Here is a 141680-nt window from a genome sequence, read left to right as displayed (position 1 = left end):
AGAAGAGTGGTCCCCACTAGGCATGAAATAAAGCCAAGACAGATAAAGGCCATTTCCTTACCAACCCCTTCTTTGCACTGGGTTTACTACAAACATGTAGGCTTATGCTTTTCATGCATAGTTTTATCCATTTTATGCTGTTGTGTTTAAATAAGCTTTACTTACTGTCTTTGTAGTAATGCCCTGCTCACACCTGAGTTTGTGCCAGGTGTGAGCCATGACCACACTGAGAGACACTTCTGCAAGAGGGGCTCCTTCCTTCCTTTCGCTATTATTCACTGCTTATTTCTCAGAGGTCGCCCCTCCAGACTGGCCAAGATGAAATACAACTTGTCATTTTACAAGAACCTCTGTGACTTTGAAAAAACGCTTCCTGAGAGCATCACCTGCACTTATCCATCAGGTGGGTGGAGAATTTTTCCATCCAGCAAAGCCGAGAGGTCTGTGGTTTGAGGCACTCTGCCTAGCGTTCTGCTAGCGGTGACGAACGGTTATTTCTCCAAGGATCAGCGCTAGATGAGAACGCATCACACACTGCATTACACCGGCAGTTCCTGTAATCATCACAAGGATGCTGCTCGATGATGGCACGTTTGTAACGGCGCCTGAGATGCGCATTCCTATAAACTCTTCTGTCTAGACTGGTGAATTTTGAGAAAACGCATCACTCGTGACCACCCCCGTGCATCCCGACCCTCGGGACCTGCTCTCAAATGAACGATGATGCCTGCGGCTCCGCTGCTTTGAACCGCATCGCCTTCGCGATTGCTTCTCCGCGTTCACTCGCCCATAGCAGAGATTCATCCCGAGCGCTCGCCCCCTCCTCCACTCCCCCCGGGCTCCGTCCCCCCCCCCCCCCCCCTCACCGCGCAACCGCCCTCATGGCCAAACCCTTCGCATCGAGACTCCCGTGAGCACAGCCGTGTCCGCGCCCCTGTACCCCTCCTTCAGCCGCCGCCCGCTGCGACCAGCGCAGCTCCGACACCAACTTTCCTTGCGCGGCGGAGCGGAGCACAGCATCCATCCCCCTCCCCAGCCCGGGGAGGGGCGGCCCGGGGTCGGCCATGCTGGGCCCGGCGGTGCGGCTGGCGCTGGGCGCGGGGGAGCTGGGGCTGCCGGCGCGGCTGCCGGCCCTGCTCTGGCCCGCGGTACTGCTGGGGGCGGTGGCAGTCGCGCTCATCGTCCTGCGGGGGCTGCGACGGGGCCGGGCCGCGACGGGGCCCCGCCGCCTCCGCCGGGACAACGGGGGGGCGCGGGGGCAGGAGGATGAAGACGAGGATGGCCCCCGCCGGGCGGCCGGCACGCTGCCGGCGCGGCAGCCGGAGGAACAAAGGCGTACGGCTCAGGTAAGGGCGGCGGGGGAAGCCGTCGACCCGGAGGTGTCCCCGGGACGAGCATCCTTCCCTCTCTCCTCCCCAGCATCTTCTCCTCCTGCCTGCTCTGCCCTCAGCAGCACCGCCGGGCAGCCAGGGGTGCGCCCCCTGCTCCCAGGGGCTACAGCCATCCTGATATCCCGTCCCATCCGCACGCTCGGCCAGCTGGTCCTGCCTAGGGATGCAGAGTCCCAAACCTCTTCTGGCGGTTTACGGGTTAGGGGGCTCAGCTTTCATCTCTGAGCCCTGTGGTGGCATCAGGGTTATAGTGTAAGGCAGCAGCTTGCTGAAGCACCTGGCCTGGCATTGCTGGAACTGGCTTTTCTTCCACCACTTTGTCTAGCACAGTAACTCCGTATGGGCTTGATCCTCTCTGCAGAGAATTAAGAAAACTCTGGTTAATGTCCATCACGTTAAGGAGGATGAGGGTATACTATCTTCGCTGTGGTGTTAATACAATGTGTTAATAATGTGTATTTACTCTAAATCAAAGCTTTGTTACTATTGCATTAATGTAATCTAGTAACTGTGTGCCGATGACCATGGCCACCTTGTTGAATCGATGTTGTGAGTTTGATATGATGCACGCCAATGGCATTTCCATACAACATTGTCATGACTGTGTCACTTTGACTTTCTGTAAGCTGTCTGTAGTGCAAATCTCAGCGTACAAAACAATTTCACCAAGGTATTGCAATATGGAAACAGAACACAGTGAATGTAAGTATGTGTTTAACATTAATATATCAAACATTTCTGAACAATGTTATCTGTTACTAGTATCTCCCAGGTCTTCACTTCTGAGAAAGACATACAAAATGGATTTCTAGGTGGGCTATAAAATAAGTGGGTTTGTTCTTCATGAACACATATGTATCAGGCTTTCCATCCTGACACTAGCTTTCAAGGATTTATTATTTTGTCATGGAAGTTTTAACTTTTAGTTGAATTATAGTTATATTTTAATAAGGTATTCCGTTTTGTCTTTCATCAGTAAGAGCAGAATCTTGGCCTGACAGCATAGGTATCACTGAATTAGTAAAAAACAATTAAATCAAACAGCAATCCAAACAGAACTGCCCATGCCAAGGGATGAAGAGGGATTTCAGTAACAATCCTATTATATCTTTATAATCATCAATACTAGAGGACTTGACTTGGCTGCATGAGTTAAAAGTCTTGCAGAGCCACCAGTCATTGGAGGCAGTGCAGGACAGAACGGGGTGGACACCCCTGCTTCTGTCGAGACAGGCCTGGTGCTGTACGGGTGGCGGGGTTATTATTTCAAGCTGAAGACATTGATTTGAACAGATACTTGTTCTGGTCAGAGGTGCTGTGACTCACAGGCCTGAATAACAGAAAATAAAGAAAAGGAGGAAGAGAAAAACTGAAGGGATAAATTTGTTTACAGTCATCCACAGCTTCTGTCATTAATGTTGCTTTTTGTGGCACTGAGTGATTCCTATTCTTTAGGGGCTGCATTTACACAGAGTAGCATCATCCTCTATATGAGACCCACTGATTATTCTGTAAGTGCAGAGGAGGCAAAATAATGGTCCTAAGGAGGTAGCGAATGAGAAGATGATGATCAAGAAAAATAACTTAAAAGATCCTAAAAAAAAGATAACCTGGGGAAAATATATTACATGATGAAATGGAAACATCAGGCTTGTCTTCCCATGGCAGTACCCTGCCCTTTCTCTTTTCTATTTGTCTCTTTTGTTTTCTTTTCCCTACCCCCCTTCTCCACTGCTCCTTGTCATTTCCCATCATGTTATCTCTGTCTTTGGAACATCATATCCTTGAGGCAAAAACTTTATCTCCTTACATAAGTGTAAAATGATGCATGCTACTTTGGCACTTAGCTGATGCAAGGATGCCAGAACAGCAGAACACCTTTAATATGCCAAAGTTTGCATATGAAAGTCTCTACCAAGGCAGCATCAGGGATATTACTAGTAACAAAGTCCTACATCCATAGACACAGCCAATGCTATAAGCTGGGCTGCGCAGGTATTACAGGAGCCCCTCTTTGCTGTCTCCTGAGGTATGAAGCCAAGAGACGAATTGCCTCCAGTGCTCAGGTGTGTTGATACATCCCAGCAGCCAAACATCTGCATATCCTGGAGTGATGGATAAGTCAAGATCTTAATTAAAAGAAACTAGGCAGTTAATTATTTTTTCAGTTTGGCAATGCATGTTTGCCGGTGATTCCCAGCTGCTGCCCCATGGGTGGGCTGTGAGACTCCCAGGAATCTGCTCTTACAGGGCTGCAGTTTCTCTAATGTAGGAGTGATCTCCTTTCTTCTGCCTGCCCCTATTCCCCTTAGCTATGTGCAGCCAGTGCCTGCTCAGGGTGCATTCACTGGAGGGTGCAGCTGACCTCAGCTCTCCGGGCTGCTTGCAAGGCTGAAGGTCTGGGCCACAGCCCAGCCCTGCCAGCTACCTCCATCCAATCCTGCCCAGGTCCAAGTCACTAAATGCAGCAGTGCACAGCTATGTCAGTCTCTCCCAGTGCCAGTGCTGCCAGCAGGCAGCTTTCAGGTTTTTAATCTGACTACATGTTAATGCACATCTGTGTATAGCAGACTAACAGGATGATTACTCGTCTCAGAGCAGGCTGTAAGACCCAGTCAGAATTGCTTTCACAGCCCATGTCAAAGAAGTCTGTTGAACAAACTTTGTTTTAATGGATGCATACAACAAGACAAGCACATTTTGAATGTAATCTTATGTGTATCACACATAACAAGTTACATTCTGCCTGTTGTCACACACACACAAAATCTCTAGAAATGATGCTGGAGGGTGTTTAGTCTTTTTCAGGATAACCTTTTCCCTAATAAAGTATCTTCTAGGAAACTGCTAACAAGATTTGCTAGAAGCCAACAGATGTGAGCAAGACTGCTGTTGAGTTTTGGGATTTATGTTTATTCAAAGTTTTTGGGTTGCTCTGGAATTTGGTCAGTTCCAAACAAGCTTTTTGCACAAGTGCTGGAGTATCACCTTCCTTAGGCAACTTATAAAAATATGTATTATCTGCTGTATCCAAAAATAAAGGTTTCTGCTTTTCAGAAGTGCCTTTATAAACTGGAGATAACTTTCTGACACTTGCAGAGATTGCTTAACAGGACCAGAACTATGCAAACATATGCAGACAGACCTTTCCTCCTTCCCTTTCATGTTACACAGTATTCTTCATGCCAGTGCAACACAATTGCACAATTACTTTCATATAGTTCTCTTGGATGAGAATTGATTTTGTAAGTATCCTGAAAGGTGTTGGAGTTGGGTAATTGCCTCATCTAAAATGGAGGCTTGATCTCTTGTTGTAATGCTGCTGTAATTAATTAGAATACCAAAATCCCAGGAAACTGATTCCTTCATCGCTCCTTGCAAGAGTGGTTTTAATCCACTCAGCCTGTGAATTCTCTTCTGCCTTTCCCCAGATGTCTCATGAGATGATAAGAGGAGCTGAGCTGAGGCAGGTACCCATCAGCTCCCTGTATTTATGGCTGTTGTACATGGCCCCTTGTGTATCCTGGGCAGGCTGGCCAGCAGGAGGATGCGTAACGTAGGTAGCAGCATCTTACGGCTGCTTCTCTAATTTTCTCTTGGAATTATCTTTGGCTATGAATGGCTACAACTGCAGTTCTGGCTCCTGCTTCTTGCCACCAGCCTGTATTTGTTACCTGTTAGTGATCAGGGACTTCCTACAGGCAATTTCATCCCTGGGAATATGTGCAGAGGAACAGGTTTTCTGTGCTGAAGGTGCAGATCCTTTTCTGCAAAGTTCTTTGAGCATGCATTTGATGGGAGCAGCTCCTCTTTCTTTCCCCCAGCAGGGGCCTTAAACAAAGGGAAAAATTTCACGTATTTCCAGTGCGTATTTCCCATATAACTGTCTATTCATTGTGTATGTTTCCCATGTCATTTTCTATTTGAACAGACTCTTCTTTCCTACTGGGAATACATTTGTCTGAACTGATTTTGCCAGGGAACTTTGTATTAATGTATGTATAATATATATATGAAATATATAATGTACATATACTAGTTATTAATAAGATTATTAATATTTACAATATTGACCACAAACCAAGATCCTGATCTCTTTTCCCTTTGGAGGTACACATGTGTAGCATTGTAAGCAAGCGTGGCCTAAAGATGTTCCTTTATGTTCTTCTGCCATGCGTGAAGAGCCTCTCAGTTTCCTTTGCTAACAAACCCAGTATGTTTTTGTGGGTTCCCGTTGTCACCTTAGCAGAAATTGCCATTGTGTTATCCTTTCTTCAGCTATTAGGACTGAATGAGTAATTTTTATAGAATCACGGAATGGTTTGGGTTGGAAGGAACCTTAAAGCTCATCCAATTCCAACCCTCCTGCCATGGGCAGGGACACCTTCCACTAGACCAGGTTGCTCAAAGCCCCTTCCAACCTGGCATGGGGCAGCCACAGTTTCTCTTGGCAACCTGTGCCAGTGCCTCACCACCCTCACAGGGAATATTTTTTTCCTCATATCTAACCTAAATCTGCCCTCTTTCAGCTTAAAACCATTTCCTCTTTTCCTGTCACTGCATGCCCTTGTAAAAAGTCCTCTCCAACTTTCTTTGCAGCTATGCCTTCCTGTGTCTCTGGTGGACTCTTGCTCTGCTTAAACCCCATCCTCTCTCCTCTGACGAATACAGGCTTGTCCTTTTCCATTCACCTGGATTGCATTGGTTTAGGAAATAAATCTCCCAGGCTGATAAGTGCATCATCAGCACAGGACCATGTGGCAAAGCCAGACTGGCCAGGATGTCTGCTTTCATTTATGAAAACCTGATTCAGAATTAATGCAATTCAGTGCTGCTTTATTTCCCAACACTTTTGTCATGCAGATTGCTCATTGTCGGCTGATGGAGCAATACAAGCTGTTGGCTGGCCACAGCAGTGCTCTGGTTTGCTTACCCTGTGGCTGAGCCTTTGTGTCTGTGTGCAGGGGAGAAAGCCCAACTTCAGTGAGCAAACACCAGACTGCAAGTGCTATTGCAAATATCCAAGTCATCCCTAGTGCAGGGTGCAAAGACCAGTTCTTCCAGAGGATGCTGAGAGAGGGGAAGACTTCCTGCTCAGTTTTCAGCTTGTTGAAGGTCTACTGAGAAAGCTGAAGAGTGCAGTGTTATCTTGTTCAGTAGCAACATAGCATATTTCAGGGAGGTTATTTAGTACCCTGCTTAAAGGTTCCTTTCTTCTTGTTCTTTTCTTTCTCCTCCCCCCTTTTTGTTTTTTAAGTTAGTGCATGTTGGTGTTGCTTTTCCTGTACCAGTGTAGCCTTTTGTCATAAGCCCACCATTAATCTTGTGGTGTAACATAAAGGGAAAAAAACTAAAATAGTTTTTGCACTGGAAATGAGCACTAGGAAACAATTTAATTGAAGTATTTCTTAAATCTGGAAATGGTTTTGTGTTCACAGACCCCCTGCCAGAATGGGGTAGTTTTGCTTCCTTTCATTTCCAGTGTCCAAGCCACTTAATTCGAGTTTTCTGAAAGTGGTAGCTGAAAATAATTTTCTGAATCTTTATTCATGCTCTTGAACAAATTCCCTGATTTCCAATGTGTGAAGCATATAATAGCTCCCCTTGGGTTTCATACACTGAGTTTATTTTGTCCTAGTATCCCTCTGCTGGGGAAAGCTTTGCATGCCTTCTCAAGGAAGGCAATTTTAAGCACATTCCCCTTGTGGGACAAGGGGCAGTTAGTGAACCTGAAGCTGATGTTCACAGTATTTTTAATTAATCCTGTAAGCAGTTGGTGGCATTGAGATTTGAGAGCAGGCTTCCTGAGCTGATAGACACTTACAGTGGTGTTTGGTTTTGTAAAAATGACTAGTCTCATGAAGCTATTGAAATGCATAAAGGTGTCTAGAGGTACAGTTTTATGGCTTTGAATACAGGGCTTATATGTTCATGATTAAGCCCAGTATTTTTTAATATTTGAAGACCTGTCACTTTTTCTTCTTTCTTTGTGACTTTATATAGAACTGCATTAACAGCATAAAATAAATTAAATGCTAACTCAAGAGAATAAAGGTTTCAGAGCTATTATTACCAATCATTAGGAATATAACCTCAGGTTACACAGAAAGGGAAAAAAAGGCAGGGGGTGGGGGGGAAATCCTGTTCCACTGGGTCATGAGCAAAGGGCCAAGAACTAAAAATAATCTTCCTATTGTTCCACAGAATGTGAGTAGAAATTAATATGCTAAGTCCAAATCCACTAAAAGTACTCATGCTGTTTCTTTGCATGTATTTAATGTATTTGGAATTGCATTGATGATTTTATGCAGTCAATGTGCTGGGTCTAGATGTGTTCTCCCTGTACAAACCTACATTTTTCATTAAGAAAAATCTACCCTGACAAAAACCAATTTCTCTTTAATGAGTCTATTAGATTAAGTGCAATAAAATCATGAATATTCCCTTTCCCTTTTCAGAATGGCCAAAAGGCATGGTAAAGAGGCATGACTAATCCCACATCCTAAGGGCTTTGAAAGGGAAGAATGTGGTAGGATGGAGTTCCTCAGCCATACAGCCAGCTTACTGCCTGAAAAGGGGTTGGATAAAGGCATGATTTAATACGAAAGGTCAAGCTAGAATAATACCTTTCCACTGAAAGGAAGCTGAACTCAGTAAAAATACTTGGTGATGAAAGGAAAGGAGTTGCTGCTGTTACTGAAGGATGGTGGAGAGGCAACAGATATTTCAGGTTTGAAAGAAGAGCATCACCAGAGTGGTGGGCTATTTGGTGATCATCAGTCAGTGGTGGTTTGGTATTTTTCTTGCACTCAGCTGCTCATTAGGAAGGATGCAACAAGGTTCAGGAGTCCCAGCCGGGTACTTAGGGCTGAATAGCCAGTCAGTCATCGTGAAGACTCCTGGGATATAGTAAATGACTGTCAACACTATTTTTATCCTCTTAGTCAGTGATGGAGAGAGAGAGGGATGTTTGCCTAGCGGATGAAATATCATTTAAGTAGCGAATGTTGTGCTTGTCTGGTAAAAGCATACAGCAGTCAGACTGGCAAAGCACTAAAGTGCTGCAATTTTTCTAGCTTCTTCTTTGCTGTCATTTATATGGAGAGAAGCTCCAGAAACATGATCTTGTCCCACTGAGACGAGTCTGTCAGAGCAAACCGAGTTTGCATCTTCCCTAATTCTCTGTTGCACTCAACAGAGCACTCTGGAGCTATCCCTGCCTCTGTGAGGGCTCTGTATAGTCCCTGGGCCGTGCTCACTTACAGCAGCCTGGAGAAGGAAGACAGTTGCATGTCCTTAAGCTTGACACCTCCTGGTCTCTGCATGTAGTCCCTCATGCCTGCAGAAGCATCTTGATGTAAAGAGAGGCTAACAGAAAATCAGATGTCTCTTGGTCTCTGCATGTAGTCCCTCATGCCTGCAGAAGCATCTTGATGTAAAGAGAGGCTAACAGAAAATCAGATGTCTCTTATCCTCTGTGCGTGTCTGAAAGAAGGCAAAAACCATCCTTCTCTTTGCCTCATAAGTTGGTGCTGTTGTTTCTGTTGCTAATGGCAGTCTTGCTGAAGGTGCCTTAATTTGGGAGGTCTATTTGCAAAGAATGGTAAAAGAAAATGGTGAAGATTTCATTGTAGGAACAGGGAAATCACCAGGGTTTGTTGAGATTGAAAGGAATAGTGTGCTTACATGTTGTGTGGCTTACCCCAGTCATCTCTTCTTGTACTCATCCCATAAAATTCAGTTTTCCTGAAGTCCTGTGTCATATATTGAAAAGTTACCACCTCAACATTTTACACTGCATAGGAATTGTTGTTCACTGAAACATGATCTGTTCATATTTTCACACATTTAAGTGGACAGAAGCATACCCTGAGAAAGAAAGAATAGTGTAAGGTCAAGCTCTGCCATATCTAAGTGGTTCAGATTTTCACCAAAATTCCCCCGGGTTTGTATTTTATGTCTCATGTCCTGTGTGAGAGGCTGCTTCTCTCCCTGCTGCAGGCAGAGTGGTATTTTTCCCTTGTTCAGAGCAGGGTATGGAAAATGGTCTGTTCTGTAGTTGATTGTGTGGAGTGCCTCTAGTAAATGAACCTGAGAATATCAGAACAGAAATGACTGCCTGTGGAAAAAAACAAAGATGGCCTTGCTAACTATTAGAAAGTGTTGCTGGATTTTAACACAGAAGTCATTATTTTGCTAGTGAATGTTCAGAACATAATTATAAGCAATTATGTTGTTTACAGTTGACAGCTAAGGGAGATGAAAGAGATGAGGACAACTTGGTTTAACCTTATAATTTGAAGATGGTGGTATTACTGGTGTAATCAGGCAGGGATTTTAGCTCCTGCTACTGTGATATTTTACTAGAAGACCCAGAATCTGTGTTGTCTGTGTATTCACAGTGGTATGTTGCAAAGTCTGCAATTTTGGGTCTTCCTCTCTGAACAGTTGTGGTGCATCAGTTGAACACCATCCTGCTGGATCCATGCTATGCACTTGTCCACCATGAGCTTGTAACTGGTCTGGGTTCCCAAGCAAGCACCTACAGGGACGAAGCATTTGCCAGCATACAGGTGCCTGTCGTGCTGTCTTTAGGATGCTCTTCAAATCACATCCTTCTGAGATTAGTGAAAAAATAGCTTCAAAATCTCCACAATACCGAAGAACTAAGCATTAACAGGCTAAAGGACTGCAGCCCCACTGGGTTTGCTGGGGATAGTCATGGCCAGTCACCTACAGGATTTTATTTGCTGGTAACTAATCATCGCAAACATCAGCAGAGATTATTTTTTTGGTGTCTAAGAAATAACTGGTTCATCTCTTGGAAGAAGCTGTTTCAAGCCCTGATGATGTTGCAGGATGCCTTTGGGATAACACATAAAAATGTATTGCTTTGTGGAAAAGTTTCCTTCTGCCCCGTGTGGCTGCTTGAGAGCTGTAATCTCACTCGTCACAAGGTGGCTCTGAGCCTTTGCTTCTCACATCTGGGTCTCCTAAAGGGATGTGGCCATCCAGTGAGATATTAAAAGAAACAGGTTCTAGCTTCCCTGATTTACTGCACAGTGTTTGTGGAGCGTGCTGATCTCTATCTCTCTTTTCATTAATTGCAAATTATTTTTCAGCCCTGCAATGGCATCTGTGACAGTGTAGAGTGGGTACCACTCCCCTGCAGCTGAATCAGAGCAGATTTTGCCTTCTCGAGTGTGTGTGGCTAAACTCTGCCGCAGCATCTTGAGGACAGAGATGACTTGTGAGGGTGGGGAGGAGGAGCAGATGGTGGAAAGCATCAGCAGTCTTCCCTTCCCTAAAAGGACCGAGGGCACCTGAAGCCCCTTCATCACAAACCTGTGAGAGGGTGCCTCCTAATGCTGAGGGACAGCTCTGGGCTGCAGCTAGGGGTTTCGCTCCCTGCAGGGCTGTCTTCACCTACCAGGTATTGGGGCTCCCTGTCCCCCCTGACAAAGGTGGAGGATGGATCAGTGACAGTCTTGGTCAGGCTCCCTGCTGCAAGCTTTGGGTTCAGCTTGGCAGTGCAATAGGTTTAATGGAACTGAAGGAAACCTGAGCAGCATTGAACAGGGGTTGCATTGCACAAGGAGGGCAACCCAGGCAAGGGAGAGGAGTGCCATACATCCAGCAAAATGCTCCTGTGTGTGTCAGGCAGAAAGAGGCACCTGTAAGAGGGAGGTCTGCTTTCTTTTTGCTGCTGCTTGTGTAGCATGCGGTGGCTCTTGCTGGCACAGTCCTTGGTGTCTCAGCTGCAGATTTACACCCTCCCCCTCTGCAGCTGGAGGTTGGTCACTGCCACTGAATTCTTAGACAGCCAAGACATTAATCAGACTGTGATGTGAAAAGTCCTTAAACTTTCATGGTTTACTTCACAGGATCTAGGTAGGATGCAAGCTGTTCTTTTATTTGGTTAGATTTGGGCCACAAATTCTAGCCCAGATTTGTACTGGAAGTTATTTAGCTGTGTCTTTCAGCTTATCATACGTATCATGAAGGTACTGAAATAACTGTATTTGTATGTATATTTACACATATACACGCCTGCACATATATAGTCCGTAATGCATTTTTACTGTTCATCTTCTAGGTTCCAGTGAATGGCGAAATTATAACATCAGTCAACATCAAAGAGAAAAAGCTTGTCAAGGTACCAGCAAGAGTTTTGGAGTTTATATATTGTCTTTCAAGAGACTTGTTTTAAGAGTATTTCCTATTTGGTAGTCCTTTGTAAAGATAATTTGTAAAGGTAAGTTGTTGCGGCGCTTGAGAGATGACTTAGGAACAGGAGACCAAGTAACTGTCTGGTACAGTCACACTGTGGTGCTTGTCACTGCCACAAGTTGGACGGTCTCATGGTCCATGCGTGATCTGGGATCTCCTGTATTTCAGTTCCAGCTCTGACAGGGACATTTCCTTGGGTCTGGGCAAGGGTTTTATCTTGGGCATTGAGCACTTGTACTGTCATGGAGGAAAGTGTCTGTGCTTTAGAGGTACTTCTAAGTGAGGAGCAGTCCCCCACCCTGGGCAGGAAGTATGTTCTTTATAGGAGTATTCTGCCTTGGAAAAGTCAAGAACCACTGTGTTAAAGCTAGAATATTCAAAATTGAAGGCTTAAGGTTAGCTCTACTGCTTCATCAAGATGTACGAAAATCGCCTCAGGCACTGCTATGCCCTTTCAGATTAGTGTAAACTACACACCTTCATTTAAAAAAGTCTGTTCCATGGGGGCTCTTTGGGTTAAGCATAGGCAGAGCCTTAACACTTGATTTCAGCATTGCTGGTTGTAAAGGGGGTAAATCATTTTAAGGTTTCCTCCTTTATATGATGAAAATTAATTTTCAGGAATGATGAATGCAAAAAAGAGCAGGTACCTGAATTAAAATCTGAGCTTTCTAAACTAGCAGATAAGACAAATTTTGTAGGCCAAAAGCTGCAGCATTCATTTGCTTGGAGTTTGCAAAAAAAATCTGCTCAGGAAGACTTTTGCACCCCCCTAAAGATTCCAGTGACAACTGCTCTCCGAGTACCACTGTGTGGTCTCTGTTTCAAAACTATGACCCTGACTCTTTTTTCCTTCATGATGAAATGTAACAAATGCCTGGTTTATCTTTCTGGTTTACCTCCTGTATACTGTAGCCTAAGAAGAAGAGGAAAGCCCAGTGCTCAGATAAGAAGGTGCCAAATGACCTGCTTTCTGCAGAAAAAGACAAACTGCAAGAGGAGGAAGGTAACAAAAGATCTGGTACTTCTGTTATCTGATTTATATTACCAAATAATAACACAGGATGAAATATTTCAAAAGGGAAGTCTTCTCTACTATTGTAATATTCTGTGTTATTGGAGAAAAAATGCCAGTTTGAGAGGTAATTATATCTATTAAGGCCAGATTGGATAGGGCTTTGAGCAACCTGGTCTAGTGGAAGGTGTCCTTGCCCATGGCAGGGGATTGGAACTAGATGAGCTTTGTGGTCCCTTCCAACCCAAACCATTCTATGATACAATTCTATGATCTGCTCCTTACTATGTGTAACTAGGACGGGGACCTTGTGTTTTCCTGTAAGGACTTCTCAGGTTCTTACCACATTCACAGGGATGGCCAACCTGCAGATGAGGAAGCATCTCTGAAGTGGCCAGAGGTCTACTGAGTAGCAGAGTCCTGTGTTCATGCTCTTACTTAATCCTGTGGCCTCTGCCATGGCACAGCTGAAGCTGTGGTCTTCCCAGGCGATGTTTTGTGTTGCCCATGATGGAAGCTGGTAAAGGCACTGGGGTAATATACAGCCAGTTTCTAGCACACCCATGAAACAAAGTCAGGATCTTTGCTTGCAAGCAAATCTGCAAAGAAATCTGGCAGGGGCTAGCAAGGCTTGGGCAGCTAGAATTTCACTGGAAAATACATTGCATCCTGTGAGCCTCTCTGTCTCCACCTATCAAGGGTCATACTGTAAAAAAGAAACTAAGCTTTTCTGGGCTTAAAAGATTATAATGTGATTCGTAGGGTGATGAGAGCAAAAGAGAAGCCCTCACTGCTGTTGGATCAGAGTCCTCCCTCTGGGCCCTTATGCCTGGAGCAGAGTGCCTACAAAGCTGCCTGAAGAGAATTGGAAGCAGCAAAGCCTTTTCTTCAAATAGATGTTTAGTTTTGAACAGATGAGCCAGCTGAACTGTTTCACACGTTATTTGGGGGTACTTTGGAGAAACAAAGAGTTTGTCTCGAAATCCAGGGACTGTGTTTTTCTCGTTATTAACCATTTGTGCCAGCCCCTCTGCTGACTTCTTGGGTCATGGAGAGCATGGATGGAGGCAGAACATGGCCCATTCAGTATGAATGAATATGTGTTGAAATCAGCTGTGTGGCAGAGAGTCTCCACATCGCAGAACAAGTCTGAGGGTATGTTCAGGACTAGAGAAAGCCAGTAAATTGAAGCCTTATTTGATGATTAAGATTTTCTCTGCTGTCAGATGTATAAGGCGGTGGATGCTCTGCTGTGACATCTCCCCTGAGGGAACGGGGTGTCATGTCAGGCTGACAGAAAGGACAGAAGAATATGTGCAGTTACATGAGTCAGGACATATGACAAACAGGTTTGTGATGGGGATTTCTTATGTAACTGGTTTCTGCAGAGACAGCAAAGGCTGCACACAGGGAAGATGCTGCATGAGGCCGTGCCAGCGCTCGCTGCCCTGATGCCACTTTTACAGCCAGTATCAGAAACTACCAAGTAGCTGTTTACCTTCGTGCTAAGCAATAAAGGCAGTAAAGGAAGTTTCTTGTTTGCTTAAAAATAAACTTTGCTCTGTGTTGTAGGAGTTTGGCAGACCAAGATCAGCAGCCGAGAAAAGAGACACTTAAGGAAGGAAAGGCTGAAACAAAAAGGTAAATGTACAGGCTCAGTTTACACATCCACCCTGGCTGAGCTGGTCACCTCTTCTCACTTTCCAACATCTTTCTTTTCTCCATTTGTCATTCAACAGGAAAATCTTCACACTCATGTAGGCTCTTAACTTAGGAAAAAGCAGCTTTGGGAGCTCTTACTCGGAGCTTGCCTTTTACTCCAGGCTTTCATTAAAACACATAGTATTACCCACAGGACTTTGAAAGCAAATGTCTGTTAGATCTGAGATCTGCTAAAGGCTTGGTGTAATGTGGATTACTTACTTCTGCATGACTTGAGAGAAGTTTTCTGATAGTGGCTGTATAAAAACCTGTGTAATTTGCTCAGTTCCAAACAGGTTCTTTAATCCAGACCTGCACAGAGTAAACAGCTATAAAGGGGGGATAAAATTAGACAAAGCTTTGTGCTCACTCCACGTTTTTCTTCTGGAGATTTTAAAACGTCTGCCATGTACTTGTGCCTATATGCATTTCTACTAATTATGTTGTTATTAATGTTATAACATATTAATGTTATGTTTATATATGAAAGCAGGTCATGGAGTTAAGGTATCTGGAAATATTTTAATTATCTGTGGTTAAATGATCAATATAATAGTGAAACCTGTAAGTTTAATATATTAAAGTAATATATAAGCTAAGATAGAAGCTTGAAATTGGGAGACATAGCTGGATAAATGTGGGTGTTTCTGCACTGCCTGTAATAAGACTGTCTTAAAGTGCTCTCAGACAATCTACTAAAATCGAAGGGCAAGTGAACAGCAAATTTTAATCAAAAATTTTGGAACCACTTTATCATTTGGATTATATAAAATTAAACATTAAGTTTAGATTTTTAACTCTTGGATTATGAAGAGCTGAGTTAAATATCTGTATGACAGTCTCTAAGGGCTTACGGTGCTGAGGTCTCTACTTGCTCTCCAGCAAAGTAGATGGGTCTATATTTGTCTTTCTTCATGCAGGTTGGCCTGTTGGCATTGGTGGTTCCAGCTGCATATGCAGAAGGTTAATGCATGGTTTAACAGTAAGATCTATCAGGTGTTAAGTGCTTTGCTGACCCAAAGGAAGGGAGCTCAGTTTACCACATTGCAGTTGAAGCACCAGAAGTCCTTGGTGCAGTCCTGGAGCCTGGGTTGTGCAGCAAACTGAGCCAGGTCATTGTGGTGGTCCTGTTTAGTATGGATATTTTCAGAGAAATGTGATCTTCCAGGAGAAATCCATAACCCTGTCAAGTGCCGATTGCTGCTTCCTAGTAGGGAAGAAGCATCAGCATTAAGGTGTGTGAAGGTGGGGTTAATGACAGCAATGGTCCCCTCCTCACCAAAGCCCCAGTAAAAAACTTTGCTGTTGTGAAGGCTGGAGTCATAAAGTGCGTTAGGAGCCCTTTAGAATGAAAGATGTTGAAGATATTTGTAATTATTTATAAATATCCATGTGCCTGGTGCTGATTTCTGTAGCAGCCTTGAATTACCAACATCCAAAAGGTTTGCTTTCTTTTTCCTTGGAGGTGCTTTGTTCTCTTTCTCTCCCTCTATTGCTCTGGGTCCCCAGCTCTACTCTGGAGGCATTGAGCCACCCTTGCAGTTAGGAAGAGGTGCCCAAGGTGTTATAGTTCAGCGTCACCTCCTGTGGAATTCATTGCTGGATTGCATGGTGCCTTCCTTCTCACATGGTCTTTGTATCTGCTGTTTCAGTGTCCCCTCCCAGGGGCCCTGCTTTACTGTCATTGTATCTGTGAATAATTTCAGTTGGCATATAGCTGTTACTTCTGATGGGTTTAGATTGGGAGTTGCTCTGTTGTTTCTCCTGTACAAACTCTTCACTGTAATTAAAATAATGATGACCCTGTGATAATGTTTATTCCCAAGAAGACCCCAGCAGAGCATCTCTGGGTAGCTTGGTGATTGAGCAAGCCTTTGACTGGGATGAGAAGAGAGCACTGTGGCCACTCACAGAGGACACCAGTGGTGGTGGAAAAGGTGCTCTCGTTGCCAAGGCAGAGTGTGGGAGTGCACTGAAGGTGTCAGGAGCCATACAGGAAGAACTGGCGCTCTCCCTGGTGGAAGAAGATGTTTTCTCCAATGTAGGTGAGTGTTGACTGTCAAGCCTTGCAGAAGGAAAGCTCCATGTCCTGCACAGTACAGCCTCACCAACATTCATCCTGCACACCTGCCATGTTGTCCAACTCTTTAAACCCTGCTACTTGTTGTTTATTTTCCAGCAATAATAATTCCTGTCTTTGTGGCAGGAATTTTTTGTGTTGCAGGCTACCTGTTGGGTACAACTTGTTTTCTACCCACAGGTATGTAGTGTTTTGCTCCTTTGCAGACAAAGCCTTTCCTTTCCTTTTCAAGGATGCTCACATATGGTCAGCTAGGCTTCAGGGTATATCTGCAGCATGTAGAGCAAAGCAGTATGAGTCAGGGTATTCCTATATCAGTTTGGGTATTTGACAGTTGGAAGTAGTCTGTTCCTGTCAGTGCTGTGCTGTACCTACATAGTTTGCCCAGCTTCCCAGCTGATTAACCCCTTGTTCTTGTCCAAACAAGGTCATTTAGAGCAACTTTGGCTCTCAGCTGTGCTGTTGGGACATTCTCTATGTAATATAAACAGGAGGTGGGAAACTGCATCTCTATAACCTCAGGCGCCTTTAAAGCAGTGAAGGGGTGGACTGCCAGGCCATTAGGCTAAAGATGAGAGAAGCTGATATCAGCTCTTTCACCGGTATTTGATGACTCTTTGTTTCCATCAAAGAATCATATAATAGTTAGGGTTGGAAAGGACCTTAAGATCATCTAGATCCAACTGCCCTGCCGTGGGCAGAGACGCCTCACACTAGACCATTTCACCCAAGGCTCTGTCCAGCCTGGCCTTGAACACTGCCAGGGATGGAGCATTTTTATAGCAAAGTTATATTTCAAAATGTATTTCTATTGTGGGTGATACTGTAGATTCTAGGGCAAACCCAGTAATCGATAACAGGGAGGTAATTGGACCATTATATCTTTATATCTCTCCTCCTGACTTCTTGGTGGGGTGGGAGAGTTACAGCTTAAAAGTTACAGTTGTTACTACTACTTTTCAGTTAATTTTCAAAAGCATTTGATTTTCCCTACAGTCTCAATGATTAATCAGTCTTGATGATTGGATTGAGTGGTATATAAGGCCATACAATGAATCACCTTCAGTGTCAGTAATCCAGTACTCTGGTGATTCAGAAAATGGTCTTACACAAGTTACATGAGTTGCTTTCTCTGCTAGAGTCCTTTTTTTCTTTTCTTTGCAAAGTATAGGGTTGATGCAGGGAGAATGTTAGTACCATTTTTTACTCTAATGCTTTCAAAAGTCCAAATTCCAAACTGATAAGTGACGACAGCTTCTGCCACTTGGGCGTAAAGGGGACAGGCATCAGTTCAGATGAATGAGGACTTTGATTAAGTCCAGAGAAGTGCCATGCTGGTGTGATGCACGCTTTGAAGGGCTGAGAACGTGTACATGGTGACTGGGCTGAACTCTTTCTGTCCGTAAAAGATAGTTTCTCCTTGCTTGATTCTTTTCCAGCAACAGCAGTTACTGCAGGCTTGGGATGGAGTGAACAGGGAAGGGCTGTAATGAGATTGGGAGTGTCAGGTAGGAACTGCAGTTGCCAGCTGTGAATGTGACATCACATTTTTGGTTACTGTTTGTTTTCTAAATGCAGGAACATGGGATATTGCAGAAGTAAAATCCTGTCCTGTGACCTTTGGGACATTATCAGACCTGTCCAGGGAGTTAGGTGAGTGCTCTCTCTTTGGACTTCCATGTGAATTCATCTATCACTTTCTTAGATGCTTGGCCTAAAGTACTCTCATTGCTCAGATACGGATCTTCTCCCTTGGAGCAACATTTCATTAGATGCTCTCCCACGTAAAGCTTGCTTCCATCTGCAGTCCAGCACACCAACATTTGAAGAAGTGACATCAGAATGTTTTACTTGGCACTTTCCAAACTCATGTCTAATCTTGGAATAAATGAAAAAAAAAAAATATTGCCAGCATATTCTCCCTGTTACATCTGCTCACACGGGGAGGGGGTTGTGTTCTGTTCTGATGACCAGCAAATTCAGAGAATTCAGACCAAAGTGGGGAGCAGACGCCCAGGTTGGAGAGGTCCCGTTAGAGGCTGCCTAGCCAGAAGCTTTCTGGCCAGCACAGTGAAGGTTTTCCAGCTCAAGCATCTCCACACATGGCCTTGAGAAGGAAGGAGCACCTCCTGGTTTTGCATTAAGTTGAGCCTTGTTCCTGGCTTTCACTTTGCCTCACTGCGACTGTCGGTCCTTCTCACTGCCTGGTTCATACACTCTCTGCCTACCAGAAACTCACATTTGTCTGGAGGTCCAGCTAGCTGGCTGATGAATGCAAAGTCTGGTCCTGAATCTTTTTGAGATGCTAAAGGCAAGCAGAGATACACATAGACATCTGTGCACAGAACAGCATGTGTGGTGTAAGCCAGAATGCTGAAATTAATTTCTAAAGCCTGACATGGTAATCAATAATCATGCCATATTTAATATTCTATTTTCCAACACTGCATCAGTGGAGTGAAGCAGTTCCTAATGTGCAAGTACTCAACAGGGAGAACATTAACATTAACATTGCTAACATTAGCATTTATGCAGAAAAAAATCAAGCCAATACAGAACAATACAGAATCAAGGGAGTTGTTTAGGTGAAAGGAGGAAAGGAAAGATCAGATATGTGAAAAAAAAAATCTGGTGTATAAAAGTACTGAAGAAAATGCTACTTATGTACAGAAAGGGGCTAAAGGGAGGCATGTGAATCCTACTGGTTGCTTTATTTGTTCGAAATAATAATAAAAAAAACTTTAACTCTTCCTTTTTCTCCAGGAGCTCTCTCTCATCTGTGCTCTTTCTTGGAGTAATTCATATGGTAATTATGGATTTCTGTTAGAATGAGCAGAAGCCGCCTCACTGAAGGCAGTGAGAGTTGGAGCTGGATACACTGGATGTGGCTTTTGTTCTGCAGGAGCTGTAGCTCCCTTCTTATGTCCCCAAGAACGATGTGTCAGAAGTTTGCATCTCCAAATAATGTGTTTTTAGTAACTTATGCACATAGTGTCCTCTTCCAACCTTTGTTAATAAATCCACTGTGATGAGCAGCACATATTAATGTGGGGTTTAAATTACATAACATCCAGGCATCGTGACACAGCCAGCAGATAAAGGCATAATTAATTGGTTCTAATGATGTGAATATACCTATGTGATTATCTTTTAGGTTAGAGGGAGGTTGTTTGGTCTTATTTTTTAAAAAGATGCCTTCCTGTATGCAGATAACGTGAAGAATAAATCATCCGAGGCCAGTCCTTCCAGATGCTGTTGGCACACCAGCTCGAGTTTCCTCCCCACAGACGATGCATGGCAGGGGCAGGGTACGTCCCTTTGCTCTCTTTCTATTGAAATAGAAGTGTACTAATGCTGACACCCTTTCCAGTCTGTTCCCTAAGCCTCAAAAATAAGGGTCCACTTCCCATGTGGCTCATCTGCACAAAGGCTGGTAGAGGTAAGGAAGAAATTCAGCTTGGGTCTGGTTTTGGGCAGATGCCCAGAGCTGCTGTGAGCTTGGCCAGAGCAGCAGGTACCCTGCATGGGATCTTTGAGAAGCGTGAGAACATGAAGTTTCTTTATGTTTTTACTTAGAAAGTGACAAAAAGGGATACAGTACATACAGTCTTGTTCAGTGCATTCATACTGCTATGCAAAGTGTAATTAGACATTGTGGGTAGCAAGACCAGCTGTAGGGAGGCTGTCTGAAGGCTTCTGTAGCCTAGTGTCCTCTCTCCGGCAATTGCACATTGTAGTTAAGGGCAGATAAGCACAGGAACAGGGCAAGCACAAGACCATCCGTCTCCACACCCAGCTGAGAGTGGGTCAGGGACTCCCTGAGCCAGAGGCAACAATATGGTCTCTGCGCTTCAAAACGCCATGTGTTAGCAGTCATCGCAGATTATTAACTTTGTGCACTGAATGCAAAATTGGGTTTGGTTTTCATAACTGGAGCATTGTGTTTGTTGCCCTCCCATCACCAGGTGGCGAAGGTAGAGCTGGATGGCTCCTTTCCAGGCAGCCCCTGGCCTGGGCTCTGTGGGGTGGCCGAGGAAGAGCTGCAGGGAGAACAGGGCACTGCTAGAGCATGGGGTAACTCTGCCAAAACTGAAAGTCTCCTCTGTAATACCCAGAACCCACATGCAGAATCCAGCTTCAGTAGACTCTGACAATGAGCACTGCAGTCTTTTTATGACTGGTTGCATTTTTGTTACTTTTAAAATCGGCTTGATAGGCCAGCGTGGGTCCTGAGTGGCTGGAATAATTTGGCATGAACAGTGTGGGTATTATATGGCCTTTTCTCTTGACCTTTTGGTCAGGATTGAAGTATCTATTTATACCCCTGCTGCTGGGAGGCTTTTACCCTGCTCTTGCAGGAATGATGGCTGATGAGCCGAGCAGACCCCTTCTTGCTCTTCTAGCTGCTCTGATTACCTTAACTGCAGGAGAACCCAGACTGGTTGAATGCATTGAGAACAGACTGTGGTCATCACGCTCCTCTGCCCAGAAGTAACTGAGACTTTGAAGCAGACACATCAGTTTGGCCATCAGAGGATTTTATAACTAGCATAGTTTGCTTAAAAAAATAAACAAAAAACAACAAAACCCAACCCTAAGCATTCCCTTCCCTTAGTGCTGTGTTTGTTCACCACCACATTGCTGCTGGGCACTGTGTAACTTCTGAGCCCAAGCTCACCCTCACAGGAAGGATAGAGGCAACGCAGGTAGCTCTTCAGCAGCCTTTCCTTGCGTTGCATTTAGCACATGTCACACTTGGTGCTCTTGGGATTTGATCTGCAGCTGCAAAGCCAGGCAGAGCTCCACTTTTTCAATGCCTCATCTGGGAGCAGAACAGATAGGGGCAAGTACAGCAGCTTGCAAACGTTGGAGCAGAAGCATTTTGATTGAAAGCAGAAATGGAAGGGTTCCTGCCTGCCCTACAGCTTGTTTCTTAGTAGTAGTATTATTTTTCCTTTAAATCTTCAGCCTTGATATTGATGCAGAGGGGAGTGTCACAAACATGTATTCCCTGAATTTAGATGAGGTAATGGTTGGCAGTAAGGTCCGTGCTGCAGGCAAAATGAGCTCTTTGACAGTTAAACAAGGCCTGTTAGTGCTTGCAGGCCTCTGAACTGAAAAAAAATAAAAGCCATTCATAACCTGAATATGAGCTGGGGTCATTTTATCAAATCCAGATCAGTACATTTAATGAGTCTCTTTGTTCTGTGCCAGGCTCACGGAGCAGCCTGGGCCGGCTCCCTGCTCCTCATTGGGATATCTTTTTGTGAAGTACCAGCAATAATAACACCCTAACCAACAAAAGGTTTGAGGCTTACATGTTGTTGCCACTGAAAGTGTATGTACATGGAGAGAGGGAGTTAGTAGTTAGGGAACTGAGGTCACTGTGATAGGGGTGTGTTTAAAAGACTGACAAATCAGGCTTATTTCAGGATTACACACTGCTAGGGTGATGTTCATTAATGATACACGCTGCTGATGGTTAATTCTTAATCACTGCCACATCTGGAGTGCTGTGCCCATTTCTGGGCTCCCCAGTACAAGGTGGGCTTGGACATACTGGAGTAGGTCCAGCACAGTCTGTCATGTGTATGAACACCTGGTGGGGTGGTTGCCTCCGACAAGAAGCACAGGAAATTCCACTTACGCGTGAGAAAATATTTGGGTTGGTTTTTTTTTATGGTGAGGGTATTCAGGCAGCAGAACAGTTTGCCCAGAAGGTTGCGGAGTCTTCACCCTTGGAGATATTAAGATCCTGGTGGCTACATCCCTGAGCAACCTGCTGTAGAGCTCAGCCTGCAGTGAGCAGCAGGGTGGAATCTCCAGAGGAATCTTCCAACTTCAGCGATTCTGCAGTCCTTGTTCTGTCATCAGCCATTGTCTCTGCATATTCAAAAAATTAGTCCTTAGTAATCTAAGCCATTAGCTATGGGTGTTGAGTGTCTTGGAGCTGAAGCCACATGGCCAGCACTGATGATTGCAGCCCCAGCAGGAAATTGAAGTGGTCAGCACTCTTCCATGTGGGAAGGGGGCCCCGAAATGGGCAACTTACTTCAGTCAGTTTTCCCTGCTCGTCATTAGTATTTGCATACTTTTCATCCCTGCCACGAAGCTGAAAGAAAGGGGGGTGAATCTCTTGTGCTTCTGGCATAATTCACTTTCTTCTTGAGCCTGGGAACTGCTCTGGTTTTGCCAGGCACCTTTCTTGCTTGTTCTGCAGGGTTGTTCTGGATCCTCCTGCTCTTCCTCCTGTGCTTTATCGCAACAGCTTTACTGCTTGCATATGTTTCCCAATATGGCCTTTGTACCACAGGTCTCCTGCTGCCCCTTTGGTGACATTGATGTACTTATGCGTCTCACAAAACACATTATAGGCTGCGGATGGGTTTGCTGTTACAAAATGTGTAACCTGCACAGCGTGGCTGGCTGGGCTGTTGTAGAGCACCTGTGTCAGGTTCTAAGGCAAGCACATAATGATTTTACCCCAATTTTCTGCTTCAGAGTGCAGTGGACCTGTGCTATGGCAACAGCACAAGGCAGTCTCAGAAGTCCCATGTTCTGCTTTGCAAATGCAGCATCTCATGACAATGAAGGTTGTCTTTCTACGTGTGACTTGGCATCTTCCCAATGAATCCTTCTTTACTGCCTAGGCAGATGTTGCCTGGAACCCTCAGACAGCCCCATTGTCTCCTGACTCCCCTCCTTCTTCTGTCCCAGGGTTAAAATGAATTTTAATTTCTTTGTTTCATGGGAATAAGCAGCTTCTTTCAATTAAAAGAAGATTTTAGTCTGGGATTTACTTGGTATTTTTGCATCTAGTGAATTATGCTAGAGGAAGGTGCCAAATGAGGGACTCCTACACCCAGCTGAAACTGAAACAGGGTAGGTTTAGATTAGATATTAGGAAGGTATTCCTTACTGTGAGGCTGTGAAGCACTGGAACAAGCTGCTCAAGGAAGCTGTGGATGCCCCATGCCTGGAAGCGTTCAAGGCCAGGTTGGACAGGGCTTTGAGTAACCTGGTCTAGTAAAAGGTGTCTCTGCCCATGGCGGGGGGCTGGAACTGGATGGTCTTTAAGGTTCCTTCCAACCCACATCGTGATTCTATGATTTTCCAACTAGATTCTTGCTTGCCACCCACCCTAGTCCCCTGGCAACTCCACCCAGACAAAGCTGTACTTTCCTGTTTGCCTTCCACTCGACCAGGTTGCTCAAAGCCCTGTCCAACCTGGCCTTGAGCACTGCTTTTGTAAAAATGAAAAGCAGGAATTATCAAGATGTTGGTCTATAAGTACACTAGGAGATACCACTTCTATGAGTGCTAAACCCACCAGGGGAACAGGAGTACTTGTTGCTGCACGGCACGTTCCTTTATGTGTTTGGTTTTCTCCTACCGGAGGAATTACTGACCAGCTTTAGCCTGTGAGAGAATTTATGACCCATGGAAAAGCAGTTGCTGATTTAAAAATATTACAGACTATTCAAAGTTTAAAAACATTCCAGGAGATGTCAGTGTAGAAGGGAAATATGCTACACAGGAGGAGAGATTTTAAACCACAGAGTGTGCAGTGCACAGGCTAAGGAGCTGGGACTTGCTATGTCCTCCCTCCGATGTACCTTGTGGCATAGTTAATGGGCTGGGGAGTGCAGGTTGCTATTGCCTTCATCCACGACAGCTAAACCCTCCAGAGTTCTGAGCCAGACCCTCAGGTTACCTAACTGGGGAGAAGCAGCAGGAGCTTTTTGGTGCTGGTATCCCATGCTAAAGCTTACACAAACTGTTCTTCAGACATCTAACTCATTCCTGTATATTGTGCATCTCTCAAATCTAGATGCATTCATTTGCCTAAAATACTTAGACTGTAATTTTATTGAGGAATGCGTTCAAAAATACTTGTTCCTATTTTGTTGAAGAAGGAAAGAAATACTGTCTATGCATGGATTTTAAACTGAGAAACTTGAGCAATGTCTAGAATCATGTTTATGACATTTGGCAGAAAACTGGACAGAGCAACTTTTTGGAAACAATTTTCTTCTGTCCTCCCCAGCATGCTTTTGGTTTTGGCCCTGCTTCAAGCAGAAGTTTTTCCATGCAGCTTGGGATTTTTTTGTATTTGTTTTTATTTTAAGAGACGTGACCAGCTAAGAGTTATTATTATATGCTGTGTTTTCAAAATCTTTTTCCCTGTTAGGATAAGACTTAAGACTGTTGCACTCAAACCATTAAAAAATGATCAAGTAGTCCTTTCAACATCTTGTGCTGATTTATCTGGTTTTTTGCAACTCATTCAGTTTGGGCAAAGGAATTAGACTGGTCTGTTTTGCCTTCTTGCCTGAGTATCATTTGCCAGTGCTGTATGGAGAGGCAGCTCAGGGCTTGTGGCCAGTGTCTCAAAAGCACCAGATGCTGGCAGAGAGAGAAACCTAGAAGATTTTCAAAAGTTTTTTGCCTAGCCCTCATGAAATGATAAGAATTGATGCAGGGTAGGTGTTACCTATTTAATGCATATTTACAGTTGCATGTATGCCATGATGGTGCCTTTCTGGCTTACATTCAAGAAAAGAAAATAAACCAGCAAGATTAAGTCAAGAATGCACTTGGTTTTATTTTTGATAGGAAAGAAAACACCAAGAGAGCATTAACAAATGCATAAATCCTTTGCTAATATTACTCTTCCATACAAATAACTGCCCTGAGGATGGTGTGTTGCAGTGAGTGGAAGAGCCTGCTGTGTCTGCCAGTGTTTCTGGATATGCCCGAATCCTTCTTCATGAAATAAAGAAAATGTTAGACAAGCCATGCTATTAGTATTGTAAAGCTTGTTTTCTTGAAGTGCAGGATGGAAGCGCTTTTGTTCCTGTATGTATTTTTCTGTCCTTCTTTAATTTTCCTCCTGTCCTGAAGAGTGCAGTCACTAACTGTCAATCAGCAGTCAGTTGTAGTTTTCAAAATACATTGAAGACGCATGTGCGTACAAGCACACCCAGATAGTCCATTGGCAAGCAGGAACATGACAGATCTCTGCAGCATTTGTGTTACTAGTGTAAGCCTGGGAAGTAGCATGGATTTGAACATAGTTAACTTGTATGCTTGTCCTAACAGATGATCCTTCAGCGATTGACCTGGACTCTGACTGGAAGGCTCCCTTGGAAGAGTGGGGAAACTGGACAGGAGATGAGGAACACCAGACAGGGGACGAGAAGGAGAAGGTGAGACAGTGTTGCTGCTAACTATTCTATGATCCTATGACCAAGGGAGAGCTGCTCCACTGGGATCACTCTCAGCCAGACCAGGGTGTCCAAACCTGCCCCAAAGCCGAGCTCCTCCAGTTGTGGGGGCCTTCCCACAGTGGGATAAGGCACTTGGCATGGTCACTCCCCTGACCTGTCTGAGAGAGCTGGAGCTTGGGACACACTTGCAGGACGTGTGAGTTGGCTTGTTCTGGGAGTTCATCATGTGGTGGCACTGCTGCCCTGAGCAGCAAACATCAGGAGTTTGCCACCCTGTGTGAATGAACTCTTTCTACTGCCACTGACCTTCCTGAATACCTGGGGATTAAAAGAGGTGCAGAGTCCACAGCTGGCACCAGCCTTCACACCATCGCAAGCAGCTGGGATGTGTTTACTTAAGTGAGAGAGTTTGCTGACAGTGATGCAGTTGTGGAGAGGTAGAAAAGAAGACTTGCTGTTTGACTTGCCATGTAGAAGCGCAGGGCAATGACCCTCTTTGACAGCAGTGAGAAGAGCATATTGAGCTTTTTGCAAAGAGCTGTCTTAAGCTGAGGTGTGTACCTTACCCAGAGAGATGCCCTGCTTGTACACTGTCAGCACATGCTCCTGGAGGTAACCAGTTTTACTGAAAAAAATGAACCAGCAGCTCCATACCTCTTCTCATAAAATCCCTGATGCTTTCAGGATTTGCTAAAAGGCGAAGCAGGCATTCATTTCTGCCTTTCTGGACTCGAAAGCAAAATGCAGCAGCAGAAGAAGAAAACGGAAGTGAAGAAAGCAAAGGGTGGAGCAGGACTGAGGCTTGTGAGTATTTTGTATTCCCAGAGTAGTGTCTGGTTTTCCAAGAACAGAGCGGGGTGTCTTCTCCATTAGGATAATGTGATCTAAGGGGGTTTGTCTTCCTCTTTATCTTTTAACTTCCTCTTCTTTTTTCTCCCTGCCCTCCTATAAAACAAGGGTGAGCACAGTGACCAGTGGGTTTTTGCAATACAGTATTCCCCAACACATTTATAAAATAGTTTGATTTTGCGATGCAGAGAGGAACAGATGGCTTTAATCATGGAAGAAGAAATGCATTCTCAGGAAAATGCACTTCAGGTTTAGTGTACAGCTGGGCTGTGTTTTATCCATGGTGGAAGGTCACCACTAACAGTAATGCAAATGTGGTTTCCAAAAGCCAGTGAAGTTAAAGCAAGACCAGTGTTATACCAATAAAACACTTACTGAAAGCAAAATGTCTCAGAGCACAACAGAGAAAGGCTGTGGAAAATGTCAGCCTGCTTGGAATGGGAGATACAAAGGAACAGATTGTTGACTGGGTTTTGGACCAGTCCTTGGCGGTGATGTCCTTGCTGCTCAGTGAAATGGAGGACCCCCCATAATGTCCTCATTTTTTTTCATTCACTTGTCACTGAATGTGGCTCTGGACTTGTATGGCTGTGTAATATCATTTGTCTTCCCCTCACACCCACTGTGGTCTTTCCTGATCTTCAGGACAGTTTTGCTCCCTTGAACTCTTGATGCTCTCATTTTAAGAGAGACACTTTTAACTGACTCACTGACCACAGTGCATGTGGTCATTACAGCAACCCGCCAGTTACCAGGGTGCTGCCAGGCCACTCTCTCTTTTGCACATCCAATTAGTTGCTTTAGCTTTGTATGTACCTTAATGAATAATCCTAATAATGCTGTTGAGACTCCTCAGGACAATACAGTTTCTTCTGGCATGTTTATGATGGGCCAGAGGGAGCTCATGTTGCATGTCAGTCCCAAATGCTGGTGTCTGCTGTTGTGCAAGCTCATCCTTTGACGATAGACATAAAAAAATGAAATTACATATGAAGCCACATATACAGAGTTGCTCATCACACACCCTGTGCTACCTCTGTGGACTGTGGTCATTTAGCAGTCACTGAGCACATCTTAGCCTTCAGTCTCACTATACAGTTACAGTACTTTCCCCTCAATATATCTTGCTGTACTTCTATTCACTGGGGGAAACAAGGGGAAAGATGGTAATGAAAGACAATTTTAACACTTTAATCCCTTCTAAAACAAAGTAGGTAGATGACATGCCAGAATATTGTAGTAATTTATAAACTAATTTGTCCTGCAGTTTCTTCAAATACCCTAATTCCCTCTGATAATGACATTTTCTCTCATATTTTGTACTTGCATATGCTTCGTTTAATTCATATGCTTAGTGAAGCATATTGTTTCAATTAAGCCCCAGCAAGGTTTGGAAACAAGAATGGAAGAAGGCCCAAGGGACTTTTTATCCAGAAAACATAGTGGTGATGCAGTCTGTGCTTCCTTCAAAAACTCCTTGGATGTTGCTATTAATTCACCCAGTAATGGTAAGTGATTTTTTTTGAACATATGATGAATTTTAGTTTCAGGATAATGCATAATCTCAGGAGTGTTCACACATGCATTTTTAAGAGGATATGCGAAACACTTCTTTAACTGCGTCATTTCTTAGAGAGGCTCTGTAAAACTTTGAGGTTTTCTGTGACAGATACATATTCCTGCTCCTGTTAGAGTTAATAAGCAAAACTACCTATTGCATTTAGTATTTTGCACAGTGCTTTTAAATGTGAAATAGAAGCAGATGTGTGTGCGAGTGAGTCAGAGCCTGCTAAAAACATACACAGCCCTCCCCATGACTTTGGATTACCCTTGAAAATAGGTGGCCCTTGTAAAAGATATCTGAGAACCCCAAAATACTCATTTCAGGTGAAAACCCAGCAGTGTCCAGGGACATGATTGCATGCAGAAGGTTTGTGCACTGGCCCCATTGTTTGTATGGCAGGTGTACCTGGAAAAAAGGAGAGGAGGAAGAGGAAGAAAATGAAGAAAGAGACTTGAAGGAGCTGTGCAGCTGCCAGAGTGACAACACAATGGGGCAGGCGTGCCAGTGAGCTGCAAGGATTCTGCTTTCTGTGATGCTGCACTGAGTCCAAAGCAAAGAGAGGCTCTAGGAGACCTCCCAGGGAGAGAAAGAGGGGAAGAGGAGCAGTGAGCCAGAGAGCGTGATTGAGTGAGAGAATGGAGAGAATGAGCACACTGTGCACAGGAGGTGGCATTGGAACAGAGTAGCTGTTCATTACAAACTGCTGCCCTTGGTTAAAAGCTGTTGAATGGGGTTTGACTGGTTGCATTAAGTCCTTTCAGTTTTTCACTGTCATGTTGTTTGTCAACTTGTAATGTTATACACCATTGTAGAAATAGTCAGGACGTTCCTGACTGTGACTGTACTTTGGTCCCATGGCGGATCAACCAGCTAGTCTGGTCTCCTCTGGCTTTTTTGCAGAGGTACTCGTTGACAGGCTAGTAATGTACAGAAGGAACCATTGGTCAGAGACAAAGGGAGAATACAAGGATCATTCTTAAACCTCCTGAATCTTTTCAAACCTTGTTGGCTGCTGTTATCTGATTACTGCCTCATACCTTGATGTATTTATACTTTTCAGGCCACATCAGGCTAATTTGTTCTACAAGGGAAAATTTCTAAAGGAGGTTTTAAAATTATTTGGAAAGATGATCTAAACCCTTTATTTCTCCTCAGGTTTCACGGTGGGCTAAAGTTTAAAGTCTGTATGTCCAAAGCATGTTGCATTTGTACTTAGAGTAGACTGAAGTAACTTTTAAAAATAATTTTTCTTAATCTGATGTCTGAAGGTTTTTATAATTTTGTTAAATATTCCAATATAAATGAAATTTGTGAACAAAATTTTTTAAAATGTCATTTTAGTATTTATTGAAGAGTGTGTATTTCTCGTTGTCAGGGGGCTTATGGTATGGAGGAGGGAATGTGTTACAATTGAGTACTGAGGTTTACAAACAGCGCAGAGCTATCACCACTAAAAGCTGAAGTCCTTTATCTATAGAGGAGCTGCAGCTTTACTGGCAGCTGTGAGGGTTCCATCAGAGGGTCCTGAGACTGTGCCTCCACCTGACCCATCCTAGAAGTGCTGCCTTGAATGTGAGGTAGTAATTGCCAAATCTCCATCTGCATTGGACTTTGTGCCTTTGGAGATTGTGTGGGAAGATTACATTGGTAACATGTTAAATGTATGCAAGTTTGTAAGCATTGGACTGATGCACTGAAACTCATTTTGCATGGGACACCGAGTAACTAGGGATGATAATGGCTTTACTCTGCCACAGCAGTACTCCTGATTGCATCACTGGGATGGAAGAGAGCCATGTGCTTCTGCCACTGCAGCCACCCAGTCCCTGATGCTGGTTTGTCTCAGCTTTACCTGCAGTTCTATGCTATTACCTGACAGCCTTCATCTGCATAGCTGTCAAAGCAGCTGTATCCTTCAGAGAAGCAATTAATTGCAGCAATGTATTTGTGTTTGGAGTTTAGCTACTATATGTTCTCTTGTGCTGTGACTGTTTGGGTAGTTGTCAGTACATTGTGTCCTGAAAATTCAGCACAGCAGGATTGTTTCAGACAGGCAGGTGAAGGGTACTCTTAACTGCTACCACTTAGCAGCCCACTATCTAGACTCTGCATGTCTTGGTGTTTGTGTCTCAGTGTAGGCAAAATATAGGCAGTTTATGAGCGGACTGAATAGACCAAAGAGCTTTTATCTGGAAAGTAGCTGTTTTGGAGCAGATTCATAACAAGAAAATACATGGCGTCACTGGAGAAACACGTACAGCAAGTTCAAGGATTTAGAAGAAGTGGGTAATGACTAAAGTTCTGCTATCTCTGAAGCCAATGGAAAACATTCATTCATTGACCTCACTGGGGCCAAGATGTTGCTCAAGGTCTTTGTTTAACATTGAAGATAACCTCTGTCATCAAAAAAAAAAGGAAGAATGAAGGAGATAAAGAGAGGCTTCAGATTTCTTCTGTATTTTTCCTCTGTATCTGCTTGCAAACTTTTTGATGTCTGTGTAATTATGTTTTATTTCAAAAGTTCATTGTCTTAATAATAAATATCAAAACTTTTGCCCAAAGCCCAGCATTCAAGAGCAGTATTATTTAATTAGTTTGTATGTGTGCGAGTAAGAGCATGTGGTTTTGGCTGAAACCATTTAATTTTCAAGCTTTTTTGGTGTACTGTAAATGTTTTTTAATATATTTACTACATCTGAACCTTTTTATGTTTAGGAAATCTTCATGACATTCTTCTGTTGTTGGGATAAAAGAGCAATCAAGACCTGTAACACTGACAAGTTGACTGTGGTGCTGATGACAAGCAGCAGTAAATTATATTACCCAGTTTTTCTGACAAATTCATCAGTACTGACATCAGTGGTATCAGGAGAGCTGTATTTTTCTTCTGCCTCCACTGTTTCACAGATGGGAAGTCATCACTGTAATACAGACAGGCTCAGTATATGCAGCATATGATTTAATAATACATACTAACGTAAGCGAAGAAAATACATTCCTTCAACTGAATACTTGATTGTCGTTGATCACAGGCTTTCCTAAGTGATGGCAAACCTCTCTTCAGGGAAAGTTTGGTGTCTGTATTGTTTTTGTGATTCATGTGCAATATTGGTACCATTGCTGAGAGTAGTCAGGAAGGTATTTGGGTACTGTTTGATACATGCCTGAAGCCTTTCTGCGCCACATCCCCCAGATCTGCTGCTACACAGGCTCCCAGAGATGGGCAAGTGTGCTGAGCGTCTGGTTCCTCAGTGAGAGGACTGAATTTAAAAAAACAACCAAATCAAATCACAAAGCACTCAGCAATTGTTGTTAACTTCCACTTTTTCATTTCCTAGTCCTCAGAGGCTGAAAAACCATTGCTCAGCTTAACAAATGGTCTTTGCAGATGGCCAGCACCTTTGAAATCCAGCCTGTTGAGTCCCTCAGGAAATTCCCCTTCCTTTCAACACTGCGTGTTCAGGCTGCTCCCTGGTTTCTATGCTTTTAAGACGTTTCCTCTTCTCCTCTGTGTGAATTAACTGTTCTGCGCCGATCAACAGCCTGCTATGCTGCTTCTGGCACTGGGAGTGTTAAATGAATGTGCTAGATATGCTCATTCTCCTAGTCTCTGATCTTCACCAGCTGAAGACCAACATAAATCCTCAGACAGGAGATTCAGCATCCCTCCAAGAAGTTGGAGCATTGCTTGTGCTATAGCTGAATGTTTTCATCCTCTGTGTAACTTATCCCCTGAAAGGGTAAGTCTAGAGTAGCCTCTCTTTGGTCATTCATCAATCCACTGTGGTCTAATTGCCAGTTCATGGGCCAGATCCAGCTGGCTCCCCCTTCTTTTTCCCTAAGCAATTTATTACTTGCTTAAGTAGCATATGCCTTGGGAACACCCAAAAGCTCTCCCTGCACCTGCAGACAAGCCAGTGGCTAGAAACCAAGCCTCTGGTGCAGCCACAGCGTAGGAGGTGGGATGAAGTATGGCTGAGAAAACACCTATGATCTGGTTAGGAGCAAGCAATTAATTGTTACAGCAGCAGCTGCAAATAATGAAATACTGCTTTAAGTTTCAACTTTCTCTTAAACTCAGTCTGCTCTATTTTTGTAATGATGCTCTTTCTTGTGGGAAGCCTTTTGAAAGTGGAGGATTGGCTACATCCCATATCCGTGAGCAATGGGTCTGTGAGTATTTTAGGGATTAAGATGTGGCTGATGCTGTAATTGATGAACTCCTGACCTACAAAGCTGTGTTTACTCATAGGCAGACTGCAGGATGCAGATGCAGAGGCTGGAGCTTTGCTTCACACTTAAACTGTGGTATAATACCATCAGGGTTAAGTAGGGCAACCGCAGAGAGGAATTTTGCCTGTTACTCCATAATTATCTGTAAATGATCATATAATTATCAAGGTTCCACCCAATCTGCAGGTGGCACAGCTGACATATCTGCAGGTAGACATCCTAATTGCTTGGCAGAAAGTAACACAGACCTGTTCCATAATACTGAATGTTTTCTAAGGGTAGCTGACTCCTTGTGAGAAGAGGGGGTTTTTAAGTGATGGGCTGCAAAGATGAGGTCTTGTCCTTCCTCTGTGATAGTACTGAAACAGACCCAAGGGTCTTTTCAAGGCAAATTGAACTTTCCAGTATGGGCCATACCTGGCAGCATTCAGCTCCACAGATGTTCTCACCTGCAAAGGAAGCGTCCTCCTGTACTGGAAGGACAGTGTAATACATTGGTCTCAGAAACAAACTCCCTGTGTCTTCTTGGGAAAAAGCCACTCTAACAGTAATTGACCCTGGTATTGTCCCATCAAGAGTGTATTACAAATGTGGTGAACTTTATTTCCTGTCAAACTTTGATTGCTCTTTGCATGCACTATTTTCCTTTAGCGGTGGAAGCAAGTTACAGAGATGTGATGCATGACTTTATTGAGCATTTCTGGCAGCATCAGCTGCCTGCCACTGTATTCCTCATGGAAACCTTTGCCCACATCTCAAACTGTAAACCCATTAAAAGAGCCACTGTGTAAAGAAATAACAATCACCCAAAGGTAACTCTTCCTACTTCACTGAGCAGGTGGCATCCAGGTCCTCAGGTTCCTCCTGTTCATCGTGCCAAGATTCATGGAGAGGCAAGTCTGGGCTGAGGGCTGGAAGGGAAGACTGCCAGGAAGTCCAATGCTCACTTTTCATCATGTAAAAGTACTGAGATATCTGAAATTGCAAGTACCATTTTAGATTACATTATTTTAAGACATTTTTATAGCTCTTCAGCTGCATGAAGGCTGCTATAAATGAACCACAGCTCTTTTAGTTATTAGATTCTGGTTCTCTCGATGAATACAAGAATTTTTATTCAATGTTTGATATTCAGAAAAGCTGAGCGAACAGCAAGTGACCCAGAAACACAGTCTTGTGCTAATAGAAGTTTTACGTCATGCTGTCATATTTTAGCTGCTTTTTCTAACCCTGACTTTCTGATCCATCTGTTATGAGTTAAAAGGTCTGGAACTGAGTTAAATTGACTCTTGCTGGTAAAGGATAACTCATGTTATTAACAGCATTCAAATACAATGAAAACTACAGAAGCCTGGACCATTACATTAGGAACCCCAAAGTGATTTTGATTAATTTAGTAAACAAAAGTAAAAGCCAATAACCACAAAACTCCATGTGATACATTCTTGTTACTTTCTTATCTCTTGCAAGAAACTACTGAATCTTTGAATTAGCTTGTTTTCTTCTAGCATAATCCATCTTAGAGAAAAAGCCTGTTGAAATTTGTTAATGCTGAATTCAGGATCATTAGAATTTCACTGTGTGAGTCACCAACAGGAAAGTTTCCCTCCTGATTAATTTATTTCTGGGGGTTTTTCCTTTTTTGATACATTAATGCTTTGCTTTTACAAAAATTACAAAAATCAGCGTAGAACAGTCTTAGTGCTCTGTTATTCTGACATCTTGCAGGTTTTGAACTCAGCTTTTTGAAGCAGCTGAAGGAGAATGGATCCTGGCATCTCATTTGCCCGATCCTAACTGCTCTGCTGTCACATGTATTATTTTAAAATATTATTATTAAAAACTAACATGTTTGGTAGAAAATTGCCAGGCCCTCTCAAGACGGAAGTTCAAATCTCCTGTCTAGATATGGATTTTGAAAGACCTAACTAGTTGGGCTAATGAGGAACACCGTGATATCAAAACTCGTTCTCTCCCCAAAGGCTGAAAGGGAAGGAGTTAAGTGCCTTGCTGGTAAAGGAATCTGAATAATTCTTTTGCAGCTGCTTCTCCCTTGCAGAGTGTGTAGGGCTTTCTGCTCTCACTGTTGTGGAAGTGGATGATTTGGTCCTGCAATGTCAAGGTCGCTCTGCTATCTGGGAAGGAAAGTTTATCATCAGTACTTGCTGTTTCTCTGAGATTTTCTCTGGCTGCCATGTCCATTAGTGGAGTCCTTCAGAATTTTTAAAACATTTAGCCTCACAAAACCTCTCTGAACCAGGAAAAATGACAGAATTAAGGCTCTGAGAACAAGGTTTCTTGCCTGAGGTCATCTGGGCTGCCTGTGGCATGGAAGAACTGGAGTCTTTCACAGAGGGTAGGACTAAAATCATTAACCTATTCTCTCTTCTCTAAAGTACAGGAAACAAGGAAGTCATTCTCAAAATACTATTTTAATTGTTTTTTTTTTTGAGGGTGGAGAAAGTGGAGAGTGGTTTTTGTTTTTTTTTTTTATGCACACTCAATATTTCAACATCAGTCTATCTTGCTGTAGAAAGCTGCTTTGTGATGTTAAATGACATTCACATTATTCTTCTAAGTGTCTTTTGTTGTCTACAGGGTATAACAAGCAGTGAAACTCAAGGGAATCACATCAATTTTTATTCTGAGCCTGGCTGACAGAGATATGAACACTTAATTAAGAGTTCTTTCATCTCATGAAAATAGCCCTGAAGATCTGAACCTGACATGAGAGCTGCCAGCGATGCCAGTCAAGGCAAAGTGTCCAACTGCAAGATCTTCATGGGAACACTTGCCCTCGCAAGCCATTTCACTTGGGAATGGAATCTAGGTGTTTCCAAGTGGATGCCCAAACTCAAGCAAGAGGTTACTGCTTTCTCTTAGCCGGTCCTAAGGATTCCTCTTTCACAGGGGAACCCTCCTCAACAGGAGGGAGAGCTGCTCAGCTTTGCAGGAACAATGTAGTAAGTTCAGGCATATAGTTCGCTTTGGCTTCCCAAGCCATCTGTGAGAAAACTGATTTATTAAATGACTGGTTACAACAAAATGCACATTCCTTTTCTATTTATTTACATGCATGCATGCGTATTGATTAAAGTCAGTCTGGTTTCGCTATACTAAATCAGTGTTGATAATTAAGCATCTGTGCACAGGGCTTAGAACATTAGCAGCATTAAAGAAATAAACAATAGTTTATAATAGGATCATTAGAGCAGTCTTAGCAGCACTTACAATATGTTTATTCAAAAATGATATATGCCCTAAGGAAGAAAAATAGAACACAGGGGATTTAAAATAAAAAGGTCAGTTTTAAAGCCTTTAAGTAAATAAAGACAATCAACTCAGCAACAGCTCATGTTTAAAAATAGACTAAGTAGCTAAAACAATGTGTTAATTGTAGGATCTGGAATATATCAAAAGAACAAGTACAGTCACTCTCATTACCTTCTCATCGTTCATAGTGAGGAAACTCAGTATTAATACCAACAAATGACATACATCTTTGTGTATATAAGCACAGCAAATACTTACAGATCTAGGAGTGGTGGTTGTACAAGGCCAAGAAGGAAATAATTGCAGCTGCACCAGGGTTAAAATAAACTGTGTGCGTATCTGTATCAACAGCTCAGGTCTGCAAAAACCATCAGCTGCCCCTGAGCTGGGGGAAGTTTATAGGTCTCGCTCCATGTGGGAACAGGTGACCTGGTGTCCAAGTGGTGGAGCAACCTCTTACCCCATACACATAAGAAGGCAGCACTTCAATTTATACACATTGTTTCTAATTAATACACACATCTGGCAGCACCTGCAATTTTCAGTGTGACTAATGCGCTGTTATTATTACCCATTCATCTACAGGGACTTTGGCTCACAAAGAGTAAAGGCTAAAACTCTATTTACCCTTTTATCACATATCCTCTTAGCATGTAACACAAAATATAAATCATTTAATCCAAGAAATTAAAGCAAAAGAACAGTTTAAACGAATTAAACCCCGTACAGTACTGGCTGGACTTCAGCCAAAGCCATGGAAGGTTGGTAGCATCTCAAAGCAAGCCACTTCGGGAGACAACTCCTCCCGTTTTTCGTGGAAGGGGCTGTCGCTGGGCAACACAATCTTCCCCTTAGGGCTTTAGCTGCCTACTCGGAGGCCACAACTGACTCTTTGCCCCGGCCAGCCTTCACTGGCACTGCGCGAGGAAGCACCGGAGCCGTGCCCCAGTAGAGCCCCGAGGGGAATAAGGGGCCGAGAGAAATCCGCCGCGCGGGCCGCCATGAGACGCGACGCAAGACATGCACCCCACCCCGCCGCGGCAGGTAAGCGACACGGCAGCGCGCCCAGCGGTGCTCTGATTGGCCTGCGGCTCCGCCAGTCTCCTGTTGCCGCGGCAACGCGTAAGCCCTCCCCCGGGAACTCCCCTCGCGGAGACTGATTGGTCAGAGCGGCGGTGACGAGTGCGCGGGGGTTTTATGGCTCTCATCTAGAGGGGAAGTGGCTAGCGAGGGTGAGTCGTAGGTTTGCAGGCAGGACGGAAGTCGGCCTTGTTGCTGCCGCCGCCGCCGCCGCCATGACTTTCAAGCGCAGTCGGGACCGCTTCTACAGTACCCGCTGTTGTGGGTGCTGCCATGTGCGCACCGGCACCATCATCCTGGGCACCTGGTACATGGTGAGAGCCCGGCGCTGGGGGCACGGAGCCGCTGAGGGAGCGGCCATGGGCGGGGGGGGGAAGGGAGATGAGTGGGCAGTGCGCATGCGTGGAGCTGGGCCTTTGCCCGGCCTTGTTGCGCGGGTGTGGGGCGGCGCGCATGCGTCCGGGTGGGGGTCTTGAAGGGGCTGCGGCGGGGCTGCGGTGGGTCGTGGGCATGGGCGCAGCGGGGCTGCTTGTCTCCTCCCCGGGGCAGTAGTCCCTGCTCGGGAGTCGGCTGTGTCTCCTGCTGCTCCTGGCGGGGGAAGCTGCACGGGTTTCCTGCAGTCATCCGCGGGTTTCGAGCGGCGTGTGTTTCTGTCTTGCCTAACACAGTTATTCCTCAGCGGCCTCATCTGTGGTGGCTAGGGAAAGAAAATGAAGTGGGAGCTCAGGGCATCTTAATGTGTCTCTGAGGGGTTTTGTTACTTTTCTTGGATTGGAGGGATAGGGACTCGTTATGTTTCAGGCAGCCCTGAACGTATCCTTGGTAAGAGAGGACATGTCTGGGGAGACTAGAATTTGGGTATGTCAGGGAAGTTGTGCCTGCCTTGTCCCTGGAAGAGTTGAAGGCCAGGCTGGACGGGGCTTTGAGCAACTTGGTCCAGTACAAGGTGTCCCTGCCTGTGGCAGGGGGATTGGAACTGGATGAGCTTTGAGGCCCCTTCCAAGCCAAACATTCTGTGATTTTATAATTCTAAGATGTGGTTCCCCTGAGTAGTGTTTAACCTCTGAAAGGAAGGTGAAGGTCTTCAAAATGAGCATGGCTTCCACTTGTTGAAAAGCTGTCCACAAAGCTTTTCGACAAGTTCCAGTTGTTTGGTACTCTGTATTCTCAACACAGAGGGGTAATACAAACAGATTTGGTTTCCAAAACACCTCTTGTTTTCTGGCTGGTGGGTGCTTTTCCTGAGAGAGTGCTGTGGTGGTGGAGCTGAAATGTTAAAGGGGTATTTTTGTAGTAGAGTGAAATACCGTTTTCACAATAGTACCAGCAAGTTAAGGCATGGAGTGTTAACTTCCCTTAGTTCTCTTGGAGGTGAGCTGAGTTCCTCTTTACTGAAGTCATTTCCTCATTTTTATCTTCCCCTTACCCCCATGGGCTGTAAAAAATGTGAGGATAGTTTAAAACTGTTACATCATACCTTCTCTGTTTTCCTGAAGCTGTAACCAAAGCCTGTGTTCTCCTTTATTATTCCCCAGATTGTAAAAGTAAGAGAATACTGAATTTTCATGCCTTGATATAAAGGAGCCATGTACAGAAATTGCTTTTGCAGGCAGTGTGGGGGCTTGAAGTTTGCAGAGTTTATGGTTTATTTTCAGCAAATATATGCGTGGAGTCTTTTTTTTTTTTCCATCTTAGTAGTTCCACTGATAAAAAAATAAATTATAGGCAAACAATAAAATGGCAGGAGAGTGGAGTGGAAGAAAAAGCAAGGTGGGTGGTGGGAAGTGTACCAAAACTCTGGGAAAGGGGTTTTGTTTTGGTCTGGGGGGGGGGGTGTGTTTGTTGCTGTTCTTTTTTTTTTGTTTGTTTTTTTTTTGTTTTGTTTTTTTTTGTTTGGGGGTTTTTTTTTGTTGTTTTTTTTTTCCTTTTTCAAAAGGAAATTGGAAAAAAAAAGACAAACCGGTTGTGGTCTTTATTAAGTTCTGTTATTAGTTCATGTAAAACAGAAATGTAAGGTCTGCTGCAGTACTGAACAGCAGACTTGTTCTGGAAACCTGCAGACCCTCCAGAGGTTTTACCCCGTGCTGGTGGAAGAGAGATCAATAATATGCTTCTGGTACCTCAAGCAGAAGCAGAAGTTGTTAACAGTGAAGAGGCACTCATTCTTGTTACAAAACTTCTGCCTTCTCTACTTTCCTTTTCTGCTTGCAGGAGTTATCTAGAAACCCAGGAACTTTGTGGAATGGTGGGCAGGGATGTGTTTCCTATGGCCATAGACCCAGTAGTACTTACAGCTTCTACCTCTCTTGCTGTGCTTCCGTTTCATCTTGTTGCTTGGATGCAGAACCTCTCCCTCCTGCCTGAATCTCTGCAAGTATTTGTAGTACTTATGGACCGGCAGTGGAAAGTATGTGGGGTTGTTGATGAGGCTGATGGCTTCAGAGCTGGAGTGTTGCTTTGTTCTCTTGCAACTGCAACAGATTCAGGCTGCTAGAAGGGAAGAACATAGTGAGTTCAGGGTAGCAGTGTGCATGTGAAGTACTTCACAGCTGCGCTTTTTCTATAAACTGTATCACCTTAACTGCGTATTGAAGATATTTACCCATTTCTTTACAGCTCTCAGCTGGGAAAAGGTGATAACTCTTAAATCTGACAACTGTTAGCTGTTTGAGCTGAAATAAGTAAGGTTTCCATGAAGCCTTAGGTGGTCTTGCCTAATGCTTTAAATCTGAATTCAACTATAATTCATACCTTTTGAAGGCTAAGTATGATTTGGACAGTGGTAATTAAACTTTTTTTTTTCTGCTGACAAAAAAAAAAATTAAATGGCCTAGGGCATGTTAAGGTAATTAATGCAGTGTTTAAGTGTGTCACTAACTTTAGTCTTTCAGACACTAGCTTATGATAAGTATGTCTAAATTAATTTAATAATTAGTGCTTGAAAGTTGTAGTGGGACAAATAGTAGTAACTATTTTAGGGTGGGGTTTTTTGAGTTTATTTTTTGTTTGTTTGTTTTACAAGGGAGGTAGCTTTTTGGTGGGGGAGAATGCTAAGTTCAACAATAGCTTCATGTTACTGAAAATCTTGGTCAGCTTTTACTTACTGGATAGACTTTGTTCTTGTGCTGAGCAGTCCTGAAGGAATTTGATACCAAACACAAAATGGAGTCACATAGCAGTCTACTCCAGATCTTTTTAGTAAGATAGGAGTTTTGGCTACTTAATACATGTGTGTTATTCTTATGTAAGTTTCTTTAGCCATTTTCCTATTCCTTGCTTATTTGTGTACTTACAAGCCTTGCAGCTAATTAACTTGTTTCCTCACTAAACCTATTGTATCACTGTCCTTATCGTGTACTTTAGTGAGTCTAGAGAGAGCAAAGACATTATCTTATAAAATGTCTGCTGTTGACGCTATATGGTCAGACTGTGTCTTTTAAGCATGCTTTGGTGTACGTGCTGCTGTTTCTGATAAATACATAAAGCTGTACGTGCAAAAAGATGAATTAAGAATGTTTCTAGCATACTCATACTGAAGTTCCTGTGCTAATATAGTTTGGTTTACTCTGCAACAAAAAAAAAAAAAAAAAAAGAAACCTCCTATTCCTAGCTCCGTAATTGCAAATGTGTGGTTTTGGAGTTTGTTTCTTCCTGTAAACTTTCTTACTAGGCACAGTGTTTTCCAGAAACCGGAAGCATGAACACTGTGCTAGCAAAAGTCAGATCAGAGTTCAATAAACACTCCAAAAGTACTAGCATTGTTTTGGAGGGAGTGGCTGTTTCATTCTGGCAGCAAACTTCAGCGATGGAATCAAAATGATGCAGTTGCTACTGGTTAGCAGGAGGCTGAGGAGGATCTCGAGTCATTTGTTCACTGAACAAGGTCACCAGAAATGAAGAAATGTAACTGGTCCCAACCTAATCTTGAAAGTGCTAGAAGGTCTGAAGCACCCCATTTAAAATTATTATTTTTATTATTTCAGTATAGTTAAAAAACAAAATAAAACCCCCATTTTGGTTTGTTTCTTCAGAAGCATGTTCAAGGAAAAACACAGGGAAAGTCAGAGATGAGAAAGATGAGAAGGTGGAGTAGCGCAAGGCAATTTTCTTCTTTCTCGCTCATAAAAGGGAATAAGCAAATTATAAGTTGAATTCTTGTTTATGTCCAAGACTTTTAGTTACTTAGAGTGCTTGAGGAAACCTGGACTTTGTGCTCAGGCGGCCAGAGAGACAAAGCACTTGCATAATTGGGTTTTAAGTGTATACCATGGAGGTACAGCTCACTGATTGAAAAGATAATGCCTATCCCACAGCCATCTGAGTTCTGATCATATGGGGAGAGAATATTTCTGTTGCCAGTTTGTAACAAAAAAAGCTAACTTTCTACTTTAATACCAGATACTGTATTTTTTAATTTTGATATAAGCTACATGAAACTTTAAGATCAGTTATCCCAATTATAATGGCAAAATAAATTTCTGAAATTACTACAAGACTAAATTTTTTCATCTTAGTGGAGTCATCTTTTGAATAAGAATTTGAACATCATTCAATCATTCAACCATTTGATACTTCATTTTTATTTTTTTTTCCCCACTTTCTAACGAAAAAGACTACATTGGAGACTGCTGGGTCTCCTGAGGTATCACTTCAGAATGGGGCACTGTTCACCAAGTTGGATTTGTCAACTCTTAAGGGGATGGTGGTTATAATCTTCAGTTTACACTGATGCTTACCTGTGCTGTGTTTTCTGACTTCCCCATGTATGCCATTTGTGAACGTATATTTTATTCACAGTGAGTATGTTCGTTGAAGCTCTGATGATGCCTTGCAATTCAAACCATACTCTTGCTGCTAGTCACACTGTGGTCTTGCTGTTAAATCAAGCTTCTGTGAAAGAAGAATGTTGGTGATTAAAGTGCAGGTTCTGGCTTTGTGCTTAAAAGGACTACTAATTTTGAGTTGTTGGTTACTCATAGTTGAAATCTATATATTGAATATGATGAATTGCTCAGTGCTGTGATGTGATTGACAAATAGTAGTAATGGAGTCCTGGAAACCCTGGGGTGTTTATTGGCAGAGCTTTGGGTTTCTTGTTGTTTTTAAGTTACTATTTTTATTCTCTCTCACTGATCCTAATAGATAGGATTTTGAACAACTCTTTAATTTTCTATTTTCCTTCATGACATTTCAGGCTGAGAAAATAAAGTAATACTTAAAACTGCACTCAGTAACTAGTGAAAATTGCAAAGGACTTCAGTATGCTAAATTGGGACCATGGATAGAATGAAAATAGGATTAAAAAGCAACAGATGTGGGATCAGTCTCATCATTCCAAGGCATTCAGGTTCTTCAGTACTTCTATGTTAATTCAAGTTCTGCTTGCTCTTTGCCTTGAGGCAGACTGCCTATCATGGAAGTAAAACTTGGTATTTAACTAGTAATTGAATTTCGTCCTGAACTTCATCACTGTTTCAATTATAATTTTGGCTGTGTATAAACAATAAATGAATGTGCCTCTTTGTGTTTTATGAAGTAGAAATCAGTGCTTCAACTGCCAGAGATCTGAATCTTGACATAGGCTTTTTAAAACAGGTATAGAGCAGGAAGTTACTTCCCAAAGTGTAGGTCAAAACTGCTGGTTTACTTTGAGAGGAGGAAATAGAAGCCTTGAAAATACCTTGAGAGCAGAAAGCCAGAGTAGAGAAGGATGAAATGGGAATAGTGAGAGAATGTAGTATTCTATGCACTTGAATAATGGGGAAGCAAAATCCAAGATTTAGCCAAGTGGCAGATGAACAACCTGACAGTAAGCCCTGAAGGAAGTGTGTTGTGAGGGGGAAAAATATGCTTGTTTCAAGGCTAAAGATGTTGGTGTCTAAACTTAGTTCTTCACTGGCAGCTGTACTAGTTACTGTATTTTTACATTCCAAGGCATAAAATGGAGGATACAAGTGGCTGAAAGTACCTGGAATTTCTAATAAGTTTGTATAATACATGATGATATGATAACATTTCTACAGAGTGATCAGCTTTGATTTCACTGAAAGGCTCTTCTTAGTAGAAAGAGTAAGCAAGCTGATTGCCATGATAGCTCTAAACCTTGGGGGGGGAAGACACACAAAACCCTAAAACTAAACCAAACAAAAATCCTATTTTAATGGGGGGGGGGGGGGGGGGGCAAAAAACCAACGAAAACCAAAACCTGGTAGCAGCAGTGAATTTTGATGATAGGAACTCTTAAGTCTTAAAAGATAAAGCTTTTGACCATTTAAAAGGATTTTTTTTTACCTCACTGAAAACTTTTGTGAATGTGTGTAGCCACTACTGTTATCATTAACTCCTGGAACCAAGCCAGTGTAAGAACAATTACCTGGCAGATATGTGTAAGTTGTAAGGAACTGCAAACCAGTTTGGTTATTTTCTCTTGAGGCTAATTGTAAAAGATCCTGCTGGTGGTGCCTGCACTGAATACCGATTGGCAGCTTCAAAATGCCACCATTACACTTCTTTTTGTTACGCAACCTTTGGCATGTCTCTCCACATACTAGTAACAGAAACTGTGCCCTGTAAGTCTTGAATAGGTTATAAATGCTGTGAAGCCGTGGGGTTTTTTTGGTTTGTTTTTTTTTCCTTTTTTTCTTTTTTTTTTTTTTCCCCCCTCTCTCCAGAATCTTAAGCTACTTTTGATTCTCTTGAGCTTACTAGTACTGAAAGCATTTCTGGTATGTAACAAAATGCGAGGGGAGAGACATCTATATGTGTGTTCACTCCTTGTATTAAACTACTATTTCTTGGAAGAGACCAAGAAGCAAGCTACATTTGATCAGAGCTGTAGTGGAAGTTTTTCCTCATGCTCTCAGTATTTACTGTGTGATGCTTACACATTGCCTCGTTCTGCCTTCCCCCTCAGTGCTGTCTGAGAGAAGGGTACAGTACCGTATTTGTGCATTGAGTTAACTCTGCTTTGCAATTTGTTGTAGAAAGCAGAAACTCTTTCCAAGTGTTCCTTGTTGCGTCTGTTTCCTTCCGGGCCTCTTTAACTGTTTCCAGTTTTCTGGTTCATGGATCTCTGCATTCATCATGTAACATCATTTAAACTATATTATTTGCTCTCTACAAACCCTATCCATCCTGTTTATTTGCAAAGTTGTTTAGTTGTGATTCATTAAAACTAGCAAGTGTTCAGTGCTCTTCTGGTTGTTTTGATAGTAGTTTAACTAAACCATCTTGAAACTATTGTAAATTCAGTTCTGTGTTGGGTGTTTTTATTCTTTTTTTTTTTTTCCCCCACATACAGGTAAAGCAAAGATTCTTTCTAACTAAAGTAAAAGTCTTGTTAGTGTGTCCTTGAGAAGCTCATAGCTGTTGCAACATAAATAACCTTTAGGTAACTGTGATCCTTCTCAGGTGGTGAACTTGCTGATGGGCATCTTGCTGACGGTAGAGGTGACTCATCCAAATACAGTGCCAACGGTTGATATCCACTATGAAGTCATCGGAAATTACTATGCTTCTGAGAGAATGGCTGGTAGGTGTACAACTCTGTTGTCTGATTAGAAATAAAGCATGCAGTATCGTGGTGTATTTGCCTTACACTACATGTGTAAGATATTCATACAGCTTTTTAATATGGTTGTCTTGTTGTCTGAAGTTCTTTTTAATTATTCTGGGATTGAGTTGTTCTACACGACTGTTTTGAGGGTTTGAGAGTCTGTTTTATAGTCTTCATGTTAATTATTCATGATCTGGCTTGAGGATCTCTCAATTCTGACCTGTGACTGTATCTTGAGTTTGCTAGTAATGAGAGTGGAAAAGGGGCCAAACACCTGCCAAGATTTCAGATGAAATTAAAGGAGATACATGTAAAATGTCACATTTTCAGTAATGAGTGTTGGTGTTCTTGGTAGCCTTAAGCTTATATGACTGAAATACTTTAGTGTAAAATGGCTATCATGTGCCTTTGACTCTAGGATTCTTGTTTCCCATGTTAGGATATAGGCCAGAGAGTTTTGTATGCATGAAGGGATATTACAGTTTTGATTGTGCCATGTGGATATTGTGAGTAACAGTACTTGCTGCTTATTGCTGAGTACTTAGGGTTTCCTGATCAATGCAGTGTATTTTGGTCATGGGAGGACCTCCTTCTTGATGCCGTCTATGTGTGTAGATATTATCTTGTACGGAATTCGGTAAATGACTGCTTCTGCATTGTATCTTCTCAAATCAGTTGCAGACTAGAAAGTTACGGTTCTCACATCATCTCATCCAAGCATGGGAACCACAACAGTTTGGCTTCATCATTGCTAAAAACATTAACTTACCACATCTATAGACTCTCAAACTGGTTTCTTTCTCTGTGTTTAAAAATGTAAACTGTGCTTGCTGTATGAGAGTGAGTATAATCTAACTTGCGGAAAGCAGCTGTGCTTCTGTCATCAGTAATTGTGATGCACAGGGAGAATCTTTATCATTCAGTTTCCCTGAGTGTCCTGGATTCTGCTACCACTTGGTGTCTGTTCAACTGCCTTTTCTTGTAAATAATGGGATACCTTCCACGCAGTGATTTCCTGTTTTCCTTACTGTTACTGAAGGAACAGTGCTACTCCTGCTGCCAATGACTGAATTATATAGTCAAACCATTTTAAAGTGTAAAGGTTGATACTGGGTTGGCTTTACTTAAAATTCTTTCCAGTTGTAAAGATAATCACCCACATAATTTTAGCACTGGTGTATACCGCAAATCAGCATCTTTATGTTGCATTACTATCGGTCTATGTCAGGCTTTTAACTCATGTATCTGAGCTTTGTTCAGGCTTTTGATTAAGGCAGAGAGATTTTTACAGATGCCTTCTTTTCTTGAAACAGGTCTTCTCCCATTGATAGAAGTGAGACTTACTTGGTTCTGCTGCTGCTCGTTTGCACAAATGTAACTGTTGAGAGCAGAACCTAGTGATGGATAGAGCTCAGGTATCTGTCAGATGCAGTGTGACAGCTACAGGAAATGACTGGTGATTATTACTTTTCTTTTAATGCAGAAAATGCCTGTGTTCTGTTTGCAATCTCCCTCCTCATGTTCACAATCAGTGCAATGATGGTGTATGGTGCTATCGCTGTAAGTATGTTTATAGCCCCTGGTTTAAAACTTCCTACTTGAATTTTTAACTGAGTATCTTCCAGGGTGTCACATATATATATTTTTTTTTCCTCTTTTTTTTTCCTCTTCTTAGCATCGTGTAGGCTGGCTCATCCCCTTCTTCTGTTACCAACTCTTTGACTTTGTGCTCAGCTGTCTGGTTGCCATCAGTTCTCTAACCTACCTGCCCAGAATCAAGGATTACCTGGATCAGTTGGTAAGTGTTTGTTCAGCCTCAGTTGATACTTTACATTTGAAATTAAACTTTGGTTTAATTGTGTGACTGAGCTATAGTTACTTTCCTGTGCCTAAGAATGAGGAATTCAGACTACAGCAGCCACAGGGGATGAGTGCTAGGGTGGTTATGAGAAGGAGACCTTAACAGAGGTGGAAGTGCTGAAAGTGTCATTGTTCCCTAGAAGGAAAGCCAGTGAGAGTAAAGAAAGAATTGTGGTGGGAATTGTTGATTTAAACTGTCTTTGCTGCATTTGTACTCAAAACAATAATGTTTGTGACCCTTTAAGCAATGTGGTTCTACCATAGGTTTGCTCCTGCAGATTGAAAATGTGTTGATGCTTATTTGGTGGGGAAAGGGAAGAAAAGCATAGATAAGGGTAGCTATATAGGATCCTACATGATTATGGGATGGAATCTGAGATTCTGAGGGTTCCCTTTTAGGTTCTGCATGGCTCTTCTTATTTTGCAACAGTATCTTCTAAGGAAACTGTAACAGAGTTTTCATTAACAGTGCCTGTATTTTAACTGCAAGAAGACTCAATGGGTAGAATACGCTGAGTTAATGGGGATTACAAGTTCTTTCTGGCTGGTGTTTAGATTTGTTCAAGTAGATGTTAAAAAATACTTTTTAAAACAGATTAAAAAAATTGTATTGAAGAGAGGCTTTGTTACTCTGGTCAGGGAAACAGAAGAGTGAAACTCACAAATTCTTTGTTTTAGCTCTTCTGAAGCTTGGGCAAATTCTTGCATTCTACTTTGCACTCATGTAACTTACTGTTGGACTTTCAGGAGGTAATCAACATGCAAGTCATTAAAGACTTGTAGGGGACCACAGGTACAAATGTTGTGCTACAGCTGTTAAAAAGGAAATTTCATGGATATTTGTATCAGCATGAGGTTGAGGAAGTGAGTAGAGGCATAGTACAAGGCTGCTGTATAGGTAGCCCTTCTCTGAAGTGACCTGTTCTTGCAGGACAGGTAGTATGAATACTGTGCTTCATGGGAGGATAGAGAAGAAACTAGTGAGAAACAGAGCTCTTTGTTTGTGGGAGAGTAGTTTATGCAAGAGTTTGATTGGATTTGGTGTGGTCTGGATGTCCTGTCATATGTGTTACTATGTGGTGTTCATGCTTATCTGTTCCCTTTCTCTCCCTTCCTTATTTCTTTTTAACTAGCCGGATTTCCCTTACAAAGATGATCTTCTTGCCTTGGACTCCAGCTGTCTCTTGTTTATTGTTTTGGTGGTCTTTGCTTTATTTATCATCTTAAAGGTAAGTTAAAACTTAACCATGAGTCTGTGAGTTTAAAACTTAACCATGAGTCTATGAGGTTAAAACTTAACCATGAGTCTGTGAGGTTAAAACTTAACCATGAGTTACTATATAAAGATTTTATCAGTCTGAGTTAATTCCCAGTGCTTGATGTTGTCACTCACTGTGCCTAACAAACCAGGGGTGAATGAAGGAAGTGAAGGAAGGCAGTGGAAGGAGGAAATGCATAGGTTAGTTCAGAGCTGCATCCTTCTATCTACTGAAGGGTGATATTGCCAGTTATTTTCTTATTGTAAATCTAAATACAGAGGCATTCATTTGAATTACAAAAACTGTTGTGCTGACAAAGCAGGTTAGAGAAATGAGTTGGTAATATACGTTGGCCATGACAATATTCCTTTATTGCATTCATATTGTATTTAAGAAAAAAAAAAGTAATAAAAAAATTTTCCTAATCATCTATACTTTTTCCAAGAGGAATGTCTCACTGGGGGAGTGGAAGCCTAATACGGTAGATTTTCGTAGTGATTAGAAAATTCAGTACCTTGTGTATAACCACGTGCTAGCCCGACAATGAAAAATTGAGAGATTATTGTTATACAGATGATAATAATAAAAAATGTAATAATCTACACAACATGACAGGATGTCTTTCTGCAGCAGTTAGTGCAAACTGAAAGTCCAGGCTACTCTGCTCTGCCATCTTCTTGCCTTTCCCAGTTGTGTGTTTGTGCCCTCTTTTTCTCAGTGGCAGTTGGACAAGTAGCAATGTTATCTCAGGGATGAGTAGGATTGTGCTAGTCTGTTTTCCTCCTCCTCCTTCTCGTCTTCCTTGTGGCAAGTTTGGACTGATATCCACAGAAGTACAAGCCAGTTGAGGATTAATTCAGCCAGCACTGCTGAGGCAGATAGATTAGCTGAATGGATCTGTGAATTCTTTTGCTAAAACCTGTGGCTCATGCTCTGAGTCATTGTGATAGCAGGAGCTAAATGGGGAACAACATAGGTGTGTGGCTACATCTGGGAAATGGCAACTGTGCTTTGGGGATGTGTTGACTAAGTTGATTTATGCTCCTTTTTGTCATATGAATCTCAGCCAGCATCTAATTTCTGAATCAGTTAATTTGTGTAAGGTCTTTAAAAAGAGAAATTTCTCTTCTTTTAGGCATATCTGATTAACTGTGTATGGAACTGCTATAAATACATCAACAACAGAAATTTGCCAGAGATAGCTGTGTACCCAGCTTTTGAAGCTCCTCCACAGGTAAAACCTCTCTTTTGAGATAAAAGGAACCTGTATTGTTTCATTTTCAAGTAGAAAAAACACTGTATCATATATGTTTACAACCCTTGTCCAGCTTTCTAAACAAAGACTAGAAAGATCAAAAAAAAGTTAAAAGCAGCTGATGTTATGGTGGGTTATTTTTCAGTTACAGTCTTGCAGTGCATAAAGTAGGAGGCTTTATAGAGAGGAGTCTTTGAATGTTCTTGTAGTGCAGCTTTCTGATGACACCAGTCAAATTCTTCGTTGCTGCTTTGCAAAACCAAGAGGTGGTGGGGTGGAATGGATGACCTTTGGTTAGGTTCAGCAGAGCAGTAAACATGGTTACACCTTCTTCCACTTCATCACTATCTTACTGAAAACAGCAGCAAATCCTTCTTTAACATTTACCTGCAACAGAGGGTTAAGTTGCTGGTGGGGCAACAATGCTTTTGTTATTTTGGGGGTTTGTTTTTTTTCCTAAACCGCTACATTAATCTCTTCAAAATGTCTTCTCCTCAGTATGTTCTGCCCACCTATGAAATGGCAGTGAAGATGCCCGAGAAGGAACCTCCACCTCCCTACATACCTGCCTGAAGCAATTTTTATGTTGATGAACATCTGTACCAGCTTCCTGGGAGTTTTGTCTTTTAATCTTGCAAAACTGCTTAAGTAATAGAAATATTCAGGGCTTTAGGAGCAAACTGTTCTGTTTAAACTGTTTGATACAAACTTTACTAAGCAAAACACATCTGAGAGTGATTTTTGTTTGCTTTAATTTTTGTTCTCCTTAATGCTCTTAAACATTTTATTGCCTTAGGGCCTTATACTGCAAGAACTTATGCATGCGACTAACTTGTGGCTTTTAATGATACCAACTGAGCCAATCTGCGATTGAAGTTAGCCACAATTATAAGTGTCTGCAGGATCATGCCCTTAATTTATATTAATTTTTTTTGTAAAGTAGGTCATAAAGACAATCTGGTCGTGCAGCAATATGACAGTTTGCCTTTATCCAGTTTCTGGAGTGGGACAGGGTTTGAATGTGGTATATATGTGACTTTTTTTACTATGCACTTTCCTGATATGTTATCTTACCTTCATTGTGTTTTTTTGTTTATCCCATGTCTTGAAACATAGTAGTTTTCAGGAAGAAGTGAGGGTGGCACAGGATGTCTATTACCATGTGCTGCAAATGCAAGAAAAATAAATAGAAATGTGAAGATGGTTGCATGCTTCTAATCTTATATGTATTTTCCTCTTTGTGATAAAGGATACTTAAATAAATCTTTTACAAAACATTTACCAGTAGCCTCACGTGGTCTGTCTGTTGGGTTTGGGCTTTGTGTTTCAGTGTGCTGCAAGTGGTCCCACATACATGCAGGTTCATGTACATGAGCTTCCTATGGGTTGTTTAGTGGCTGGTGTCTTCTTCAGCAGATGTCTTCCTGTGAGTGGAGAATGGGGATTCCCTTTGAGGTATTATGTTCAATTTGCAGCCTTTGCAGGTCATGTACTCAGTTGTCTTCTGGCTTATGTGTAAGTAGCAACCAAACAAGGAAAAGGGAATTGTACTGGAAGCTTCAGGCTCTCAGGGCAAATTTGGTGTCTGATGAGCTCAGTCATTAAGAACAGGACAGACACCCAGAGGGACTACAATGTGGTTTACACTGGAAAATATCCTAAGTTATTGAATGGATGTTCTAAAAAAAGAAACAAACAACAAACTCAACAACTTTCTACTCTTCCTTCTCTGTAGTAAGAGGTAAAAGATAACTTGGTGATCTGCTAATGTATCTGAAAAAAAATGGCTTTCTACACTGGAAGATAAAAAGGATTTGGGATCAAACTCTGGAAAAAAAGGATTCAAATTTCTACAGCACAAAGATTGTTGGTTATTCCAGCCTGTTCAAGTATGTCTCCTTTCTGTTCCCCTGACATGTCTGTAAGTTCCCTCTGTCCTTACCATGCCATCAGTAATAGTTTCCTGAGTTTTCCTTTCACTGAAGTTTTCCTTTACATGAGTTTTCCTTTTACATCTGTGAGAGCACCTTAGGCCATTGTGGTCCAAGGAAAGTGGGCTCTCGCACTACTTGCCTTTCCCATCACCCTGCGTACCTGCCTCTGTTGGCAGAGGTGCTCGGTGTTCAGGTTTCAAAGCCACTGCACTGGGGCTTACAAAAGGACTCCATAACCAGGGAATCTGCTGGCCAAGCACCGTTAACTCTGGGGGGTGGGCTGAAAGACCAAGTGAAACTGAAGTGGCATAAGAAACACAGCTGGAACTGCCTGGGGCGTGTGGTACTCGTGTACCTGTCTCGGCGTACACTGTGGCCACAATCCGTCTGCATCAGGGAGCCCCCCCCTGTGTTACAGAATGAAGCTGAAGCCTTGCTCTGTCCTTCGTTGGCTGACTGACCGTGACGGGGCATCAGAGGAACTTTGATGGATTGGGTATGAGCAGTGCCTGACAGGGGCACTGAGGCTTCCTGAAATGCAGCTGAGTGATTGTGTGGGTGAGCAGTGTTTAGCAGCAGCAGACACTGCCTGAAGTTGCTGTGGGGAGTGTGTGTGTGTGCATGTGCTGTTGCTCAGAGCTGCAGCTCCCTCCAGGAGGTGAAAGCTGGTTTACTCCACCAGACCGTGTTCTGTGGCTTTCTGTGTGAAGGAAGGTGTTCCCTCTCCCCTGATGCTGTTTGCAGTCTTTGTGAATGTACGATGGCCTCATCTACCAGGCAGTCAAGACTAGCTGAAGTGGGGCAATACATGCCAGGGGTGATACTGCTGGTGGGTTGTGAGGGTGTGTGGGGTCCTGTTCCAAATCACAGAACAGTTTGGGTTGGAAGGGACCTTAAAGCTCACCCAGTTCCAGCCCCCTTGCAATGGGCAGGGACAGCTTCCACTAGACCAGGTTGCTCAAAGCCCCATCCAACCTGGCCTTGAACACTGCCAGGGTTGGGGCAGCTACGGCTTCTCTGGGCAACCTGTGCCAGTGTTTCACTAACCTCATAGCGAAGAACTTCGTAACATAATCTTAATCTATTCTCTGTCGTGTTACAGACATTCCACTTTGTCCTATCCCTACAAGTCCTTGTAAAAAGTCCCTCTGCAGCTTTCTTGTTGGTTCCTTTAATGTCCCCCTAGAGCCTTCTCCAGGCTGAACAAGCCCAACTGTCTCTGTCTTCGTAAGAGAGGTGTTCAGCCCTCAGAGCGTTTTTGGGGTTCTTGTTCCTCTTACAGTGGTTAAGGGCCAAATGATTGCCCTGTGTCAACTGTGGGGTCAGCAAAGGTGTCTTCTAAAAGACTGTGCTGCAGATTGTAGTGGATTCGTGTCCTAGATCGTGCTTTCCCTTACGGTTTGCTGCAGCTTCCCGCAGGAACTGGCAGGATCTGCAGGGCGAGGGACCAGACAAAGTGCCCTAGGTTCGGTCTGACAGCAGGGGAGGCGGTTTGTTGTGTCTCGGTGATCACACTGTGAGCTTTTTCTCCCGTTCTTTGCAAATACTGGCCCGGAGCTAAAGCCTTGAAACCGGAAGTGCAAAGTTGGCAGCTCCTGATCGGATGGTTCCAGCGCTGGGAGCACACGGCTCTGGCTCAGTTCCGCTGCTCCCCGTTCTGAAGCCTGTCCTCGCCCTGGCGCTAGCTGCCAAAGCGAGCTCCGACCCTCCCGGGGCGGGGCGGCGGAGCGCGGGCAGCACCCCCGGCGGGGCGGAGGCGGGCAGCCCCGGTCCCAGCCCGTCCCGTGGCCAGCTTTAAAGGCGGCGGGGCGGGCGGCGGCGGCGGCGGCACCATGCGGCGGGAGCTCGGCGTCCTCGGCTGCTGCCTGGCGCTGCTGCTGCTGCCGCAGCTGCTGCCCGCGGAGCGGGGCTCCCCGCGCCGCCTGCGCCGGCAGCCGCGCCCGCCCGGGAGCCGCTCCGGGGGCCTCGCCGCCGCAGGTACCGGCCGGCCCGGGGGTGATCCCGCCGCTCGCTCCCTGCCTCCCTCCCTGCTGCACTCGCCGCTCTTCCAGCGCTGCTTCTGCTCCCTGTGCCTGACGTGCTGAGCTGCCCAGGGCACTGCCGGGAACCTGCGCCCCACGGCACCTCCCTGTAGCTGCAGTGGTCCGAGGACCGCTCGCTTGCAGGGGCAAGTGCTAACTGCTTTTTCTTGTGCAAAACTGGCCTTGCTAATCTCTAAACCCGACGTAGCTCTTCCCTACCTGGGTTCACTTCTTGAAACGTCTTTATTTCAGAGCCATGGAAGGATCAGGCTACTGAAAACGTTTTGGGTTTTTTTCCCCTTAATCTGAAACGTAATTTTTTTCTCCTTACAAGCCTTGTACTAGTTTTTTGTTTGTTTTTGTTTTTTTTTTTTTTTTTTGGACATGAGTTATGAGTCTTTTTCTTCCATGACTTGAGCTACATGTCCATGCGCAAACATTTCATTTTCTCAGCTTCCCAGAGGGCACAAAGCCATTCTTCTAAATCATTATGCAAAAAACTGAGCTGTGGAATGCGTGTAGAACTGTCTATAACACACCTGGAGGGCATCCTAGCTCCATCCAGTCCATTACTCTGTCCAAAGGCAAAATCAACTCTGTTGCTGTGTTTCCTGATAGGAGTAAGCTCTACCTGCACAATTTGATTTTTTTCCTTCCTTTTTCACAAGAGAAAAAAAGTTTTTTAATGCATTGGAAGCAAAGTTTTGGCTTTTCTGTTTCTGTGTAGATTTCTATGTCAATGAGGAATTTTGGAAGCTAGAAATCTCTGTAAATGTTTGTGGTTTTTTTACATGTAAAATCGCTTCAAAAGTAATTTCATTTTTTTTTCTCTGCTCTAGAAGCCTTAGGACAGTAACAACTTATAAAGAAGCCCTTATCTCAGCACTGTTTGCATCTTTTTCCTGTTGGCTGCTATTTCTTCTTGTTGTGTACTTTGGTTTGTGAGTTACAAACAAGAAATAATTCCTAATCATCAATCTGTATTGTTAGGACCTGTTCATGATGTAATCTAGCCTGTTGTTTTACCATCTTATTTCTGTAATTTATAAAAATGGAATTCAGGCTTTATCTTTACGAAAATAAAAAGTAAGTACATTATATACGATTGCTAAATTCCTGCATTGGCTGTTACATGTGAACACAACCCTTTGTTTCGAGGATAGTTAGACATCTTCTGAGCTCAAATGTAGGCCTATCAGTTACTGCTTAGAAAAATTCAGTTACTGGTTACTTGTCAAAATTAACACTTAAGAATTTCTAATGTGTTGCTCACTGTAATTTAAAGCTCTTTAGGAAAGAATGAAGGGTGCCACCATCTATCTGGTAGGAGCAATTTGCCATGACAGCTCTCACTGCCCAAGGGGGAGAGCTCTGGTCCTGTGTAGGAGATGACTGAAATGTCTCCCTTCCCTCTCGACAGATGCTGCCTGCAAGAACCGGCCCCTCGACCTCGTCTTCATCATAGACAGCTCCCGCAGTGTCCGACCTGAAGAGTTTGAGAAAGTGAAAATCTTCTTGTCAAAAATGATTGATACTCTGGACATCGGTGAAAGAACAACCCGTGTGGCAGTCATGAATTATGCCAGCACTGTTAAAGTAGAGTTCCCTCTCCGGACCTACTTTGATAAAGCATCGATGAAAGAGGCTATATCGCACATTGAGCCCTTGTCTGCTGGCACAATGACCGGCCTTGCCATCCAAACTGCCATGGATGAAGTCCTCACGGAGGAAATGGGCACCCGGCCAGCAACCTTCAATATCCCCAAGGTAGTCATTATTGTGACAGATGGACGGCCACAAGACGAGGTTCAAGACGTGGCAGCAAGAGCCCGGATCGCTGGCATCGAGATCTATGCAATTGGGGTAGACCGGGCAGACATGCAGTCCCTGAGGATAATGGCCAGTGAACCACCGGATGAACATGTCTTCTATGTGGAGACCTACGGTGTGATCGAAAAGCTGACATCACAGTTCAGAGAGACTTTCTGTGGTAAGGCGGTCAGCCCAACAGGACAGTCTAATTTGGCTCCTTTTGGCTTCTACTGTGGTCCTACTCCCTCAGAAAGCAGTGTTTCTTTTTCAGAAGTGTTATGCATTTGCCATCTATTGAACAAACAAGCCAATCCTTTTATTCAGTGGAGGCCAAGTAATGACCTTTAATTTTCAGTGATGACCTTACTGTGCAAGTAACAGATCTGACTTCAGAGGACCTTTTTTGTTCCTAGTTGATCTGATTTAGTGCAAGAGAAAGCAGGTCAATCTGGCTTTGATTTGGCTACGTATTTTTACTGACTTACTCAGAGCCCACACTGGAGCTGTGCAGTCTCCTCATGTCTTTTCTCATCTCACTGGGAAGCAAGTAGGGTGGGAGTGTGGTGCTGAAGGGTTTCTTATAGAGTCAGAGTAAGAAAATCAGTGTAGCAGTTGAACAACCACTCTAGCTGGAGAAATTTGGTGCAGGATGAAGTGCCCAAACAAAAAAGCAGCTCATCTCCGGATGGGCTTTCACTCTGCAGGCATTGCTGGCCATTGCTGGTGAGCCAGACTTGGACCTTTCTCTGTTTCTCTGCAACTTGATTTAGACAGAGAACTGTGGGACAGGTTGAATTAGCTTAGCTTTTTCAGGGCTGCTCTTGGAAAAATGATAGATGTCTATTTGGTTTGTGCTAGGACTCCACTTGTAATCTTAGGCCAGTGTGAGTTGTTATTCTCATTTACAGAAGAAACAGGTCATGTACCTGGAGTATTTAGAACTTCCTATAGATAGCTATGACACAGTCCTACTCACAAAAGTCAAATTACAACATTTTAACTGTTAAAAAGTCATATGAAGTAGAATTTTCTAGTAGATTTCTAAGGAAATTTCTTGTAAAAGGTGTCTCCATCAAGTAATGGCTAAAATTGGGTGAAAAGAACATTATAAGAGAATTAAAATAACAGCCATTGCCTCAGGAACTTGGTTGGCAATGTCTTACTTTGTTATTTCAGAACCTTACTAAAAATTACCACCATACCTCTTGAATACATTCGGAGTGAATAGATGGCTTTTTCTAGGTATGAAATAAATGTGTAGAACTATCTGCAGGCAGGACACTTTACCCAATAATTAACATAGTAAAAGCCTTGAGGTTTGGTTTGACATCATGTTGGGTTGCTGATGTGACCAGACCCTCACTCTGGTAGCTGGAAGGGTACAAGTGCCCATCTAGCTGGACAGGTATGTGTGCTGTGAACATAGCACTAATTCTCCACTTATGTTCTTGCCAAAGCAAGTCCTTTCATAGCACCATAGAAAAATCTCTTGTTCTTAAGAGTAAACTCACTGTTTATTGTGCCAGAGTATAGAAATTATGGTCTCACTAGGCTGGAGGATAAATCAAAGAGAGCTCACACATACACACTTCCAGTGTAACTGAGTGCAGTTAGCCAGGATCTGTGGGATTCATGAACAGGGTAAACGGAATAGTTTTTAAAAAGGTTCCCACAAACCAAATGAATCTAAAAGGTTCTTGTAAGACTTTGTGGATAAACTGGGTCTTTTCCAGCTGCAGGCTGCTTTTTGGTCAGAAATCTAGCCCCACCAGCGACAATTAGGATTTTCTTTGCTTTGGCCAAGGCAAATAAATTTGTTTGTAGGGTGAACCAAGAACAGTGAAACTAATGTTCAGGGGCAAAATGGTTGGCTAACATCAAGTTCTTGATGCATTGAGAGCATCGTTCAACATGAGACCATCCTGGAAGTGGAAAATCTTAGTCTTGAATCTGTGTCCAAGTCAGTGGAGGCTAGACTTTCCTACCACAGAAATCTGACCATTTGAGTCTGAGCTTCTCAGTTATGTTTGAAAATATCACCCACAGATTTTGTTCATAAGTCATGGAGATGAATTCTCCTATTCCCAAGGGTGTAGCAGAATGAAAAGATGCTGGATTGGTTTCAGATTTGTTTTTACAAATGGAAGGACAAGACCTTATAAGCTTATTAGGGGACATCAAAATTGTCAATTTTTTAGAAAAAGGGAAGTGTTGCCTTGCATTCAGAAATACACGAGAAGATTCAAGCACTCTGTCTTCTCATTTCTTAACTCACCACTATGGCTTTCCAGTTTGATTTTACCAGTAGTCCATAGCCACATTGCAAGAGAGTATTTAGGTTTCCTTTACAGTCTGTGGGGAGAAACAGAAGCACCAAAGAAGTGGCAGATCTAAAGCTAGATATACTTGAGAAAAACTAATCGGTAATTAATAAGTTATTTGGTTAGACCAGCTGTAAAGGAAAAGACTGTCAACACATATAGTGCATTGCAGAGATGGCCCAGCATTACCACAGTTGTGTCATGTGTCCTGTCACCACAGCACACATGGATCAGCTGTCATCCATCACACTGCTTTTCCAATCACTGTTTGCTGTTTTCTCAGTCTGATGGGGCAGATGACCTTACTGCTTGCTGAGGAATTAGCTAGTCCCCAAAAATTCAATCTCATTTTGTAGTTTGCAGTTTCAGCTTCTCAGCTCTTTGAGGTTTGGACAATTATTTCTGTACTGTCCTTTAATTCAGAGATCCATGTGCCTGTAAAGCTACCTTACTGTAGAAACTTTTTCCTCCATATCTTCTTTTGGTCTTGACTTTTTAATCTGATCGGTCAGGGCAACTGCAGCCCTCACACCCCCATTTGGAATGGTGGGGTTTTTTGCTGGCTGATACATCTAGATTATCATGACACAGACACTTTTTTTATCCCTGAGGAGACAGTGTGTTATCCTAGCACCTCTGAGCCATTTTTCTTGTCCTCCTGGTCTTGAAGTTCTTTCTGTTGCTATTTTTGTTATTATTTTATTTTATTTTATTTATTTTATTTTATTTTATTTTATTTTATTTTATTTTATTTTATTTTATTTTATTTTATTATTTTCTGTTGCATTTCAGTTTACATGGGAGTTTTTTACAGTGCAGCAGGAATTAATAAATCAGGTTGCATGCCAGTGAGCAGAAGTTAGTAAGCTGCCAGACAGTGACATACATTTTGGGATTATTTCAGCTGCTTGTCTGTAATAGAAAGAGACTGGATAAAAATGACCAGGTCTTTTTCATTGCTGAGTTCTCATTTCCAGTGTTATGTTACAAAATGCTTAAAATCTCTCCCTGTTGCGCAATTTTCATCCATCCTGGCTGCCACCTCAGGTGTTGTGTTACTTCAATGCAGTTGTTCCAGTGTCAGTCATGACCTCTTCTGGCTATAGAATGATGCAAAAGATGCCTGTAACTTTCTGTGACAGTGACACAGCACTGACGTTTACTGCTACTAATCCAGCAAACAGTGCAAGATGTACTTTTGTAAGCATAAATTATTCATGACTGGTTCTTTCCTTGGGGATAACTGAAATTCTTTTTCTGTAAATACCCTTTGGAGCTGTGAATGTGTGTGCACTTGGAGCCCATGACTGTGAGCAGATCTGTGTGAGCAACAGTGGATCCTACCTTTGTGATTGCTATGAAGGCTATGCTCTGAATCCAGATAAAAGAACCTGCTCAGGTATTACTCCTTCAGTAAATATGCTCAACTAGAAAAATACCACTTTTTAACACCATAATGGGATTTGAGAAGCTACTTGTGTATTTCTGTTGAAATAATGAACATCTGTATCTTAAATAATAAATAAAACTTTGCTGCAAGTATGGTGAGAAATAGTTTGATTCTATCACCATCCTTGTTATCTGTATGCCTACAGATACATTCATTAGGGCCAGATGACATAACAAAGTCTTCAGATGTAGACACTGTATAGATACTTTCTCCTACCAGTTACTCTAATTCTTCCAATTACTATTGCAGTTTCTGAGCTGATTCCAAATCTATCTGATAATGTGAATATGCACTCCATCTTTAACTGCTTTATATTAACAGTTACTTGTTTTAACATGTGTTTTGCAGCTGTGGACATATGTGCACCTGGAAGACACGACTGTGATCAGATCTGTGTGAGAAAAAACGGATCCTATGTCTGTAACTGCTATGAGGGCTACACCCTGAATTCAGACAGGAAGACTTGCTCACGTAAGAGTTAAAGGCTACTTTAATATATGAAATTTATGGAGACATGGACATGTTTTCTGCGAGTTACCCTCATTGTTTCTAGTTGAAAAATTGCTTACAGACATCAACACTTAAAATAAGAGTTGACCTGGAGCCTTTTCCCTTGGTTCCAATAACAGCAGCATTGCATTTTTCTTTAAATGCATTGATTAAAAAAATGCAATGTGGCACTTACCTACCACTTTATGGTCTTCATAGTACTTCATAAACTTAGTCCCTCAGAGAGAATGAACCTACTTGGAGATGCCCTCCAGCACTGTGTCTCCACTGGAGAGTGAGTGCCACAGGTCCATAGAGAACTTAGAGCCTCATGATTTTCCCATGTCCTCTCCATCTTTCCTGTTGAAACATGGGGGTTTTTACAGCTTGCTGCTTCTGCTCCCAAAGTTGCGTAGGGTTCTGCTATACAGCAACCCTGGACAGCAGCTTCTTCCTTTTCTACTCCTTGAACTGGCACTCTGAAAAAAATTGCTTATTATAAAAACTTTTTTCTCTCCAAATACTTCTCTCTGTTGTTTCTTTCAATCCAGAAGTTTTCATCAGCACCAGCCTTAGGGTAGCTATTTTATAACTGGTAAGTGCACCCCTCCGTTTAACAGCACATAAGCATTCTTCCCACTTAAGTTTTCACTCTTCTTATTTGTGAACAGAGAACATAATCTTCTTGTAGTCCTGCTTATTGGTGCATTTGTGTTTTTCTCAGTATGGTGTTTTAGCTTCATACTTACTGGGCATATTCAGCACGGTTATAATTGCTCGTGAAAATCAGACTTGTGTGAGATGTGGTGTAATAATGTCTTGCAGTCCTGGTATCTGCCTCCTGCATTAAATAATTAGTAACTGAATTTAGTTGTCTGCAGCATAATATAATAATGTAGTAGGGTGCTGGTTGAATCCTAATTAGAATCCTAATTAAATTGTATTTATGAATGTTGAAGAATTTAAAATGCTTGAGTGTCTGGGAGGGATTAATAGGTTTCTTTTCTAAAACATGGTTCACCACAGCCACCGACATGTGTGCACCTGGAAGGCATGATTGTGCACAGGTGTGTTTGAATAATGATGGATCCTACAGCTGTGACTGCTATGAAGGATACACTCTGAATGCAGACAAGAAGACTTGCTCAGGTGAGACCTGATTAGGGAAATACTGTGTTCAGCTAAAAGCAAGTAGCTCTTAAAAAACAGGTTAATTTGTGTTATTTCTCTGATAAATTATTCAAGAGTTTCTCATCCATGCAGGTTTTTGTGATGTAACAAAAACAGTCTAGGTCCAGGAGGGGTCTTCACTTTTCTGTTTTTAATTTTTCTTTCAATTTGTTCTTTCTTTCCATCATTCTTTCTTTCCTTGTGCATTACTGGACCTCCTTACTGCATAGATATCCAAATAGGTTAGATGATCTTGAGGTCCTTTCCAACCCTAACTATTCTATGATTCTATGAAATATAGGAACTCCCTCTCAACTTGCCCTTTCAGAGCTGATGTGTTAAATTTGGCAGAAATCATCAGCCTCACACATAAGGTGCCCACTTTGTAACTGGCAGCGGGTGCCAAGTCTCATTTTTATTCAGCAGCCATGTATACTCTTCTGTTTATGATGTTTTCACTCTGTGAAACAGTGTCTTACTCAAACCAATTAAAGCTGAAATCATGCCAAATAATTTCTTAAAATCCAGTTATTTCTTCTCTGAAATTCCTTTGGATAATTACTTTGCAGCTGGATCACTGCTAAATCAATTCCTTTTGCAATCTGTTATAACTGCAAAATAGTGTTGCCAATATTCCAAAAATTGTGTTAATTTTATGATGCTGATTGCAAGATGGAAACACTCTTTGATTTCCCTGCTATGGCTAATAGTGTGCTGACATGCAATAAAAAGATCCTGGTTTGATTCTAAATGAAGATATATTGGCAAAAGGGAACTACTAACACCAGTTTAAAAGTCTGAATTTTTGGGTATTGGCTAATATTCTTCTCTCCTCATGTTGTCTACCTTAGCTGTGGACATGTGTGAACCCGGAAGGCATGACTGTGAGCAGGTCTGTGTGAGACACGATCTGTCCTATACTTGTGACTGCTACGAAGGCTACAACCTGAACCCAGACAAGAAGACTTGCTCAAGTAAGAGCAGATTGCTGTTCTATATCCCCCATACCCTCTCCAGCTCAGTACATGTATTGAAATAGAATCATAGAATCATAGAATAGTTAGGGTTGGAAAGGACCTTAAGATCACCTAGTTCCAACCCTCCTGCCACGGCCAGGGACACCTCACACTAAACTATGCCACCCAAGGCTTCATCCAACCCGGCCTTGAACACCACCAGAGATGGAGCATACACAGCTTCCCTGGGCAACCCATTCCAGTGCCTCACCACCCTAACAGGAAAGAACTTCCTCCTTATATCCAATCTAAACTTCCCCTGTTGAAGTTTTAACCCATTACCCCTTGTCCTATCACTACAGTCCCTAATGAACAGTCCACCCCCAGCATCCCTATAAGCCCCTCTTCAGATACTGGAAGGCTGCTATGAGGTCCCCATGCAGCCTTCTCTTCTCCAGGCTGAACAGCCCCAACTTTCTCAGCCCATCTTCATACAGGAGGTGCTCCAGTCCCCTGATCATCCTCGTGGCCCTCCTCTGGACTTGTTCCAACAGTTCCATGTCCTTTTTATGTTGACACCAGAAGTGCACACAATACTCCAGGTGAGGTTTCACAAGAGCAGAGTAGAGGGGCAGGATCACCTCCTTTGACCTGCTGGTCACACTCCTTTTGATGCAGCCCAGGATATGTTTGGCTTTCTGGGCTGCGAGCGCACACTGAAGCCGGCTCATGTTCATTTTCTCATCTACCAACACCCCCAAGTCCTTCTCTGCAGGGCTGCTTTGCCCAGCCTGTAGCTGTGCCTGGGATTGCTCTGACCCAGGTGCAGGACCTTGCACTTGGCATGGTTAAACTTCATCAGGTTGGCATCAGCCCACCTCACAAGCGTGTCAAGGTCCCTCTGGATGGCATCCCTTCCCTCCAGCATATCAATCGAACCACACAGCTTGGTGTCATCGGCAAACTTGCTGAGGGCGCACTCAATCTCACTGTCCATGTCAGCGATGAAGATGTTGAACAAGACTGGTCCCAACACCGATCCCTGAGGGACACCACTTGTTACTGGTCTCCAGCCAGACATTGAGCCATTGACCACAACTCTTTGCATGTGGCCGTCCAGCCAGTTCTTTGTCCACCGAGTGTTCCATCTATCAAATTGATGTCTCTCCAATTTAGAGAGACGGATGTCATGTGGGACAGCGTCGAACACTTTGCACAAGTCCAGGTAGATGACATCAGGTTCTCTGCCCCTGTCCATCAGTTCCGTAGCCCCATCATAGAAGGCCACCAAATTGGTCAGGGAGGATTTCCCCTCAGTGAAGCCATGCTGGCTGTCACCAAGCACCTTGTTGTTTTTCATGTGCCTTAGCATGCTGTCCAGGAGAATGTGCTCCAAGATTTTGCCAGGCACAGAGGTGAGACTGACTGGTCTGTATTTCCCCAGGTCTTCCATTTTCCCCTTCTTGAAAATGGGGGTTATATTTCCCTTTTTCCAGTCGTGGGGAACTTCACCTGACTGCCATGATTTTTCAAATATGATGGCCAGTGGCTTAGCAACTTCATTTGCCAGCTCCTTCAGGACCCACAGATGGATTTCATCAGGTCCCATGGACTTGTGCACATTCAGGTTCTTAAGATGGTCTCAAACCAGATCCTCTTCTACAGTGGGCCTAGGGTCTTCATTCTCACAGTCCCAGCTCTCATTAGAAGGACTGGATCTGTTTGACAAATTTACACATGCATTCACATGTTATAACACAGTTCTGTATCACTTTGCCTTTACCACTTTGAGCAACATTCAGAGATACAGAAGCACTTTATATGTAACAATGCTAGTAACTGCTTACCATTTGGCCTTTATCATCTTAAAACTAAAGCCTTCACTCTCTCTATATATAAAATATGCAATATTCAGTTAGCCTAGATCTGAGACATAATTAAAGAGAGAAGAGTTGGTGTTAGTCACACAGTAAAACACTTTGCTGTACTGTGAATCTGTGAATCTCCATGCAGGAGACAGTTTGATGTGATGTCCTCCCCTCCCAACTGAATTTCATGTTGCTGTTTGTTTCATTAGCCTCTCAGGGACTTTGTGTCATAGTAAATATGCAATCATTTTAGAAGGGAATTTTCCTTCCCTTCCTGGTCTCCTGACTAAAGTTACTGTGTACTGGAAACTTTTCCTAGCATGCCTTTGGAGGTGGTCTAGCACTTCACATCTGGTGAGGCCAGGCAGCTGTGATCCAAGTGAACACAGATTGTACAAAGTAATCATAGTCAGACTGGAAGGGACCTCAAGAGGTACCTAGTATGATTTCTGGTTCAGAGCAGGAATAACTTGCCATTACACCACGTGGCTAAGAACCCCATGTAAGAGCAAAGTTATAAAATAGGTGGATATAGCCAAATGCCATCTGTAAATATAGTAGTTTTTAATAGGTCTGGGCTTAAACAGTGTAACAGTATACTTAAACAGTAAAATGCACTATTAAAACATAACTCTAGCATGTTTGGTATGACTTGTTGAGCATCCCAGTGGCAATACGAGTGTCCAAGATTTTGAATATCAAATACTGGAGGACTCTGCATTTCACAGAAGAACTGTAGAAGACTTCAGGGTACCCTTGGGCAGTTGCCAAGGTTGGCTGGAAAAGTAATTTTGTTAAAATGGACATAATCCAAGGAGGATCTGTATCTAGATCTGTATCTGTCATTGGAGAATTTCATTTGAAACATAAAAAAACCCCTGGCAGTTGGTTAGAAACCAGCCACGTTGCTGTGGTATTTTGAGCTGGCCTTCCTCCAACTGACTCTTGAACAGCTCTTCTTTGTACATTGACCATAAAGCCTGTGAAATGTTCCAAAGAAGGAAGCTGAACAAATACCGGTTCAGTGGAATCAAGGAGACACCAGTTTCAACACTGGCTCTAAGACTAAGTAATTTCTCCATGCTAGAAATGAATTTGTTCATAGACTTTGCAGTTTCCCTGCAAAATGGAAGTATCGATGGCATGGTTGAGAAACAAAAAAAGAACCCAAAATTCAGAAAAAAAAAAAAGAGATATTGTATCCAGGTATAATATTTCTATTGCTTTACTGTTATAATGCTCACCTTATTTGTTTTGCATTTATCAGCTATACATTTATATATCTACAGAAAAAATTACTGAATAATCTGCTGTCATTGCCTTTGGAGGCAATGTAAAAAAAAGCATGTATAAAGAGACAGATATTACATGCAGGTACTACCTCTTGATAACCTGTTGAAAGGGTATTTCATACTTGTGGGTCCTCTTTAAGAAGGCTCTACCTTTGGAAGCTTATTATTCTGGTCTCACATGTAGATGGTAATCTCACTACAGTACTTGTGCTTCTGTAGCTGTTGATGTGTTTGTTATAAGCCTGCAGCAAGTGGTACAGCTTAACTCTTATTTTCTTTGTAGAATAGGTGAAGTTAGATTGCCTTTCACGTAGCTAAGAACTCACATTATACCACAATGAAATTATCATCTCTGAGCCCTTTGTGATCATCCCTGGTCTTGTGGTGGATTATGGCAAAAAAGGAATTCTTCAGGACAGCTGAGGCTAGTCCCCTGTAAATTTGGAAGACTGAGGGCAAGACCTAGGAACAGATTCAATGGAACCACTGTGGAGTAGGGCAATGCTTGCTTTCTCTTGCTTAACAGATTAATGACTTCTCTGTCATACTATCTGGCTCCTCAATTAATACTGCTGTGCCTTTCTACTAGATTTTAAATTCATTTTGGCCTGTTTGAATAGGTTGTTCCCTCTGTCCATATTCATGTGACATTGGAATGTTCACACCTCTTGAATCAAAAATTATACTCCTTATGCATGTATATTGCCAATGTTACAAACCAGTAGTACTTGTGGGGTGATACACATTGTATCTATGATACACATTGATAATCTAGCTGAATTCTATTGCTTAGTATTTTAAATGAATGAATGTGTTCCTGCTTTCATTTTTGTATTATTTACCAGTGGCAAATTACATTCTTCTTCTTTCTTCCCAAGCTGAGATTTCAGTATCTAATTCCATCTACAACTCAGAAACTGATGGAAACTGACGAATCTCTGACAGTGACTGACTCTTTATGGGGTTAAAATCACTACGTGCCTTCCTGCTTAACTTGCAAAACTCCCGGAGGCTTAACTTTGGACTAATGCATTCTCAGGAGTGCTGGGTTTGGCAATGATTGGTACCCTAAATGCCATTACAGTCCAGCTTTGACAAGGCAGCAACCTTGACTTTGTATAGATTTAGATTCTATTTAGATACATTTAGATATAAGTAAGAAATTCTTCACTGCGAAGGTGGTGAGGCACTGGCACAGGTTGCCCAGAGAAGCTGTGGCTGCCCCATCCCTGGCAGTGCTCAAGGCCAGGGGCTTTGAGGAACCTGGTCTAGTGGAATTTGTGTCTCCCCACCAGCCCTCGTCCCTCCTTCCCAGCTGCCCTGGGTTTCAGTGCTTGCTATAGTCTCACAGCATGAGGCCAACTCCCATTGCAGAATCAAGTGTTTTCCTGGGATTTAAGTGTTTGATAACTGTTATAAATATTGTAAATGTTGTTTTCTTTCTTAGGAGCCATAACAAGCAGTCTCGTAACTACTGAAGAGTCCTGTAAGTGTGAAGCCATAGCTGCCCTGCAGGACTCAGTCACCTCACGCCTTGAAGCTCTGTCTACAAAATATATCCTTTTTCTTATATGATCTTCTGCATTCAGCTATTTACTAGTATTTTAGAGGTATCTGTTTTGATACAAGCTGTGGAATGAAAATACCTTAACACAGAAAGTATTTTCATGGTGATTTTAGAAATATTATAGAGCAAAATCTCGTTTATTTCAAATACTACGTTCTCACATTTTATTGAAGGGCTTTAGTACCAAGATAAAGATAAAATACATATACCCACAACCCCTACGTTATATATGCTATGTTGCACTGCTTTAGTCATAATTTTTCCAGATGACTTTTACTGTTACAGCAAATGCTTACTTTTGATCCCTCCTATTACGTCCCAAATTTTAAAGACAACTTCACAGACAGGGTGAACACAGTCCCATCAGCTGCAGTATTCCTCTGCATCCCACCTCTGCAGGCAGGCATTGTACCAGGCAATTTTGATGGACCTTCTTGTTTTCCATGAAAATGTGCTAACCTATGAATATCCAGCTGCTGGGATATAGGAGAATGGGAGAGCTTCAAGGCAGGGTGATGATGTTGGAGGCAAAGCTTGGTTCCATGAGACATCCAAGTAGAGGCTGTTGGGTGTAAGCCCAACATTTTACAAACGTGGGAGAGGAAAAAGCAAACAAAAAAGTGAAAGTAGTGAACTCTGGACCACAGCAAACCTGAATGATGTAATAAATGCCCTCAGATGGCATAGCAGGAGCTAGTAACTGGAAGTTAAAGCTGGTCAAACTGTGATTCATCATAAGGCGCAACTTTTAGATGTGACAGTGGTTGATCACAGTTTGCCAAAGATTTGCCAAAGATTGTGACAGATTTTCCTCACTGGAAATTTTTGAGACTGCGTGCTTTTTTCTTGTAAAAGATGCTCTTGTTCAAACAGGAATTGATTTAGATGAGCGCTATGCCTGTGGTTGTCATCCTGATCCCTGGGGCTTCAAAATCAAGGAAGAGTGGGGTATCTAGGATTAATCAAAGAAGGAGAGCAAACTAGTAAGTTTTATATGTGAACTCATTTATACAGATAAACTAATTTCTCAGGTGACCAAAGTTTCTGAAAGGCAAATGAAAACTGCCAATGACACAAGACTTCCCCAGTGCTTGAATAAATTAAGTTATTTTTATAAGATCTGATTGCAAATCCCTCTTCTTGCAGTGTGCTTGGAGTTCAGTCTGGAAAAAGTGAAGGGAAGATACTGATTTTCCTTGGATTGTAATATATAATTCCGTGGAATCCAAGTAGTTAAAGCTGAGCACCAAGATAATGAAACCTGTAACATCATCTCAATAATATCCTGTCCTTCAGAGATCAGTCTTTCTGCCCCAAAGATACGGAATAAAATGCAGTGGTTTCAGATTAGGAATACACTTTATTACAAATAACTGAGGCTTTCTTCCAAAGTTATTCTTTGGTGGTCAATTTGTATCCCTAGCATGCTTTCAAGGCAACCTGGAAAAAGCAGCAGAGACAGTCACCTGCTGCTCTTTAGCTCTGAATGTTACTTGGTCCAACTTATAAGAAATTAGGGTTGCTGAGATCATTTGGGAAGTTGCCAGACATTGACACATCTCTAAAATGTTTTGCAGTCTGTGGTCCATGCATGTATTGATCTCACCTGGAAAACAGACTGTTTGTTGAAAATGTAGCAATGAGAAAGTTTATAGATAAAACAAACCTTGTAGACACTGATATTTTTACCCTTAACAATTGACCACTAGATGAAGTGTCTGAGAAGCTGGAGGCATATCAAGGCAGACAGCAGGTTGTCTGAGCTATCATTCTACTTCAAATACTCTTTCAGAATCAATCCTTTTTATTGAGTTCAGCAAGCTTTATTTTGTTGCACAGCTCACAAAACAGCAGTTGGTTTGTCGTTACTGACAAATAATATGTCAAGAAGACTTCAGGAAGACAACAGACCCTGGATCTTCAAGTGCAGTCACTTTATAACCATAAAGCTATCTGTACCCGCTGTGCTTTGCTGTACAAGCAGTACAGCAGGTACTGCTTTTCTGCAGTAACTGCATTTTTATTATCTTGTTTAAAAGTAAATAAATAAAGGATACAGTATATGACATTGTATCAAACTGAAATGGCAAGGCAGAGTAAATAGTGTGCCCATGTCTTCTATCCATTAAATGAGAAAGTAAGTTGGGATCTTGTAACTTATTTTAATAAAATAAAGTGTATTATGCACACTGAAGTTGGAACGGTTTGTATATCTAACTGAAAAATTATGTGTGTATAAAGGGTTTACCAAAAACCAGGAAACAAAACCTCAAAGACAAAGGAAGCATACATGGCAGACGTTGACAGAATTAAACAGGGGACTATCCCCAAGCCACACAGTTGGAAAAAACCCGTCTTGATTTTAAAACCTGCAAGTCCTTGTTAATATAGATAAAAGGCTTTCAAGTAATTTCAAGTCTTAATAATGTTGTTTGACACTCAGAAGGATAAAGGTGACCTCCAATTTCAGTTTTTTTTATACTGCAAAATTTATGTTTGTTAGTAGTTATTTCTGTCCTCGTTCCATGGACTTTACTGAGACTAGCTGTGTCAGTTTGGCTTGTAGGACAAAACATGCAAGCTAACAATAAAAAAATGTAATCATTAAAGAATCCACTCATTTTGTGCACTTGGCGTTTATAAGTCCAAATACTTTAAAAACTATTTTTAAATACATTTGAAGATGGAGTCAAAACTATGGTTAGAAGAATATATTTTTTTAAGAATTGAAAAATCCAACATATTTTGTATAGATCTGCAATATAGTTACACAAAATATTACATCAGTTGCTGGTATGCCAAGGACATATTATAATGACATCTGTGCTTGCTTCATACCCTGCATATAATAGATACAAACAATTGCAAGGAAAATCAACAGGCAGAAGTTTGGTGACATGGACACTGGGATTGAGTGTGCCCTCAGCAAGTTTGCCGATGACACCAAGATGTGGGGTTTGGTTGATAATGCTGGAGGGAAGGAATGCCATCCAGAGGGACCTTGACACGCTTGTGAGGTGGGCTGATGCCAACCTTATGAAGTTTAACCATGCCAAGTGCAAGGTCCTACACCTGAGTTGGAACAATCCCAGGCACGGCTACAGGTCGGGCAAAGCAGCCCTGCAGAGAAGGACTTGGGGGTGTTGGTAGATGAGAAAATGAACATGAGCCGGCTTCAGTGTGCACTCGCAGCCCAGAAAGCCAACCGTATCCTGGGCTGCATCAAAAGGAGTGTGACCAGCAGGTCAAAGGAGGTGATCCTGCCCCTCTACTCTGCTCTTGTGAAACCTCACTTGGAGTATTGTGTGCACTTCTGGTGTCAACATAAAAAGGACATGTAACTGTTGGAACAAGTCCAGGGGAGGGCCATGAGGATGATCAGGGGACTGGAGCACCTCCCGTATGAAGACAGGCTGAGAAAGTTGGGGCTGTTCAGCCTGGAGAAGAGAAGGCTGCGTGGAGACCTCATAGCAGCCTTCCAGTACCTGAAGGCGGCCTATAGGGATGCTGGGGAGGGACTCTTCTTTAGCAACTATAGTGACAGGACAAGAGGTAACGGGTTAAAACTTAAACAGGGGAAGTTCAGATTGGATATAAGGAAGAAGTTCTTTACTGTGAGGGTGGTGAGGCACTGGAATGGGTTGCCCAGGGAAGCTGTGAATGCTCCATCTCTGGCGGTGTTCAAGGCCAGGTTGGATGAAGCCTTGGGTGACATGGTTTAGTGTGAGGTGTCCCTGGCCATGGCAAGAGGGTTGGAACTAGATGATCTTAAGGTCCTTCCCAACCCTAACTATTCTGTGATTTACCACATTCTCTATACATGTGAGTGAGACTTCAGGTATGTCCATACAGTGATGTGATAATACCAAATAGCACAAGTGAACATGGGACAAAAATGAGACTATAAACTATCCAAGACCGCTGGATTGGTCTGTGGTTGTTATTTTGTGATTTGTTCCCACTGACACTAATTTGCTGTATTTCAATTAAAGTTATCATGGGACAACCTATCTATGCTACACTTGCTTCTTCAAAATGCTGTGCATGCATATTTTTCTGTAAGTCACGGTGTTTTATATTCAGCACTTTGCTTACATTCATGTCCTCTGCTTAGACATGGGTATTATACAAGGATTTGTAGGGCCAGAAGTATGTCTTAGCCTCCATAATTGGTAAGAATAAACAAGTTGTAAATCTAATGCAAGACTTTTCAACTTCTTGGCAACTGGGAGTGGATGACATCAGTCCCATTTACACTAAGGCCAGTTGTCAGATGAGAGGTATAATTTTATGCGATAGTGGAAAATTGTCCTGAAGGCCAGATGTGTCTTGCAAGCTGTCAGCTGGGCAGGCTTTGTTTCATGCACTAGTGTGCATAACTCCATTTTACATTATGACCGATAGCATTTACATTCAATTCCTCTTAGCAACTGTCTTCTTTCAATTTGTGTTTGTGAGTAACAGGTAAAATTCCAAAGTGATATATGTGGTATCTTTAAAATAGGACACACCAGAATGTCTTATTGACTGAAATTTTGATCTGAAATACATATATTCTTGTTGATATTGAATAAGTAATTAAATTATTTTACTTATTGGGGCAGCAAAATTTTCAGACTAATACAGAGAACTGTTGTGAAAATAACTAAATTTGATCTTTTGGATGGTATTTTAAAATTGGTTTTATTCTGATTAGAGTATTTCTGTTGGAAGGGACCTATAACAAGCATCTAGTCCAGCTGCTTGACCTCAGGCATTTTTTAAATAACAGTTAGCTATCTTATTCAGTTAAAACGCTTACAGGGGTTCAGCCAGCTTTGCTTTATAGGTCTGTCTTATGCTTATGCTTCTAAGTTGGCATCAATCAGAAACCTGAATGCCCAGTGCTCCTCACTGCTGCATGTTCATGTAACTTCAATAAGATGATCCGATGGTAACTCATGGCTGGCTCTATTCCTCTACACCTCCAGATAGCCCCTCTGAGGGGAACAGCACTAACCCTGACAAGACACAGGTCTGAGAACTTGACTTTAACGTGATCCTCCTTTGACATTAAACAAGTTGCTTATATTTCAGTGTTTGCGTTGTAGATAATTGTACTGTGGACTGCTTAGCCACTATGAAAGCCAGGGAGATACTCTGGGAGACATAGCACTTCTGCTCCTCCTGTGTCAGGCGGGCAAGCTTTAAGAGCAGGATGCAGAAGACGCAGGACAGAGTTTTCTGCGCATCTCCCATGTTCAGCTACAAAACAGCATCAGTATGGAAAATACTTATTTGACAGCTGGGTCCAACCTAGCCTGGAGTCAGAGCTGCAGAGCCAGGCCGCACCCCTCGTGCAGCATGAATCCAAGCTTGATTCTTCCATGGGGCTCCCTTAGCCCCTCTAACCCACTGAATCAGGGCTTTGTTCATCTGTGAACGTGAACGGCTGCCTGCCCAGACCTAGCTGTAGCTGCAGGCTGCACCTTCCGAGGGAGCGGGAAAGCCACCCAGTGCCTCAGCCACTGGGGCAGCTCTGAGCTTAGGCTAAGGATATACCGATGCAAGTTACACTGAAAACATTATGTACAAACAATTTGGGATTCACAAGCTTTCGGGTTTCCCTCATGTAAAAGCAGAGCGACCTTTATTAATGAATTATCAGTGCTTTCTACCCAAGGTGTGTACGACCGTCAACCACTGAGGCAGGGGGAGCAAACCCCCAGCCTACCTTCCCGCTCAGAGGGGCCATCTTCTGCCGTGGCTGCCGGCAGACGACAGACAAAGGCAGGACAGTGCCTCACGGCTGCCACCGCCTCAGGAGGCACCCCTGGGCTGGGCCAGATGGGTATGAGGAGCTGTGCCCGGAGCCCGCTGCCGGGCACCACCACATTAGTGGCGCCCACCTTTCTCTTCCCGCTCCCGGAAACAGCGGAGCGCGCGCCCGGAAGGCACTTCCGGCGGCGGTTGCCAGGGTGACGCGGTCACCGGGAAGGCCGCTTCGTGCCCACCGAGCGGCGCCGCTGTGAGGAGTGGCGAGGGGCGGCCCTCTCGCTCCGCCAGGATGTTCATCTACCTGTGTAAGAAGGTACTGCTGGGGCACGGAGGAGAGCCGGGGCGGCAAGGTTTCTCCCGGGGGTTGGGAGCGCGGAGGGCTGGGAGCCCCCGGGGGTTGGGAGCGCGGAGGCCTCGGGGCGCTGAGGGGACTCTCGGGACTCTCCCGCTGGCTGCGGCTCTGGTGGCGCTGGTGGTGCGGTGGTGGGGTTGGCCCTTGCCCAGAGTGATGCCCTGATCTGCCCTGCCAGCTCCTTCTCGGCCTGGGTTCAGGGCTTGGGGCTTTGGTCTTGAGATGTCGGCTCAGCTCTTGTCAGAGCTCTGTGCATCCCTCTCCCCTGCTTCGTTGCTCATGACGCCTTCTCAGCACACCTTTGAAGATGTCTTGCTATTATGATTTACTGCATGTGTTAGGTTACCTTTTCTCAAGCCTTGTGTTGTAGTTTCGCTGGTGCTTGTAACTGTGTCTTTTGTTTCTTTTTTGCACGTACTGATCTGTTGATAGAAATAAGTTTATCTGGTGTGTTATCATAGGTGTCTTTGAGATGTTCAGATAGAGTATTTTTAAAATAAAACATGATTCTTATAGCTGTGTAGAGATACAAAATACTTCTTTTTCAGATTGCAATTCCTGGTAGTGTTCGATTAAGATGTATTTCCTGGAATAAGGATCAAGGTTTCATAGCATGTGGTGGAGAGGATGGATTACTGAAAGTCTTAAAATTAGAAACACAGACAGGTAAATGAGTGTGGGTGATTTTAGGTTTGTTTGTTTGTTTGTTTCTTTGTTTTTCTTAAGAACAAAATCCACTGCACTTCAGGAAGCATAACTGCTTCCACAAGTTTCTTGATGGTATTGATACCTGGGAAAAAAGGGTTAACATTGTGCCTGCTTGCTTAAGCAGTCGCTGTGCTTGGTGAAGCAGAACCATAGGAGTCAAAGTTGCTGGAATGGCGAAGCAGAATTGTATGAGTTACAGCTGCTAGGCAGAATTGTAGTAGATAAGATTCCTAGCTTAATATTTAAGACATTCTTATTTAAATAGTATCTTTAGAAAGAAAAGGAACAAAAGATAGCCAGAGTAACAAAATTTGCAAACTTGACAAGTTTCTGCCTTAAGACACATAAAACCAGCTTGTACCGAACCTGAGGTTTGGATAGGAGCCAAAACCCTATTGAGTCTGCTTGAAAGCAAGAGGTTACTCGCAGTGATGAAGACGAACTAAAGGCCTTCATCCTCACGACCCCCTAACGACCACCACCAGGAGGCACTGCGCAGGTGCACCAATGGGACGAATGCCAGAAAACTAGCAATACTAGACGGGAATAGGTTTCACGTATGTATTACGCATGAAGCAATCTCATGTTTAGGTAATCCTTATACGTAATATAAATGAACTGAGTGGTAAAGAAAAGGTGTTCATGCTTCTGGAGGAGCGATCCCCATGTGCCTCAGTGCTGAATAAAGCATACCTACTTTACAACTCTAACGAGTTGTGGAGTCTATCCATGTATCAGTATTGCACCTTTTAAACCTATACATAGATAGTTGTGTATTTGCCAAAACATTCAATGTGCTGTTACTTGCTTTTGCACAGATTCCCCCCAGCTTGTCTTGGCACATGTGTAATTTGTGTACCCGTTACATCTGCTGAAGTTTTCTTTACAGCTTTTTTTTTCTTTTTCAGGGCACATGTTTCATTCTTATTCATTTTGTGTAGGCTTTTAGGTTATTTTGGAATTTATTTTATGATTTCTTTATTTTGTTTCAATGTTCTCTACCCTCTTCATTATTGTACTGAGAAAGCTGTCAATTTTTTTTTTCTAAATAAAAATGTTCCAAGAAAAGTAAAATCTAATATATTTTCAAATTCTTTTTAACTTATTTTACTGAATGTTACAAAACATGATAGCCATAGTTGTTTTTTTTAATGTGTGGGTTGTTTTTTTTTTTTTTTTGTGGGTGTATGTTTGTTTTTTGGTGGGTTTGGTTTTTTACCTGAAAAACTGCATGATCATAAAGAGTGTATAAATTTGGATGACAGATGTGAATAGCAAACACATTGAACTGAGGGTGGAAAATTCATCCTGCAGTTACAATTTACGTTCTTTTAGGTGAATAATTTTATCTATGTAAGCAGTGAATGGAGCTGCAGTATTGATAGAGACACAGTAATACGTGTGCTTTGTTAGGCTGATTTTAAAGCTGGTTTTGTTATTTTCAGATGAAGCAAAAATAAAGGGACTCGCAGCTCCTAGCAATCTTTCTGTGAATCAAACTCTTGAAGGTCATAGTGGTAAGTGGCTTTGGGTATTTAATGTACTTTTGCTTAGAATAAAAAAATACAAGATTTTGTGACGTTAATAGAATAATTTTGCCATGACTTTTAATTACAAGTCTGAAACAAAGATTAGTGTTCAGCTCAGGTATGTAATAACCTGGCTATCTATTTTTACCAAGTTATCTGATGAAAGACTTACAGTTGTGATCTGTGAGTGAATTACTGGGTTGAGAATCAAACTGATGTAGCCTAACTTCAGTTCTTGTGGCTGATGTGTAATGCAAAATATGTGCTGCACAAACCAAGCTCGGGTCTGCCTCTTATGATTTAAAGTTTGCTTTTGCATTTTGCAAGGCTAAGTCTGTGTCCTTTGACATTACACCCTGGCTTGTGCTTTATGTTACCTCAGGCTTTGCTTTTTCCAAATTATTTGGTACCCATTCATTATCCTGAGAAAGAAATACTGTTTTTTACTTAAGTGGATGATGCTGTTGTATGTGTTATATTATAGACAGACTTTATTTTTTTGTTTTTTTAATCATGCAGTGCTCTGGTATAGCACTTGTTATCTCTGACTTTAGCATGGTTAATCTGGAAGTGCTACACAGTTGCATGGAACTGGAATAGTTTTTTCAGTGTTTATGTAGAAGATCATGATATGTATGTTCACGTACTACATTTGCAGATGACAGATAAAGAATGTTTTATAGCAGAAGAGAAAAGCTAAACAGATGGCAGTTAATGCTGGAATTGCTAAGTTAAACATTTACAGTTTTACTGTGGTTCTACTGTGGTTTCTTTTATAAAAAAAGGAGAACAATTTTCTCTTACACTTTTTATATAAAGTTTTAAATTCTGTATAGTAGGCTAAAACCAGAAATGTCACTAAAAAGCCTCCATAAGCATTTTTTCTAGCAACACATGTGGATGGATAAGCTTTTATTTTTTTATAGTATATGAGATTTCCTTGTATGTTATGGTAGCTTCACATTTATTCTGAAGAAATCAAATTTAGTTCAGTACATCCTTTTTTTTGCCTTAAATATATCTTTGTTTTCCCTTTATTGACAAATTACAATATGCGTACGTGCATGGACTGCAGTATAGAATCACAAAATGGTTTGGATTGGAAAGAACCTTAAGACCATCTAGTTCCAACCCCTCTGCCATGGGCAGAGACAGCTCCCATATGCGGACAAAGTTTATAGAGGTTAGAAAACAGGCTAGAGAAGCATAGTGTGTGGAAGTAAAAAATGGATGCAAGGAACCATTAAACTCTTGTGAAAGAAATGTTAAATGATCATCATCTGTGGACAGTGGGCTATGAAGGGAATGCTAAAATCCTTACATTCTTTGAAGAAGTGGTCTTTTCATGAGGATTTGCAGTTGAAACCTGCCAACAGTAAGGTTATTTTAGGAGCCTGGTTAAATATGATAAAAAAAAAGTGAATTCGTTTAGTGGATATTTTGAATGGATGTTTTAAATTCTGAAATAGATTACTGTTACCTTCACAAATTCCTGACATTCTGGGTATCTTTGATTGCATCTGTTGATAAAGTTCATGATTAAAAGTCTGAAAAATGGAAAGGACACAGAGGAAATGGATGACTAGCAGTGAGGGCATGAAGGAATGTAATGCTTGAAGTGGCCAAGTTCACATCCAGTGTTGAAATCAGATGCTGCTTAGAAGCTGCTGTTTGAAGATGCGTCAGGTCAAATATTTATGAGTAGGATCCATATGAGACTTGAGAGTCTGCAGGAATTGTTTAGAGTTCTGTTTTTGGTAATCATGAAGGAGATTTTGTTTTAAAAGTGCAGCATTACTGAGGATCAACATACTAAGGGGAAGAGAAAACTAAAACTTATTATGGCAGTAAAGTTTTGTTAGCTTTGTAAACTAACATGTCAGAGACTGCAAAACTATAATTTGGGTTTCACATATTGAAGCAATATTCTGAGCAGAATTTGGAGAGGACGTTAGTCAAGTGGGTGAATACAGAAGCAAAAGGAGCTGTTTAGCAGGATTTTGAAGGAAGAAGTGAGAGACACAAAAAGAATGCCCAAAATTAGAGTCTGCAGTGCAAATTTCTGAAAAGCTCCAGGTAGGTCAAGGTGGATGTGGTGGGTTTTATTAACTTACTTAAATGGTGTAAATAAAAAAACTGTATCATTTTCTAGGTTCTGTGCAAGTAGTGACATGGAATGAACAGTATCAAAAACTGACTACAAGTGATCAAAATGGACTTATCATTGTGTGGATGCTGTATAAAGGTACTCTGCAGGATAAATCTGAGATGGGATAATATTCAGTGTTGTGAGAAATCTTTTTGTTTTCTCTCTCTCTCTTTTTTTTTTTTTTTCCCAGCAATTAAAAGAATTCCTTCCCAGGTTTTTATTTTGCAGACTGTAAAGCTCAAAATAGATTTTAAACAATTTCCAAGTTTTTACTGTAATACTTGTCAACATTTTTCATAGTGTAGTCACATATAGAAAGGTGGTTGTCCTGTAGAGATACCTTAGGAAAAGATACAAATTTTTAGTCACATGCTATGTAAACTGCTCTAAATTTCTTGTTTTCTTCGATTTTACTTTAATCCCTTGGAGGAAAATAGAATCATAGAATCATAGAACAGTTAAGGTTGGAAAGGACCTTAAGATCATCTAGTTCCAACCCCCCTGCCACGGCCAGGGACACCTCACACTACACCATACCACCCAAGGCTTCGTCCAACCTGGCCTTGAACACTGCCAGAGATGGAGCATTCACAGCTTCCCTGGGCAACCCATTCTAGTGCCTCACCACCCTAACAGGAAAGAACTTCTTCCTTATATCCAATCTAAACTTCCCCTGTTTAAGTTTTAACCCGTTACCTCTTGTCCTGTCACTATAGTTGCTAAAGAAGAGTCCCTCTCCAGCATCCTTATAGCCCCCCTTCAGATACTGGAAGGCTGCTATGAGGTCTCCACGCAGCCTTCTCTTCTCCACGCTGAACAGCCCCAACTTTCTCAGCCTGTCTTCATACGGGAGGTGCTCCAGTCCCCTGATCATCCTCGTGGCCCTCCCCTGGACTTGTTCCAACAGTTTCATGTCCTTTTTATGTTGAGGACACCAGAACTGCACACAATACTCCAGGTGAGGTCTCACAAGAGCAGAGTAGAGGGGCAGGATCACCTCCTTCGACCTGCTGGTCATGCTTCTTTTGATGCAGCCCAGGATACGGTTGGCTTTCTGGGCTGCAAGCGCACACTGCCAGCTCTTGTTCATTTTCTCGTTGACCAACACCCCCAGGTCCTTTTGCACAGGACTGCTCTGGATCTCTTCTTTGGCCAATCTGTAGCTGTGCCTGGAACTGCTCCGACCCAGGTGTAGGACCTTGCACTTGTCATGGTTAAACTTCATGAGGTTGGCATCAGCCCACCTCACAATTGTGTCGAGGTCCCTCTGGATGGCAAAATAGTATATTGAACAAAAAAAGAATGGGTTTAAACAGGGGAAGTTTAGATTGGATATAAGGAAGAAGTTCTTTACCGTAAGGGTGGTGAGGCGCTGGAATGGGTTCCCAAGGCAGTTGTGAAGGCTCCATCCCTGGCGGTGTTCAAGGCCAGGTTGGACAGAGCCTTGTGTGATGTGGTTTAGTGTGAGGTGTCCCTGGCCATGGCAGGAGGGTTTGTAACTAGACGATCTTGGGGTCCGTTCCAACCCTAACTATTCTATGGTTCTGTGATTCTATGACTGATCTGTGTGTTGCTCTAATTGGCTTTTATTGTTCTTGATCTTTTCAGATGTACATGTACTTTTTCTTGGTACGCTTAAATTCAGTTGGAATCCAGCAAACTTCGTAGTCAAATTAACCATTTTCCAACACATGTGGGAAAGAAGAAAATGAAGGGTTTTTCTCTTGGGGATTTTTGTTTAATGAAAAATGGAAACAAAATCTCAGCTCAGCTTCTCATTTCAGGAATAAATAATATCACTTGATTAATCTTTCTGTCTGATACGTGGTGGCTTCTGGCACATGAATCATTTCTTAGTCTGGAAAAGAACCAGTAAATGACTTAATTCATATTCCTGTCAAAGATAGTTGTTCTCTCTGTTTTATGTATCCTAGTGTGTTCTTGTCAGTTCTGAAATTACGTAAGGACAGATCTCTTCCTGTAGGGCCCCTTTTGGACTTTGGCTCCCCTCTTGAATTCCTCTTTTGTCAGGTTCTTTTTGGAAATAGGTAGCTCACATCTTAACACTGGGTTTCACAATAATTACATCTACATAGTCTGGAGATACTATGGAGTTGTCTTGCTAGATTTTTATTGAAAGGGCAGAACAACTTTTAATTCCTTTCTAAAACTACTAAAAAAAAGCTTAATAAAAAGCTCTAAAACTTATTAAAAAACTACTTCTGTAGCTTTCTCTTTGTTGTATATTACACTGAAAAGTCATGTGTAACTCACCATCTCATGTTTACTTCTAAGCAGACAATTCTAAGGTTCCTCCATTTCATTGAACACATAATTTGATTGCTTGGTAACATATATAATATACATATTATATATATTGTATAAATAATATTATATATTTTATAATACATATGTATTATGTATTTATTTTTTGAACAACTGCAGGAATTCATATGGCTAAGAAACATTATTACCATACTATTTGCATATCTTTTAAAATGAAAATAATTTTACTGTTTGGATTCAATATCTTGCTTCCACTAGGGGATTATCAAATCAGAAGTATAACACAGTTTTCCATTCACTACTAATAGGTGCTTGGTATGAAGAGATGATTAACAATAGAAATAAATCTGTTGTTCGAAGTATGAGCTGGAATGCTGACGGAAAAAAGATTTGTATTGTGTATGAAGATGGTGCTGTGATTGTTGGATCGGTGGATGGTAAAATTTAAGCTCTACTAATTATTGTGGTATTACATAGCTTTTGTTTTCTATATTATGTATGTAGTGGCTCTGTTTAGATAAACAGGATCAACAGTTACTTTCTAATTGTTGCTTTGATTTTCTTTAGCTCTTTTAATTTTTACATTGGAAACTTGAATCCTATTTTTAACTTTGTGTCATGTTTATTAAGTGCAATCAATGTCCTGTTACAGGTAATCGCATTTGGGGAAAAGACTTGAAAGGTACCCACCTGTGCCATGTGGCCTGGTCCTCTGATAGCAAAGTTTTACTCTTTGGAATGTCAAATGGAGAGATTCATATTTATGACAATCAGGGAAATTTTATTGTAAGTTCATAGTGGTATAATAAATGTATTAACAAGCTTACTTAACTTACTAAACTTAACTTACAAAAACTTACTTCCTGTTAATGTATTTCACGTTTGTTTAGTTGGTGGAATTCATAGTTGGTAGACTTCAGTACTGAGAACTGGGCAAGATCTTGTGTAGAGAGTTTTTATTCAAGATTTATGCAGCTGCAGTGTTTTAATATAAATATTTCTTTCTTGGTAGCTAAGTAAATATCACATCAACTAATGCCTTTTTGCCTTGCAGTAGTTATTGAAAATGTGAAAACATGTATGTGATACTAATTAAATGAAGTTCATATTAAAAGTACTAGTGTAGTATAAAGCAATAGTTAGAATAAAGCAGTGTTTTCCATTGCTGCTGTCATTCTTTATCACATAAGGAATGTTACATGCTTCAGAGAACACCCAGTAGTAAGTGCGTTCTGCATTCCTACAACACTGGCTTATTTATTTATTTTTATCTACTTATTTGTAGTACTGGAATATATAATAATGCTACGGCAAAATGCTAAATGGAAGTAAAACACAGACTTTGAAATGAGTGATGTTCCAAAGAACCATGTTTACTTTTAGATACCTCTTATGGCGAATTTCCTGTTTGCCTTCTCGCCTTCCCACTCCCCTTTTCCTTTTCTCATTCCCCTTCTCCCCTTTCCTTCTTTAACCCCCGACTGTGTCTTTCTTTCTTCCCACTGCTGTAGTCATGGTGTTTCTACCATGTGCTGTAGATTATTGAAATTCTTTAAGTGAGTTGTTGTCCCTCCCACCCAACACTATGTATGGCTGCGTGTGCCAGCCCTTGCCCTCTCTTCCATAACTTACCTGGTAGCCCTCCTTGAAGTGATCCAGGTGTACTCTTATCTTTCAGAAAAAGCCCTTTTCTGTGTTACCAGGTGTCCAGGGCTAATTACTACAAAAGTAAACTTATCTTAATTGCTGCCCTAATTTGGACACGTATTTTTTTCCAATTATTTTTATATATTATTCAAGTGATTTTTATGAAGCTGACAAAAAGTTTCCTGTAAAAATCCTTTGGCTTAAATTATTTGTATTTTTTTGTAAAGTTCCAGTAGGGTTCTTTGGGTGCATGCATGTGCATGTTTGTGGTGGTGGGTTTTTGTTTGTTTGGGGGTTTTTTTTTTCCTTTGAAAAGTAACTTAAAAACAAAGAATGAAAATGCCAATATTAAAGTGCTTCTTTGTAGTTAAAAATACATGTAGTTAAAATACATGTAGTTAAAATACATGTTTTCGTACCTCTGATCTGGCTTCAAATAAGGAAGTTTTTCAAACGTAAAATTTTGAGAATCTGAAAATGTTTCTTGGGACAGGAAAAAAATTTGCATAGGTATCTGTTCTTTGCAGTATATCAGTAAAGATGTAAATTGTTCTAAATAGCATGTTGTATGTGACTTTAAATAATTAATGATTCTTGTTTAGGTGAAAATGAAGCTGAGTTGTTTAGTGAACTTAACTGGAGCATTCAGCATTGCTGGAATACATTGGTATCATGGCACAGAGGGCTACATTGAACCAGATTGTCCTTGTCTTGCTGTCTGTTATGACAATGGAAGATGCCAGATAATGAGAGATGAAAATGACCATAGTAGGTACCAAATGTGGGGTGCTAATTAATGAGCTACTAGTGACCCAAAATGTCAAACTGTATTTATATTCTTTATGTTTATTTCTTAAAAACTAGATCCTGTTTTGATTGACACTGGTATGAATGTAGTATGCATCCAGTGGAACCACTGTGGAAGTGTATTGGCGGTGGCTGGCTCCCTAAAAACAACTTCTCAAGATGTAAACATTGTACAGTTCTATACTCCGTTTGGTGAGGTAAAAATATTTAATACATAAATGTTTTTTTAAAATCTTAGTATGATTTGACTGTGTGGTTGTTACTGGTGGAATCTGGGTGCCAAAATGTGGGTGTTTAGTGTGTTTAATGTGCTCTAAGGTATCTAGGATATCTACCTGATCTGGAAAGATGACACAGGATCAGGTCACCTTTTAGAACAGCAAGTTAGTGGTCAGCATGAAAATCCGAGTGTATCTCATAAACCACTAAATGGTGGGATATGTGTAGTGTCTAACTTTGAACTCTTGATACCTGAGTTCAGACTTAGCAATAAGTGATCATCATCTACAGAGGTTTCCTTAGTTGAAAGTATTAAATGGAACTAAAGGTTTTGGCAATAATGTTATATCTCAGGCTGCTAATGTCTTTCAGATTAACTGAAACAGGTGTTCCAGATTCTGTATCTATTATTTAGAAGTAAATCTGTTAGATTTTAGAATAGTTTTGTTCTAGTTCTCATATTCAAGTACAGGCTTAACGTTTTGGATGACTATGTCTTCTGTGAATAGTGTGTGACCAGTATGTGGACTTGGTATTTGCATCTTACCAAAGGCATGAAATAGGTGCCACACTATGCCAGTTCATTAATAACAGTTTATTTAGGCACAAAGTTATGCCCTCAACAGGCAAGTTAGATCTAAGCATAAGTATCAGTGGTCTACTTAGTAAAATGCTGTGTTTTTTTAAAGTCCAAGACTGTTTGAAGTCTGACAGTTAATAATAGATGAATGTATCCTTTATTACATACATCCATATTATTTGCAAACAAAAAGCTTCTCAGAAACAAGTGTTTTGTGGGACTAAGGTTACAGTTCTTGAAAACTTTTTTTTCAATTGTTTCCTTCAGTCAACTTAAAATTCCATGGCAAAATAAAGATGAAAAAAAAAAAGAAAAAGATGGAAAGTCTGTTTATAGTCTGTTTATTTGCTAGCTCTTAAATTGGAAATGGACATCTAACTGCCTTTCTTAGACTTTTTTTGAAAGGGAATAAAGAGGAAAATGCCCTTTGCCTCACTATGAATTGTGTACCTATGCAGCAAATTCAGTGCATGTTCTTGACATAGATTAGCTATTTGTTTTTATTTCTTTAAACCATCAATTAAGGGTGTTGTACATCAACCGGGGGCATGTCAGGTAGTGGTGCTACTGTTGTGTATATTTTAGTAGGAACTGAAATTATGAAGGTGATTCGTTACCAAACAGGAAAAACTGTTTATATTGACGTTCTCCATCTGTTACTTATTTTTGTAAGTTTGAACTATGACTGAGTCCTGGTGTTTGTCTCTGGGAAAAAAAAAAAAAAATAAGGCAAAAGAATACTTTATGGAAATGCATGTTATATATCTGTTTGTTTGCATGTGTATTGTATTTGGAGAGTCATTAAAGGGTTCTGTAAAGAGGATCTGTGTTTGATTTTCATCAACTATCAAAACTGTTTTCCGATGATAAATACTGACTCTTTTCCTTTCCTTGTTTTACACAAGCATTTGCGCACACTCAAAGTGCCTGGCAAACAGATCTCTGCTTTGTCCTGGGAGGGAAGTGGACTGAAAATTGCACTGGCTGTCGATTCTTACATATACTTTGCAAACATTCGTCCTGATTACAAGGTACATAGTAATGTGGCACTTAACTACCATATAATGATGTTTCCTGTTTACTATGTTTCTGAGTGTGTTGAGAAAGTAGTTTACTCTAATACATAAATCAGAGCTTAACTTATGATTACTGCTTGATCAGCAGTAGTGACTTGAAGTTTTAGTGGACTGTGAGTGTCTTGGTGGTGGAATGACTTAAGCTATTGCTTTTACAGTGAATTTATGATTTTATTTTCATAATATGTAAACGTGTGCTTTGTTAATATTAACAGAATTGGGCATGTTTCTCATGTTGGTAGTAACTGGGGCTTGCCACGCAGGTGAGGCTCTGGTGTTTTTATTGCTGTTTGGTTGCTGGGCCAAGTGATACAGTGGTGGTTGTTTGAGCCTTAGTTTTACTGTCATACTTTTGGTGGTGAATTACTTGTTTGAACCAGAAAGGTTGTCTGGAAACTTGAACAGCAGAAACTAATACAACCTGATAGGCGCATTTCCTACTTATACTTCAATTCCAAATATACTTTAAGAAAGCATGAATTCAGCTAATTCTGAATCATGTTTTTATCTTGTCTGCCACATAGGATTTTTGTTTGTTTGGCTGGATTTTTTTTTGTTTAGAGTTAGGACTATTTAACTTAAATTTACATTTTAATAAAAAAAAGCAATTACTGTCCAGTATACAGTATTGTATTCTTTTTTTTTTCCCACCACATTATATGTTCTTTAATCATCTCTGTGTAACCGCTGTGATTAAAGAGACAGAATGTAATGTGAGGAACATACTGCAGCTATATTGAAATCTATTGTTCCACTCAGTTGTGAAAAATTATTGGTCAGGGAGTTACATACACCAGTCTGCTAGGAAGCAATTTCAGATAGCTTGTTGTAAATCTGCTGGAAAAGACTTTGGAAATTTGAGCTGGAAATTAGTCTTGCAGGAAATGCTACTTAATGTTTATTCTGGGAAATGTGTAACAGCTGGAGCACAGGCCTATTGCTTGTTCTTAAAATCATCAGTATATATGAGACCATGTGTATTTCAAGGTCTGGCACAGTTTGCAAATGAGTAATATTTTGAAACGTTAGTTTTAGAAACTGCATGTGTAAGCTCCTTTTTTTTTTTTTTTTGTTCCCCTTTGCATATTTAAAGTGGAAAAAGATGTGCTCAAATGAATTTATTTCTGCAGCAAATAAACTCTTAACCTGTCCCTGGTGTCCCTGTCCATGGCAGGGGGGTTGGAACTAGATGATCTTGAGGTCCTTTCCAACCCTAACCATTCTGTGATTCTGTGATTCTGTTGGTAGTATACTCAGTTTCAATGTGAAGTATTTTTATGGTGAATGATATGTGTTGTCCTTCAATAAATAACCCACATTATTATTGCCATGTTCTTTCTGATTACATCAGTAACTAGATATTCTAAAAGGTTGCAGTCATTAAATGGCAGTGATTCAAAGCTGTCATTAATTTTGGCTGTATTGGAAGTAACGACCTGGAGATGGAGTGTTAGTATCACATTATCCATCTCCTGAATAATCCCGTTTCTTGTATTTTTCAGGTATTATCATAATAAGAGAAAGGGGTTCTAAATTAATATGACAGTAAAAACTATGAATAGAGCTGACCTTTTTAAACCTCTTCATAGTTTATATGGAATCTCTTTGGAGTTGAAATACTAATTTAGAGTCTATGCCTCTAGTTGCATTTCTTCTGGTGTATATTATCTTGTTCAAATCTACATTGGATTTCACTTTATATCCTAATCACTCAGCATTCTGGGGTCCTTTGCCACTTTTTGAAACCAGTTTTAGATTTGACAAACCTGATTTACAGTTTACTGACTTGTTACCTCATAACTTACTCATAAATTTTGAATATTCAGAATAGTGTAAGTTCTAGTTTGCATCTCTGGGAAGGATTTGGTGGGTAGTGCTCTGATTGGAATAATGGTAGTTTTTTACAACCCTTCTATTTTTCTTCCTGTATCCAAAATGAGCTTGATTTTCTTCAAAATCCAAGTCGGTTGTATCAGTTAGGTCATCTTCATTAGCATGCCTGTGGACTTCAAGAAAGATAATAAATGATAATAATAAATGAAATAGCTACAACTTCTAGGGCTAAAAACATGATGACCAATGTGTTGCATTTATCTATATTCATCTAATCCCATTATTTATTTTATTTATTTATCACATTTCTACCTTGTGTGAAAGCTGGATTTACTGACTTGTGATTCCAAAAATCACAGTGTTTTTTACATTGGCCCACTCTTGTTCCTCTGGCTGTCTTCCACAGCATTATGTTTGAATTCCCGTTGAACTCTACTTGACAGATAACCTTTGGGTTCTGACAGTTTATTACCATTCAATTTACAGATATATTCTAAAAGTTCTTTTGCTAATAGTTTATTGTCTCGGTTTCATTCCCTTTTAGAGTGTGGGCACCCTTCTGGCCAGTTCTCTAACAAGCTTACTGCTCTCTCTAGTAAATGCTGATGCAGAGAATTCTAGTAGTTTTTCTGCAGTTGCATCATCATAGAATCATAAAATAGTTAGGGTTGGAAAGGACCTTAAGATCATCTAGTTCCAACCCCCCTGCCATAGGCAGGGACACTTCACACTAAACCATGTCACACAAGGCTTTGTCCAACCTGGCCTTGAACACTACCAGGGATGGAGCATTCACAACTGCCTTGGGAATCCATTCCCGTGCCTCACCACCGTTACAGTAAAGAATTTCTTCCTTATATCCAATCTAAACTTCCCCTGTTTAACCCGTTACCCCTTGTCCTACCACTACAGTCCCTAATGAAGAGTCCCTCCCCAGCATCCTTATAGGCCCCCTTCAGATACTGGAAGGCTGCTGTGAGGTCTCCATGCAGCCTTCTCTTCTCCGTGCTGAACAGCCTCAACTTTCTCAGCCTATCTTCATATGGGAGGTGCTCCAGTCCCCTGATCATCCTCGTGGTCCTCCTCTGCACTTGTTCTAACAGTTCCATGTTCTTTTTATGTTGAGGACACCAGAGCTGTACACAATACTCCAGGTGAGATCTCACAAGAGCACAGTAGAAGTTGTTTGGTTTATATCTCCTTTATTGGTCAGCTTCATCTCTTTTCTGAGATGTTTTCTGGATTTGCTTTTCAGAAAAGGTCTTCATTACTAATTTCTATAATTTAAATTTGTTGAATGCAATAAAATATATCTTAATGGAGGTTACAGTATTCACAGAATCACAGAATGGTTTGGATTAGAAGGGACCTTAAAGATCCCCTAGTTCCAACCCCTCTGCCATGGGCACAGACACCTTCCAGTATACCAGGTTGCTCAGAGGTGCTTGGATATTCCATTTCTTCTTTTGCCCTTTCTCCTACCTGCTACATGAATAATTACCTTCTTCTGGGCAGAAGGGAGGATTTTTCTCATGTTGTTAATACGGAAGATGTGATGCAAGTTATTATATTGCTTTAATATAATTGGTTATTTTTGTCTGCTTCAGTAATTGCACTGAGGTGTTTATTTCTCTTGGGAAATGAACACTGAGTTTTCAAATTAATAGTCATAGAGCAAGCATTTTCATGGCAAAAACCATCATCACAGTGCGTATTTCTGTGTACCTGCTGAACAAGGAAGAAACAGGGGAAAGTGAGATCTTGTTTCATTTTGAGGTTGATCCTTCAATTCTGATTGCAATAGGCTATTCTGGTGATAGGAAGGCTTCTTTTCCCAGTTTAATACTATGCAAACAATGTATTACCAGAACTGTGTTCGCATGCTTTTAATAAATCAGTTCATCACCAGAACAGTAAAGAGTACTGAATACTGATTGTTTATATGGAATAAACACTTTCTTTCATAGCTGCGAACAATTTATCATTGAATTCTTGTGACTTCTGATGGGCTTTATCAAAATTGTCTCTCTTGACAGTGGGGTTACTGCTCCAATACAGTTATTTATGCGTATACTCGACCCGATCGTCCAGAATACTGTGTGGTCTTTTGGGACACAAAGAATAATGAGAAGTATGTAAAATATGTCAAGAGCTTGATGTCCATAACAACTTATGGAGACTTCTGTGTTTTAGCAACTAAAGCAGATGAAAATCAACCTCAGGTAAAAAGTCTTCTAATTTTCACTTGAAACACTCTGTTCCACATGTCAGTGCTTTACAGTCAGAGTAAGATGAAATATAAAATTCTCAATCTGTCTCAGTGTGTCATTCAGTTGTCATTTGACAGAATGGCACTGGAATAGACTCAGTGTTTAAAAATAAAGAACCCCAACAACGTCATAGCGATAATGTACCGAACTGATTACTGCCTCTATATATTAACTCCTTGTAGCCATTGATAACTTAGTGAAAACTGCAGCCTTCCAAATTAATGTTTCTTTAGAAATAGTTAAAGAAGCTAAAAGCAGGAGAGGATCAGAATGGTAATGAAGACTTAATCAGTCAGAAGTGATGGGGGGGGGAAAAAGGGGAAATTTTTAGGTAAATCCCATGTTCCTACAAACTGTTCCATTTATTTATTTTAAATGGATTGATAAATGATATAATTTGGTTAATGTATGTTCGGTTAGCATGATGGATTTTCTTCTTGTGTTTGCTTCTGAATTCTTTCCTATATCACTTGTATATTGCTTACAAAGGAGGAGCATGAGACGGAGTCAATTGGTGCAATGGTAAAAAATATGCTTTATGCTGCTTTGCTTGATTGCACAATAGGTGGTGTGCTGTCATATGCATTGAAAATCTGCTAACCATGGACAAAACCATTTGGTGAAGTTGAGTGCAGTAAAATGAGATTTTTTTTTTTTCTGGATTTTCCTTTATAATAGGAAACAGTGGAGGGACATAGTGTAACTTTCTTGAGCATTTTAGCATCTAAAAATTACAGATAATGAGGTTTTTTTTTCAATTCTTTTGAAATGGCTCCAGTGTAATTATTAACACTGTAGGGGGTCAGCTTTTAGGAAATGAAGTGAACAAGCTTATCCTTTGGGTAGCAGTTCATTAGTGTTGCTTTCTGAAAAACAGATTTGTTTTGCAATAGATTTTGGTCATTAGAATTGTGATTTCAAGAAGGCAAAAAGTACAGCAATAGCTGATGAGGAAAAAAGATAAATTTCAGCAGAAACTGTTTAAAGGTGAACATGATTAAGTTACAAAGAACTTACTGATGATACACATAGCAAGGTTTGAGCTTTCTCCTTTCATTAAATCAGACAATGATTTGATCTTCCTGCTCCTGGCACCACCCTATATAGCTGGTGCAGCCTCTGTCTTGGATACTGTTACTTCAATCACCTCTTGGCAGTCCCTGATCTACTGAGTTAGAGCCTCAGAAATAAGTAGAAGTGCATAAAAGAGAAATTGATTATAGAGTGAATGTTGGGATAATTTACCAGAGAATAATTAATATGAACATAATGGAAACAAAAATTATTTTAAAAGCCAGGAGTGGTTTCCTACAGAGGTGGAGACTCAACATATTTTTTTGGAAAAGATAAATCTGAGAATGCTGGTGGTATGTTTAACTCATGAACAAAGAAATAAAAACTACTTTTGAGAAGGTTTTATTAGTGGTAGAGCCAGAATAATAAGCTAATTAATGAACAGAAATGCTTGTTCATGACTTTTTCATTGAAAGAATGAAGTTCATACAGTAGCTGAAACCTAAACTCTGCCAATCTCATATAATAAATGAGCTCTCAATCAGTCAGGTTCAAGGGGTAAGCTGTAGACTTTGCAGTAAAAGTTGCTACTTAATTTCTCATTCAAGACATTCTTATTTCCTTTTGCAGTCATCATAAAGATACTTAGTCCTTAGTTTAGATCTGGAAAAATAAATAACATTAGCAAGAAGAAGCAGCACTGGTGTGTAGGTCAATTTTTATTTATTTGATTTTTCCTGAGTTTAATAGACTAAGCTGAGGTATCTGTGCTACCAAAGCCTTCCCAAGCAGGATTACAAGAAGGGCTAAACTAACAAAACTCACTAATTTTGTAGTATCTGCAGTACTGAAGAGTAGAGGATAGCCTTATTCACAATTCTCCACACACTGTAGCCTTCTTGGAGGTTCAAGGAGATCGAGGTCTGCGAAGGACTGTTGGTCTGTTCTGACTTCTGGGAGCTAGCAAGGGGTTCTGATGCTGTTTATTACCTATTGCATACACAGCTATGCAACATTTGAGTCACTGAGAAATTGTTGGTGTGTCATGCTAGTAAATCATTGCAGTACAGCATGTGCCTCGCTCAGCAGGGGATGGGACACTGGCTGTCTTGCCCATATCTGTGGACCCTGCTGGTGGTACATCCATGTATTGTGTCTGGTGGATTTGCTCCTTTGCTAAAGACAGCCAGTCATTTCCCTATTTTGTGCTTGGCTTCGTTTATAGTGCTAATTGGCAAATACCTCATTACTGTCATGCTTACGCTGCTTTATATTTACTGCAGTCATGGTCCCTCTGTTTTCTGTTGCTGACCAGCATTAGATTGTGTGAAATGTGGGTTATGAGATACACCTTCATAGCAAACCTCGTACAACTTACTGATTTACAAAAAATGTGGTTGTAATGACACTTGCTTTTATTTTTATACAGTATGTGCTGGTTCTCTGCAATTCTATTGGCACTCCCTTAGACCCTAAATACATTGATATTGGTAAGCAACCTGCAATTTTTCTAGTATTTATAATGAACTTCTTATGCAAGTCTGTTGTTCAATGAAACAATCACTTTGTGGTAACACCCCTGGCATCCAAATGTTTTGACCTTTTGTTCTATACATGGTTTATGATATTTATATTGGCTTCTTACTTGGACTTAACTCTCCCTAAATGTAATAAATGTGTGATCAGGGGTTCCCATGTTGTGAACTGTAATTTGTGTTGGAAATGACCTATCCTCTCTGTAAAAAGTAACTCTTCCATCTAAATTGATCTTTTTAGAGAAGTTAGTTCCAAGCCATAATGCTAATACTTGGTGTTAATATTAAACAAACAGCCATTCTGTCTGATAAAATAGTTGGGAAAAGTGTCTAGCGAAGTTTTGGTAAGAGAAATGATGAGGAAATTAAGGTGAAGAACTGTAAGACAAAGAAGTAACAACAATTTATAGAAGCAAGGAAGTAACAGCAATTCATAGAAGCATATAGGTAGGAAAAAATACCAAGCCAAGAACAGAAATAGTTGAGGTCATAAATATGATTATTTTTCTCGATCAGTGCTACTGTCATTGAAATCTGAAATAAACGCTCTAAGTGAAATGACAGGTTAGACTACTGAACATTTTTTTTTTTTTATTATACAGTAGGTTTGTAAGTGTCATTTTCTAACATTGTTCAGTTTTTCAGTGACAGCAGGAGGAAATCAGCTGTGAGCCATATATATATATTGTGAAATTCATGGCTGATATTGTAGATCATAATTGAAATGAAGAGTATCCTGCTCTGATGAATCAGTTTTGTCTTCTGGAATATGTGTGAAATATTGCGATACTTCAATTTCTGTTTATGTCAATTTTACAATGGATGGAGGAGAGAAAACAAACAAACCAACCTCTCCAAAAAAACCCAAACTGAGCACTGAAGTAAGATGGTGTGGTGGGTGGTAGTGGTGTGGGTGGGGCGTCTGTTGTGTACCTCCTGCCAGTCCTCTTTCCTTACCAGATGTTTACACTTAGTCTCCTGGAAGGACTTGACAGGTGGGATTGGAGTGGTGGGAGGAAGATTCAGGGAGTTACAGTAGTTTCTATCATTTCTACAGCTGACATCTAAAATAAGTTCAGTGAATCATTCCTGAAAAGGGTCTTTTTGCCCTCTGCCAAATACAGAGAAGCCCAGGGCAACCACCTCGTCTCTGTCAGAGATGTCTAAAAATAGGTGAGACAAATCTCACTCAAATGGTCAAAATTAGCTTTGCATGTCCACCTCTAAGTCAGCATTTAAACTCTTTGCATTTTTCTAGTGTTCTGTTTATGTGAGCTTTCTAAAGCTATCTGTGATAGTTTTATTTATTTATGTTATAAACAAAGGTATCAGTTTATGATCCCCCCATTACAACCTATCTCCTTCAGCTGTCTGAACACATGAAAAGAATTTTCCCCCATGACTGAAAACAGTAAAAAAGAAATAGTTTAACTGAAAAATGCTGTAGTTGTTCCAGCTGGGTTTGAATTGTGCTGAAGAGATTAAGCAATCTGGAAAAAGCTTCTCTTTAGCTTAACTAGGCATTCTGTGGTCTGCTGCTGTTCCCTCCAGTGTCAAGAGGATCAGTTTAGTGTGTAGATCTACAGTGTATTTTCCTAGTGTGAGTTCATTTGTGAAAATGCTAGGTGTTATAGACTTCAACCTCATAGACAGGCAAATAGCTGAGGTGAGGAATATTTAGATTTTTGAGTTCTGAAAAATTTCTGTAGTCTTAGTAGTTCAAACATAACAAGCAAGTCTTTCTTTGCTGTGTAGTAAACATAGCCAAAAATTCAACCTTTTCTTAATATATGCAGTTTCTAAGACTCCTTTTAAGTTAACCCACCAAACTTATGGAAGGGACTTAAAATGAAAGTGAAAATCAAGCACCTACAATTGCAAGACAATTCCAAAGACCATGTGCTGGTTTTATCATAGTTGCTTTCCTTTTCTGTGGTCTTTGAAGATACAGCTTTATAGAACAACTTGAAATATTTATAAGGTCAGTTTGTGCGAGATGTAGATACCTGTACACAGTCAAGGTTTTAATATGCAGTATATCACGCTGTTTATCACAGTTGGAGCTTCTTGGCAATAGAAAATATAATTGCTCCAGTTTGACAGGGTGCTGAACTTAAGCAGCTGACTGGCCTTGCTGAGATCAATAGAGAGAAGACCTTGTAAAACCTTAAAGGCAGACCTTCTGTAAGTTTTTTCAAGATTCCAGTTGGTGCACACATCTGAATTGTATAAATTGTCAATTTATAACATTTTATAAAATTGTGTCAACAAAGTACTATTAATCCCCTGATGACAAAATAATTGTGACCATGCACAAAGTTTGATTCACCCCCAGGAGGTGCAAATCTTACACAAGTAGTTAAAAAAAAGTGCTTATTCCTTTTATTCTGTTGAATTTTAAATTATGTCATTAGCTTTCTGATGCTTGCCTCTGCTAACGGTGGCAAAAAAGGATTAATCAGTCATTATCTGGTCAAAGGCCATCCCTTCAACTTTCTTTAGATTTTAGTGTATGGTTACACCTTAAAGCTCTTCCTCATGTTGCTTTTTATTTTGACCAAGGACATTTTTCTTTCTGTGCTTCCTGTGCCTTGTGTTTAGGGTCATTCACAATAGCTAGTGTTTGCTAGGCCGTAAATTACTCTTTTTCTCCATTGTCTAGCATTATGTTCCATGGGTACAAACATTAACCAACACAGTTTCTTCTGTGCTTGTTTTACAGGCTTTCTGTCAAAAGTCCTTTCCTGAATAGCTAAATATATATTATAGAAGGTTAAATATCTTGTTCTATAATATCTTTTTAATGGAAACACAGCAGACGGTATCTGCTAAGAATGTCACGCAGGCTGGATTATGTCATCTTCTTACATGTGTTTAGGAGCACAGACATAGCAAAGTGTTGAGTTATCTTTCACGTATGTCTTAGCACCCAGTGCCATGGATTTAACAGCCTGATCAGTGTACAGGTGGATTAAAGGCAGAGTGATGGAGTCATGCCTCGGTGAGTCGCCTCCTGCCTGGACATTTTAAGAAACGGTAATCTGCAGATTACAGATTACAAAGAAATGCTGATCTACATGTGAAACAGCATTTGAACTCCTGTTACTTAAAGTTGATAATTTTAAACTATAACTGATCTTCAGTATTTTGTTGTGTTCTCTAATCTGTGGCCATTCATGAGTTGTCCCATGTGCAGCTCAGTTTTCCCTGCTGCTGTCTGATGCTTTCTTCTGAGTGAAGAGTTCTAGAGAGATCTGAATCAAGCTCTAAAATTAGTCTTATCAATAACATCTCCCACGGTCTTATCAATAACATCTCCCAATGTAACTCCCACGGGTTGAGATAAGAACAGCCCAGTAATCTAAGGTATAACACAAACCACTGCTGCTACCACCAATGATAATAGTGATAAGAGAAAATAACATGAGGATACAATACCACCGCCGAACGAGTTCGACCCCCCTGAAGAGAGACCGTGCCTTTCCGGGTAACTCCCAGTTACCTCCCTGGGCATGACGTGCTGTGGTATGGAATACCTGTTTGGCTAGTTTGGGTCAGGTGTCCTGTCTCTGCTTCCTCCCGGCCTCCCCTCGTCCCCAGCAGAGCATGAGACTCGCAAAGTCCTTGGCCAGAATAAACATTACTTAGCAACAATTAAAAACAATCGGTGTTATCAGCTCTCTGCCCAGGCTGGAAGTCAAAACACAGAGCTTGCACCAGTTACTAAGAAGGAGCAAAACGGCTCCTGGTAAACCCAGGACAAAGAAGTCCATGTGTTTAGCATTGAAGGCTGCCATGCAGTGGAAATGCTGACTAGAAGAGTATCCTTTTGCCTCCTGCATTTTGATGCTTGCTTTTCTGTCTGCTTAATAGCCAGAACATGAATTCTTTGAAGGGCACTGATGCCCAAGTGAACAGCAGTTGCTGTTAAAATTGAGGCCGCTGCATGAGATGATAAAACTTCCCTACACTAAAGGAAACTAAGTAGTTAAACCAGCTGCGTAGAAAGGAATTCTAGATCTTCCTCTGCCTGAAGGGATTGAAACAAGCATCTTTCCTTTTCCAGGAAAGGACAAACCCTATTCCTTCCTTCTCTGCTCAGCAACAGCCCAAACTTGGGAGTGGCTGGGGCATCCTTTCTTCATATTCAATTTATGCCGTTACACAGCCAAGAAGGAAAGCATTTTAGGAGCAGAGTGTAGCCCAATGATTAAGGCTCTGAGGTGAGAAGGGGGAGTAGAATACTTTCATTCGGAAGTGGCCTACAACGATCACCTAGTCCAACTGCCTGACTGTTCCATGGCTGACCTGGAATGCACATTATTAAGGGCATTGTCCAAACGCCTCTTAAACATGGACAGGCTTTGGGCCTCAATCACCTCTCTAGAAAGCCTGTTCCAGTGTTTGACCCCTCTCTCTGTGAAGAAATGCTTCCTAATGTTCAGTCCGTGCAGGGAAATGTGCCAGGGGTTGGTATGTGTTTTTCTTTTTTTTTGGTAGCAACAATAATTTTAAGTCTTAGGCATGCTCATAAACTGCCTAATTGATTGTACTCCTCTGGATAAAGCATGGATGTGTCACCATCTTGTTTCTATATCACAACAGAGCTTATCTGAACATGCTTCCCTCTCCCCCCGCCCAATTTGAGATACTTCAAGGTGTGCGCAAATCATAGAATGGTTTGGGTTGGAAAGGACCTTAAAGCTCTTCTAGTTCCAGTCCCGCTGCCTTGGGCAGGGACACCTTCCACTAGACCAGACTGCTCAAAGCGCCATCCAGCCTGGCCTTGAACACTTCCAGTGACGGGAAAAATTACTAAGTTTAGCCTTCATGGGAGCCGTAGGTCAAATGGGAAGTCACTGGTGAGTCTGGGAAATGCCCATGGCTGTCAGAGATGGGCTTAGTTTAGCCTTGTCTTGGAGTAAAGTGTTTAAACATTGACTAAACTGAGCCCAAATATGAGGCTTAGTACTAAAATCTTGTAATTTGAGCAAGAAAAAACCTTATTTCCACACAGGTCAGGAGATTCTAATGTTTCATTTTTAAAGGACAAAAGCATTGATTGTTACAGCATGTACAGCTGTGAGGTAATAAGAGAACACAGCAAATACATAGAATTTATTAATGCTGTTAATGAAACAGAAGAGACTGCATCTTCAGTTGTATGTGACTAATTGTTGAAATGAATGTGCTATATGAAGTACAATGAATTGCACATAATGTAAACAACTATATTGCACACATGTTAAGCTTCATCACTAAGCCTTCTTCCCTAGTATTTACATGTATAGTGGAAAGTATTTTACAGCCATCAGGTAGCTTATGTAATTCTCCTGGTTTTAAAGAAATAAAATCTGTTCAACCAATCTTTGGTTGTCTGTCTCTCCTAGCTCTGCTCTTCTTTATGGCAGGCTTATAGCTCCCTCCAGAGTTCTGTTCCTTGCTAAAATACAGGAAAAAATGTGATTGCTGTAAAAGTATCAAATTTTGTGCTCTCAGCATATTATCTGTATGAGTCAGTGTTTCACTAACAGCCTGGGCTACACAATTCTTGTGAATTTGCCTGTTTTGTCTGGTAGCATACTGATTTAACTGTAGAATTTAAAGACATTGAGGGATTTACTTAATAGGTTTCAACATTTTTTTTCTATGCCTTTTTATGTGCATTCACTGGTTTTCAGAAAGATGAATGAAAGGATTGTAAAAGGGAAAAAATAAGAGCCACAGTGCAGTCAAGACAGTGTATTATAAAGAATAATGTAATGGTTTGAGTATATAAGTATATCATATATATTTTTTATTTTGTTCACCAAACACTGTCAGCAGAAATGAGATACTCAATTTATCCACATATCCTAAATGGGCTTGGGGCTAAAGTATAAAAAAATGCCCAGCCTTCCTACACTGTGATCTTTGGATGCAATAAAGGAAGCTTAAGTGCACACTTTGCTAGATGCTTAATTTGCTGCCATGCACATGAAGAACTGTTAGTTGGCCCAGCTATTAATTAAGATACAAACAGCCCTTGTCTAACTGAAAATTTGTTAACTGCTTTTAAGTGGTGCTAATCAAAGAATCACATCTGGATTGTCAGCTTCCTTTTATTTATATTGGAATAATTACAGATATGTCAGATATGGAGGTATTTTATAGATCTTGTTGGAGATGGGAAATATTCCTGAGCTGAGCATAAACCTGATTATTTGTTTATATGTATTTGATGTCTTCTGCCTTAGCACATGGAAAATTGCTAAAATAATAGGGAGAACAGTGCTGATTTTAAAATCAGAACTTGTAAATATTTCTCTCTTCTCCTGACCAAGGCCACAAGGCCCCAGTGGCATTTCTTACCAATTAATGAAAACTGCTGTGGGTTTGGTTTTGGTATTTTTTTGGGGGTGCTGGTTTGTTCTTATTTGTTTTTTTTCTTTTTAACTTATGACGATATGGTGTCATTCATTTGGGAAAAAGTTTGCAATTGAACGTCTAGTCCAATACTTGCCACTCTAATTTTACAACCATTTGGGTTTCATAACAGGGCCGTTGTTTGTCACAATGACTAAAACACATGTGATAGCAGCTTCAAAAGAAGCGTTTTACGTCTGGCAGTATCGTGTGGCCAAGAAGCTCACAGCAATGGAATTTAATCAGGTAGCACGGACCAGAAAAGAAGGCAGGGAAAGGTTTGTCTTCTGGCTTTGTAATTTTTCTTCCTTTCCCTTGGTATCATTGATAAAGGTAGATTCTCCCATGCTTAAAATGGGAACACTTCACATTTTGCTACTCAGATTTGCTGACTTGCCAGCCTCTAAGACTAACTACCAAAGAATAGTTTTTCATAACCAAATCATAGAATCATAGAATAGTTAGGGTTGGAAAGGACCTTAAGATCAACTAGTTCCAACCCCCCTGCCATGGCCAGGGACACCTTTCACTAGACCATGTTGCCCAAGGTTATGTCCAACCTGGCCTTGAGCTGCCAGAGATGGAGAATTTACTACTTCTTTGGAGAACCTGTTCTAGTGCCTCATCACCCTCACAGTAAAGAACTTCTTCCTTATATCTAACCTGAATTTCCCCTGTTTAAGTTTAAACCCATTTCCCCTTGTCCTGTCGTTATAGTCCCTGTTGAAGACTCCCTTCCCAGCATACTTGTAGGCCTCCCTTCAGATACTAGAAGGCTGCTATGAGGTCTCCATGCAGCCTTCTCTTCTCCACGCTGAACAGCCCCAACTTCCTCAGCCTGTTTTCATAGGGGACATGCTCCAGTCCCCTGATCATCCCCGTGGCCCTCCCCTGGACTTGTTCCAACAGTTCCATGTCCTTGTTATGTTGAGGACACCAGAACTGCACACAATACTCCAGGTGAGGTCTCATAAGAGCAGAGTAGAGGGGCAGGATCACCTCCTTCGACCTGCTGGTCACGCTCCTTCTAATGAAGCCCAGGATACGGTTGGCTTTCTGGGCTGCGAGTGCACACTTAAGCCGGCTCATGTTCATTTTCTCATCAACCAAGAACCCCAAGTCCTTCTCTGCAGGACTGCTCTGAATCACTTCATCACCCAGCCTGTAGCTGTGCCTGGGATTGCTCCAACCCAGGTGTAGGTCCTTGCACTTGTCATGGTTAAACTTCATGAGGTTGGCGTCAGCCCACCTCACAAGCATGCCATGGTCCCTCTGGATGGCATTCCTTCCCTCCAGTGTATCAACTGAACCACACAGTTTAGTGTCATCGGCAAACTTGCTGAGGGCGCACTCAATCCCACTGTCCATGTCAGCGACAAAGATGTTGAACAAGACCGGTCCCAACACCGATTCCTGAGGGACACCGCTCATTACTGGTCTCCAATTGGACATTGAGCCATTTTTCAGTGAGTGGTCCAACTGTCAAATTTATGTCTCTCCAGTTTAGAGACAAGGATTTTGTGCGGGACAGCATTGAATACTTTGCACAAGTCCAGGTAGACAACATCAACTAATCTGCCTCTATCCATCAGTTCTGTAGCCCCATCACAGAAGGCCACCAAATTGGTCAGGGAGGATTTGCCCTTAGTGAAGCTGTCACCAAGCGCCTTGTGGTTTTTCATGTGCCCTTACATTTGCTGGCTGTGTGGTTCCCTTACAGAGCTATTTGTCTGCATGCTTTTTTCCTTCTCTTAATTTTCTCCTCTATACTCTTAGTTTCTAGGCAGCTGTATTGCTTTGATAACTTTATCTGCTTCTTGTGTGTCAGTGGCTGTAAGGACATAGTCTATCCAGCTAGTTCTTGCCTAAATACACTCATATCTGATTATGTCTTTGATGTCTAAGCCTGTATGGACTTTTATCCTCGCAAACTAAACAAGCCAAAGTCAACATCTTGCCTCCAAAGTATTTCCTTCCCAGGTCCTCATTAGTGGCATTAACTTTTCTGTCACCTCCACAAGCTTGCAACCTTTTTATGATTTTCTTTTGTGTTATTTTATGTTTTCTTCCTTAGAGATGCTATAGCTTTCTATAAATCCGCTGTCTCCTGTCACCATATATTCATAATAATAAGTAATTATTTGTACATGGAGTAATAATTAACTGTTCTAGTACCTGAATGTCCTAGCCTTGAACAAGATTGCAAATTTGACAGAAATGCTGAAAAAGTAAATCATCGTAATTCAGCATAAACTATGATTTTAATATTGTAAGATCTTGTCTAATGCTAGTTTTGAAAGCAAAAGAGAAGTCATGATGAAGTATTGAATATAGTAATACATATGTTTTGTGAATATGAAAGTGAAGTTCTTCATAAGTATGGAGAAGAGCCTGCCTGAGGAAATATGGAGTGCATGTTTGAAAAGAGATAATTGGGGTGGTTGATGATTTGCAGGAAATTCTTGTTGCAGAATGAAAGTTTATAGATCACATGGGAATAGACCATCAGAGGCAGTGAAAGTGAAAGCAAGTACCATATCTTTATATCAATACAAAGTAGGGTTATCAAAGGGGATACTACTAGAACGTAAGGACAGGCATAGCTTTTATCCTCTTTCCCAATTGCAGTGGTTTCTTCTCCAAGGATTGAGGATACCTGTATGCTATCAAAAGTAATCTTTTCTTTGGGCACACTTTTTCTCCTAACTTCCCTTTTCTATAGGATTTATCATGTTGATGACACCCCTTCAGGATCTGCAGGTGGACACCTTGATTACAGCAGAGCTATTGAAGTGAGTGATGGTTTTAACTAGTTAATTGTGGTGTCACTGGTAGCTTGACAGAGAAGTACTTAGCATTGCTTTACTTACTTTCACAGATTTTCATCAGTAGAAGTGGTCATTCTGAAACTTTCTTTTAATGCTATGTTTTGTACATAAGTGTTATTTCTCTTCCCTCTGGTTAGTGTGTTGTTACTGTGCCATTATTTATTACTGGAAATATACACTAAACTGTAGGGAATGTCAAAAAGTATATTGTGGGTCCAGTACGTGGACATCTGCTGTTTTCTTGATGAGAACCAGCTCCTTGTACTTCATCAGAATATAAGCTTGTTGAAACTCAGTAACCCTTGTAAACTTTTCTAGTATTTTTACCCTTTTTCACTTTATGTGTGTGTGTGTGCATGTGCATGCTTGCTTTCGTACTTACCAACGTACCTGAAATTACTGGCCTTACAAGTCCAGATATTTGATAAATAAGATATTTGCCTTCTTGTATTTTCTATAAAACAAACACCTGTTATATTTTGAGTTTCTTATTTTTCTGGAGGAGAGGCGGGGGAGAAAATAAGCTGTTTAATATTATTGTCATGATTCCCATAAGAAAGGCTGCTAATATAATAAACTATCCAAATACTGTATGCTGACAAGGTTTAATAGCTGCTTTTCATGTGGATACTTAGCAACATTCTTGTGTATTTAAATAACACTTCTTTTTCAGTGCATTCTTACTGTTGCATTAAAATTGAAACATATTACTTGTATAGTTTCAGGGAACAAGAGATCCAATTTGTGCAATAACAGCATCTGATAAGATGCTACTTGTGGTAAGTTACATAATTAAAAAGATTCCTAATTGCCTCTTTTGCTTGTAGGCAGGAGATTCTTCTGCAGTGTGTTCATGGGCAGTCACAATTTCAAAGCATTTCTGAATTTAGAACTTACACAGATAAAATCTCTTCCTAGGTGTCCTCAGTGATAACTTTTAACAGGTTCTTTCATTAACCTGGACTGTTTATTTAGGAGGGCTGGCTCACTAAGTGCTTAGAATTTACGCACAGACTAGTTGCCTGAGTTAGTACTTACATATAGGGTTTGATAAAATACAGGTCTGAACTTAATTCTGTAATCTGAGTTGTAGAAAGTCTCTTCTAGGCTGTATGTAAATGCACAAAGATTTACAAAGTTTGTACCACTAATATGTAAATAGCCAATGTGCAAGGTACTGTACAATGTGCAAGGTACTGTACAGCTAGTGCTTTTTTTTTTTCCTTTCTAATGAGAAAAGAATGATCTCATTAGATGAACAGACATATGGGTGGGCTTTAAAACAAATCAACTGAACAGAACAAAGACAGAAAAAGAACACTTTCTAAATTTTTATCCACATTCCTACCAGTGTCGGACAGGGATCCGTTCCCTGTTCTCCTCTTTTGTTATGTAGACCATCTCTGAAGGTTCATCGGGAATTGTTGGGCTCCTGAAACTGTTCTGTGGGCTGTATGTGGACATTAGATATTTCTTTTAACAGCCCTGATTTAATAATATCTGTAAATTGTAGGAGCTTAAGAAAGTATTTGTTTAAATATGGTTGATGAGAAGCACAACATAGAATCATAGAATAGTTAGGGTTGGAAAGGACCTTAAGATCACCAAGTTCCACCCCCCCTGCCATGAGCAGGGACACTTCACACTAAACCATGTCACCCAAGGCTCTGTCCAACCTGGCTTTGAACACTGCCAGGGATGGAGCATTTGCAGCTTCCTTGGGCTACCCATTCCAGTGCCTCACCACCCTCAGAATAAAGAACTTCTTCCTTAAATCTAATCTAAATTTACCCTGTTTAAATTTGAACCCATTACCCGTTGTCCTACCACTATAGTCCCTAATGAAGAGTCCCCTCCCCAGCATCCTTATAGGCCCCCTTCAGATACTGGAAGGCTGCTATGAGGTCTCCGTGCAGCCTTCTGTTCTCCATGCTGAACAGCCCCAACCTTCTCAGCCTGTCTTCATACAGGAGGTGCTCCAGTCCCCTGATCATCCTCGTGGCCCTCCTCTGGACTTGTTCCAACAGTTCCATGTCCTTTTTATGTTGAGGACACCAGAACTGCGCACAGTACTCCAAATGAGGTCTCAAAAGAGCAGAGTAGAGGGGCAGGATCACCTTGCAGCCCAGAAATCCAGCTGTGTCCTGTGCTGCATCAAAAGAAGTGTGACCAGCAGGTCAAGGGATGGGATTCTCCCCCTCTACTCTGCTCTCGTGACCTTTCCTACAGTACTGCATCCAGCTCTGGGGCTCCCAACACAAGAGTTGTGGACCTGCTGGAGTGAGTCTGAGGAGGCCACAAAGATGATTCTAGGGCTGGAACACCTCTCCTATGTAGACAGGCTGAGAGAGCTGGGCTTGTTCAGCCTGAAGAGTAGGCTCTGGGGAGACTTTAGAGCAGCTTCCAGTGCCTAAAGAGGGTCTACAAGAAGCCTGGAGAGGGACTTGTTAGCCTTAGGGCATGTAGGGATAGGACAAGAGGGAGTGGTTTTAAAATCATAGGGGGTAGATTTAGATTAGATATTAGGAAGCAGTTCTTTCCTGTGAGGATGGTGAGGCACTGGAACATGTTGCCCTGAGAAGCTGTGGCTGTCCCATCCCTGGCAGGGCTCAAGGCCAGACTGGACAGGGCTTGGAGCAACCTGGTCTAGTGGAAGGTGTCCCTGGCCATGACAGAGGGGTTAGAATTAGATGAGCTCTAAGATCCCTTCCAAACCAAGCCATCTGTGATTCTGAATAGCAGAATTTGGATCTTTCAAGGTGATAACATTCTCCATTTCCATTTCTGCCCTGTCACTTATGCAAAAACTCTTTTGTCTAGGACAGCATATAAATAAAACCTTTTTAAAGGGTTTATTAATGGAAAAATTCTCTCAATAACCGAGCACTGCTTTTTGCTAGGGAAGAGAGTCTGGCACTCTTCAGAGATACAGTCTTCCCAATGTTGGAATAGTACAGAAGTTTACCCTGAACTGTCATGCATATCAGCTGTCTTTGAACTGTAACTCCAGGTAAGTTACAGATCTGCTTCTAATGCAGCTATCCAATGTTAAAATAAACCTGTACAACATGAGGTCTGTGATTCTATAATAGCTATGTAGTAATTTAGCTTTAATATAAACTATTTATTAGTTGTAATTGTTAATAATGGTTGCTTAAACATTTATTTATTATTAATTAAGTACACCTGGCCAGTCATCAGATTGCTCAGAGAGACTGTGTTAGTAAAGCTGTCTTAGGGTTTGAACTTTTTACAGTGTGTGCGAAGATTCAGGAAACATACATGGAAATATTTGTGTGCTACTAAATGAACCAAACATAAGCTTCATGTGATTATGACATGAATTAATGAAAATATGTCATAACTTGAAATTTTACATCTCTAAGGCGTCTTTCTATTTCTGCGTCTGTCTGATGCCTGGAAACTTTGTTCATCCCATGTTAATTTTCCACTGTTACAAGTTGTAGCTGGTGGCAGTGCTTCTGGGAAGACTCTTTCTCCTAAGCTTCAGCAGTGCCAGTACTGAAGATGCTTTCTACTTAACAGCTATTTTTATTTTGCAAGAGAGAGTGCAGGAGTCATGGCAAAAAAGACAAAAATATGCTGACTAAAGAGAACTTGTAAGACAACTTTAATCACTTCAAAATAACTTTATAAATTCAAACAAAATTCATAATGCAGTAGATCACTCACTTGTTTAGGTATAGGCCAAAAATAGATGGCTTCACTTAAAAGGCAGTGTAGAATCACAGGTTGGAATAGACCTTTAAGTCAAGTCCAACCATTACCCCAGGACTGTCAAGACCACTGCTAAACGATGTCAAATGTTATCTAGTCAGAGCTGCTCTGATTTTGCTTTGAACCCAGGTTGTTGCCTTCCTAAATGACTTTGTTCTCGTGAAAAAGGCTCAGATCCATAAGTATTTTGAAGTTCACTTTCTAAATCGCTTTTGAAATTTATCAGGGATTAAGGGTGTCTAAATAACTTTCAAAAAATGCATTTAAAATGGCACTGTAGTAAATAAAGACTACTATGATTCACTGAAGACCTATTTAATTGGAAATTTTCCAATGTAACCCCTCAGAAATGATATTTTCCCATATTTTAAATGACTTCAAAGATTAATGGGGTTATACTTCACATTGTGTGGAAAAAACCCTAAAGAATACTATGTAGAAATAGAAGAAATCCTGTTTTTGAGATTAACAGTTTACATTTCCGCACTGTCTTTTTATTTTAAGAATCTGCTTCATTGCTTCCTAGTAATAATGAGCAACAGTTCTGTCCAGTTGGTAATTTTAGGCTGTGTCAAGAAAAGTTTGGTGAGGGGCAAAACTTGCAATTTACCCAACATGGTATCTGAACCACTAAGGATCTTCAAAATGTTGGATGAAAAATGGGGATATTTCAGAACTTTTGCAGGGCCAGATTCTGCATGAAGAGATGAAAAACTTCTTTCCAGGTCTCTGGTCTCTCTCTGCTGTGCAGATAAATGAAAATCACATGCATCTCACTGAACCTGTGGAATTATACTGGTATTATATTAGAGGGGAAATTTGGCCTGAGTGTGCCAGTTTAGGGAACTATTTCATATTTATAACCTTCAATAGGATTATTTGGCTGCCTTGGGGTTTTTTTTATTCTTTTGTTTCTTTGCAGTCGTGTTGCTGTCATAGACCTTTCAGGTGTTTTGACTTTCTTTGACTTGGATACACGGGTGGTAACCAGTACAGGACAGCAAATGGTAGGTGAGCAGCTGAAACTGGAACGCAAAGATGTCTGGGATATGAAATGGGCCAAAGATAACCCAGATCTGTTTGCAATGATGGAGAAAACAAGAATGTATGTTTTCAGAAACTTGGATCCAGAGGTAAATATTAACATATGTAAACTACTCATTTTACAAACTCTTATGTAATTGAATGGCTCTGTGTTGAATAGTATTATTCTTGTGCTTGCAATTCAGTTGGGCAAGTGTTTATATAGTCAAACTTGCTTCTGGTAATCTTAGCTCTCACATGGGACTGCTGTTTAGGAATAAGTGAGTAAAATGAACTATCAGTCTTGGAAAGATAAAAAGGCTGTCATATTTTTCTTAAATGTATGAGAGATTTTTCAGGAGGATATTTTTTGTATGTTTTGGAAAATGTAAACACAATTTCAGTACAGATACTTGTAAAACACATTTCAGCTGAATCTAAATATTGGCAAGTGTGGCAAGTGTTCCTTTACCTCTTTGTCATAATTTAGTTATAGAAGATATTTTAAATTATGTCTGTGTATATGGAATTGTCAATAATGATAGTGATTTAGTATTTATTTCCTCTTGGAAATGCAATTAAATCCTAGGGGAATTTAATAAGAGAAAGTCTCTCTTATGTTATACACAATGGATTTGGTTAGGATTTAATCAGACAGAATACAAGTTCATTCCTTTGTAATTTATTTAACTTTAAGGAACCTATACAAACTTCTGGATATATTTGCAACTTTGAAGACTTAGAAATCAAATCTGTTCTTCTCGATGAAATATTAAAGGTAAGTATAATTAATTTGTATTTTGTAGGGAAAAGTTGTCTGTCTTGATGATATGAACAGTAGATACCTAAGATGGGTGAAAATGAAGGTGACATGGAATAAAATTATGTTTCTTTATCCATTATGTTAGAATCCTGAACATCCTAATAAAGATTACATCATCAATTTTGAGATTCGGTCGTTACGAGACAGTCGAGCATTGATTGAAAAAGTTGGCATTGAGGAATCTTCCCAGTTCATAGAAGATAACCCACATCCCAGACTTTGGTAAAATCTCTTTATAAGCCAATTTTGTTTAAATTTGTGTTCTTTTGTATTCCTTTCCTGTTCAGACAGATCTACTATTAAAGTAAAAAACCTCCAATTAGAATCAGCCAAAGCAGTACCCACTTTAAACATATCATTTAAGAAAAAGGAAAATAAAACCCCGAAAAGATAACAGTGCTCTGCTTCAGTTTGAAGGATTGCTGTTCTATCTGAGAACATCTCTTCAGTGGGCTGAATTACCTTCCAAAGAATATTACAGCATTACGGGAATGCCCAAAGAGAACCTTGCAGTCCCCTGCCAGCCTGTCTCCCCACCTCTTTCACAGCTAGTGTGTTTGGGCAGTTTCAAGCTGTGTGGCATTATGATTTCCAAGAATGCAAGAAAGGGAGGGTTTTGTTCCTGAGCATTTGAGAATTCATGTTCCAGGAGATGCTGAGCAAATGTTCCAAGACTTCCTAGCAGCCATCTCAAAAAAAGAACTTGGGGCTAGTGCTTCCCAGGGCTCCTAGTTCTTGAACCCAAAGAAGAGGGCTGTTACTAAATTGGAACAGTTGTTTTATTACCTAGAATAGAAGGCATGGGGTGTGTGTCATGATAGTGGGTATAGGATACAAGCTCAGGACATCTTTTTGCTCTGTACTGTATGAACCCTGAAATGCAGTGCTCCCTGCTTGTAGGGGTGAATCTAAAGGCTATGAAAAAGCTGGCAGAAAACTAAGTTGGTTAAATCAAAATTCAAATTGGTTATAAGTTGAGAGGGTATTTATTTATTTATATATTTTATGTTGAACATTGATGACAAAAACCTTAAAACCCAGAAAAGGGAACACATAGCATTGGATGTTTGATTTGCATTAAGGCAGGTTGCAAGTTCTCTGTTAATTCTGAGAGTTCAGAAGGGAGTTTGGAATTGCTGAAAGACTGGCCAAGACAATTCCTTCCTATCCAGTTCTGCTTTCGTCTCCAGAACGTACGGTTTGAGAAAAAGGATTTGATAGCTGCATGTTGAAAGTTTCTGTAATAGTACTGCAATTTTATTAGTTTGAGTGTGTAGTGTTTTTGTGAGTCTTCATTTTTACTAGTGTCTTGAACTAGCTGAAGATTTTTTGAATTTTAAAGTTGTTCAATGCCTTTTGCTAGTACCATGTATTTATTTAATATAAAGCGACTTTGAGTTTTGAAAGTGTGTCTCAATAAAAGTTTTGTATTCTAAAATAACACAATATATGTTAAATGCTGTTCATCTTATTCCAAAATTACCATGAACTTAATTTTCAGTATGCAAGGAATATATATGTCACATATTTATACACAAGAAATGGATTAGAAGTGCTGGATATAAAGTAAATATATTCTAGTTCAAAATGGGACAGTGTCCTTAGTGCAATTGAGTTGAAGTGATACTAACTTCAGATTGATTAAAAAATACTGAGTTGATTCTGCATAAGCATGGCTTAGGACACTGAATACAGAAATAATATTACTTGATAATATTACTTAATTTTGTCGGTGCCTACTGCACTGACTTTGTTTCACAACATTTACTTAGCCTTATTTTTGCAGAAAATTCTAGAGCTCATTCAAGCACCTGATGGACATTGGTGGGCCTGAAGGTGGAAATTCTCTATTTGTAGAAGTAACCAATGGGGCAATACCAGTCCAAGGGTTCCCAAACCACTCTGCTCATCCAGACTGCTGTCCTAACTGGACAAGGAACATTCAGGTGGATTAGAAGGATAACTTTATTCTTCATGGCCAATTTAGTTGGAGGCCTTCAGACTGAGGCTGCCATCAAGGCTTAAAGTTATGACATATGCATAGGTAGAAATATCTAAATGGAACTGCATTGAGACCAGCAACCCATTTCACGTAATACAACTGTAATACTCAGCCCTGCCCTGTGTCTCTCAAGCCAGTGTCATTTGAACAAGAATATTAGCAATTATTTGAACATCTTTCCCTGAGCAAGTGCGTGACAGATCACAGAATGTACTGGGAACAAACGTACAACTGAATTAAAGATTAGTTAGTAAACAATACCATTTCAGTAACTTGCATGTCTTCTTTAAATAATTATGAGTTAAATGGATCCTGCTTTAATTTTCTTTATTGCTCTTTTTCAGTCTATTTTGTTTACGTTTCACACAGGCGTCTCCTGGCTGAAGCTGCTCTTCAGAAGCTGGATCTGCAGACTGCTGAACAAGCTTTTGTACGCTGCAGAGATTATCAAGGTATTAAATTTGTGAAGCGTCTAGGGAACCTGCAGAATGAGCCAATGAAGCAAGCAGAAGTGGCAGCCTATTTTAGCAGATTTGAAGAAGCTGAAAGAATGTATCTGGGTATGGACAGAAGGTAATTGCATGTAGTCACCTCAGCAGCAAATAGAGAAAAAAATTCTGAGCAGGGAAAAAAAGTGTTCCTTAATAATGCATGGCTCGTTTAGCACTGAAGACTCTGCCAGTTTCTGGCAAGACAGAAGGAACAGATGGAGAAAATTTTGTTGTATCCATAGCTAACCAGTTCTATATGGAAGTCAGTGCATGCCAAACTGATTGCAAAACCTCAGCGCTCCAGGTAGTGTTGAGTTTCATACGCGTTTTTTTGCAAGTGTTTTGTTGGTATTTCAACTGGGATTCAAAACCAAAAGCAATCTCAACTAGCATTTAATTTATGTAGTGTTGTTCTTAGCTAGTAGCCAAGTACACATTCTTTCCAATTACATATACAAATAACCGAGTTCTTAATGAACTGTAATCTCTGGAGAGAGCGAAAAGACTCTGGATGAAACTGTGGATCAATCAATAGAATTTTTGATCAGGAATGAAAACAAACAAAGCAAAATTACAATATTACTGGGAAATATAAATTAACACCAAGTAATTACTTAGAGCACCGTCTTTACTGAAAAACGCTAATGAGGCATAATAAGCAGCAGTTGCATGACAGCCTGTAGGTCATATGTAGTCATACATATGCCTGTAGTCATACACAGAGAAGCATGAATCACTTATGCACATGTGAAATTTTAAAGCTTTGATTAATGGAGCCATTAGAAAAAGCAGGGAATGACATGGAGAAAAAAATTAAATTCTTCCCTTATGGTCCTTTCCAACCCTAACTATTCTATGATTCTGTGCTTTATGCCACAAGAATGGGAAACCTTCCTCTTCCCAGTAACAGGAAGGGAGAGGCAGGAGCTGGGGAGAGATGCATGGCCTGGTAATAGAAAACTTTCTTGCACATGACTAATTAGCCAGTGGAAGCATGCTGGTTTGGAGAGGTGGACTGCCTCACAACACCTTAGTTGCACTGCAACACCAATTTTCACATATGACATATACCTTTCCACATGGCTGAAGAGAAACTTGGCCATTAAATGATTGCAGAAGTCAAAGACTTACTTTTTTTACTGTTTTCTTCAACAGTAGCACATCTTATTTCCAGCTACAAGAATATGGTAATTCTGTATTGACCATATGTGTCTCCTTACCACTAGAAAAATCATAATAAGGATCTACCATAAATCAGGCTGAAATAAATGTTTTTCAAATAAAGTTTTTTTAGATAGATGCTGACTGAACTGACTTGCTATTGCCTTTCTTAACTCACTTTTAAGTTTAGGGCATTTTTAAAAGAAGTGTATAGATCTCTGCTTTTTATCTTCTATGCACCTGCAGTGTTACTTCTGTGTGAAGTAATAGAGAATTATTCTATATGGTAGAAAAAACATGCCAGGCAGACACATGGTGGGCCATATCTATGCATGAATAATAAAAAGGAAAGACTACTTCTGAGTCCTTTTTTCTTCATCTGAAGTCATCATGAATCTGAAAGAGAAGTGTCTTAAATCCATTTTATTACATTTCAGCTTTAGCCTCTGTTATTCATATTCCGTGCTCCTTAGCCCTTCCCCCTCATCTCCCTTCGGCTTTTAGCCTTTTGCAGCTGCTGACATCTATTGTAGCAGTCATAGAATCATAGAATAAGTCAGAAGTGGAAGTTAAAGAATGGTATACACAGAATAAGGGGAAACTTGAAGTAACATCAGTCCCAGCTGTCTCACCAGCTGCGTTTAACTCCTCACACAGAAGTATGGCTAATAGGGAAGTGCATATATGATACAACCTACGAGCTCTCTGAATATTTGCTTTTACAGAATAATGTTTCAATTGTAAAGAAGGTATCTGGGATCACTGTTACACCTGTAATGTAGGTTAGTGTAGTGTAGGTTATGAACATGAAAATACTTTGGATGCTTTTCTCAAGTTTTTTGTTAGTAATTTTATTGTCTTTGACTTTTTCCTGCTGTGTTCTGTTTATACTAGAGATCTTGCCATTGGACTGCGTATAAAATTGGGAGATTGGTTCCGAGTATTGCAGCTATTGAAAACTGGCTCAGGTGATTCAGATGATGCCCTTCTTGAACAAGCATACAATGCTATTGGAGATTACTTTGCAGACCGTCAGAAGTGGTATGTTCTGTAGAGGAACTGGTAAGAAGGAAATTACAAAGGAAATTATACGACTGATGACAAGACTTAATTTATGAGGAGGGACAGATGTCAGGGAAGTCAGGATGCAGTAATTTTGGAATGATGAGATTGAGCTCAGACCTTTATGGTTTCATTGATGCATGTACCTTTAAAAAGAAAGCGGTTGACCATCTAAAGAATGAAGGTGATAAAAATCTGAGTTTTGCCAGAAGATTGTCTGCTTCAAAGGAGGGGAGGAGAGAGAATTATTAAACATCAGTGAATTTCAAAACTAGCCACAAGATTTCTAGAATGCTTAAACTCAGAAATATTTGAAAAGGTCCAGAGCTCTCTCTGGCCTGGCTGCCTGCAGTTACTATGCAAACTGGGTGCCCAGGGAAGACTTTTAAGCAGCACACACATGTAACGGTATTCCTCCAGAACGTTTTGCCATCAGGTACTTAACTGAGCCAGAAGTGATGTCTTCATAGTTAAGAACTTGCAGGGAATTTTTTTCATGAACTTCTCTTGTTGCCTTCTAATCCCATGTAAAGTTTTTGCATCCAGAACACTCTGTCTCCACAGTTCCATTATTTATTGCAACTAGCCCAAGTATATTATCACAAAGAACTTGGGTCCCAAAGAAGTTTAAAACTTGTGATTAGATTTTGCAAGTTGACTTTTTTTTTAGATGGTTTAGGTAACTTTGGAGACTGGTCTTGGAGATCTTAGTGCTTGTGTTTTAAAACGTAGAAGCAAAACCTTAAAGCTCTTTTCTGAAAGTTTAGTTCTAAGCTGTTGTCAGTTATCAGCCATGACTTGTGCAGATGTGGGAATGCAGTTTTAAGATTCCTTGAATTCCTGACCTTATGCTAGTTACAGAAACAGTCTTGCTACTACTTAAACATAATGATCTCTGAAAGTTAAACATTTTAGTGCATTTTAGAAAAACAGTGAATTTCTAGCTACGAAAGCTCTCTTAAGCAAAGTTATCTATTTAAAATAATGTCATTTTAAATTCACAAATGCAAAAGGCTTACACAATGAGAAGCTTCACTTGTGTTTATATACCAGAAGCCAGTACACTTTTTTTCTTTTTTCCTTATTAGGTTAAATGCTGTACAGTATTATGTACAAGGACAAAACCAGGAACGTTTAGCTGAATGTTACTACATGCTAGAGGACTACCAAGGACTGGAGAATCTAGCTAACTCACTTCCAGAGAATAATAAATTGCTCCCTGTAAGCAAAAAGCATTTTTCATTGTCTTATGCTCAACCATTTATTTGAAATTTCCCATCTTGGAAGTGTTAAGTAAGAAAGAGAGAAGGAATGGAGTATGCGACCTACTCGCTTAAGCATAATGGTGTTACTTGGTATTGATCTCTAATATTCCTCCATCATTCTTCCTTTCCTGTATGGTCTAGGTTCCCCAGAAATACCTGATTATTCATCATACTTTATGGCTACCTGGCTAAGTCATAATTTATTGCACCGCTTCCCCGATAGTGACATTTCTCTTTGAAATACCTATACTTCACTGAGAAGTCACTCTTCATGTCTGGACACTTCAGTTTTCATTTCGTTGTCTAGCCTAGGGTTTTTTTTTAACTTGAATTCTTCCTGGTTGTTTATCCCTTTAACTTCTTACATAGTAGCTCTGGTGGGAATGCTAATGTTGAATGAAAACTGAAGATTCTCTCCTGTGAAAGGAAGGAAAGTGGGTGGTATAGCTTAAAATGACCTACTAAGCAATAGCCAATTTAAAACTGATTAATTAACCCAAAATGCTTGAAAAATGCAAAACATGCTTATTTAATGCCAATTTCAGTTGTCTGAACAAAGCAAGACAGCAGTTTCTTTTTAGCCTCTTCTGTGTAAGAACAGAGTCCTTCTGGTATGATTTGATAGAAAAATATTTAAATAGCTTTTATTTTTTAATTCAGAAGCAGTGTGTGAAAGTAGCACACTGTTCTAAAGATTTACAACAATGCATGTTGTCTTTCCAGAATCCATGAGGCAAACAACCTCTTTCCCACAACTTCTTGGAATTAAACTAAACAAGAATATAATAATATTGCAGTTGCTGTGCAATGTACTAAAAATCTGGAAGTGAGTTTATTAACATGGTGCTGACGCATTTTGCAGGATATAGCTTACATGTTTGTAAGAGTGGGGATGTGTGAACAAGCTGTGTCAGCCTTTCTGAAATGTAATCGACCAAAGGATGCGGTGGATACCTGTGTACATCTCAACCAGGTAAACCAGCAGTAGATAATCTGCTTTGCCAATCCAGATTTCTATTCTAATGCCCATCTAAATGTAAGTCTGTTAAGTGTCTGATGATTTGTCATGATTTCTGGAAAATTCATTCTTCATGCTCAAGAAAGTTACCTGAAATTAGGATTAGACCCCTGGAGGGCCAAAGCTAAATTCAGCAGTGCTACTTCTGTCTGTGTGTGTGTGGTAAGTGTGCTAAGCGTACAGACACTTGTGGCATTTGTAGAGCCAGGTTATACTGCCTCCTGATGGAATGGAAGGAAGACTGGAGAGCTTCTGGTTGCTCATTTTCTACGTACCCCTCCTTCCTGGTACAAATGCAAATGTATTTGTGGCTGCATTAGGATGTAGCTGGAAAAAAACTAATCTGAAAAATGATCTGTGTGTTTACAGCTACATCTGGTCCCCAGGTATGACTTACCTGTGCAAATGTTTGTGTCAACACAAATAAGAATGAAGCTGAGGATGGCTGTGAGGAACTTGATGTATGGGAATGGCACAACTGGCTAGTGCTGGCTGTATGTGAACACCTTCCTAGTTTATGGATCTTAAGGGCTACTAGGTTATGAGATTCTATAAAGTTTCTGAGTTCTGCCAAACTTTTGATCTGGGGCAAACACAGTAGCCAAGCTGTTGAAGATCACGAAAATTCACAGACAAAATGTGTATAGAAGGATAAATAAAGTGTTACTGTTTGTGCCTTAAGCTTATGGGCTGAAATCTTTTAGACATGCTTTTGAGAGTCTGTGTTTTAGTAATTTCAGAAGCGTTGAAATCAATGTGAGCAGCAGTGAAGTAATTTTTGCAAAGCTTTTATCAAACCAGAAGCAACTGCTTTGTATGCGGTTTTGGACAGAGGTCCAGCATTTGTTTCACAGGCTATTGCCACATAATTGGCAATGATGTTAGCATTTGTTTTCTCTTGCTTTTTACTTTAATTTTATAGTAGCCTGGTTCTAAACGGTGATGAAATATTGCACACAAATGTTGCAAACTATTCAAGGATAACCAGCTTGTTCTGAGAATGTATTTGAAAAATGAGGTCTGCTTTCTGTATTTGAAAATGGTAATTCTCTGCTTTCATTTCTAGTGGGATAAAGCTGTGGAGCTGGCTAAAAATCACAACATGAAAGAGATTGGATCCTTGTTAGCCAGATATGCAAGTCATTTACTGGAAAAGAATAAAATCTTTGATGCTATAGAACTATATCGTAAAGCAAATTATTTCTTTGAAGCTGCTAAGCTCATGTTCAAGGTATTATAGGTTTTCTTTTTATGTCAAATAACTGAGGTTTCTACTAGCTCTTATTTTTCCATGATTTTTTTTTTCTTGGTTTTTTTTTTTTTTTTTACTTTGGTTTTCTCAGGGTTATTTTAGTGTTAACAATATACAGGCAATAAGCAGGTGTCATACAGGATACTGCAAAGATGAATCCAACTCTTAAGTTCAGATGTCTCTATCTGAAATAGTTACCCTAGATGTCCTTTGTAGCCAGTGGAGAGGAAACTTTCGGAACACAAACCATCCGATTGATTTATTCAGAGACTCACTTCCGAATGAGATGAACTGTACTTTGGAAAACATCCCGTTGTCAACATCAAGGATTGCCTAGTAAAGGAGTATAGCAGACCAGCCTGGGTTCATTTTTCACGTTATTTTATATGTTGTCCAGGTTAGGTTTTTATTGCCTTTATTCTGAAATTTTTATAAAAAAATAAATTTAGTTAAATTTTGGTATTTCTTCAATTGGTTCTTTCAATTAGAAAATGCTATGGTGTGCTTTTAAGGTAAGGATGTTGCTTGTATTTGGTTTGTCTGTAGAGATTTCTGTACATGGCTCATAAAGTCTGTAAGAGTGATACATAATTTTTACAGCAAATATTTAAAGTAAAAAATATGTATTTATATGCTCTTTTCAAAAGCCATTTTTTTTTTCTAGGAAAACCACCAGGCCTCATTGAAAGCTACATATTTCTTAGACTTCAGTGTTTTAAAATGACTATTTTTTAGTTTATTTTTTTGTATTGTCAATAGACTTATACAGGGCTATGCTGCATTATAGTTCCTGGGAATCTGGCTTTATATACTTATTAGCTAAATAAATACAGAGAAATGTGCATTTTTCACTTCGACATTTTAATTTATAGTTCTGTTTGCAGTCTGAATTACTACATTTAAGTGCAGGATCTTTTTTTTTTTTTTTGGCATGATTTTTAGGTTTGTACAAGCATGCAGTTGCCCAAGAGAATGAAGTAACTCTTCTAATAATTTTTTTAATCTACATTAAATTCCTTGGTTTTGTTTTTTAAGATTGCAGATGAAGAGTCAAAGAAAAGGACAAAGCCTTTGCGAGTTAAAAAGCTTTATGTGTTGTCAGCCTTACTTATAGAACAGTGTCATGAACAAATACAAAATGCACAAAGGGGAAAAGTTAAAGGAAAAAGTTCAGAGGTAGAGTATTTTCTTTCTTTTTTTCTAAATTCTGGTATACGTTACGTACGCAGAATAAAGCAAGCTGTCTTAATGAGACTATTACAGTTTTTATTTAATAACCCTTTTTCCTGCTAAGAACAAAGCTTTCCTTTAGCAAGTCTTCCACAGAGACATAATATTTAAAGTATTATTTGCAAACATTTAAATCATATGTGGTAATAGATACTTTTCTTCTTAAGTGTAATGTGTTTTTCTTAATATTTTCACTACAACAGTGAAAATCATACTAAGAAAGCCCAGATATTTTTTTTTTCCTGCAAGACTCTTACTTTCCTGTCTTAATGCTTACTTAATACTTAATCCTGTTTAGGGTTAAGTATCAATCCAAAAGACAGATCTGTGATTAGATTAAGCTATCTTGGCTATAATTCAACAGGGAGATGCCTCCAGATAGGGGGGAAGCAAACAGAAGATTTTTTCTGCTCACGCTTTCATCTTCACATGCACAAATGAAAGAGTTTAAACATTTTTAGGAGCTCTGATGTTGAAATGCAGTATTAATCCAAACTATGAACCAGTCTGCAGATGTGCACAGAATATATTTGTACACATATATATGACATTTATCTTCTAAAATATGCACGTATATTCTGCCTATGCACTGTATAAAATGCCTAACAATGCTCACTTCAGGTCCATGTCTTTATATTTTCCTTAGTTAACACAGACAGTGGTGTAATCACCAAATACAGAAAAGTTCTTTTCATATATCTCCATTTCCTGCTGTATCTGGTTCATACAAAAATTACATGTGATAATTGTTTTGTTTTCAGACTGCTTCAGCTCTGGCTGGTTTGCTAGAAGAAGATGTTCTTTCTTCAACTAACTGCTTTGCAGACAATGCTTGGCGAGGAGCTGAGGCTTACCATTTTTTCGTACTAGCACAAAGACAGCTCTATAAAGGTTCTGTACAAGCAGCACTTAAAACAGGTAGGACATTATTTTTAACTGTGTAAAGAAACTGTTCTTGCTTGATCCATGGAATTTAAGACCATAGAATCATAGAATAGTTAGGGTTGGAAAGTACCTCAAGATCATCTAGTTCTAACCCCCCTGCCATGGGCAGGGACACCTCACACTAAACCATGTCACCCAAGGCTCTGTCCAGCCTGGCCTTGACCACCGCCAGGGATGGAGCATTCACAACTTCCCTGGGCAGCCCATTCCAGTGCCTCACCACCCTTACAGTAAAGAACTTCTTCCTTATATCCAAGGAAGGAAATCTAATGAATTGAATGTGGCTGCAGTCAAGATACCTGGAAAGTATTTTCTTGGAGACAATACAAATGTAACTTGCCAAATGTTACCTGGTTAAATTGGACAGTCTCTGTGGATGTTCTGTTGTCTGTTTTGTTTCTTTCTTTACATTATAAGGCATGTCTGAATTCACATTGGACCTCTCTGTAGACCTTCATAAAAAAGAAACTGTGGGAGTTACAGAAGCAAACAGTGCTCTGTATTTTTTCCAAGTAATGGAGATCCATTTCAAATACTTCTAACATGTTTTCAAACAAACAAAAAAAAAGTCTCAGACACTTTAATTCCCCACTCAACCCCCCTTACTTATTTTTAATGCATCCTTCATAGTCATGTCAATGAAAAGACATTGGTTCATTGTGTCCTATTTGTGAGATTAATGCTGTCAATTAGTAGCAAGTATTTCATATAATGCCTGCACTTCTCAGAAGACATCTAATAATTTCCTTGGATTTTTTCATTTCTTAGCTCTTCATTTGCGAGATTATGAAGACATTATCCCTGCAGTTGAAATCTATTCTCTTTTGGCACTCTGTGCATGTGCAAATAGAGCATTTGATATTTGTTCAAAAGCCTTTGTTAAACTAGAATCCTTGGAAACAGTTAGGCCAGAGCAGAGACAACAGTATGAAGACCTTGCGCTAGAGATATTCACAAGACATAGTCCGAAAAGTAACAAAAAGTCTGACCTGGATGACATGCTTGATAGGTGGGTTTATAGTTACATGACACAGTAATAATACCAGTATTTTTTTTCTGCTATTGTCTGTATTTTGCATTTCAGCATGTTTTGTGTGACTGAGTTAATTTGTCATTTTGCTGCTTTAAACCAAGTACTGGGCAAAAATGATGTAGGTATTTATGCTGTCCTGCAAATTCCTACAGCACAAGTTTGTCTTGCTATTTAAAAACTACATTCTTATTCTTTCAGCTTTATTGATTTATTTTTTTTCCTTTTCCTCCAGTAGCATAGATGGGAAACTTCCTGTATGTGTTGCAACAGGAGACCCGATCCTGGAGCAGCGGTTCTGGATGTGCAGTGTATGCAAGCACTGTATGAAACCCAAAGAGGCAAGCAGTCGTAGCTTCTGTCCTCTGTGCCACAGCACAATATAGGAGAAGATAAGGGACAATTTATATATGTTGCAGATCCTAAAAAAAGTCTCTAAAATGTTAGTGACTGAATGTGCTAATATTTTGAAATACTGTATTCTAACAGATAGTGCCACTATAGGAGAAAAACTTAAAAAGCAAAATAAACCAAGCCAAATAAACCCCACAACCCTCAACCAACCAAAAAAAAAAAAACCCCACCAACCAAACAAAAAACCCAACCAAACGAAACATAGACCTTAGAAAACCCGTAAGAAAAAAATCTTTCCATTTGTATGAAGAAAAAAACTGTATTACTAGACTTCATTTTTTTTTTTTTTTTACACAGGTTTAAGGTAAAAGTATTCTGTTCTAATTGTAAATTGAGCCTAATTTCAAAACCATGTGAACTGAAAGTCAGTTCATCTTAATATGTTTTACTCTGGGCAAACTCCTTTTTTCATTTTCATGATTCCATAGGAAATTATTGGGTTTTCTCAAAATTTACTGTTTTTTAAAATAAATAATTCCTGAGTTTAAGTAATACCACTGTAGTTCTGATAATATTGTATATGTTTTTTCTCCTACTGTTTTACTACAGTGATGGTACCAGTTTAGGCATATATTTGGGCTGTTTTCTTTAGTCAGCTGTTTTTAAAGCTAGGAGAACAATAAAGGGCTTGCAGATATTTAGAAATCAGTGCTGTTAATCTGCGTTTGGGTTCTTGAGCTGTGGTGGTGTCTTCAGCCAACAAAGGGAACCTCTCTGAACCTTCAGAATGGAATCTGGAAACAAGCTACTCCTTTAAGTAGCTTGAAAAGAGCAGCTGACATCCGCTTAACAGATTTCAAGAGTTGACTTGTCATCCTTGTTGTATGTGGAAGTTTAAGGAATCACAGAATGACTTGAGTTGAAATGGACTTTAAAGCTCATCTAGTTCCAGCCCTCCTGGCATGGGCAGCAACACCTTCTAGTTGACCAAGTTGCTCCAAGCCCCATCCAACCTGGCCTTGAGCATTGCCAGGGATGGAGCATTTACTACTTCTCTGGGCAACCTGTGCCAGTGTCTCACTACCCTCACAGGAAAGAACTTATTCCTAATACCTAATCTAAATCTCCCATCTGTCAGTTTAAAGCCATTCTGCCTTGTGCCTCTCCAGATTTATTGTAGACCCTCTTTTGGCACTGGAAGCTGCTCTAAGGTCTCCCTGGAGCCTTCTCCTGGTTCAGCAAGCGCAGCTCCCTCAGCCTGTCTCCATAGGAGAGGTGTTCCAGCCCTTTGATCATCTTTGTGGCCTCCTCTGGACTTTCTTGTGTTGTCCTTTTGGTGTTGCACGCAGGTTTACTTTGAACTGTGCTGTTGTGTCTTATGGCCGGGCTTGAGCCCCGGCTAGGGAAATGCCGCAGGTCCTGCTCCATGCAATGAGTTTCCTGGCACCAGCCGGACATCAGACACCGATCTCGACCCTGACATCGTGTGTGCATCCAGATGCTTCTGGGAAGAGGCCGCAATGCCTCTTCTGCACAGCCTTTCTACGCAAGTAAAGCCCCTCGCCTAAACGTGGGCCAGGTGAGAACAAACCCCATTTGCACGGAACGTATTAAACACTACTATGTTCTTTTTCCCGTCTTGGTACCCGAGTTTCCTTCTTCGTGAACACGACCATTAGAGGGCAGTGCCCGCGCCGTCACCCGCGGGGCGGGCACTGATGTGTCTGTGCCCTTGGCGGCTCCCGCGGCTCCCGGTCCGGTGCCGGCGCCCGGCCGCCTTGCTGCGGCGCGGCGGAGCTGCCGCCATGGAGCGGGAGCCGGCGGGCGGCGCGACGGAGTTGCTGTGGGCGGCGCAGGCGCGGCTGGCGGCGCGGCGGCTGGCCGAGGCGGAGGAGCTCTACAGCCGCCTCATCGCACACAGCGTGGGGGCCGGGTACGTGCCGGCGCGGAGGCTGTGGGGATGTGGGACGCGGGCACCGCCCTGTCGTAATGGCCGCTCTCTGTCCCCGCGCAGCGACGACCGCCACCTCGCCACCGCCCTCAACGACCGGGGCCACATCAAGTACTTACGGGTGGAGTTCGCCGCCGCCATGGAGGACTACACGGCCGCCATCGAGTGCCAGCCCGGCTTCGAGGTGCCCTACTACAACCGCGGCCTGGTGCTCTACCGGCTGGGTACGGGCAGCGGCCGATCCGCCCCCACACGGGGGGACCTGCCTGGCACAGGGAGGGGGGGTAAAGGCCTCCTACCAGAAATGAACGGTGCAGACAGAGCGTGCAGTTTTCAAGTAATTGCAGGACATTTTGGCTACAAGTCTGGCCTGTGTATGCAGTTAGATATCCCGATTTGCAGAAGTGTTGCTGTGTCATTTGAAATTACGCTATCTAGGGAGGAGTAAGGAGAAAGATGCAGTTCTGGTTTTGGAAGAAATTGCATTGGGGTAATACTAACCATTTCCAATGGTTGCCATTAAACTCAAGATAAAGTATCTCTTGGCCTTGTGCAGCTGTAGTGAGCACGGCCTTCTCAGCCAGTGGTGGGCTCTCAGCCCACTTCAGGGAATTTGCTGCCCGAGTTTTGAATATGCCATAAGAAAATTACACCCCTGTGCTTTTTGTTGGGGTTTCTCCATTGCAGAGTCAAGACCCAGAAGCTGAGGGACTGTAGAGACCCCTTGAAGGATGGAGCCCAACCAAGGGCACAGGCTGTGAAGCAGTAAGCTTTTGTTCCAGGTGTGAGTTAGCCTGGCTATTGGCAAGGGCCTTTTGGCTACTTCTTTTGGAATAAGCTGGCTGAATTGGGCCTTAAGCCCCTTTGAGGTTCAAAAATAACACACTCTGGTTCATGCTTAAGACCTATGACTCTCACTTGGGAGAATCCAAATGTAATGAGTCCAGTAAGTACAGTTACTACTTTTTCTTAGTGAAAATATTAGGAGGTATTATTCAGTTATGGTATGTGGGCTTGAGCAGCTACAGAAAGATGATTCTTCCTTTCTTTTTCGGGACAGGATGCTTTGATGAGGCCATGAAAGATTTCAGGAAAGTATTAGAGTTAAACCCCCAGTTTGAAGATGCTGCACTGAGTCTAAAGCAGGCTATTCTTGATAAAGAAGAAAAACAAAAGCGGGGTTATTGAAAATTCAGCTACTGGTGTGCAAAAACACGGGATTCTTGACATCGATGGATGAAGCACAGGATCATTTGCATCTGTTACGACCTGCTAAAGAAACCCTGTTTGGGGTAAATAAGTTAAAAATGGATTATGATTGCAAAATGAACTATTTTTGTATATTCTTAGTGTTGATGAAAAGCATAATGTTAGATCTCTGTGAGATACTTGTAGAGATTTTTTGTACAGAAGTAGTTTATAAACAGATTGGAAGCCTAGTAACAGCAGATGAAGTCTGTAGTTCTCTTGTTATAACTATTTCTGTACTCTCATAGATTGTTTTAAACAGTTTTTCATAGGGAAGAAAAATCACTAAAACATGTAAGTACTTAAGATTGAAGCTTGTGAGAAGTACAGTGATTTAATAATGATAGTGTTTGTCCACATTCAGATGTAAATTTAAGCTAAATATGCAGTTAGTTACAAGGTGTTGTACTGGAGATGCTGCAGTAACTGATCTTTTTTTCAGAGTGTTTCTGTATTAAAAAACACTTAGCAGAAACACTAAGATTTCTTTAGGAAACACCATCTGTACCTGGCATGGGGAATGTGGCACAAGCATTCGGTCCTTTTTAAGTTGATTCACCCCTTGAGGTGGTTTTAAATTACCTGAACAGGCAGGACCTAATATTTTTAATCCTGTTGTTAAAGTATTAGAGTAATGAATGAATAAAAATGAACACAATTTTAATCTCATGATTGTCTTTACGGAACTTATTTCAGATAATGTAGTTGGGCTGTTCATAGTAGGAGTTGTGGCTTTCTTCTTGTTACAGAAAAGGTTGATTGCTTGAAAAATACCATGTGAAATCTCTGGGCTGGCTCTGAATGCCCAGGCAGCTTCATTCCTCCGTCATAGGGGGGACTATTGCTGACATATATAAATCATCAGTAAAAAGCATCCTTGCCTGTTCATAGCAGTGCAAGTTCTAATGAAAGAAATACTTTCTGATTGCCCACATGAGCATTAGAATTTTTATTTTTTAAACAAATAGTGCTAATGGCAGTTCTGCTGCTTATAGTGAGTTTCTGCATGGATGATCCTAGAGATTGCACAAATGCAGGGCTTGCTAAAGATGGTGTGGCCTTCTGGGTAAGTCATGAGAACAGTCTCTGAACACCTTCCCCAATGACCTTGCTGTGGTCACTTTCACCTTTGGGATGGAACTGCAACAGCTGCAGTCAGCAAATTTGGAGCATGAGGCTGAGAAGATGCTGCATTTACCTCTCATGCTTTTGGCACTTGACTGCTGCAATTTTGAAGTTACATAAATATCATAGTATGGTTAAGGTTGGAAAGGACCTTAAGATCATCTAGTTCTAATGCCCCTGATAAATATAAATAAATACGATGCGTGATAGAAGGAGGTAGCCATTCGTTGTTTGGAAAGCAGGTTGTGATGTCGTAACAATGACTTCTTTTTTCCAAAAGCTTAATTATGGCTTTTCTGAATATATTAAGCATGTGCTTTGCTTCCATTTTTATATCTTAGTGCTCTGTCTCTGAAACAATGTAAGGACTTGACATTTTTTATACCATGTCTGTTTCAAAACCTGAGAAATCACACCAGCTCTTGGCTGATGGTAAGGTGAGCTGGAACTAAACTTGTTCCTGACTTACCATGCCAAGAAAATTGAAAAGAGAATATGAACAGTTGAATATCACCTAGGAAGTTTTGCTTTAAGAGGAGACATCGCAGATGTGGTTCTGCACAGAACACTTGAAATGACAGGATGCAGAAAAAAATCAGAAGATTAACAGCAAGTAAGTATTTTAGAAAAGAAGATTCTAGTGATAATATCCCTCTTAATTCCCAGCTTGTGGTGTTTCGTGGATGTGGCTTAATTACTTCTAACACATTGTTGACACATAAATACTTCACTGACCTGGGAACAATTTTATGCAGATTCTCTGCAGTATTTCCTTGCCTCTTCTCTAAAGAATGAACTGTCCTGGTGCATTTTGGCGTAATTTGGAATTCTTTCAAGGTAATTTTGGCCAGCAAGGTTCTCACATTTTCCCCTCTCGTGCACACGAGTCACTTGGTTCTCTGGCTTTACATCACAAGACTAATTGGGGTTTTCAGTCTGAAATTATTGAGTAGTAGTGTGTGGTGTTCTTTCACTTAGGCCTGGTGAAAGGGTACAAACTACTGCTATCCATATGAAAATAAACCCCAAACCTGAAGAGGAGGATGTGTTTAGTAACTTCCCTTGTCCTGCAAGTAGTAAAATTATTCTTTATGTAATGTTTCCACATGAAATTCAGACAAGGTCTCAGCTTGTAAAAGGAGTAGGGCTTGTGTGCTTTGGATGCTTTGCAATGCAGAGGTACTGTGGCTTTACACCTTCACGGGGCTTCAGGGGTTGTCTCTGCCTGAGAATTACAACCCTCGGCAGAGCATCTGGGTCAATCCTGTTTGCCCACTCTGTTGCCGTCGTGGAGTGTTTGCTAGTCAAAGTCATGGCACTGCACCAGTAGGTCTAGCAGGTGGTAGCAGGTGGTTGCTGCTTACGTACATTGTCTCTTTACTCTGGCCAGAAATGTTGCAGATGTGAATAATTTACAACTGCTTTCCCAGGGTTTCCTACCTATAAACCTACTTTCTAAAACCCTCTGACTCTTTCCTTCATGCAGCCTTCACTGGTAGACCCTCTATTTTGTTTTTTTCCCCATAGCTGGGATTAATTTGGCAATGAGTAACAGTGTTCTCACCTGGTGATTTACCTCTAAACTTACAAAAACTGTAGGATTTCCTCAATACATTACAGAATAGTGTTGGTTTCTGCCCCCTCCTTTTATCTTGAACAGCAGTCTCTGAAATCTAACTTGCTCAGAAAACAAGGCAAAGAACAACATCATCACCCTGTGCTTTTCCGTAGTATTCACTTTGTCCTACTGAAACACAGAAGGAGGAGTTGTCTAACAACTGTAGTGTTACAAGGCCTTTCCCTTGCTTACACAGGAAGGTAGGAAACGATGCTGAAATCCTGGGTTAGCAGGGCAGAGAGCAGCATGAGAAGTGTTTCATATAAGTTTAGTGTGAGATGCATCATGGGGAACAAGGGGAGCCATTCCAAAGGGAAAGCTGTGGCATGTTGAGGGGAAAGGGCTAGTCAAATGGCCAGAATGTGTTCCTTTTCCATGTGCATTCCCTTTGAGTGGACAACAGAGGTAATTCAGCATTAAAACCTGAAAATCTTCGGCTGTTAGAGCTGAGGACTGCGCTATGTGCTGTCCTGTTCAGGAGGTGACCTTGGTAAAAAGCATATCAGTAGTGAAAGACACACTATTCAAATTCTGTGGGGAATGAACACCCTATCAATCAAGCTCAGCTATGCAGGTCATGCTCTGCCCTAACTATCAGAAAAGAAAGGGTTCAGAAAGAAGCAAAAACAATGTTTGAAGCTGAAGATTGCTAGGTGAAAGATGACGGTCTATATTCTTTTGTGTTAGCAGATTATTGTTGGTCTCCCTAATCCTTTTAGTAGAGGCAGAGGCTGAATCAGTACAACAGGTTCAACCTCAGCCTGTGGCTGTCATGCATGATGGATGGGCTAGTTGCTTTTGATGAAAAAAGGCTTGTGAGATCTGGTCAGTGTGGCGGCCTACTTAACAGCATGCCATGATCATTTGAGTTGAACTCTAGCCTATTTCTGAAGATTAACTATTTCTGATATATTCCTTATAGGATCCCTTTAGCCGACGAACTTGGAGAGATTGAATGCAGTCCACACCATTGCTTCCTACAGCTCACGACAATCATGGGCCTGAAAACTGCAGTCTACCCCATCTACAACACCTGAGAGGAGGGACTAATCCCAGGAGAACCTAGGGAAGTTTAGATTGGATATAAGGAGGAAATTCTTTCCTGTTAGGGTGGTGAGGCACTGGAATGGGTTGCCTAGGGAGGTTGTGAGTGCTCCATCCCTGGCAGTGTTCAAGGCCAGGTTGGATGAAGCCTTGGGTGACATGGTTTAGTGTGAGGTGTCCCTGCCCATGCAGGGGGGTTGGAACTAGATGATCTTGAGGTCCTTTCCAACCCTAACTATTCTATGATTCTATGATAGTAGCATGGCTGAATCAGCTTGGGAGAGATACCTTCAAAGCTGAGCAGTGACTGCCTGACCCTAACACACTTCTGTGATTCAGCGTAAAAAAAACCAAACATCTGTAATGAACAGCAACCAAGGTAGGAGAAGGGAACCAAGAACATGGAATTTCTCTGGCTTGCCTGTGAGAATGTGGGAGCCTGAAAGGCCTGTTGAAATGGGAATGCAGGTCTGTCTCACCTTCTCCCTTTTCTTCCCAGCATATCCAGAAAGGTCTCCACTTTGGCCAGGTGGTGGGTAGATACATATGGAGCATTGCTGCACCCCATCCTGGCTTTCCAGGGCGAAAAGGAAAGGTCTGTGGTATCGCCCTTGCTGCAGACAAGTTTACCTGAGTTTACTGTGCAAGACTGTGGAGTGAGGGAACCTTTGTTATGCAACACTAGATCTCATCTGTGTGGAGCTAGTGTCCTGTCAGCACTGAGGAATGAAGAGCTGGCATCTAGCCATCGTTATTTAGCCTGCAGCCCGGTTAACAAATTTTGAAAGGACTGCTTTTAAGATTAACAGAAAGTTACCGTAAGCTGATGAGTTCGTTGCTGTTAACATTAAAAACGGGGAATGTGTTCTCCTGGAAAACGTGTGGAAGCAGTACGCTCGCTTGATTCTGCACTGTTAGCTCGGGACAGTAGAGTGCGCTGCTCCTACAGTGGAGAGGAAGGCGCCGCCCAGACTGCTACTGACGGGGGTCCTGGGATCCCAGTAAACTCGGATTACTTTCCACAAAACTTAGTCCTGCAGTAGATGCAGCTTTAAGACTACATTTATCCAGCAATCATCACAGGCATGACTGCAGCCTTTGGGAAGCGTGCCACATACATGCGTTCATCGGCACATGTAACTAGCCAGCCTGTGAAGACAGAGGCTGGGCAAGCTGTGCAAACCCCATGGGGGCTGCCCACGTGTGTGTACTATGGCTTGCAGCGGCGGCAGGGCAATGCCCCCACTGCTGATGAGCATCTACTTGTGCTGCAGGTAGCGCTGCAGTTATAGCACAGGCACATCCTGAGAGTGGTCAGGACCAGTGGTCGTCTGGTGTGGCCTTGATTTGTAGGAAATAGTTGAATATGTTTTCTGTGGGCACAGAAAACAAAATGCCAGGTAACTTGCCCCTTTACTTGTGTTAGAGCATCCATTTTCTCTTATTTCGTAAGTTAGTCTTTTCCATACAGGGCCATGTGAGAGGAAAATGAGGAAATACCAGGTTTCCAAGGCACTCAGGTCAATGCAATGTTATAGACAAAAATCTGCAATAGTGGAAGAAAACCTTGTTGTGTTGCATGTGGAAGAGGCCTTGGCTCTTTGAAGCCAGTGTTGGTATACCAGATGGTTGCTTTTGCACGTTAGCAAGGAGATGGTCTGCCCTTATATTACTTTGTACATATTTTTATTTGACTTTTCAGATTTGCACTTTACATTCACATGAAAGGATTGGCAGTCACTTTATGAAATATTACAAGAAACAGCTGTAATCAGGGTTGGAATAAATTTCGTGATCTGCTAGTCCCTATTTCAACCAGTAGAAGAAACAAGAAGTATTATTTTTCAGCGTTGGGGTATTTTCTGATAAGTTTTGTTTTGTAGCCATTTGAGTGAGGCAACAGGTTACAACTACTAATCCTGTTAGCAGACCCTAGCACTTTCCAGTGTTGTGGTGGTGTTCTGAGTCCCACTGTCTGGCCTTTTCACTTCAAGCAAGATAGTTGTGGTGGTCACTGAAAGAGGTAGCTCCCATGCCTAGTGGCACTGTTTGGAAAGCAGCAGCACAGCAAAGCCTTCGGGTACTGTTGGAGACACACACACAGAGGAGTGAGGCTGTGCACACAGATGAATAACTCTGGTTTTCCAAGGGCAGATGAAGCTATAGGGTTAAACTCTTAACAGTGTGGAGGATTTGGACCCTTCAAAAGAGTTTGGAATGTGGCAGTGATTTGTGCCATAGTAATTGATTCTAAAATTTTGGATCCCTTTTCTTTCAGACTGGGGGCAGCCCAATTGAAACCTGTTGAAAAAACAGTTTCCTAACTACAGCCCAACTCCAGCATGCCCTGCTCTACTGCTGGCATCTGCTCCGGAGCCATGCCACCTGTGTTTGGCTTGGCAGGTGGCTCTCCTTCCTTCTCTTACGGGCTCATGCTTGGACCAGGACTCATTGCAAACCCTGCCTGTTCCCTAGTTCTTGTCCCGGAATTTATGGATTTGAGGTCTTGAAGGACAGGCTATGAATCGTTTGTGCCACAAAGCATGGTGACCTCTCTAGGTGAGTATGCAGGGCTTGGTATTCTTACCAAATTCAGTTTACATGCATCATCTTAGATCTGGATCGACAATCCAGACTGGTCCAGCAAGTACGTAGCCCTGGAGGCTGGCTGCAGAGTGACCTGGAAGGGCTGAGAATGATACACAGTGTATTTGTGTAGTTTTTAAAGAATACGTACGTGCTGCACATTAAGTGCTAATGTATTAACATATAAACTAAAGGTAAAGTTACACAGTCCATGCGTGCCAAAGCCAGATGTCCTAAATCCCTTAAAAACATCAGATCAGGAGTGCTTTGCAATGGCTTTTTCTCCTGAACACGTACCCTTTCTCTCCCTGCTTGAGCTGCGCTGTCCTCTGCAGGGGCTGCCAGGTAGCGTGTTGGTAGGAGAGCATGCTGCCACCAAGCAGTGCACATACACCTGAGGAGGAATAAAAGTACTGCATGGTCTGTACCAAATCCTGCTTTGCAGAGCATTGTTTTGTCCATCTTTTGCAGAAGTCACAGCTGATTAGACTTAGGCTGTACACTTGCATAAAGCACCTTCTAGCTGAACCTTCCTTGAATTTCAAGCTTGGTGTCAAAGAAGCCCTCAGGCAGTTTGGTAACTGAGAGGCTGAGACAAGAGAATTTAAAGCCTCATGAGCTGTGGTGAGGCGATGTATCAAAACTGGACAGAAACACAATCTAGTGCTTGATGCAGCTGTGCACTTAGGAAGCAGCACAAGCCAGAATTGCATCATGTTCATTTCTAGCAAGTTCACAAGTTGAACTGCTTATGAAAGGCCAAGTAAAAAAAATTACATGGCTACTTAAGCTGCCTAAGTAGGGGTACTGCCATGGCTCGTATCAGTACATGTGTAAAGTCCACTCAACTGGGTGCCGTAGGAGCAAAGCACCCTCAGGTGACTGTCCTGGGGTCTTCTTTGCTCTTCTTAGACCTGTTAGAGGAGGATAGAACCTCAAAAGTGTAAGACCAAACCCACATGCCTCTGCTTCCCTGCCCCTTGCTCTGGCGTCTGAGGAGATTCCTGGCTGGCTGGGACAGATGGGAGACAGCAGAACTGACTTCATGTGAATGTTATGGCATGCAAGCTGAATTTTCTGTTCTAGACGTTTTGAGCTGAAGTGCTGTGACTCTGATCCTATAAAAAGTCAGGAACACCATATAAAAATTATATTTACATACAAAACTCTTTTGTTTACTCCAGCTAGTCCGATCTCAAGTCACTGAAACCATGTTGCAGAACAGATTTGAGAAGAGAACTATATTAAAGCTGAGCACCGGTCAGACTACTTAGGTTTGATGCTGGCTGGGTCTTAAGTTCATGAAGTGTTTAAATTGGCTGTTTTTAAAATGTTCTGAAGTTCAGAGCATAGTGTCCATGAGGGAGGTGAGCCTTTCACTGAATCTTACCTGTTCCAGTCGATGAGCCAGGGTCCTTACTGCTAGTCTTTTGAAATGAGAAGGGTGTCTTACCCTGGGGCTAACTGCTACTGGACAGAACTCTGCAACATATTCACTGCCATTAATCTCATACCTGTCTGAGAGAATGAATCAACAGATCAAAAAGAAATTAGGGCTTTGCTGATGAGCGGTTTTGGTCATTCAATAGCTACTTGCCCGTCCACAGTGATGTTCCATCTTGGGCTGCTGTTAGAGTCTAGAGACCCAGTTACCCAGCAGTTTTCCAGGTATAACTCAGTGTCGGGGCTCTTGTCTTTCAGCTCCATCTCGAGAAACACAGGCTCCACGTGTTGCTTGAGTATTGCCATGTTTGGCTCATAGAATTCCATGAAAGATTCATCTTGAGAAAGTGTTGGGATTTCACTGTTGTTTAACTTTATTTAAATTAAAACATGTTTGGAAATTTTCTGCATTTCCAAAGGAGACTTACCTTTGGACACTCTTGAAACTACATTCAGGGCTTGTCTTATCCTTCTGTGTACTGCAGAAAAGGAAATGTTAGTGGGGTTCTTTAGTAGAAAGCAGGGCATGAGAACTTACAACTGAGAAAGTCACAGAGTTTAAAAATGGAGGAAGAGAATTGCCTACCTGCAATATTTGCTCTTGGTACCATTCTACCGGAGCCAAAGGGAGGTGATGTGGATGGATCACTAGCAAAGGCACCTAGCACTAGTGTCTCTTTTGCTCGATAGTAGCACAAGACTGTTAGTCTATAATAGGAGAAAGAGTAATTTCTGTGTTTGCTTCTTCTTCCCAGCTGCAGTACCAAAGTGAGCAGTGTCAGTGAGCAGTAGCTCCTACCTGTAGTCTGGATCTCTTGTGATTGTTGGTGTGCTCTGTTCTGGAAGAGTCTCTTTCTCATAAGAGATTTCATTTTCATAAATAATGTGATCACCTTCAAACTGTACATATGGGAAGTGTGTTAAAAACTGGATCATCTTGGGAGCTGGGGCAGGAAAACAAAACAGAAAATGCAGGAGAGACAGAAACTTCCATCAGATGTATCTGCTCCAGCCATGGGCTTACCCTTGCTGAAGTGCCACAGGTAGTGATGTGGAACTTGAAGAAGGCGTGTCGTGCATCATGCTCTCTAGGCTTGCAAGAGCTATCCCTTAGTTTGGTTTTACTCATATCAATGGCAGGAACTGTCTTCATTTGAGCAGATACCATTATGGTACCATCTGGATGGCATACTGAGAAAATTGGGGAGTTGGTTATAAACTCAGTGAAAGAATCACAGATCATTTTATTCATCAATTAGTTGTATAACTTACCTATAAACTCTGAAGAATTGAAACTGCATCTAACGGAGAACATCTCTAAAGTGTCCATAGTTCTCACTTTCTTTAGGGCAACATCAAACCTTGCTTTAATTTTCTGAAAGGACACTTCCTGTGAAGGAGGTGATGGAATAGGTCTCCTGTTAAGGCATGTGATCCACGTGTACAAAGTTCTGCTCTTTAGCTTGTGCCACTTGAATACTGAGAAGTCACAAGAGTTAAGTGACTGTGAAGACTTGAGCCTGACACAACATGGGGGCAGAAGTTTTCTTGTATGAAATAATTGGTCACTGTCACAGAGATAAATTTTGGCTGATTATTATAGAACAGTGCAGATGCTTATTACAGCATCAATTTTCCCCTGCCATGTCTTAATGTTTCTGCAGACGTTCCTTTAAAAGAACTTCTTTCATAAAAGCTGTATTGAAATATTGTTTCTGGCTCGGTGCAGATGGGACATTTTGCCTCATCTTACTAAAAATACTGAGGAGTTAGTTTGTTTCTGAAGACTCCGTGCATATCATTTAGAGACAACTTAGCACTGCAGATTACATAATGCATGGCACTATCAGAAGGATCCGTGTCTCATACCTCTTGTCTTACTTACATTGGCTTGGAGTCCTTCCCTCTGGAGGTTTTCCAGTACCTGGAATACCTCAGCACCACAAACTGTGGCTGTAGGACTGTGGCTGTATGAGCAAACAGCTCTATGAGCTTTAAAGAAGGCATTGCTATATGGATTGTGTACCTCATAGATAACTCCTGCAGCAAACAGAGGTATTTGCAAGATCAGGTGTGTAGTATTGGTAACTGCGAGATACCCATTGGTAAGTGCAACATGCCGGTTCAGGAGCTTATTACCAAGATACAGGTTCCAGTACTGGTGCAAGCCAAAAGTAGGAATGGCTAGATACATGTTTTCTTCATCACAGTAACCAACTGCTTCTGGTAGTTCTGTGGGAAGAAGGAGGGATGAAGAGGTAGCAGTGAAGGAAGGTCTGAGCAATGATGTTTGGCCCAGTCAGGGAATTCTGTCATGGGCAAAATTTGCACTGGCACTTCAGCAGAGCTGTTATGTGCATGCTGGCATCATCTGCAGGGCTTTGGCTGTGTTTTGGGTGTAGCAGCTCACAATCAGTGGGATCAGGAACCCTCATGCTTTAGCAGTGGCCTGCCAGATGGCTTCCAGGACTACTCCCTGTTTCAGTAAGGCAAGCTGAACTCTGTATGTAAATATATTTCTTTTGGTCAGCCTTCTTTGGGTTGAACCCAGAGATATTTCAAACATAAAATAGGACAGTGAGGAAACTGTCGCCTTCATGGCATCCAAAATCGAAGAGGTTTGAGAAAATACCAGTCAGACCTCCCAGCTGTTTCAATAACCTGCTAAGTACAGCTCTTAGTGTCTCCTTACACAAATATGTCTTTGGAGTTCACAGCAATTTATTTGAGTCAGTTGAGTTTTGCCCTGGACATATATACAGAGTTGCGTTTGAGGACAAACTGAAACTCATAGCAATGTCTGAAAGCTTTGCCAGTAGGTGTATGTTCAAGTTATGAGGCATCTTGTTCACTGAGTTTGCAAGCCAACTTCTTCTATACACTAGTATTTATTGCTCTTAGTGTCTCAAGGGCAGACTGTCTTGCCAGTATGCAGGAGGGCTGCCATCAGAAAAGCAGCAGGTGGCTATGTTACCAATAATGAGCTATTGAAGGGTGGGGTTTTCTCAAAAGCTCTCATCCTTAGCCTAATGAGGGTTTAACTGAATTCAATGAAAACCTGATTCATGCAGTTGCTGTAAACCAGTTAATGTCGAGGAAAAGCTTACCGATATCAGCAATCACACACTCCACCTCTGCTGAGTGATAATAGAGTGTCATCTCTGGACCCACGCTTAGAGTGTAGTTGATGAGGAGGGTATATTTTGTTTCATTTCTGTTCACATACTGAAAGAGAGAAATGCAATGCTGCAGTAGCAGTGCCTTCCAGCACAGACAGGCATATATATCCTGAGCAGTACTAAATAATTATTCTAACACACTCCTCTCCCCTGCAAATAGTTCAGTCTCTAAAAACATCGCTTCAGTTGGCCTAAAACTAGTCAGAAATTTGGATTGGATTCAACAGCTCTTTCAGCCAAACATAAATGTAGAGAATGTAGTGCCTGTTCATGAAATGGAGGCAGAAGTGAACGCGGTGATGTTTCCTCTGTAGCCCACTGGTGAAAGAGCTCGTAGAGGGAGAGCTGGGTCCAAATCCTTATTCTTCTTTTCTCAGAATGTCGACTGAACCCAGGAGAATACATAATTGGTAAAACAGAAGGTGTGAGGTAAGATCACACTGTATCTGATGCTGTAAGAGATCCCTCATCCCTCTCTCTACCCTCATTTAACTCACTAAAAGTGCTCCCAAAGCAAAACCTGCTGTTCAGTCTGAAAGAAATCCTTCTGAAATCTTTTGGCTTCCTTTGATCCTTAATGCAATTTAACTGTAGTTTGAATGCAGCCTGAAAGCTATTCGAGCAAATCCTGATCCTGTGTTCACAATGTTGTTCCTTGTAACAGAAAATAGCATTGCGTGATTTGGTTGAAACAGTGGTAGAGGGCTTCCTCCCACTGAAACAAGAGGCTGAATTCCACTTGTGAGTTTATGCTTTTGACAAATATTTAGATTACAAATGGTCTGAAGCTTAACAAAATTACATTTAGAATACCCTGAGCCTGCCTCTACATGCTCACATGGTGCATGGCCTGTGCCAGTGTTCAAATGACTCTGCATAAACTGTAGGTTCAGGAATTACTGGATGTTGGTAACTGGTATTTGCAGGACTGCAATAATTAATTATTTTATTTCCAAGGCAGTTCTGTATCAAGAAACAGCATTTAATAGAAATTTTTCAAGCTGCTTCTTGCTGGGCACGCGCTCAGACATTAGCCATGCTGACAGACACTAGAGGAAGTCATACCTCATACCGTCTAATTACACTTGATGCTGCATGTCTCCCAGAGACTTACAGGGAACTAGGTGGGGACATACAAGCCTCCAACATTAATTCAGATGAGCTTGGATGCATTGACACTGTTATGATCAAGTAAGAGTTGTTGGTTAATATAAGCCAGACTATGTTCTGAAAAGGGACTGCCCTACCTCCTCCACTCAGCTGCTGAAGTGACCTGCTGTATCTTACCTCCTTTAGAACATACGGATCATCAAAAGAGACTTCCAGGATAAATCCTTTCGTTCTATTAGAAAACGGAGTTTCATAAATTTTAAACCCTTGGTGCTGTGCTTTCCTTAGGGTAAATGGCACATTTCCTATTGCAATTGCCACTAGAGAGACATCGGGAAGAAAGTGTCCAAATGCAACATTAAATAGCCTTTCCTCTGGCAGAGTGTCTGTAGGGAGAGAACATCGAATTACTGCTGATGAGGATCAAGTAACGAAGATGGTTTGGGCGGCCTCCCATTCAAGTTCCAGGAAACTTAGCCAACAGTCATCTCTTTAATGGCTCTGATTAATGAGTGTTTGTGTTCTAGTCAGATCTGAAATACTCTGAGTACATGAGAATTGCTTCAAGCTGCAGGAGATTAACAACAAATACATACAACTTCATAGAAAGTGGGTTCAGTAACTTTCTAGAGGTGCACTGTGATGTGCAGTGACTTTCCTGTAAAGAAATCTAGAATCTAGTTCAGCCATACAAAATGTGGAGAAACTGTCATAATATATGTGAAGAGGTTCCTTTTCCTTTCTATGTCAGTTGTCCAGACAGCTCCAAAGGGGTTTAGTGTCTTAGTGCATTCGAAAATACCATAAAAAAATTACTGCACCACTGAATGGCACAATGATTTCTATATGCTCCCAAGACAACAAATGCAGTCAGTCTGGGGGAGAAAATAACATCAATGAAGGCTGTCCTCAGACAGTTGTACTCCCGAGTGTGATTTACTGTGCACCACATCTTTATTCCAGGGTTCCAGTGCTCCCTGGAAAAATCTGGTTTTTAGTGTGAAAGAAATGTTTATGTTCTTATCAGCAACTTAAAATTTCCATCTCATCCCATAATGACATCTGATTAATGGTACATCCATTAACACTAAATGTTTGGGGTTTTTCATAGCACCTTGAATCTTGCCTTCGGCTAGCAAATTAGATGTGGGAGTTGAGAACATTTTGGTGAATGTAGGTGTGTGGCAGAGGTCGAATGGAATAATGTATAACACAGCAAGAGCAAGAGAGCGGTAAAAGTCAGTAAGAAGAATGACTTACTGTTGGTAACAGTTGGTATTTGTGGCATGAAAGGTGTGGTGATGGATTTGATGACCGTATACTTTGTGGTTTGCCAATCTGCATCTGTCCACGTGTGCTCCAAAAACAAGTCAATACTGTAAATGATTCCATATACACCACCAGATATGGAGCTCTAGGAGGTAAAATTTGCATTTAAGTCTTAATTCGCAGTAGCTAAATAGAAGAATGGCACAATATGGTTAAAATTCTTACTTTACAAAGAGAATATAGTATTCTAATACAGTTTGGGATGGATTTTGATAGGGGAGCTTGTTTGTTTGTTTCTTTGCTTGGTCCATTTGTCTGGTCCATGTTTGGCTCAGATACTGCTGAGATTCTCAGTAAGGAAGTACCAGGTTGAAGGGGGTGTCCTCATTGTTGAGTAAGCAACCATATTTGCATTTATATTTTTACAATCCCTGTATTACTGGTCATGTCTCTCATTCTGTCCTAGGTCACTCTGAAAGTTTGTTGGAGCTTCCAACATTTTTTCCGACTAAGCCTGTGTGGTGTGTACACATAGTGATCAAAGTGTCCATTGACACACAAAAATGTGAACTTCAGAAGGGGGAAGTCAAAATCACAACGTCACCTTCACAAATGGAACTGGTAAAGCACCATATGATAATACTGCCAGCTTCTTTCTAAATGCTCAGGCTCAGGTTGAATGAGAAACCTGATATAGTGAAAGATATTCCTGCCCATAGCAAGGGGGTTTGGCTAGATCTTTAAAGGTGCCTTCCAACTCAAGCCATTCTATTTTATTCTATTGAACGTTTCTTTCGATGCTGCCTCTGTACTTGTAACTTACAGATTGATAAGGAATATATTATGTCCAAAGCAGCTGCACTGAAACTACATGCTGGGGACCTGTCTCATGCTAATTCATCCTGTCTGAATGGAAATTATCTGGGAAACTAACTACTCATTGGCCCAGGCCAGCAGCTTACCAGGACTAGTTTCATAATGTAGCAACACAGACAATTGAGCTCCAGTGCTAAGGAATCCCTTCACTCTTAATTTACTCATATAGTTTATAAACAAAAGACAGTCTCTTGTTTCTATCATGTTTTATAATCATAGATACTTAGTGTCTGATTAATACTTAGTGTCTGCTCCTGATACAGAGGAGTACCTAGGTCTTCAAATATTTCTTGTATCTAAGAATTTTAAGCAGCAGCCAATCACTATTTGGAATTATCATGATTTAGGAACATCTTCAAGTGCAGGCCCTCAAATGTATTTATACTAACCTTTAGCTTTCCTCCTTCTGCTCCAATAGGGATAGTTATTCTGATGAGTGTCTCGTTGTGCTCCAGTAAGTAGTTCTTCTCCTCTGGGTTTACTATGACTTGGTCATCAACTCCCATTAAAATGTTTTTAGACAGAAAGGTGGATTCTTGAACCACTAATGTGGGGATAACACTTGGCACAGTCCATGTTAGCGCAGTGTCAGTGAAACTGATGCCATCTGTTGTGTTAGATAGACAGTCCCAGAAGTCTGTGTAGTTACCAGTCAGTCTTCACTCTGCAGTGGCTGTCTTTCCCTGACTGCTTTCCACCAGGGTACCTTTACAACTTTCACTGATGAAACACCTTGTCGGATAGTAGCCAACCAACGGCTATCTTGTCACAGAAACCCTGGTGCTCAAAGTAGACTGGAAACTGAATCACCAGTTTCAAGTGACTAATTAATTTATTCAGAAGAACAAACAGTCAAGCTCCCAAATGCCTGCTCTGTTGTCCTTCTGGTCCCAGGAATTTTGTCTTGCTGGCAAAAGGAATGGGGCACAGAACCACTTGTTTGGGCCTTCTTATGGCTTTAAGGTCCTGATAACTTAAAACCTCCTGCCTCCTCATCAGTTGTTCACATTAATACTGTTCTGTGAGAGGCAGAAGGTGCAGCCACTACTGTTCTGCAAAAAGCCAGGCTAGTTCTGCCTCTCTGGAGGAAAGGACTACGTGAGTCCCAAGAATGCAGAGCTACATACCCTGCGTGGAGTTTTTTGACGGGGGAGGCTCCCTGGCCCTTCTGCAGCAGTTTTACTTGATTCCATTTCCCTTCATCTAGCATAGGGGCTTGAGAAATTGAACACACTGCATTGGGAACACAAGTAATGTAGCATCACAGCAGGGAATGTGTTTGTTCAGGGCTAAAGCCATGGAGTCTTAGCTCATGTTGCTCTGAGGGCGGCTTGTAAACCTCTTCTCTTACGGAGTAGGTCACAGGGAAAGGGGAAGACTGTTTTCTACTAGCTCCTTAGGTGGTTATTTTTAGTGAACAAGGAAGAAAGCCTTACCAACAGGACAGGAGACAGTGGTGTCAATCAGCAAAAGCAGCCACCGCTGCCTGTACATGGAAGTGGAAGTGACCATGTTCATATTGACACCACTAACCTGTTGGGATGCAAGCAGAAGAAAAGAACTGATGTTCCAGAGTGGCAGTAGAAACAACACAGCTTTGTGTCCCACTGAGGGCAACAACTCACCACGCTGATGTCAGACTCATTGCTGTGATAGGGCGCACGGAGGTACACTCGGGACAGTGTGTTATTGAAGCTGTAGCCCAGTTTTGCTGCATCGCTTACCGTTATTCTCTTTCTCCCTGATGGAGAAACAAACATCAGTTGCCATAGCTGGTATGCAACATTTTGAGTCTGCAAGAGAGAGATGAGCTGCATCAGATCAAAGTCTACCAAAGCCTCTTAAAAACTCTGATATTGTAGCACCTACTTTCCTGTTAGAAGGTGGAGTAACTGGAATGACATTGGGCACTGCTACTTCACCCCAGGCAAGAAATACCCTTAATTTATATGAAGATAAGGAATTCTATAGTTCTTTAAGGCATCTTTAGAGATAGTCTTTTAGAGGCCCTGGAATGAAGTTAGATTGGTGGTCTTGAACACATTCCCTTGGACAAAATGCCTGTGCTGTTAATAAAATGGTTGGCTTCATGTCTCTTGATTGCTGGAGCAGTCCGGAGTCTAAATGACAGACTGCCATTTACAGCATGTATCCATACTGTGTCAAAAATAGGAAGAGAGGGATGACTGTACTGGTCTAGAACAGAGGATCCTGAAATGATAACCGTATGAGATGATAGTCAAAAGGGAAAATGGGCATATTGAGCAAGTAAGACATGAGAAAAATAGGACAAGTGTATATATTCCCCGCTAATACTTTCCAGCCTCAAATAAAACTCAGTGAGTCCTGAGCTATCTGTACTTCTTTGTATTTTGCATGTCTTACTGAATTTTTCTCAGTCAACTTTTCCAGACTCTTCTTGAGATCAAGCAAGCTTTTAGCAGCCACAACATCTTTTGGCAAGGACTTTGACAGATTCACTACCCATTGTGTGAAGAACCACATACCTTTGTTTGTCTTGAACTCAGTTTCCACTAATGTAACGAGCATATGGCTCTGTTCTCCCACCTAAATGTCTTTTTTTGCAGTCTAGAGCTCTAAGAAAACTTGAGAGGTTTTTCAGTACTTGATGGCATCTTTACCATCTCACTTTTTTTTGACAGAGATGGAGCTATGCCTCTGGAATGACTCATGAGACTAGTGAGAAGAGGCAGGCTAGGAACTGTGAGGAAAGTTCCCCCTTCATACCTCTGGCAGTGCCGACATCCACGCTACGGTGTAGTCATTTGAAACTGCAGGGACATCAGTCTTCACTGACACCTGGGAGGACAGAGTAGATTCTTTGGGAACAGACCAATCTTCATTATTACAGTCTTGGGGAGCAGAGAGAGGGCTTTCAGATTTCTCCTCCAGTGTCTGTTGGGATTTAGCAATTCACTGGAGGTAATAAAAGTGTTCCCAAAGAGGCTCTTGATGGTTGTAATTTCTGTGGTCTTAAAGCCATGGCATTTATGGTGGTGCATGTACAGCAGAAGGAATATGTTGTGTATAACTGGCTAAATCAAAATCCTTTTTCCTATTTGCTAAGAAATAGATCCCACTCTGGATACTTTCAGGGGCATCTGGGTCTCTCTGCTGGAAGTATAAGGAAGCAGGGTGTTGGTTTCAACATGGTTCCCTCTTCCCATGCAGGCTGAACACCTGAAAATGCAGGATCCCTAGTAGCTAAGGTAAATGCTATGGTGTAAATCTTGCTAGCATGTGCTGCAGAGTGAGGCAAGTTCTGGACACCAAGGTGGGGGTCAGTGTTTGTCTCAGACATCTGTATCATGGTGTGTGTTACAACTCCCAGATGTGACTGCACAACCTCAAGTCCTAACAGGATAAAACCAATTTCTTTGTTTTGCCTGTAGTAGGTGCATACAAAAGGCAATGAAGTCTCTTTGGTTTGGTGCCTTATTTCTATATTGGTGTGTAGATACTGGTAACAGGCTGGGCTGCCAGATGGTACCACCCAGTGGAAGTCATGGTCTGTCTCACAGTGATGTTCTGTGGGTTGTGTGATGCAGTAGGGCTGCAGCTCTGCAAACTCTAGGTTTTATTATTTCATATATATGAGTGACATTCTCACAGGTGCTTCAGCACTTCATAATGTAAAGGTGTTCTTGTGAGTTAAATAGGTTGGCCTGGCTGGCTGCTGATTTGCTTGCAGTGGCCTGACTTACATCATCTGTACACTTAACTGAATTTCACTGCGTCCAAAATACCTATGGCATGTAAATGTATTACTAATAAGCATCTACAGTTACACCCTCTGCTGAATATCAGCAGGTTGCTATTATGCCTGGTACATAGTGTAAAATCAACTTCTGATAGGAATTTGTGGAGTTTGTTTTGCCTGGCAGGGAGCTTGGATGTAGCTTTGCCTTCGGTGAGAAAGCTTTTACCTCCATGTAGTTTTCTTCACACATAATTTCTCTTGAAGCCCAGGAGGAATAGGAGCAGTACATAGGGTAGGTGTAGGTCACAGCTGCCCTCATGCTCAGAAATGAGGAGACCTTGATGTTCACAGTCAGTGAAAACAGCTCATCTGCCTGGGAAGTAAAACAGGTGATTCAGCAGATAGCGTAGAAGGTCCCAGGAGCAGCTGCACAGCACCATCCAGCCCAGTGTCCTGTTTCTGAGAGTGTTTTGTAGTGATGGAAACAGTTTGAGAGCTGCAGTGACAGCTCCTCCAACATACCATCCTATATGAAGTGGTTTGTGCGCAGGGGCTTTCTGAGCCAGAGACATTGCCTCAGTACTTAGAGCCTTAGCCTCAGATCACATCTCAGCACTATTCTAGCCACATTATTGAGCAGCTAGTCAGGGGAACTGACCTGCCTCACCATGTGGCTCATGTTCCTTTCATTCATGACTACTGTGTGCCTCCACATGAGGGAAAGTACTGGAGCTTTTATTTTGGTGTAGGTAGCTCAGATCTCTCTTAGACTCTTAAATGTTTAGAGTCTAGCTCTAAAGTGACTAGCTTAGATATGAACTCCTTTTGGTCCTTCAGCTGTCCAGGAGCCACACATGAAGCCATGATCTATGCTTCTGTCTGACATGGATGTGCGTTTTCATGCAGAAAAAGGGAAAGCCCTTCCAGAGAAATTTCTAGTCTTGAAACCCTGGTCATTGGACAGCACACTGTACTCCCCCTGTTCTTGTTAGCGTAACCTTTGCCCATAAAATTTTACATTATTTTGTCTGAGGGGCTTCCAGGACCAGCCAGACTAAACATGGGTAAGCAATGAAGTTTCTACCCTGATATGTTCTGTTTCTAGGTTAATTTCATCTCAACTAACACTTCAAAATTAGAAATCTAGGCTACACTTTTACACGTATTTTAGGAAGGGGTGAATCACCTTCCAGAGAAGCCTGTTTCCCTCCATTGACTATTGTGGAAGCATAAACACTAGTTTAGACTAGACATTATCTTTCAGATGGCTGAAGTTACGTGGGACAAATCTGGGTCTAATAGATGTGTGTGATCTACGTTCCTAGGCATGTGTTAACAGGCACATTACCACACAAATTAAGCCAGGAAATGATCTGCCAGAATCACGCTGCAAATGTTGCTTTTTCAAGCAATGCCTACTTCTTTCCAGAGAGGCTTTCAAGAAACTCTCTGGCAAATCAGCAACTACAAGGATATGCTTGAGAACTGGCAGCTAGTCAGCAGCATTAAGCTAAGTGTCATTTCATGGAGAGAGGAAATCCCATGTCATTCACACTGAACAAACCTCATACTGGAGAGGCTTTGCCTATTCATTTCTACACACCATCAATACTAACTCCTTGAGTTCATTATTTCATGAGTTCTCAAAACATGCCAATAGAATGCCATATAATATTTCAATGTTGTCTTTTTGGAGAGGATGTACTGTCTGAGTTGTTTTCAAGCCCATCTCTGGGTCTTACCTCGTTGGCCACGTGGCAGCCAAGCACCGACGCACGGAAGACGGGGTTGCCCCACACATCTTCTGACAGGAGATAGCCACAGCGAGATGCTAGTTTCTCATCCAGCAGAAGAGGGCCAGCATAAGGATCTACAGAAAAAAGGAATGACGCATGGGATGGAAAGCTCAGGGCTTTTAAAGCACAGGGCAGAGTATTATTGAGGCCACCTCACAAAGCTCTCCTCTGAAAAGAGGTCCAGCTGGGTTGGGTGTTCTCCAGCAGTATGTGCAGCTGGTGAAGCTATGCTGTGTTAGGGTGCATGAGACAGTTTAGCATGTCTCAAGCGCACACACATTATGTTCACTTTAATGCCCATTTCTTTGTGTCCAGAAGCTTGTGCCACAGTCACCGTGAAGTACTGCTACAGAGAGTTTTCCCAAGGCATCACATTCATTACTCCCTCCCTGTCCTTGCTCTCTAGAAATACGTCATGGGCTATTGAGCCCATGCATTTCTAAAAATCCTCAAATTGTGATAATCTGCTGCTCATTCTTGTCAAAGGATGCAGTCACACACCTATTTTGGATGGGCATTTCTACAAATTGTTCAGGTTTGCTGCTCACGTCTGCCTAGCAAGGCACTTCATGCTCTTAAACCTAACTGAGGAAGCCAAGTAAGAGGCATGATGGGGTCTGGCTGTACTCAGCTCTTGATGCTGGTAGAGTTAATAACATCATATTTTGTTAATTATCTGCCCTCTGATTAAGGAACTATTTTAGTCTTGGGTTAGACACAAGAATCTGTACAAATAGATAGAGTTTTAACTAGCTGTCACTGCAATTTCTAGATTTGTCTGTTATCTTTATATGTCGAACAGTACTAATAACTGCTGCTTCCATAGATGTAGTCTTGCAGCCAGGGTAGACTAAGGAGATAAGTGAGGAGGATTTTGGAAAAAGAGGGAATAGCTTTTATGAGACCAACTGATAGAGCTGGAAGAAACAAACAACCTTACTGTGCCTGAAGACAGGTCTATTTTTTCCAGCAATATCAGTTGTTCTCATAAATGCTATCACTTCCCCCCACACCCTTGCTGTACTTCAGTTTTTCAGTTCTGCCTCCAAATCAATTGAAAAAACCCAAAACCCAGGAAAAAAGTGGACTGATCTCAACAGAAAGAAATCTGGTTTGGGGTGAAAGCACATACTTTTTTCAATCTGATGTGAACATTTTCTGGTTTTCATTTCGTTAAGTAGATTTTTCTTTCCTCAGCAAAATGGAAACCCTTTGTTCAATCTGAACAAAGGGTATTTAACTGCCATTGTGATGGTAAATACAAAGGAAATTAAAAGAATCTCTTAATTGCTTAATCACTCAGCACTCACTGAGATCATGTTTTCTGGGTATTAACCAGCTTACACTGGTGGTGTTATTTGTGCTGTCCAGGACACATCCAAGCTGCAATATTACCTTTGTTTTCCTTGCTAGACATGTGTAAGGGCTCAGCAGAGATAAAAATGAAAGCCAAGTGACAGTTCTTCTTCCTCAGACCATATTTTCTCCTTTCCCCAGTAAGATAGTTGTAAGGGGCAAAGGGGACTGTGGCTGTAGATGTAGGCTTTACTCATCTATAGGGATATTGACCAAATTGAGTGCAAGAGGCCAGATCTAGGTAGCAAGGATATCTGCAAGTTCTTTGGGGTGGGTTACCAATTATAGTGTAGATGGCAGCAGCGTCCGGATCACAGACTTTCAGATCACTTAGGTGATTTCCCAGCCTTCATAGTCCTCAGGGCAGCCATTTGTGACTCACCATTAATTTCCAGCTGGAAGAACTTTCCCTGGAGCAAGAGTTTATTCAGTTTCATCCAAAAAATCCTGGAGCGGCAACTGCTCTCTACAAAACCTGGTGGGAACACAAACAGCAGATCAGCCAGTGGGACCAGAGGGCAGAGAAGAAGTACATCTTGTTACAAGCAAAATAACCAAGTTTTCATCCTTTCTTCTCTCTACTATACTTTTGTCATGTTTTCACCAACCTGGGGGAGCCATCTGCCTCCCTTGTCCCAGCCAGAACAGTAAGAAAAGCAGCCAGATCCTGCAGTATAAGTACATGAACAAATAATGGGGTGAATGGAGAAAAAATTACCAGGATGGAAAATGAATGAGGCAACACCCAAAGTCCCATTACCTGCACATAGAGTAACCTACAGCCTCCATCTGTCCCCAGAGACCTGTGCATGGGCAGCAAAGTCTTCCTCCCTCTGAGGTAAAGCTGACCCAGCTGTGTAGAGGGAACCTTGTCAGACCCAGGAGGAAAGGTATAGCTGACCTTTTATGACAGAGATTGTGCTCTCTTCCGCAAACCTTGTCTGTGAATCAGGAGAGGTCAGTAGCTTCTGTCGTGGAGGGCTGAATCCTGCAGTGCCCCTCAATGTTATCTAAGCTCTGGCAGACAGAGGCAGCCTATGTCTACCTGGGAGGACAGAGCACCCTTTTGGCAGGTATTTACAAGGTCAAATGCTGCTGCTAAGCCTAATTTTAATGAGTGCAGCAGAGGGTGCTCCATGCTTTCCATCAACCCCTGGGAAGAAAACTTATTCCTTACAAGCCAGTTGGGTAGCTTTGGCTCAGGTCTTAAGAGCACATGAAACATTCCCCCTGAGGTACTTTAATTGGGTCTACACAGGAAATACATTTTTGTTTCTGTAAAATGTCCCAGTGACCCAGCCATGCCAGAGATAACAGCAGTTCTTTGGCAGCTGCATGTTTTGCTTTTGTGGATCCAGTTAGGTTGCCCTTTGATTTGTTTGATTATCGGAGAGTGTTTGGGGAAAACATCTTGTTTTTAGAAGTGCTCCGATATCTCTGGATCAGTCAGACCATGTGCTGGTCGGTAAATGGCCAAACATATTGCCTGGGAAGAGAGAGTCATTGCACCTGAG

General features: G+C 41.3%; 6 protein-coding genes across 12 annotated transcripts; 5 read left to right on the top strand and 1 right to left on the bottom strand.

Annotated features, from left to right (window-relative positions):
- The first annotated feature begins 939 nt into the window (after nucleotides 1-939).
- LOC136015583 (protein LYRIC-like) lies at nucleotides 940-30534 on the top strand. The gene is made up of 11 exons (XM_065681698.1): nucleotides 940-1346; nucleotides 11488-11547; nucleotides 12537-12627; nucleotides 14209-14277; nucleotides 16164-16382; nucleotides 17996-18070; nucleotides 19627-19725; nucleotides 25520-25626; nucleotides 26332-26451; nucleotides 27875-28004; nucleotides 28460-30534. Exons 1-11 carry the CDS (start codon nucleotides 1065-1067, stop codon nucleotides 28513-28515), a joined length of 1308 nt encoding a protein of 435 aa, XP_065537770.1. The 5' UTR covers nucleotides 940-1064; the 3' UTR covers nucleotides 28516-30534.
- A 6230-nt stretch (nucleotides 30535-36764) lies between these two features.
- Nucleotides 36765-49856, top strand: LAPTM4A (lysosomal protein transmembrane 4 alpha). Its single transcript, XM_065681697.1, has 7 exons — nucleotides 36765-36960; nucleotides 44057-44177; nucleotides 45685-45761; nucleotides 45877-45999; nucleotides 47195-47290; nucleotides 48456-48554; nucleotides 49074-49856. The coding sequence occupies exons 1-7, from the start codon at nucleotides 36862-36864 to the stop codon at nucleotides 49146-49148; spliced, it is 690 nt and encodes a 229-aa protein (XP_065537769.1). The 5' UTR covers nucleotides 36765-36861; the 3' UTR covers nucleotides 49149-49856.
- A 2485-nt stretch (nucleotides 49857-52341) lies between these two features.
- On the top strand, nucleotides 52342-67649 carry MATN3 (matrilin 3). The gene is made up of 8 exons (XM_065679199.1): nucleotides 52342-52486; nucleotides 53951-54520; nucleotides 57940-58062; nucleotides 58462-58584; nucleotides 59629-59751; nucleotides 60624-60746; nucleotides 65336-65443; nucleotides 67162-67649. Exons 1-8 carry the CDS (start codon nucleotides 52342-52344, stop codon nucleotides 67215-67217), a joined length of 1371 nt encoding a protein of 456 aa, XP_065535271.1. The 3' UTR covers nucleotides 67218-67649.
- Nucleotides 67650-71375: 3726 nt separating this feature from the next.
- Nucleotides 71376-116552, top strand: WDR35 (WD repeat domain 35). 4 transcript variants are annotated; one of them, XM_065681692.1, is made up of 27 exons: nucleotides 71376-71525; nucleotides 72113-72230; nucleotides 73718-73789; nucleotides 75954-76046; nucleotides 78545-78673; nucleotides 78889-79022; nucleotides 80486-80651; nucleotides 80748-80887; nucleotides 82395-82520; nucleotides 86435-86620; nucleotides 89112-89172; nucleotides 95756-95900; nucleotides 98345-98414; nucleotides 99170-99229; nucleotides 101351-101460; nucleotides 103111-103321; nucleotides 103909-103989; nucleotides 104120-104256; nucleotides 106406-106488; nucleotides 108585-108729; nucleotides 109839-109971; nucleotides 110878-110988; nucleotides 112100-112264; nucleotides 113321-113461; nucleotides 114277-114433; nucleotides 115229-115469; nucleotides 115726-116552. In XM_065681692.1, exons 1-27 carry the CDS (start codon nucleotides 71502-71504, stop codon nucleotides 115874-115876), a joined length of 3390 nt encoding a protein of 1129 aa, XP_065537764.1. In that variant the 5' UTR covers nucleotides 71376-71501; the 3' UTR covers nucleotides 115877-116552. The 4 variants fall into 4 exon arrangements, with proteins under 4 accessions (XP_065537764.1, XP_065537763.1, XP_065537762.1 ...); XM_065681691.1 differs by having other exon boundaries at nucleotides 106406-106609; nucleotides 108583-108729; nucleotides 115729-116552; XM_065681690.1 differs by having other exon boundaries at nucleotides 71377-71525; nucleotides 106406-106609; nucleotides 108583-108729.
- An 86-nt stretch (nucleotides 116553-116638) lies between these two features.
- TTC32 (tetratricopeptide repeat domain 32) lies at nucleotides 116639-119712 on the top strand. 2 transcript variants are annotated; one of them, XM_065681695.1, is made up of 3 exons: nucleotides 116639-117777; nucleotides 117859-118019; nucleotides 118856-119712. In XM_065681695.1, exons 1-3 carry the CDS (start codon nucleotides 117563-117565, stop codon nucleotides 118981-118983), a joined length of 504 nt encoding a protein of 167 aa, XP_065537767.1. In that variant the 5' UTR covers nucleotides 116639-117562; the 3' UTR covers nucleotides 118984-119712. The 2 variants fall into 2 exon arrangements, with proteins under 2 accessions (XP_065537767.1, XP_065537766.1); XM_065681694.1 differs by having other exon boundaries at nucleotides 116639-118019.
- A 4788-nt stretch (nucleotides 119713-124500) lies between these two features.
- Nucleotides 124501-141400, bottom strand: LOC136015579 (uncharacterized). Of its 3 annotated transcripts, none has more exons than XM_065681689.1 (24): nucleotides 140927-141400; nucleotides 140775-140833; nucleotides 140549-140641; nucleotides 138757-138884; nucleotides 137241-137387; nucleotides 136042-136113; nucleotides 134919-135086; nucleotides 134730-134826; nucleotides 133683-133900; nucleotides 132409-132562; nucleotides 131326-131534; nucleotides 129967-130084; nucleotides 128999-129091; nucleotides 128886-128899; nucleotides 128132-128249; nucleotides 127884-128050; nucleotides 127659-127759; nucleotides 127446-127567; nucleotides 127288-127338; nucleotides 127014-127197; nucleotides 126807-126930; nucleotides 125714-125810; nucleotides 125418-125519; nucleotides 124501-124913 (listed from the first exon to the last, which is right to left on the bottom strand). In XM_065681689.1, the coding sequence occupies exons 1-23, from the start codon at nucleotides 140953-140955 to the stop codon at nucleotides 125437-125439; spliced, it is 2646 nt and encodes an 881-aa protein (XP_065537761.1). In that variant the 5' UTR covers nucleotides 140956-141400; the 3' UTR covers nucleotides 124501-124913; nucleotides 125418-125436. The 3 variants fall into 3 exon arrangements, with proteins under 3 accessions (XP_065537761.1, XP_065537760.1, XP_065537759.1); XM_065681688.1 differs by having other exon boundaries at nucleotides 128886-129091; nucleotides 140927-141019; nucleotides 141103-141399; XM_065681687.1 differs by having other exon boundaries at nucleotides 128886-129091; nucleotides 140927-141399.
- Nucleotides 141401-141680: the final 280 nt, after the last annotated feature.

The sequence above is a fragment of the Lathamus discolor genome, chromosome 5 (assembly GCF_037157495.1).
Source record: "Lathamus discolor isolate bLatDis1 chromosome 5, bLatDis1.hap1, whole genome shotgun sequence".
NCBI lineage: Eukaryota > Metazoa > Chordata > Aves > Psittaciformes > Psittacidae > Lathamus > Lathamus discolor.
The sequence above is the reverse complement of the archived record's forward strand: the minus strand, read 5'-3'. Positions and strand labels throughout refer to the sequence as shown.

Coding starts and splice junctions, on each gene's coding strand:
- WDR35 (XM_065681690.1), top strand. CDS start 71,502: ATGTTCATCTACCTGTGTAAGAAG. Junction 80,652..80,747: donor GAGAGATGAAAATGACCATA/GTAGGTACCAAA, acceptor CTTAAAAACTAG/ATCCTGTTTTGATTGACACT. Junction 98,415..99,169: donor ATTACAGCAGAGCTATTGAA/GTGAGTGATGGT, acceptor TTACTTGTATAG/TTTCAGGGAACAAGAGATCC.
- LAPTM4A (XM_065681697.1), top strand. CDS start 36,862: ATGACTTTCAAGCGCAGTCGGGACCGCTTCTACAGTACCCGCTGTTGT. Junction 46,000..47,194: donor AGGATTACCTGGATCAGTTG/GTAAGTGTTTGT, acceptor CTTTTTAACTAG/CCGGATTTCCCTTACAAAGA. Junction 48,555..49,073: donor CTTTTGAAGCTCCTCCACAG/GTAAAACCTCTC, acceptor TCTTCTCCTCAG/TATGTTCTGCCCACCTATGA.
- TTC32 (XM_065681694.1), top strand. CDS start 117,563: ATGTGTCTGTGCCCTTGGCGGCTCCCGCGGCTCCCGGTCCGGTGCCGG. Junction 118,020..118,855: donor CCTGGTGCTCTACCGGCTGG/GTACGGGCAGCG, acceptor TTTTCGGGACAG/GATGCTTTGATGAGGCCATG.
- LOC136015583 (XM_065681698.1), top strand. CDS start 1,065: ATGCTGGGCCCGGCGGTGCGGCTGGCGCTGGGCGCGGGGGAGCTGGGG. Junction 12,628..14,208: donor CAAACTGCAAGAGGAGGAAG/GTAACAAAAGAT, acceptor TCTGTGTTGTAG/GAGTTTGGCAGACCAAGATC. Junction 14,278..16,163: donor GGAAAGGCTGAAACAAAAAG/GTAAATGTACAG, acceptor TTTATTCCCAAG/AAGACCCCAGCAGAGCATCT.
- LOC136015579 (XM_065681687.1), bottom strand. CDS start 140,955: ATGGAGGCTGTAGGTTACTCTATGTGCAG. Junction 133,901..134,729: donor CACTGTCTCCTGTCCTGTTG/GTAAGGCTTTCT, acceptor CTAACACAACAG/ATGGCATCAGTTTCACTGAC. Junction 128,250..128,885: donor CTGCAGGAGTTATCTATGAG/GTACACAATCCA, acceptor CCTCCTTCACAG/GAAGTGTCCTTTCAGAAAAT.
- MATN3 (XM_065679199.1), top strand. CDS start 52,342: ATGCGGCGGGAGCTCGGCGTCCTCGGCTGCTGCCTGGCGCTGCTGCTG. Junction 58,585..59,628: donor AGACAGGAAGACTTGCTCAC/GTAAGAGTTAAA, acceptor GGTTCACCACAG/CCACCGACATGTGTGCACCT. Junction 60,747..65,335: donor AGACAAGAAGACTTGCTCAA/GTAAGAGCAGAT, acceptor TTTCTTTCTTAG/GAGCCATAACAAGCAGTCTC.